The sequence below is a fragment of the Pongo pygmaeus genome, chromosome 12 (assembly GCF_028885625.2).
Source record: "Pongo pygmaeus isolate AG05252 chromosome 12, NHGRI_mPonPyg2-v2.0_pri, whole genome shotgun sequence".
Taxonomy (NCBI): domain Eukaryota; kingdom Metazoa; phylum Chordata; class Mammalia; order Primates; family Hominidae; genus Pongo; species Pongo pygmaeus.
In genome coordinates, this window is record NC_072385.2 from 68987421 (window position 1) to 69131599 (window position 144179).

At 40.2% G+C, this 144179-nt stretch overlaps 2 protein-coding genes and 1 non-coding gene across 5 annotated transcripts; all 3 read right to left on the minus strand.

Annotated features, from left to right (window-relative positions):
- Positions 1-8116: 8116 nt before the first annotated feature.
- On the minus strand, positions 8117-75666 carry AFTPH (aftiphilin). Of its 3 annotated transcripts, XM_054474966.1 has the most exons (10): positions 75360-75666; positions 47196-49162; positions 32940-33091; positions 31433-31559; positions 30974-31030; positions 27593-27715; positions 21195-21255; positions 19556-19639; positions 15580-15703; positions 8117-9231 (listed from the first exon to the last, which is right to left on the minus strand). In XM_054474966.1, exons 2-10 carry the CDS (start codon positions 49128-49130, stop codon positions 9084-9086), a joined length of 2811 nt encoding a protein of 936 aa, XP_054330941.1. In that variant the 5' UTR covers positions 49131-49162; positions 75360-75666; the 3' UTR covers positions 8117-9083. The 3 variants fall into 3 exon arrangements, 2 of the variants coding, with proteins under 2 accessions (XP_054330941.1, XP_054330942.1); XM_054474967.2 differs by lacking the exon at positions 19556-19639; XR_008500553.2 differs by lacking the exons at positions 19556-19639; positions 21195-21255 and having other exon boundaries at positions 9209-9231.
- On the minus strand, positions 21748-21852 carry LOC129030943 (U6 spliceosomal RNA). Its single transcript, XR_008500835.1, has one exon. It is a non-coding gene; the product is annotated as a U6 spliceosomal RNA (small nuclear RNA).
- Positions 75667-136494: 60828 nt separating the features above from the next.
- On the minus strand, positions 136495-143945 carry LGALSL (galectin like). The gene is made up of 5 exons (XM_054475928.2): positions 143814-143945; positions 142987-143058; positions 142718-142806; positions 141891-142068; positions 136495-139657 (listed from the first exon to the last, which is right to left on the minus strand). Exons 1-5 carry the CDS (start codon positions 143847-143849, stop codon positions 139514-139516), a joined length of 519 nt encoding a protein of 172 aa, XP_054331903.1. The 5' UTR covers positions 143850-143945; the 3' UTR covers positions 136495-139513.
- Between the last annotated feature and the right edge of the window lie 234 nt (positions 143946-144179).

Consider the following 144179-nt stretch of genomic DNA (forward strand, 5'->3'; position numbering starts at 1 on the left):
CTCAGCAGAAATAAAGTGAAATAAATTGCAACCCCACTCCCCTGATGCTTCTTGGGACTAAAGTGTTCTATGAGGAGTTGGACAGTCCTTAGGCAACACTTCTCTCCTCCCACTGAGTAAAAATACTGATTTTGGTAAAATGTCTCCATTCAGCTGAGGGTCTCTTTTAAGCTGTGGTTTAAATTTATTTATTTTTAAAAATTGTTGGCTGAGCACAGTGGCTCATGCCTGTAATCCCAGCACTCTGGGAGGCTGAGGCGGGCGGATAACCTGAGGTCAGGAGTTCAAGGCCAACCTGGCCAACATGGTGAAACTCCATCTCTACTAAAAAATATAAAAATTAGCTGGATGTGATGGTGCACACCTGTAGTCCCAGCTACTTGGGAGGCTGAGGCAGGAGAGTCGTTTGAACCTGGGAGGTGGATGTTGCAGTAAGCCAAGATTGCACCACTGCACTCTAGCCTGGGCAACAGAGCAAGACTCTGTCTAAAAAAATTATTTTTATAGAGACAGGCTCTCACTATGTTGCCCAGGCTGGCCTTGAACTCCTGGCCTTCAGCCATCTTCCTGCATCAGCCTCCCAAAGCGCTGGGATTACAGGTGTGAGCCACCGTGCCCAGGCTACATGACTTGAATTTATTAACGGAAGGAGAGCACCCAGTGTGGCTTGCTTTGGCAGTAATCCTGCTGGGTTTGGGGGTCCTTGGGCCATGTTGGGAAGCCTGGTCCCAGAGCTACAAAGTCAGGAGCAGCTCCACCTACCCTTCCTGCACCACCTCCAGCCCAAACTTGGAAGTCTTGCTTTGGATAACAGAGAAAAATAAAAGGCTGGGGGTGGGGTGTGATGAGGCTGACAGTGGGTAGGGCAGGTTTCCTTAGGGAGCATGCCTTCAGGTGCTCCTGTGGTATCACACTCGGCAACTGAGAGGCATCTTTACTGATTTCCTCCAACCATCCACTCAGGGCACCCTAGGAGGAATGGTCAGGATGGGTCCTAGGTTCAGGGGTCTCTCCTACAGAGCTGTGTACATACTTTTCAACTAGGGGCTTCCTGGTGCTGTGGGCTGTAGAGCTGTACCCCAGGAGTAGGATCACCCCATATCCAGTTCTTACCTGCTGGTTACACAAGGCAGGGATTGAGGCAAAAGCCAACAGAAACAAACAGCATTTGGCAGAATGAAAACTGAAGGGTTTGGGGGGTTGCTTCAGAGCTTGGAGAACTGAGTCAGTGATTGATAGAATATGATATTTTGGGGGAAAATTTGGACAGCGCTTGAGGTGAGGGTCGCAATGTTTGCAGGCAGAGGCAAAGCACAGATTCAGGAAGGGTCCCCGTACATTCCCCTGAGGGGCTTATGTATAAACTGGTTTAGGAAGCAAACAAAATGAAAGTCAGCCCATGCAGCAGGCACTGTGCCAGAGGACAGGGGACAAACATGAGCCAGATCCAGTCCCTGCTCTCAAGGAGCTCATGGCCTGAGGGAGAGAGACAAGTAAATCCGTCATCAGGAAGCAAGGTGAGAGGTGACATAACAGCCCTCATCCCACTGAGGCTGATGCTCTGTGGCTAAGTGTTCAGGCTCTGTGATCCTTCAGATCTGGGCTCAAGACTTTTCTGCTTCCTGGCTCTATGACCTTGGGGGAAGTGACATCATGTCCCGTCTTGGTCTCCTTATCAGGAGATGAGTTCAGGTACCTTTTAGGGTTACTGTGAGCATTAAGAGAGAATGTGTGTGAGGCCCAGTACTTGGCACTCAGCAGAGCTCTTAATAAATGTGAAGTAGTTTTATGATTAGCATTACATGATCAGAGAGATTTGCCAAGCAATCGCAGAGGCTAGAGAGCCAGCTCTGTCTGTGGGGGTGGCCCAGAAAGGCTCCCTGAGGAAATGAGGCTGGCTGGCTGGTGAGAAAGGGTTTTCCTAAGAGACGATGAGCGTGAGCCAGCCCTCAGTGGGCATTTGGTAACTAGCAAGGAGCTGGTAGGCCAGGCGGGAGCCTCTATGCAGAGAGGACGATCCCAGTGCTGTAGAACCTGCCAAGGAGCTGACTGTCCAGAGGGTAAGGGGGTGCCATGAAGGATGCTCAACAGGAAAAGAGCATTCCATTGGCATAGTGGAAGGTTAAATTGGAGGTGGGACGGGCAGAGGAAGGTCAGTGTGAGGCTGTTACAATAATCATGTAAAGATGATGAAGGCTTGAAGAGAAAGGCAATGGATACTTAGGAGGTGTCATTGACAGGACTTCAGGCCAATAGGATTAGGGGTAAGGAAGGGGAGCAGGCTGAGAGTGAACCTGAAGTGTTGCAAATGGAGCAAGGGCGATCCTAAGGCCAGGGGCATGGTGGGGTCAGGTGGAGGGCTGGAAGGCTGTGAGCACAAGCTTTTGTGGTACACATGTTTAATTGCAGGAGTGTCTTGGGGACATCTAGGTGGGGATGGCCATAGGGCTGTCAGAATAGTGGTGCAGGGCTAGGCGCGTGGCTCATGCCTGTAATCCCAGCACTTTGGGAGGCCAAGGTGGGCGGATCACTTGAGGCCACGAGTTTGACACCAGCCTGGCCAACATGGTGAAACCCCATCTCTACCAAAAGTACAAAAATTAGCTGGGCTTGGTAGCACACAGCTGTAGTCCCAGCTACTTGGGAGGCTGAGGCAGGAGAATTGCTTGAACCTGGGAGACGGAGGTTGCAGTGAGTCAAGATTGTGCCACTCAACTCCAGCCTGGGCGACAGAGTGAGAGACTGTCTCAAAAAAAAAAAAAAAAAAAAGGTAGGGGGGTGGCGCGCAGAGCTCTGGGGAGAGGCAAAGATGAGGATCTCCACTGAGATCATCATTAGCTGTTTCGATCAAGGATTCTGTAGCGGAAACACTGGGAAGGAGATGACAGCAGCCCCTCTTCTAAGGTAGACACAGCACAGATCACAAAAGATCTCCTTATTTTCCCTCCTTGACCCTTTTGGTCTTCCTGACCCTCCCTAGTCCCTGACCTTCAGGAGAGGGATGGTGAGGCAGGAGAGGAGCATGAGCTCTGGTCAAAAGGAGAGCTGGGAGTGAGCAAGTGAAAGGCTTTGAAGTCACAGTTGACAATAACAGTGACCAGTATTTTGTTCCCTAAATCCTGGTTTTTGAAAACTGAAGGAAGGGAGCAGTTTTTGAAAGAGGTAAATTTAAAATAATAACATTATGTAAAGTGATATGCAGTATTCTCACAGATGGTCCAGGCTGAAAAGATAACTGAAATGATAGACAACTGAAACAAAGCAGATCCCTTAAGGGCAACTTTGAGAAGCCATATCCTCCTCCTATCAGCCTCCTATCTGCATCATCAATGACAGAAGACTGATCTGGATGAATGAAGATAAAAAGTTGTTTATTGAGGGCTTTCTATATGTCAGTGATGATATGGATCATCCTCATTTAATCTCCCATCCTGAGTAGATGTCATTTTATCTTCTACTTGTTTTATCATCCTTATGCTTCTTTTGGAGAACTAGTCAGATTTTTTTTTTTTTTTTTTTTTTTAAAGATGGAATCTCAGCCGGGCGCGGTGGCTCACACCTGTAATCCCAGCACTTAGGGAGGCCGAGGCAGGCAGATCATGAGGTCAGGAGTTCGAGACCAGCCTGACCATGGTAAAACCCTGTCACTACTAAAAATACAAAAATTAGCTGGGGGTGGTGGCATGCGCCTGTAATCCCAGCTACTCTGGAGGCTGAGGCAGGAGAATCGCTTGAACCCAGGAGGTGGAGGTTGCAGTGAGCCAAGATCTTGCCACTGCACTCCAACCTATGTTGCTCAGGCTGGTCTCGAACTCCTGGTCTCAAGTGATCCTCCTGCCTGGGCCTTATGAGTAACCAGGTCTACAGGTGTGTGCCACCATGCCGGGCAGTCACAGAAATGTTCAAGCTGCATGAGGTTTTGGGGAGCATCTGTAGAAATGCTCAGGATGGCCCATGAGATGCCACAGGTGTAATGTGATTGGATTTGGCAAGGCTTCACCTGTTTTTATGACTGGTGGGCAAGATGAAGAAATGTGGGCATCACTGGGTTGAGAAGCCGCACCCAGGGTCTTACTGGCACACTGGATGTTTTACTGGTCAACATTTTGTGTCAGTGATTTGGATTATGAAGGATGTTTATCAATCTGTGGATGACAGAGCAGAGGAAGGAGGGCAAAGTCTGTGTGTTGATGGTACAATGAAGATTTGATGAGATGAACAGGCTGAAACAATGGTCTAAAGCTGACAAAAAATGCTGAAAAATGATCAATATAAAACCCTGCTTTTAGGCTCAAAAAACTCAAGTGACACCAGGAGATGAGAGATGAGAGAAGAAAATCTGGTTTGACGGCAGTTAGGGGTAAAAGGCTGTTCACACAGTGAGCTAAAGAGGCAATATTATTGCCATAAACTGTAACGCAATTTTAGGCTACATTAAAAGTAGTGCCTGAAATAAACCTGAGCCCCATGCCAGTGAAGAGATGACCTCTGGCTCTGTCAGGGGAGCACATTTTAGGAGGAACTTTGGCAAACTGGACAATGTCCAGAAAAGAATAATGTTTGTAAGGAAGGCCTGGAAACCATGTCATCACGGGAGGTTTGGTAGAAGGAGGAGCATGATAATGATCTTCAGATATTCATGGGAAAGAGTCTAGGTTCATCCCTGCAGCTTGAGAGAAGGTAACTCGAACCAATGAGCAACCGGTTATGGGAAACCAGGTTTCCGCTCAAGGTCCTAACAATCTATGCTGCCAACCAAGCGTGTGTGTGTGTGTGTGTGTGTGTGTGTACATGTGTGCATTGGAGGTGGGCAAGGAGACTTCCTGGTGAAGTCCTGAGCCCATGCAGTGTCCCTGCAAATGTTCAGGCAAAAGCTGGCCAGCCAGCTATTCAGAACGGGGGTGGGGGTGGGGGTGGGGGTGGGGATGCAGGAGGGTATAAACAAAAAAGCCAAGAGTCAGGGAAACTGGGTTCAGGTCCTGCCCCTGGTTATAGATATGTAATGATGTGCCAGTCAGTTTTCTTATTTAGGCTTCAATTTCTTCAGCTATGAGTATTGAGTCATCTTTGGTTTTCAACTTTTGGTAGCAATGGAACGTTTTTATTACATGAAATCTTCTGCAATCACCTTTCCCCTCCCTAAATATATAAGCCCAGTGTGTTATTATTGGACACACTCTGACTGTAGGTGCCAAGGCCTCCTGGCACTGCTACGGGGCTCCTGGGAGTAGTTGGAAAGCACTGGACCAGCTGATCTTCCAGCCGTAAAATTCTATTCTTTAAGGTTTTCTCCTACCTTAGTTTTTGATTCTGTAGACGCCAATCCCTCATTTTATGAAGTACCTGGTGCTTAAAAAAGGGATTTATCGAAGATCTTACAGCTGATTAGTGGCAGGGCTGTATTTAACACACAACTCCCACTCCAATTCAGCGTTCCTTTCATCTCATCAGGCTGCCCCTATTTCCACCCGGGACTTGTCTTAGCACTTGTTCCTCCATGGTCCCAGGAAATCCTGTACTGCCCTCTATACATCCTTTCCCTTTTGGAAAAGCATCAGGAAGGCAACAAATCTAGCCTGAGGCATTGCAGCCTGAGAAAATGATCTTGGAATTCATTTCTCTATGCATTACTTTATCTCAAGGAAGTATGTTTATGAGCTGAGAAATAAAAAATAGGTGTGGCTGACTACTGGCTGCCCTACGTGATCTCTTCTCTCCTTCCTTACAACTGGACTCCCCTTCTTTTAGATGGCCACCCAGAATAGAGGTATTTCCCAGCCTCTGTTGCAGCTAGATAGGAACCTGCAATGAAGTTCTGGCCAATAGATTATAACTGGAAATACTGTGTATGCCCTATGGAAAGTGTCCTTAATGGGAAGGAGAATCCCTTCTTCACTCTTTCTACCCTGATAGCTGGAATATAGGCATGAAGGCCATAACCTTAACGGCCACCTTGGACCAGAGGGTAGAAACCATGTGTTGAGGATGATGGAACAAGCTAGTAAGGACTTCAGGAGGTGATCATATGAAGCCCCTTACCAGCCCCAGACTGTTTTCTTCCAGCATTTTACAGGAGGGAAATAAAATTCTACTGTTTAAGCCACCATTACCATTTTCATCTACTCTATCATTGGTTGTAAGGTAGCATTACTTAATACGTTGCTCAGAAAAAGAAACCGCTGCCAACTAAAGACAACCCATCCAATTGTATGACACATTCTAATTTCAGAGAAGTTAAAATGTGACAAAAGGATAAGTCTTATTACATGAAATGCAGTATTTTGGGTTTTTGTTACTCACAGCCAAGCCTAATCCTAATTGATTCAATAAACATGAAGGAATAAAAAGATGACAAATTCTACGTAAAGAACACAATCATGAAGAGGGAAAAACAAGTTTCTCTATTAAAAAAAAAAAAAGACTCATAAAAATAGTACTGATGTGACTCAACTTAGGAAAGTTTTCTCCCATGCTTCTCAGTCTGGCTTGGATTAACCTGGGGAATTATGTATGGCTCTCAGGACTTGGGCATCCAGTGGGATGAAGCTGCGGGATGAATGAGCTGGTTTTAAGACATAGAGGACCCAAAGCTGTTTGCTGAACCCCAGTGTAGGCTTTGGCCTTTTGGGGGTCCTACTCCTTAGTTTCTTCCCCTCTTAACTATGCAGGATCTTCCTGGTTGACTTTAAGACAGATGTGCAGCTGCTGATGACCAAGACAAGCTTGTAAGCGACAGGCTGCCCCTTAGCTGAGATCCCAAGAAGGTGCTCAAAGCTCTTCCTGCCAGCCACTGCTATTGTATAGTTTAAACCTGGTCTGGCACAAAGCTGACCATTGTTTGGTCTTCAGGACTGAAGCATTAACTTTAAGTTATGATGATCCAATATTAATGTACCTGTTATGAAATCATCAAAGACCAATACAACAACAAAAGGAAAGTCTGGCTTATCTAAAAGTGGTTATAAGATGAAATATCTGAGTCATTAAAATAAGCCACTTTCATGATGAAGGCCCACTTAACAATTTTAAAATGCCAAGTTACTCTATTATTATTTAGTGACCCTTTCTCCTGTGTCTGCTTCTTGAACCTACTGGGACTCCAGGAGCTTTCAGAGTTCCCTGATGCTATGCTCTGGCTACCGCTCATTGACTGTTTACTCATGTGACAAATGTCTTATTAAATATATCCATTATTTAATACATTAACCTCATGAGGTAGGATCACTCCCATTTTTATGGATAATTCAGGCTCAGAGAAGTTGATTAATTTTCTCTTGGTAACACCGTTAACATGTGGGCTGTGAACTTAGGTTGGTGAAACTTGCCATTATAATTTAGTTGTACTATAGAAGTAGCCCTTTATGCTTCAATTACTGAAACATGAAAAATTCTGCTAAGGAATTTTCTGAGTCATCTTTTTCCATCCAAAAGGTTTGCTGGACACTAAAAACTTGTGATTGTTTTGAAGGAAAGTTTCTCTGAAAAAGATCAAACTTTTTTTTTTTTTTTTAAATAGTTAGGGAAATGGTGGGATATGGACCGGATAGGCATCTTGTCACTCCAGACCATACTTACATTACGCTCAGGCAAGCGTTCCAATGGCCAGCGTAATCCCCTGGCAACACAGGAATCTGCCAACGACAGAGGTGCAGGAGTTCCACTGGCACATTCCCAGAGTGGATAAGGCCGACTGTCAGCCGACTGCCTGTTCCTGATGCAATGTCACGTGACTTTTTGCTGAAGCAATATCTAATATTCTAAAATTTTTACACTTTTTCTGCCTACCTTCATTTCACGCTTATATATTCTTGGAAAGAAAAAAAATCCCTACAAATCCCTATTTAACCTTGCCAATACTCTGATGAAGACACATTATAATGAATCATGGGAATTTCTTTACTGATCTCATGTTCTATGTAAAAACAAACAGCTCAGCTACTAAAAGTGCTGATCCAATTCTTATAGGCCAGATTCTAATTCTTCCTGGCTTCAACAAAGTAGAAGCCCTACCAAAGATTTTTCTCTGGATTGAAATATGTTAATATTCAATAAAACTTCTCATTCAAACTCATTACATTTTTCCTCACATACCAAAGTACAAAGACACCAGGATAAATTTCTTTTAAATTATTTTATTTTTATATAAGCTAAAAGGAAATTTACACACTGAAATTTCAAAAGACCTTGGGCATGCACATTAACCTTGTTAGAGGTTCTTCTACATGTCTCTCTTTTTTCCATAGGAATTTCCCCAAACATTTAAAACCCTAGTTTTCACTGTATATACAGCCTAAACCATAGCAATCTATGATTATGTCATTTTACACTGTGCAAAATCCTCAAAAAATAGTGGTACAATAGAACAAAAAAATCAGTAACAAGTAAATTCCATTGTAAGACATTCATATAATTTGGTCCTTCTCCGAATCAAACTGATTTTAAACAGACACAATCTCTTTAAACCCCTCCAATCAAGTTCTGACAATGATCCATACCCTATAACAAAAGAGCAATTGATTAAGTACCTTGCAAAAGGTCAACAGCAATACGCCAGATTCAAAAGATTAAAAAAGCCCCAAAATGTTAACAAAAGCCAGATCTGAAACCCATCATACACAAAATTTAAAAAAAAAAAAATTAAATGGGGGACTTTGGAGCTTATTTGTGATAGCAAAAGTAATTTGACATGTAATGTGAAAAATAGGACAGTCAATGCAATCTGAAAAGACTGAAGGGGATTTCACAGACAGTGAAGATTTGAGGTTTTTTTTATTTCAAAAGTTTTGTAAGAAGGACACCACCAGTGTATTTCACAAAGACATAAATGTATACACCCCAGCAACACAAAAAGAATAAATCTTCAAAAATGTTTACCCCCGATTATTTACATTTTTCTAATATAAATTTAGGACTTCAGTATGTAAATAAATATACATTACTATGTATACCTTTCTAGTGCGGCTTACCAACAAATCAGCTGAACTTGAATTTTTTTTTTTTTTTAATTAGAGCAGGTATGCTTTTGATGGTAGGGAAGGGATGGAAAAAAGGAAAAGCAATAAAAACTGTCCAATTCACATCAGTTATCCATCTGCTTTTTCTTGAGAGCTTGTGGAAGGTGTTAACGTGGCTGGGAACATCAACACCTTGGCATGCATGAATGTTAAGTCAGGAAGGCCAGCGATCACCTTGATAGCTTCTTCACTTAGGTGCTCTTCTCTTTTCGGTTTCCTAATGACAAATGAAAAAAAGACAAGTGTGTTAATGTGACTTTGCTGTAGGTAAAATGGGAGACAATCCACTCTCAAGGTAGACAGTTAGCAATCTGTGGGGACTTGAGTATTTTTTCCTCTGCTAGTTCCTGAATCTTGTAATACTTTTGTGTAGTGTGCTTCCTGTGCCAAATGCCAAATCTCATACAGAGTTACACGTGGCCTATTTATGTTCATTAAAGCTAGGCATGCACACACAGATACTCACATGTGTACCTAGACAGCTGGTATACTTTCTAGCCTTTACATTAGGCTAGAAGCATCTACCCAGGCATAATTTTAAAATGTTACTAAACAGAAATATAATGCTGAAGCCTTAGTAACACTCCACCTAACTGGATTTTTCCCTGCCCCTCCACCCCCTAAAACTACCTCAGCCTGAAACAAAGTATGTCCAGGGAAAGACTAAGTCATTTTAACCTCAGGCTTTCTTTATCCCCAATGGGGAATTCCAGGAGAGAAAGCTCTCAGCTCAGAAGACCCAGTCTCAGCCTGTTGGGATGCAGACAGCAGGTCCAAAAGCAGCAGCACTAGGGCTGGTTGCTGGTGTTATGCATGTACACAGGCAGGACGGAACTCTGGGAGAGGGAAATCTCAAATCCTATGGGTCCTGTAGATGAAGTGGATTTTGCTGCACTGGCCCCCGATATGGGAAATAAGCAGTTTGGTGCCTAGCACAGACATGAAAATGCCTGGTGACCCAGGTCTACTCAGCAGGTGAGCCACAGAAAATGCCAAATGAGCCTCAAATTGAGCACATGATTGCAATTCAAACTTTATTTTTTCTGGGATATTAAATATATTAAAGGAATAGTTGTACACATTATTCGCTTTAGACCAAAAATCATTTCAAGTTGTTCATTATAAAAAGCCTAATTCTCTTTTATGGTAAAGGATAGCTGGTATTCTTAGATGTAACACAAGGTATTTCTTTGACCTAAATGTTTCCTTTTTCCTTGGATGGGGTGCAGGAAGCCAGGAGGTAAAGCAAGAAAGGAAGGATAGCTACAGACTTTTTTATTCCTAGGACTTTTCTGTTACCACTTTGAATCCAGACTGAAATAAAAAGATTTTGTAGAATGAATGAAAAATCCAACGACTTTTAGGACTAAAGTTCTTCAAAAGGGAAAAAGCATCAGGCATATATATAGCAGATGAACCAAATACTGCATTCAGTACTAGGTTCTTAGAAGAAGGGAATAGCAATCCAACATTTTTTTCTGATGAAAATCTACATTTTTAATTGCACTTAAATAGTGGCAAAACTATTATGTGGATGTTTGATGGGGAACTGGATATCTGCATCATTCCAAAGTAAAACCAGATACATGACAAGTGAAAACCTGGAACTGTATAATGGAAAAGGTCAGTTTCTCACCAATCGTCAATCTCAGCACCACTAACAATGGAGTCAACCAGATGTATGGATCTTCTGATGTGATATAACACCTAGGATGCATTCTAGCCAAAATATTTACCCTGAATTCAGCAAGCCTTTAGATATAATTTCCAATTTACAGGAAAATAGGGAGATAGAGAACACAGCAAATATTACTTGAAGGAAGCAAACAGACAAATCCAGAGCTTTTAGGACATTCTGCAGGACACTTATACTAATCTTTATACAAGCTACTGTTAATAAGAAAACGGAATGAGGAGATATGCTAGGTTAAAAGGTTAATAAGAGCCCCAACAGCCAGGTACAATAGTCTTCAATTGAATACTGGTTTGTACAAAGCCGAGAAAGGATAGTTGGAGAAATCTGAATATAGCCTAAGTAGATGAAATGAAAACTCACTGAAATTGACAGATAGAGATCACTGACTAAGACTAGGTCAATTTTAGAGGTCAATTCACTATGACCTCTAAAATCTCATTTTTGGTGGAACCCCCCCCCCCAATATATGTATTTGCAAAGAAAAAGATCTGAAAGAATTACACTAAGGAATTATAGTGATCCTGAATGGTAAGAATGTGATACTTTCATTTTTAATTTTTTTTGGTCTGGATTTCCTAACTTTCTAAAAATATACTCTACTACTTCTATAATGATAAATGGTTATTTAAAACAACAGTGAATAAATGCGCACCTAAATGGACTTTCCCATTTGTGGAGTGCAATTTGGGTACAGGAACAGGTAGCAAAAAATAAGTTTTTACCTAAGAAACAGTTGGTAAAGATTATTCTAGGGTTTTACACAATTGCCTTATTTCAGAGGCAATATGAAATTATATTTTAAAATAAAAACAAGTTTACACAGTTCATAGTTTGTGCATTTATCTATGGTCATTGTGCATGGGTGTGAGCTAGTCTTCTTAGAATATGGGAAGACGTAAACACTTAAGGAGAATTTGAAAATAAAAAGTTATATCATGATCATTTCTCAAAGGCAGTGACCTAATTTTGATCTATTTCTCTCTAGTGAAGATTTATCCTGTTTATCAATGGAATATAATTGAGAGTCCAGGAAAAAAACATGATCAATTGTTTTTTAATTTTTGTTTTTGACAAATGTGCCAAAACCTTTCAGTGGGGGAAATCGTTTCAACAGTTTTCAGACAACTGGATATCCACCTGCACAAGAATGAATGTGGACTCCTACCTCATACCATATACAGAAATTAATTCAAAATGGATTAAAGACCTAAATGTATGAGTTGAAACTATAAAACTCTTAGGAGAAAATCTAGGTATAAATCTTTGTGACCACGAATTGGGCAATGATTTCTTAGATATGACATCTAAATCACAAGAAAAATTAGATCTTATCAAAATTAAAAGCTTTTGTGCGTCAAAGAATACTATCAAGATAATGAAAAGACAACCTGCAGAATTGGTAAAGATATCTTCAAATCATTTCTCTGATAAAGGCTTAGTATCCAGAATATACTTAAAAATCTTACAACCTAACAATAAAAAGACAAATTATCCAATTAAAATATAGGCAAATGGCTGGGCACAGTGGCTCATGCCTGTTATCTCAATACTTTGGGAGGCTGAGGAGGGAGATAGCTTGAGCTCAAGAGTTCAAGACCAGCCTGGGGCAACATACTGAAACCTTGTCTCTACTAAAACAAAACAAAACCAAAAAAGGCAAAGGATCTGAACAGATATTTCTCCACAGAAGTTATACAAATAGTTGATAAACACATGAAAAAATGCTCAACATCATCAGCTACCAGGGAAATGCAAACAAAAATGTCAATGAGATACCACTTCAAACCCACTGGGATGGCTATAACCAAAAAGACCAATAACAAGTGTTGGTAAGAATGTGGAGAACTTGGAATGTATATTATTGGTGGGAATGTAAAATGGTGCCATCACTTTGGAAAAGTTTGGCAGTTCCCCAAAAAAGTTAGAGTTCCTATATGACCCAGCAATTCCACTCCTAACTGAGTTGGAAACATCTGTCCACACAAAAACGTATACACAAGTGTTCATAGCAGCAACATTACTCATAATAGTCAAAAAGTGAAAACAACCCAATTATCAACTGATTAATGGAAAAGCAAAATGTGCTATTTCCAATGAAATATTATGCAGCCAAAAAACAAATACGGATACATACTACAACATGAATGAACTTGAGAACAGAATGCTAAGCAAAACCGAGACACAAAAGGCTGCAGACTATAGAATTCCATCTATATGAAATAACCAGAAAAGACAAATCCATAGAGACAGAAAGCAGATTAGTAGTTGCCAGGGCCTGGGGAACGAGAGGGATAAGGAGTGACTGCTAATGGGTACAGGGTTTCTTTTTGGGGTGATAAAAATGTTTTGGAATTAGATAGTGATGATGGTTGCACAACCTTGTGAATATACTAAAAACCAGTGAATTGAACACCTGAGTGAATTATAAATTTTTATCTCAATAAAAAGGCCTAAAAAAGAATAAAAGATCTATATTTTGGCACTATTTCTTTGACCTGCATAAACTTCAGTGTCAGGTCTATGGCTACTAACTAGCTGTCACTAATTAGTAGTGATTTAGAATAGGAAGTAATTTTCCTCCATATTAGGAAAGGTAGGCAAGAAGATGGAACTATTTTAAAACTAAGAACTTGTATTTCTTTAAAAAACTCAAAGTGAGAAGTCACTTTCACAACTTGTGTTCCAAAAGAGAAGAGCACATATAAATTCCCTGAGACATTCAAAGGCACTTAGTAAAGCGTACTGGATATTGTTTGGTCCATGTCAAATTTCTTCTACCTTGACCACTGTTTAACTCCTTCTTACCCTACAGTCTATCACAATGCCTTTTCACTTTATCTTCTGCTTACTGTCAATAGCCAAGAAGATTTTGCTGAGCTTTATTTTTTGCAGTTTACTTTATTCAAGAGAAAAATGAAAGAAAACCTAAAAATAAGATACTAAAAATGCTTTCTGAAATTATGCCACCAGCCTGTCTCTGCTCTGTACAATTGAGAATCACTCGTTGGGACATTTTACAGTATTTTAAGACTTGTGGGCATTTGTATTTTTTACCATTTTCAAATGACATTTCTCAAAACAGAAAATACGAAGTTGGCAACTTGTTCTCTCCAATTTATTTTGTTTTAAATATGATGCTGGACAGGCCCTAGCGAGTAACTCAATACAGAATTAGCAGACATTAACTCCGGGATACATTATTAGTTCATTCCCTGTTAGTATAGAACAAGAGAAAAAATGAAAATAGCTTCTTAAAGTGATAGGGCTTGGAAGAGTTCTCTAGATTCAGCATGTTTCAAGGATGAGTTAACGAATTAGGAGAGCAAGTTAACGTGGTTTACAGCTCCTCCTAATGGCACAAAATGAATTCTCATCATTGGGATTTTCAAAACTTCTATAGTTCTTTGGTCAGTGAGACTGCAGGGGAAACAAAGGAAGGAAAGAGTAGAACTGTCCCAGAAAGGGTTGTCCTAAAAACAGCAGGGGGAAACCCAAACAATAAAAGCATCCTTTTTGGTTTTTAAGTCAAATGTGTGTTAGCTTTTAGTTAACATATACAAATTTCTCATCCATTTTTTTCTATGAGAGGAGTTTCAATTTGAAGAAGTGATTTATTTGGAAAGAGAAAAAAATTAGAAAAAATCCACATAGCCACATTTACAAGTAGGTTCACTGAAGAGGAGGCTTTGGCAATGCCAGGTGGCATACTGCAAAGACATGGGGCTATGAGAACAATGGAGAGAACTGGCAGACAAACAAGGATTTACATGCTACAAAGCCATTCTAGGGAAAAGTTAAGGGTAGTCTAATGTATAATAATGTATTTCATAATTATAAATATTAAAGGCAATAAGAAAAATCTGGGGGAATAAAAGCACACAAAGTTTAAAAGACAATATGATAATTCAAGCTAAAGTTAAGAGAGATAAACATTTATTATTCACAATAAAAAAGGCTTTTTTAAATGGATGTCTTTCTACAGAATCTATTTAAAATATAAACCTGAATTTAACATGTGAGTGGGATGTATTTATTCAGGAGAAAGAGCTATAACACTTCTTTCAAAGTAGGCAACTAATAGGTAAATAGTTCCACTTTAAAATGCTGATGAATCATGGATTTGAGACAGCAAAGCTGGCATGTCAATCAACCAGTATTTGCTTTTGCACTAGTGATTTCCTGGTTCAGAATAATATCTTCCTATTAGAAACTGGCTTAGTCTTATGGTTAACAATAACTCAAAGCAATGGATTGTACTAGCCTAATCATATGAAACTAAAGATTTTCTGAATCGCAAACACATGGCCCGAGTGACATTCCGTGCCTTTAGTTCCAACACAGGGAGATGGTAATTGCTCTTCTATAGGCCATGCCTCTGAAGGGGCTTCTAGAAAGCTTGGTAAAGTAAGGCTTTACCTCCCAAATCAGAGGTGCATGTCAATGAAAATTCCAAGAACCATCTTAGCCTGCAAGTAAAAAGATCAGCCTAGGTGACTCCAGGATTACAAAACTGGGTTCTCAAAGATGATCTTCTCAGTAATTATGAAGAGAAAGGGAGAGTGTTTCTATAATGTCTTTATGATCACAATACTTAATCAGAATTAGTCTCTACAAAGGGAAGGCGGGGGGGCTGGGGGAAGAAAACCACATCTGTCAGCCTTGGCCAATCTCTTATGAAATAATCCTGTTCTAATAAAGTTCATACTTAAACATAATTTGATAATATTTTCTGGACTTGGGCATCCACTGACTTTTATAAAGCAAGTTGTAATATAATATATTGAAATGCTGTCAACTTACGTGCTTTTTCCTTTGGGTTGTTTTATCTCAGAATTCAAAATGTGGGTATAATTGACACTATTTATTTACCTGGTAGATGTGCTTGTCTTCTCTACTGTAGACATGAGTCTTGCAAATGCATCAGTCACTTTGAGGCTTGAGGTGGAGATTTCCAGCTTAGAAGTTGTTAACTCATACAACTCCGGATCCACACCTTATAGTATAAAATGATAGTCAGTGATGGCAGGTTGCAATGGGTTACCCAGTTAGCCACAATCCAAGATGCAAAAGGCAATATTCTGTAAACATCTGAGTCTTTTACAAACAGAACATATCTTTAGAACACTGCAATACTGCATTTATTTTTTAAATTATAAACTCTACTTTTTGGAGTTTTTATAAAATAGGAAAATACTTTTCAAATTCCATTTTGGAATAAATATATCCTTAAGCTAGCATTTATGCAGCAGATGCTACCCAAATACTTCTAAAATTTCTGTCTGCTATAGAAAACTCCCCCAATTTGGATTAGGATGTGATATAAAATTATCAATGTTTTATAAATAGAATGCACATGATGTGACACCCCATTTTTCAATTAACTAATCTCATTTTTAAAATTTTCCGTTTCCTCACCTCCTTATTTTTTCTCTATTTTCTTCCACAGAAAAAGATTTAGAAGCTAATATAAAGTCTCAAACATGGTAAATGATCTGGTTAGTTTAAATATATCATGACTAAGGACTAATCATAAACATATACCACATAGCTCTTTCTTCAGGTTAGAGGTAGGGAGGGTAAAAGATTTTCAGAAAAGGTGAGTAAAAGTACTACTTTTGAACAAAATGAAAATTCTTGTCTACAGGGTTAATTTCTGTAGTCTCATATCTGAATCTGGTAGTCATTAGTTCAAATATCTTGTTAGAGTAATTCAAAAGGAAGCTCAGAGGGTTAGATTTATTGCAAAAATTGATTTAAAAAATCTCCCCCATCTGACTTCATTAAAATACATATAACTTTGTGTATTTCTCATGTAATACAGATTTATAGCAATGATGACAACAATAACATTAAAAAGAACAGTTTAAATATTTTAAACTTAAGTTACACTTTGGATAATAAAGATATTCAGAGTAAAAAAAAAAGTTTTTAATCCTACACTCTCCTGGTACCAGCAAATAACTTGAGAAAAAAAGTTCATGAGTTGCCGGGCGTAACAGCCAAGCAAAATTCTAAGGAAGAATGTCTTAGAGCTTCTGAAATTTTTACTTATTATTTCTTTAAAAAAATGCCCTGTAAGATCAGCAGATCAAGTTATATATAAATAACTTATATATAAATGCATATATTTAGATTAACAAGTTTTTTCCTTTTAAGATACTTAACATATTAAAAAATTAAAAAATCAGAAACTGACTTCTATTAACCAGCTTTACAGAAGTAAACACAGATCTCAGATGTTTACAGAAATCAGACAAGCAAAAGCGACTTCCACAGTTACGAAGTCTAACAAGGGAGGAAGGCTATAGAAAATGTATATTGACTCTCCCAAGTTCTCAATATTTCATTAAGGTACGGTTTCAAAATATACTTTAAAAGGACTTTCCTTTGTGTTCCTGTAACAAGAATATGGGTTGCAATTAAAATGTAAAAAATTGTATATGTCTGTAAAGGGACTAAATGAGCCCAAAGTACCTCCCTCTCTAAAGGCTAGATTCCAGCAACCACAAAATTTAAGTTGCTGTCTAGTGTATAAGGCAGAATAAATAACTGCATTCTGACTGGCAATAGGAAAGTGCTAGTAAAAACTTAGTTGGGTTTATAAAATACTGGCCACTTGACTGTCAAACAGTAAAGAGGCAGATTAAAAAAAAAGACAACAAAATCACACCCCCAAATAACTACCACCACACCAAAAACCCCCCAAAACTATGATTAGATTTTTCAAAAACAAGACAACTATTTACTATAATAATTGCAGAGTAATTTTTTTAATGTAAGTTTTTTTTTTTTTTTTAACAGAGCCTTAATGAGGCATGGTTTAGTTACATAACTAAAGCTAGCCAACCAAGTTCTATGCCAACCTCCTAAGTCTCACACACAAAATAATTAAATAACCGCAAGCTAAGACGAAATGACTTTCCCAGAAACAAGTCAGAAAAAATGCAAGCAAGTGGTGAAATGGAATACTAAGGAAGGTGCTGATACCTGTAGCTTGATGGTAACTTTTAACAAAACCCAATAGCAATAAAAAGAAGCCAAAGCAAATATATAGTAATCAAGTTTATATAGCAGCTAGAGCATATTAATGAAAATATTGAACAAAAATATTTAAAAGGCTCCAAAGTAATGAGAACTGCATTTGACCATGCTGATTTCACTTCCATTACAGCTCTAAGCTTCTGAAACCACTTGCTCTTCTCGCAGCTGTGTACACTGAGCCTGATTATCAGGTCATTTCTGTACTTCTTTATATAGCCACGTTATTTGTGCTCCTATGAATGGTTTTTAAATGAGTTTGAAATGTAACCAAAAATTAAATTTAAACCAGGTTTTTAGGGATCCAAAAGAAAAACAGTGACCTCATTCAAATTATAATACAGTTTATGACAAAACAAAGCTGAGAGCAAATTTAAAATGGGAGCTTAATAATTCTTGGGAATACAGTAACAAAAAGATATACATGTTTTTGGTTGTCCCTCCTACCCCCCAGTGAGTATTCTAAAATGTCAGAAAATTAGCTCACCCAGGTCACTGCACAGATCAAATGTAAATTTAGAAGTAATTTAAGTAAATAGTACAATATCATTTTGAAGTCAAAACCAGACAGATTGGTTTTTTATATGCTTGCAAAATCTTGAAAACAGTAAGAATAACCAGGGGCTTGGATTTGAGGAATCCAGTCATTCTATACCAAATGACCTTGGAACTTCCCTGCAGCAGAATCAGATTTCCATAACCAGATCTCAAGAAGGGCATCCTGGGTCCCAGGTTCACTCTGAGCTGACTGTTAGTCTCCCCCATCCATAGCCCATCATGGCTGCTCAACTGTTGGAAGTCGGTGGTAGCACTATCTAGTGGAATAGCACAAAACCAGTGAATTCTCAGGAACCAGGCTAGTTGTGAAACTGGCCACTAGTGGGGACAGAAAGGGACTCTCACTATGCATTCTGGGCATGGGCATCTCTATGGCACCCCAACAGCTGTCTGGTGATCAATGGACATGATTACCAGATCACATGGTGGGATGACAGTTATTAAAATAATATTGAATAAAATGTAAACATAAAAATGCCATTATAATTTTAATCTTTTATTCAGTTAGAAAATGACAAAGTACATTAGTCCTTTGGTCAATGAACTGAACTTCTGCAGGGCTGAACATTAACAGGCACTCCAGTAAGTTTTAATTTCTAGCTTTTAGTATCTCAGCAATTATTTTCTACTATTAACTTTTGTAACTTTTTTTTCCCATGGAAAACTAACAGTATACTTTCTATTTAAGAGCTACATAAAAACAGAAATAGTTCTATGTGGGACTATATACTTAGTGCTAGACTCCAACATTTTGGAACCCAATTATATATTTAGCAGCACTAATAAACAACTAATTGAATGCTGGAATTTGTAAAGGTTATATTATTACAGGCACTACAGTGTAAAGTCATCTTTGTATACTAAAATATTCTATCTCTAAACTTGTATTTTTTTCAAATGCCTTTATAGAATATGCTTTAAAAAATAAGCATCTAAAATATCACATTTTCCACTTAGAGGAAAAAAAACCAACAGCCCTGCCTTTAACTCTCTAAGGACATTAGGGATGTTTTATTCCTAGAAACTACTTTCAGCTTTGAATATTAAACTCTGAGAAAGTTTTCCTTGAAATACATAAGTCATTTTTTTTGTAATCAGATACTAGAAAATAACAACAGATGAAAGAAAAGTATTAAAAAGACATTATAGAGAATACAATCTACTTGTTTCCTTGTTTATAGGAAAGTCAAGTGATGTGGTCATGCTTTTAGTAAATAAACTGGAATTGTGGTTTTAACACTCTGCTGACCTGGGATTGTGGTGCTGCTGCTAGAGCTACTGTCATCCACGGGCCCAAAGAAATCAAGGTTCAGAAGAGTGGAACCTCCACTAGCTTGAAATTCAGTGACCGTGTTGGTAGGCAGCCACACAGAAGGTAAGCCAAGGGAGGAGGGGTTATGTGTAAAAAGGGGTAAGACACACACTTGAACATGCAGGTTATAATTAGTAATCATTACACATTTTAAAAATCAACATTAAAACAATGTGTACAGTATTAGTTTTTCATTACTAAGGACATTTCTAAAGTAACAATTTAATTCAATGTACATTTTCTCATGTACAATGTAAAGAATGTAACACTTAGTAAGGTTTTAGGAGTTCAGTTGCTTCAATCAAAACTGGAAGCCATACCAGAAAGACCGAAAGGAATGCGTACCCGTTAAAGGGAAACAATACTTTAATCTCAACCCAACATTAAAAATCACTGTACATGCCCAAATCAATCTTTCATGTTAGTAATATTGGTTTCTAATTAATGCTTTTTAAAAAGTGACAAAGTTGTCAGTTTCAGGACACGCACCAATGTGTTAACTTAGTTTAAAATAAAATAACATAATAAAGAATGTCATAACTACCCTACCCTGATGTGCAACCTCAAGCTGTACTGTTCCCCTTTAACTCTGAAACAGTAATCAGAAATAGTATACATTTTTAAAGAAGTTGTTTGTTAATAAAAAGCATGATGATTTGACTGAAGACACCAGACAACAGCAAAAAGTGCATCCAGGCTTTCCTTCAGCACTATATTAATTCAATTGGATGCTTTCCAGATATCCTAGGACCGCACTATAAGGCCAAGCTGATAGTGTTTTTTTACAATGGCAAAATAATTGCCATTTAGACAATGACAGGTGTTTAGACAATGGCTCGAACAACTTAAGCACAAGGAGTAAGAGCAATTACATCTTGGGATCCACTTAAAACTTGTGGTGTCAATACTAGAAACTAGCATTGGTGTGTTACTTATTTTAAAGAGCCCAAATTACATTACTGAAATAAGTTATTCCTTTTTGAGGATTTTCTTTTAAAGCCATAAGTGAAACCAATTATTTTTAGAACTGCCTACTAACATTTGGAGACACGCTTTAGAAAAGGATCGTGAAATTTATTTTCTATTTGCATATAGGTGCTCTATAAAATATTAAATCTAAAAACTACTTCGAGTCAATAAACATGGATCTATGCACACTGTTTTTGGTTAAATAATTGTGCTTTGTGCTTTGAAGCAGCCTCTAGCCACAAGACTTTGCATCCAAGAAAATTCCATAAATTAAAACTTAGAGAAAAAAATTCAAGGTAAATTGGTCCTAGCTAAAATATCTTTTAAACTACCTAGATATTTGTAAAAAATAAAGAAGCTTACTTTTGACTTAAAGAAACTAAAATTTTACCTAACTACTATTACCTATATTTGGACATTAATACTGTTGATAATAGTAACGGCTGGTTTCTTGAGCAATTACTATTCAGAAAGAAAGCCTGAATTTCCAAAGATAAGAATAAGTTATGTTCAAACAAAAAAGGAAATCAGCAGAGAGAAGTTTGTCTGAACTTTGTAGCTTTCTTAACTCTAGCTCTGGTGCTAGAGGCTCTACGGAGAGACGTACCATCTAAAGGGTTAGTAAGGCCACTGCTACTCCAGTCAAACTGGACGGGTGGTAGAGACTCCTAGAGTTGAAAACCAAAAAATCAAAATTAATCAGTACAGGTTGTAGCAACGTAAAGAATCCTTAAAAAAAAAAAAAAATTATAGCAAGACCATTAGGCAACAAAGTACCTAAAGACAAAATTGGGATAATTTACAATTTCAGAAGGTTACCTGCAAATATCAGCACAAACTGAAATTGCAAAATTTACAAACAGTACAGGTTATTGACATTCAAAAAGTTGTATCTGGGAAATGAAATTATCTTTACATTTTTAAACAAATTTATGAACTGATTCTATGTCAAGATTTCAATCTATTCTCAAATCATGAGTTAAACTATTGATGTGATTACAATAAAAATTAAAACATGGTATAAAACGAGAAGATTCAAAGTCTAAGGTCTGTCTGGTTCCTTACAATTTTCCAAATTTTGAAAATTATGGGCTCATAAGACATTTTTAAAGTGTTGATTTAAAATATCTATTTTAATCAACTTCTTTAATTTAGAAATTACTTATTAGATACCAGAATTTAATTTTGGGTGTCATCCTTGTACTGGGGCAATGCTAATCTCCTCTGACCTTGCCAAATTTTATAATGTGCTGCTGAAGTGAGCATAGAATTTTAAAAACAGTACACTCAAGGGATGCTCAGGCAGGGCGCAGTGGCTCATGCCTGTAATTCCAGCACTTCGGGATCTGAGGTGGGTGGATCACGAGGTCAGGAGATCGAGACCATCCTGGCTAACACAGTGAAACCCTGTCTCTACTAAAAATAAAAAAAATTAGCCAGGCATGGTGGCACGCGCCTGTAATCCCAGCTACTTGGGAGGCTGAGGCAGGAGAATTGCTTGAACCCGGGAGGTGGAGGTTGCAGTGAGCCGAGATCGTGCCACTACTGCACTCCAGCCTGGGCGACAGAGTGAGACTGTTAAAAAAAAAATTCACTATTCCAGGGGCTTAAATTTCATAACTGTCAAACATATAAAATAAGCAAATGGTAAATTTAAGATGGAAGGCAGTGCAAACACATTTTTAAAATGAGCATTCACACTTCATTTTAAGAATATTCTTACATGAAAAAATGTTGGTTGCTTTTTTCTTTTCTTTTGGGGGTGGTGTTAAAATAATCTGTATTTTATTAGACTTTTGATATCAAAATGTTATCGTCTTTTTTTGGACATTGCTTACCACTACGCTTTATTGTAAGGCAGGCACTGTTAAAACTTTATATTAATTTTTTTCTGGGTAGATAAGGTCACTTGCTGTTTTTTATAGAAAAGGAGCATGAATCACTTATTTTTGAAAAGTCTAATTCCATGATATCATAATACGATGGTCTGGATAACTGGGATACCAATGACAGGCAAATTAATTTAAGTATTTAGTCTCCAAAAATCAGGCCCAGCCTGGAGCAAGGTATAAACCAAGTAAAATACTAACATTAGTTAGTGGGTCTAAGGGATGGGATAGGGATGCTTGTGGGGCAGTGACTATTAAGGGTGTTCTTAATAGTGGTGGTGGTGGTGGAAGAGTTTTGTATCTTGACTGTGGTGGTTACAGGAATCTACCTATGTGATATAATGATATAGAACTATATACACATATTGTACCAATGTCATGTTCCTGGTTTTTACATTATAGTATACTATGTAAGATGTAACCATGGAGGAAACTGGTGAAGGGTACAAGGGACTTCTCTGTACTATATTTGCAACTTCCTATGAATCTATAATTATTTCAGATAAAAGTTAAAAAACTGCTGAAAACCTAGTTTATAACCTACCTGCACAGCTAATAAATATTTAGAAAATATCTTCTTTAGCTGATCATAAAAGGAAACAAACATCTCTAAGCATTCTAGCAGATTCAACTTACTCCACTTCTAGATCAGTGACACCTTTGGTCATATTCAACACTGAATGAATGGACAAAATCTAGGTTTATACAATAACAATTTCTGAATAAATGGAGCAAGTTCTTTCATGAACACATTCTATCTGAATGATGTCAAGTAGCTGGGTGCTTAGAAATATTTCAATGATTTGCTGAAATCTGAGCTGCTCAAATAAGGGTATGGTATTTTGAAGACAGCCAAAATCATGAGGTGATAAACACAAATCAACATTTAATGGAAATGAAAAAGGTGAAAAACATGATACCGAAGCAAAAAAAGACTAAAACTAATGATGTTCACAAGTATGGAAACTCAGAGAAAGCTTGAGAATGAAGCATTTTAAAACCACTTGAAGCAATGCGGTATGAATTATTACTGCAGAGATAAAAGCACTAGGCAAATAAGGTCATAATAAAAAGAACAAAAACATGGGAGACAGGAGGCTTGGATTCCAGTCCTAGCAGTACCACTAATACATGGTTTTGGGTAAATCACTTAGCCTTTCCAATGCTGTAAAAAGTGAGCATGGTGGCCAGGCGCGGTGGCTCACACCTGTAATCCCAACACTTTGGGAGGCCAAGGTGGGTGGATCACTTGAGGTCAGGAGTTCGAGACCAGCCTGGCCAACATGGTGAAACCCCATCTCTACTAAAAGTATAAAAATTAGCCGGGTGTGGTGGCAGGTGCCTGCAATCCCAGCTACTCGGGAGGCTGAGGTAGGAGAATCGCTTGAACCCAGGAGACAGAGGTTGCAGTGACCTGAGACTGCACCATTGCACGCTAGCCTGGGCAACAGAGCAAAACTCTTGTTTCAAAAAAAACAAAAACAAAAATACAAAAAAAAAAGTGAGCATGGAACTACATAATCATTTTTTCTTTTCTAGCTCTAAAATTCTGATTCACAACTAAAATACATCAGGCAGTCTAAGAGAAGTTGCTACTGGTGACTAGATGGATAACTGCTAGTCAGAGTGTTGACCCTACTCAGCAATGAATAAAGTGTAAAGTATTGACCTACTAAGAGGGAAATCAGTAGTGGCACAATGGTGTGACCTTGAAATTCAGCAGATAAAAATGAAAACACAACACACAATCCCAAAAAAGGTAAAATTACTGTTTTCACCCTTAAACTAAGTGAATAAATTTTTAAATAAGAGATGCAATAGTTATAAGATCAATGAACACAAGCCAATCTGGAAGATAAAAACAAACTCAATGGGTACCAAAATTGGGATAGAATAGACAGACCCAAAAGCATGCAGTCATAATGGGAATTATACAACTGTGCTTGTGCTAAGTTTGAAAGCCACTGTTGCTTCTAGCACTAAAGGCTAGGGGCGTAGGAAGATGTAACTTCCTGCATGGCCAAAAAGTAAAATTACATATATATATATATATATATATATATATATATATATACACACACACACACACACACACATACATACACACACACGTATTTCATTTGTATGACACACATACGTGTGTGTGTGTATGCAGCATGCCAAAGAAGACTGGTAAGAAATGTTTTCTAGGCCGGGTGCGATGGCTCACGCCTGTAATCCCAGCACTTTGGGAGGCTGAGGCGGGCAGATCACTTGAGGTCAGGAGTTTGAGACCAGCCTGGCCAACATGGTGAAACCCTGTCTCTACTAAAAATACGAAAATTAGTCTGGTGGTGTGGCGTGTGCCTGTAATCCCAGCTACTTGGGAGGCTGAGGCAGGAGAATTGCTTGAACCCAGGAGGTGGAGGTTGCAGTGAGCTGAAATCATGCCACTGCACTCCAGCCTGGGTGACAGAGCAAGACTCTACCTCAAAAACAAACAAACAAACAAAAATATATATATATACACACACACACACATATACACACACATATATATATATATATAATTTTCTGTAAAGAGACTCTTTAGAAAATGTACTTCAGATGTTTGTTAAATTTTTTTTTCGAGGCAGGGTTTTACTCTGTTGCCCAGGCTGGAGTGCACTGGTGTGAACACGGCTCACTGCAGCCTCAAGCTTCTGAGCTCAAGCGATTCTCCCACCTCAGCCTCCTTAGAGGCTGGGACTATAGGCTCATGCCATCATGCCTGGCTAATTTTTGTAGAGGCAGGGTTTTGCCATGTTGGTTAGGCTGGTCTCGAACTCCTGGGCTCAAGCAATCCACCTGCCTTGACCTCCCAAAGTGCTGAGATTACAGGCATGAGCCACCACGCCTGCTCTGAGTCAGAGGTATGGAGTCAAGCAAGGACCATACAATTCTGTGATGGAGGTCAGGCATCTTAGCACAAAATTCTAAACATGTTTTTCATTAGGTCATCTGGACTACTTTTTTTGTCAAGTCCATAGTGAAATTATATAAGAAACATGATAAGCTATGACTAAAATGAAATACACAGTAAGATCAAATCAGTTAGAGGAAAAAATGACAGGCAACAGCTAACTGATACAATAAGCAATAGTTTATGGGGTTGTAAGGTGGAAGTGGTTAGATGGAGGAGGAAGCAAGCAAAAACTAGCAACAAATGGTCTCAGTAAGTACAGCTCCATTTTCAGTGAATGTACCAAGTAGTTACTCAAAATACTTTCCTAATACCTAACACTGTAGGAATAAGAATGCAGATGGAGGCAGAAATAAAAATGTGCCATGGGAAAGGTAATTCTGAAATATGCATAGACGGGGCAGAGCTGGGAGAGCAGTTTATAGCCAGAGGGTGTATCAGGGCAACAAAATTAAGGTAACTAAGAACAGATTCTACCTACGGAGACATTCTGCCCAAGCCACCTTGTCTGCTGCCCAACCATCAAGGCCAGGCATTGTAAACATCAAGGTCCTCTGGCCCACTAATTCAGTGCTAATAATAATCTGGCTTCAAAGTAACATTTAAGCTATGCCCAAGTATAAAACATAGTGGTACACAGCAGTAATATTAGATGTTTCTTGAAACACACCTAAAATGGCAGGGCCTACGCTTTACACATTTTCTAAAGTATGTTCTTCAAAACACTAGTTCTGCAGGTGCTACCACTCCCCTCTCTTCTGATCTCTGCAAAAAAAGGTCCTGTGGCCAAGTAAATTTGAGAAATAAATTAAAATTAAGGCTATTCATTGCAGGACTCTTCAATGTCCTTAATGTGTGTTGTGATCTCTAAGGGTGGTTATGGGGGTATGATATGAAGTATTTCCCAAACTTACTTTACCCTGGAACCCTTTAGTGGACCATCTCTGGGGATTAATGTTCATTGGGAGCACATTTTGGGAAAGGCTGTCCAAGCATACACTTTTTGTGTTAGATACAATTAAAGATGACATCTAAGGTTAAGAAATGACAAAACATGGCAAGAATATGTTTTAGAAATGGTAATGTTCACTTAAAAATACTAATCTTCTAAAAATACAATATTTAACCAGCACTGAGTCAGTTTGTAACTTGATATGGAAAGAGTAAGCAAGCCCAAATGGCCCATTTTACCCGGACAAAAAGTGAGAGAAGACTTTATATTAACATATTAGTCTGAAAAAAAATTTGTGCTCAAGTGTGCCAAGGAGGTAAAGGATAAGAAAGGCAAGACAGTTTTCTGGCTGGGTGTGATGGCTCACACCTGTAATCCCAGCACTGTGGGAAGCCAAGGTGGGTGGATCACCTGTCATAAGTTCGATACCAGCCTGGCCAACATGGTGAAACCCCATCTCTACTAAAAACACAAAAATTAGCTGGGCATGTTGGCACACACCCGTAGTCCCAGCTGCTCGGGAGGCTGAGGCAGGAGAATCGCTTGAACCCAGGAGGCAGAGGTTATAGTGAGCCGAGATCGTACCACTGCACTCCAGCCTGGGAGACAGAGCAAGACTCCATCTCCAAAAAAAAAGAGTTTTCTATTTTCCTAATCCATAGATTGTTTAGTTAAAGGTCACATCATTTTCGAGTTAAATAACCATTTTGCTTAAACTCTAAAAACAAGTTTAAGGCAATGGACACATCTAACCTTTACTGCTTTATAAAATTTCACAGGATTCCAGAAAAAATACACATACAATAGCAGACTTATAGAGTTGGTATAAATACAGTGTTTCCTTTTTTTTTTTTTTTTTGGTGAGAATCCAGTACTTACCAGATTTGTGTCAGTAATTATGATCACACAATATTCAAACTGTAAGGGACTTTAGAGATACCTGTTTTAAACCCTTCAATTTATAGATAAAGAGACTAAGGCCTGGATAGGTTTAAGAACTTACCCATAATCACCCATTTCTCAAATTGTGCTTTTCTGTTTTTGAAAATTAAAGACAATTTGTTCATTGTATTCCAAGGGATGTTAATTAATCAAAATCATGTCCATCATTAAGCTTTACAAATATTTTTAAAACAGTCATAAATGAAGGGAAAAGGCAGTATGTGTGGATATATGTGTATATACACGCATAAACGTATTTATACACATATAGATATTTTTACCTGGAACTGATCAGATGTACATGTGTTCATATCTGGTGACACGGTGGCTGTCTGACCGATGGAAGCTATTTTTTCTGCAGCAGAAAGCGGTTTCAATGGTTCCTTGGTGGGCTCTAACATACCCTGAAAAAGGAATATTAGCCTTTAATGGGGATGGGAGGCACAGCCCATAAACTTAAGTTAATCTATCAGAAAGAAGAAAGTAAAAAACAGGTCACTTGGAAAGTACTGAAGACAAAAAGGAACTAGTCTTTTTTTTAAGAGACATTTTTTAAGAGACAAGGTCTCACTATGTTGCCCAGGCTGGCCTCAAACTCCCTGGCTTAAGGGATCCTTTTGCCTCAAGCTCATGCCACCACACCCAGCTATTCTTTATTTACTGAAAATCCTATAGCACTATAATGAGAACCATTTCACAATAATACCTTTAGAATCAAAAATTTTTAAAGCAAGACTTTGTATTTTAAATCAGATGTTTTAAAGTACAGAGTTATTACTGTCACATGAAAGCATAAGCACCAACTCGGGATGGGTGGGGGGAGACAACAATATGTCACATCTAACCTCTAAAAATCCAACACTAATGACACTAAAATTGTAAGAAACGGCACCCTTTGTACACATTACCCCATGGTGAGAAGTGAGAGTTGATTCTAAAACACGCCATATAATATGACATCTATATCCTTCAGTGTAAACTTAATGTTTGATTCTGATCTCTATGACAGCACTGGAGACTTAGTACTTAATTCCTTGGACAGGCAAAGCAGATATACAGCCTTTTTAGAGAGGAAAAACATCTTACAGGTTCCACAGGGTTTGTTACAAATCTAATACACATTTTTTTTTTTTTTCTTGAGACGGAGTTTTGCTCCTGTTGCCCAGGATGGAGTGCAATGGTGTGATCTCAGCTCACTGCAACCTCTACCCACTAGGTTCAAGTGATTCTCCTGCCTCAGCCTCCCGAGTAGCTAAGATTACAGGTGTCCACCACCATGTCTGACTAATTTTTTGTATTTTTTTTAGTAGAGATGGGGTTTCTCCATGTTGGCCAGGCTGGTCTCGAACTCCTGACCTCAGGTGATCCACCCATCTTGGCCTCCCAAAGTGCTAGGATTACAGGCGTGAGCCACCGTGCCCGGCCTAATATGCTTTTTGAGTAAGAAAGATAGATGTTCAGTATGGCTATAGAAATAAAGAGGAAAAAAATCAGTATTTTTCATCAACACTCTACCAAACTCAAAATGGGCCATAAACTAGACCTGAAAAAAGTCAAACTGTTACATGTTTTAAAATAATATCTGAAAAGCTTTTCAATGTTTTTCAAAGGTTATATCCTAGACAAAATCACCCTTAATTGGGCCAAAAAAACAAAAACAAACAAAAACAAACAAAAAAAACCTCAAAGCTGCTAAGTCTTTAATGTTAGAATCTGTAAATTTCTAAAATTTTCAGGAGAATCCCTGCCTCCGCCCTTCCCCAATAAAATAGGTGTAAACTAACTAAAACAGTTTGCAGAATCAATTCTTAACAGTAGCACATCTGAAAGGCTTTAACCGAGCAGCTAGAAAAATGAAATAAGTTCATGGTCTAACTCAATACCATATGTATTATACAGGCTCTCTAGTGTGCCCTTATGCAGAGATGATACATTTGGCCAACAATTACTAGTCTCAGCCAAGTTTTTTAATTTGAATGATCACTTTAAGCAGTGGTTCTCAAATTGTGATCCCCAATCAGCAGCTTCTGCGTCACCTTGGAACTTGTCAGATGTGCAAATTCAAGCCTACCTCAGAAATACTGAAAAAGAAACGGGGGGTAGGGGGGTGCAAGTCTTCCAAGTGATTCTGATATACATTAAAGTTTGAGAACCAGTGGCTTAAATGATCACTTCAGGTACTATTTCTCCAGGTGAGATCAAAAGATTATTGAACATCTCATACGTGTAAGGTACCATGGGTAAATTTAGCTATAATTAAAACTTAATATTTAAAAACAGCTTCTAAATGAAAGATATCACAAAGATGGAGGAGGGGAGATACATTTATATTCATTAAATAAACTTTGGAATTAAAGCTTATAGAAATAGTAGCCATAGGTATGAGCTGACAGATGTGAAAATAAACCGGAAAAAAGGGTGGGGGAGGGGGAGGAAAGAAGTGGAAAAAAAAGTCCATAGAAATAGTAAAAATATTACTAATAAAGGTTGAAAAATAAAGCATAAGCTTTAGCCTCTAACTTCTCACAAACCTTACAGAACTGGCTAATGGGCTGAGGCTACGCATAAGCATTAAGTAGGTCACTGCCCCTAATATGCTGAATGAAAGTGCCTACAAATTAAATTCCTAGTTCCATAACATCAACAACCTCTGGATTGCTACTCCTTGAGAAAAAGAGAAATCCAAATAAACAAAAAGTTAAAGAAATGTCCAGCAGTATATTTACCTACAACAGAAAACAACGTGGGGATCATCAAAATGTTTTTAAAGTACACGATAACCATTTACAAAGGAGTAAACAGATTTTAAAAAAACCAAAACTCTAGAAAATTCCACAAAACAAATCAAAATGTTCCAATTCAAAATCAATAATTAGTGCTTATTCATGGAGAAAGTTTGTAGATTTAAAGGTCAAGTTCCACAGCAAATTGTCACATGCATATAATGGGTTGTATAAATTCTATACCAAATATTCCTTCATTATTTTTTCCTTATTTCCAATTTAACGGTTATAGTAATGCTATTAGTTTGATGGGGCATTTTTATTCATTGATAAAAATACACACCAAAAAACACAAACATCAAACTTTAAAATATGACTGAGTCTTGAGAAGGAACAGAATGAAAATGTCTCAGTTTTCCAGGACTACCTGGCATATCTGAAAAAACAAAATTCAACACATTTAAAACATTAATGGAAAAACTAAGAACCCATTATGAGTCCTGGCTCATTTTCATTTCATTATAATTTGGTGTTTCTAAGCTTTTATGTACATCTATCGCCTCAATATTGCATTTAAAATTAATAACTGGATTAAAACAAATGATATCTTTAGGCCTTCTGATACTTCAGCTTCTTTTACTTTAAAGCAAGTTTAGAAAAGAAAAAGAATCCTCCAAAGGTGCATTTTACAGTTATATATGCTAATATTACTAAGATAAAAATTTTCAATCTAAAAACAGTATCTGTAATTAATGAAATATTTTAAAAGTCCTGTGATCAATATTTGATGGGATTTATGAGATCAAAAAATATCTATTTATACCCTTCAGATTCCAACACTAAATGTCTCTTATATAGCATGACATAGAAGTGTATTTTAAGATTTTACAGAATAGATGCAGTAATGATAAATACACGCAGAGAGATTTTTGTACTTACCAATCCTGCTGCATACATGGGCACTATAACAGGCTGCTTCTTATTGCCCGTGAAGAGCTACACACACGTTAGACAGAAAGAACATATATTTAGAGAATAATCTATCATACAATGAAATAGTTTCCAAATATGCTTGAGATGTTTTATTACATATATTGGGAATGATAAATTAATGAAACTTAAAAATTGCCCATACGGGTTATTTTATCTCCCAGTCCAATTCCTTCATTTTATATTTAAGAAAAACTACTAAAACATTTTTTTCTAAAAATAAGTATTGATTAGAGAAAAATTTAGGTAGATTGATGTTTAAAAGTCAGCACATTCAATATAAATGAACATTTAAACCAAATATTTATTTTCTGAGGAACTAGCTTACCACAGCTTAAACAGAAGTATAACAATTTTAAAACATCCACAGGTTGATTAAAAGATTTTTCAAGGTACTAACAAACTCACAATGTTTCGGGTGTCTATTCCCAAGGAGCACAAAAGCTTCTTGTTGCTATGGGAGCCGCCCCACTGGTATCTCAAGCCATGTGCATCATGGATATCCTGTAGCTCAGTCCACACATCTAGCAATTCCCTGCAAAGGCCATGATGAAGCCATCAACAATAGGTTATTCAATAACTTTCACCATGAGTTCTACTTATAATATGGCTGTGACATAATACACATTCCAATTACTCTTGGGTCCAACGTAAGTGTGTAACTATTTGAATGAAATCAAGAGCCAATACTTATAGTCACTAGAAAAATAACTAAGTTAGGCCGGGCACGGTGGCTCACGCCTGTAATCCCAGCAATTTGGGAGGCCGAGGCAGGCGGATCACCTGAGGTCAGGAGTTCTAGACCAGCCTGGCCAACATGGTGAAGCCCCATCTCTAATAAAAAATACAAAAAATTAGCCAGGCATGGTGGTGGGTGCCTGTAATCCCAGCTACTCGGGAGACTGAGGCAGGAGAACTGCTTGAACCCAGGAGGCAGAGGTTGCAGTGAGCTGAGATCACTCCAGCCTGGGCAACAGAGTAAGACTGTCTCAAAGAAAAAAAGGTATTTCACTGTGAAATTTCAGAATATCAGCAACAAAGAGATCTTAAACTATAAATTAAATGTGAGAATAGAATTAAAATTTACCTCCCATCTATCTTTTTTCTCAGAAGGCTATTGGAGGATATGCTCCACCAAAATGGGATCTAAGTGAAGGGAAGTCCCCAGTGTATGTGTAAGCCCAGACTGAAACCATTCTAGATGGGAGCAAAATGATAAGGTGTTGGATCACAAGTGTATGAACAAGCTCTTAAAGGGTAGGGAAACATTAATGAAAAAGAGAAGTCCAGGAAGAAGTTGTACTATAAAGAAAACAGTGGCTTAAGAGTCAACAATACATATGTGATTATAATAATGAAAATGCCAAATAAGAAATTAACCAAAAACTGATACATGGGGAAGATGAGGGGAGGAGAATAGCAGAGGTAAGATCTAAATTTTCAGTTTTCATTCTAAGAAGTCAAAAAATAATATATAACATCAACTGATTATTGATTTAGAAATATAAAAAGAAATAGCTCAAAAGTAAAGAGGCAGGGAGTTTAGGTTTTGACACAATGTTTTTGAGCCTTAATTTTTTTTTTTTTGGAGATAGAGTCTTGCTCTGTCAGTGAGGCTGGAGTGCAGTGATCTTGGCTCACTGCAACCTCCGTCTTCTGGGTTCCAGCGACTCTTGTGCCTCAACCTCAATCCCAAGTAGCTGGGATTACAGGCATGCGCCACCACACCCTGCTAATTTTTTGTATTTTTAGTAGAGACAGGGTTTCACCATGTTGGCTAGGCTGGTCTCAAACTCCTGACCTCAGGTGATCCACTGCGCCCAGCCTGAACCTTAATGTTTTAAGATAAACTTATAAATTAGAACTACTAAAAATAACAAAAACACATGCTATCTAAAAACAGTCTCCTACTTACCCACTCTCAGGTAAGGCCTCTCTCGTTTTTATTGGCAAAGTGCTTGTTTCCAGCAAGTGCTTCAGGGAAGTAACTTCCTCTTCAGCATCAGGGACAAGTATGGAAGGAAAACATGCTTCGAAAATTCGCTCCAGGCGGTTTAATAAAGCTGTCTGCATCAAAACACCCCCCAAAAGTTTATTTTCATTTAATTTTGATATCATAGTTATAGCATTAAAATGCAAACACACGCACACCCTGTCCACTACTGTAAGAGAGGAAGAGAACCATCAGAAAACACTGAGTGAAAAGAACACAACTACTCATGAAACAATCACTCTAAATGATTAATTTAAATGATGATGATGAGCTACGTAGCTGGCAAGTAAAAGCAATGTGCCAAGCAATATACCTGCTACTTTACATGCATTTTCTTAATCTATTACAAAATTCTACAAAAAAGAAATTACCCAATTGTACAGTGAGAAAGCAATCTCAATGTTTGAATAATCTGCCCAAAGCAAAACCAAAAAAACCCAGAGAGCATTTATATTCTTTCCACCACACTGGAATGTCTCTTACTACCACTCATCTACTCTAGATTTAGGAACAATAAGATTGGATGCTTGTGAGAAGTATTATGCTATTATAGCTAAACAATCTTTTTTTGGACATAAACATGAATTTTGATAGCCTTTTGGAAATATCTTTGCTGCTAATAGTACAAACCAAAGTAGGAAAGAATGTCTCAATTTTTACTGATAAAAAATTCAAAAGCTCATTCATCATTTTGGTGATATGTATTATCTTTTAGAAATTCCATTTCTCTACTCATCTTTGTTGCATGTATATTTTTGAATAGAATACTACCTTTCTCCCAAGTAAAGCCTGCATATTCCCCAGAGTATTTCCACCAAGAACAAACAGTTACATTTCTTGGCTTTTTTTTTTAAAGTATTTTTATTAACTAAAACTTGCTGGATTTAGATCAACCTAGTTTTGGTACCACTAGGTTTACTATACATGTGCAACCTACAGTAACATTCATTCCTATTTTCCTAACTATATCAGATACATGTAATATATTTTCCAATTTAGCCCAATTTACCATTTAAACATCAACTAGGAATACAAATTGTTATTAAGTTAAAGCCTGTTGTAAGATTAAGTTTACTATTGAATTGACACAGACTGTACAAGCAAAATGCCACATCATGGTGGTACTTCCTGCCAAGTAACAAAAACAAGTTGATGCTTGATTTCTGTTTTGTAGTGTAGTGAGCACCCAGGAAAATTAAAAAAAAAAAAATTCATAACATTTTCTGAACCCAAATCTCTTTTGGAAGCTGTATCAGAGCAAAAACTTAACACTGCATAATTAGTCTCAGGGTACTCTTTTGTAATTCTACAACAGTTACTCTCACATCATAATTATATTCATGTGTGTGATATTGGAAAAGGTTCTCACTATCAATTATGAACCCTAAGTAAAGGGCAGCCTCCAGATCCCAACGCTTGTGAAACTTGAGTGCGTCAAGGGGCCCTTGCTCTCACTTGCCTCAACAGAGGGAACGGACAGACATTATTTTCAAAGGGATCAGATAACCACCTAATTGGATACATGATTGGCTCCTCCTGGGCAGGGAAGGTAAACAAAAAACTAACATGGCCAAATTTTATTTCTCTGTAAATTAAATCTTTCTTGTATCCTCTTTGTTATCTTTTTAATGGGATAGGAAAAAAAAGTTTACCACAGGAAGAAAGAAATGACCCTAAAACACATCCAACCACTTGGGCAATGTTACACACAACTGCCAGGTGTCAAGACACCAGTAAAATTCTCAAATGAGTGGAATGAAGCTGACGCAAAAAAGGATATAAGTTGAATGGAAATTTCTAAAGAAAGTTTCATATATGTTTAGGATCAGATATTACATTAGTTTGCTTCAAATCTTATGTTGAATAAGATAGAGCAGGAGATTAGCAATCTTTTCTATAGAGAGCCAGACAGTAAATATGTTAGGCCTTGTAGGCCATATGTAAAGGAATAGGCATAGGTATGTTCCAATGAAACTTATTTACAAAAACAGGCAGCAGGAGATTTGTCCTGTGGGTCATGGTTTGCCCCTTGAGGTAGAGCAGTAAATAATAAATAACCAGAACCCACTAACAGCATTGCCCAACACAAGGAGGGAAACTCCTCAATAATTCAGCAACTAATAGAATGAACAAAGTCTTTTTTTTTTGAGATGGAGTCTCGCTCTGTCACCCAGGTTGGAGTGCAGTGGTGCAATCTCGGCTCACTGCAAGCTCTGCCTTCCAGGTTCACGCCATTCTCCTGCCTCAGCTTCCCGAGTAGCTGGGACTACAGGTGCCCACCACCACGCCCAGCTAATTTTTGTATTTTTAGTAGACAGTGTTTCACCGTGTTAGCCAGGATGGTCTCCATCTCCTGACCTCGTGATCCACCCACCTCGGTCTCCCAAAGTGCTGGGATTACAGGTGTGAGCCACCGCGCCCAGCCCAAAGATTTTTATTAAATTTAGTCTGACATTTTATTTTTAAAAGTGTATCAATTTCCAGCCAGCTGCAGTGTCTCACGCCTGTAATCCCAGCACTTTGGGAAGCCGAGGCGGGTGGACTGCTTGAGCTCAGGAGTTTGAAACCAGCCTGGCCAACATGGTGAAACCCTGTCTCTACTAAAAATACAAAAATTAGCAGGGAATGGTGGCACACGCCTGTAGTCCCAGCTACTCAGGAGGTTGAGACATGAGAATCGCTTGAACCAGGGGAGGTGGAGGTGGCAGTGAGCTGAGATCATGCCACTGTAGTCCAGCCTGGGTGACAGAGCAAGACTTGTTCTCAAAAAAAAAAAAAAGTATATCAATTTCCATAAGACCAGTTTGGTGGTAAGGGCATCCTGTAATGAGTTTCTCACCACTATCTTGTTTTGGGTAATAAATAAGGCCAAATTTAACTTACTACTAGTTAATTCCAGTAAGTAAATGACTGGTATGATAACACTTCAATAGAGGGCTATAGATCCAGGGGCTAAGACTCCAGTTTCTGCATTTATTTATTTTTATTTTTTACTTTTTTGAGACGGAGTCTTACTCTGTCACCGAGGCTGCAGTGCAGTGGTGCGATCTCGGCTCACTGCAACCTTGGCCTCCCAGGTTCAAGCGATTCTGCTGCCTTAGCCTCCCAAGTAACTGGGATTATAGGTGTCTGCCACAGTTTCTGCCCAGTTTCTGCATTTATAATCTGGAGATATCAGGGTCTATCTACCTCACGAGGTGGATGATAATTTAGAGGATTAAATATTTGGCACCCAGGGTGTCAGAGGTGGCAGCTTTTATCATTACTACTGTTATTATACAAATGATACATATAGACACAGGTGGCTTGCCAGGGAATGAAATAAATGAGTGTCAAAACTAGAATCAAAGCTCACTAAGAATGTTTCTCTACCATGATTTAGCATTCTAAATCACTATGAAAATACTTATCTCAATTTATCAATTTCTACCATATTATGATATAACAAGAAATTAAATAATCTAGCATTTTGCATCCTTCCCAAGGTCATCCTATTGAGTTGGGGGAAAAAAAAGTACCTAGTTTTTAAGTATCTATTTTTAAGAGTCTCTTATATAAATGAAACCTGCTATAGTTACTCCTTGTAGTTTAAATTTTGGATATTGGTGGTTGGCTTACTGGCATTATGACTTAAATCTTGATTGCATTATGAAACACAAAATGTATAAACCACACATTAGGCATTAAGAATACTTTGCTTCTCAGCTGGGAGCGGTGGCTCATGCCTGTAATCCCAGCAGTTTGGGAGGCCGAGGCAGGCAGATCACAAGGTCAGGAGTTCGACACCAGCCTGACCAACAATGTGAAACCCTGTCTCTACTAAAGTACAAAAAAATTAGCTGGGCGTGGTGGCGGGTGCCTGTAATCCCAGCTACTTGGGGAGGCCCAGGCAAGGAGAATCACTTGAACCTGGGAGGCAGAGGTGCAAGACTCCATCTCAAAAAGAGTACTTTGCTTTCCAAGAAGCACAATAAAGTTAAACATTCAAAAATGTGATGTAACATAGTCCAAATAACTTGGTAAGTAGAACAGTTACAAGAATATAACTAATATAATACTCAGAAGAAGAGAAGTTAAAATAACCTACCACAAGAACAGTTTCTCTTATGACCAGACAGGTTTTTTTCAGGAAATAGATTTTCCCAAACAGATTGTGATCAGACACTAACTTTTTAAAGAAATCATTGCTATTTTGAACATAAAATTTGAGCACTTGGAATAAAAGGTGTATCAAAACTGTGAGAGTGGTAAAGGTTTCAAGTTTGTTTTTCAAAAATTTTTTGGGGGTACATATATTAGTTTAATCTGTTTTAAAATACAACCATCCTCTCAACATCAGCCAAGGATAGTTTAACATATGCAAATAAATCAGTAGTAAAATTCAGTATCACATCAAAACTCAAGTTAAAGTAAAATATTAAACTTGGATTTCTTCTTATGAGTAAAAAGGAACTTTGCTTATATTACTCTGCTTATGTGAACTCCTATTTCAATACAGAGTATATGTAGCCATAATGGGAAATCTACTGGTTTTGATTAGGTGGGGGCACAACACAAATCTTCAAACTCCTTGTAGCAGATTAATGCAGGAAAAGGTTGCACCAAACAGTGACATTTATTAACATATTACAGTACATGTGGACTTGAATTAGATGTAAAATTCCAAAAAATAGATACTTTATTATTTAGAATTGGTGAAGTGACACTGGCTGAGCTCTAGTTTCCTTAGGCATGTAAGGCAGTATAAGTAAAGCAAACAATATCATTTTAACCCAGTTCAGGAAAGTGGGAGCCTAAATTCAGCAAAAGATCAAAAGATGTACTCTGAAACCTACTCAGAAGCTGCAAAAGCTTGCTATCGTGTATCATAATTTTCATTTAATGCTCACATAGTGCCCACCATGTGGCAGACATTATTCTAAATGCTTTACAAATTTTAGCTCATTTAAGTTTCAAAAGAACCATATGAGGGAGGTAATAATATTATCTCCATTTCCTGGATGAGAAAAGCAGAGCAGAAAGAGGTTAACTTCCCTGTTGTCACATGAATATTAAGTGGAGAGGCTGAGTTCCTACCCAGGAAGTATAGTTTCAGTGTAGGTGCTCTTAACCACTATATTATGTTGACATCAAAGCAGTTCTAAGTCCAATTTCTAAAAATTACAAGAGCTTTGAGGGCGGGGACTATGTCTTTTTCTTGAATTTCTAGTACCTGGGTTCCTGCACATAGTTGGTATTAATGTGCACTAGATTAAAAAAAAAAAAGCACTTTGCCTTCATTTAGGACTGCAGGGGGCATAATTGTTCTACTTATAAAAGTATATCTTATTGTAAGCCATCTAAATCATTTTTATGCACAGGTTGGGCATATTTAAATAATTATAAGACATAAAATAGCCAAATTTTGTCTTCCATATACCATATTATGCTTGACACTCTACATGTATTACTCCATGAATCTTCTAAAAGAAACTCCAGAAGTATTATTGTCTTCATATTACAGATGAAGAAACTATAGTTCAGGAAGATTCAGGTAAGTACCATAGCCTTACTGGTGGTATAGCATACAGCAGATATTTGATCCAAAGTCTGACTCCAAAGCCTACATTCTTTTCACTAAATCATGTTTTTCCCCACTTTTTGTGGTCTTTCAAACATTTCTAGCCATTATTAGATAAGGGATTTACCTGTTAAATGGTGCGGTGATAACTATGCTTAAAGCAAATGATTTCATCTAACACTACAATTCATTGTTTTCAAGAAAGTTAGTTGTTAATTCTTACTAAAGAGTCAGTGCTGCATTCTGAATATGAAGGTAACAAATAAATGCATACATACTTAGCATACTAAATATTTAGCTGACGTTACAATACTAACTAAACGTCAAATTAAAATAATATTTACAGCAATTACTTGATTTTTTTTTTCTGTTTTAAGAGATGGTCTCACTAGCTCATTCAGGCTTCAGCGCAGTGGTGCCATCACAGTTCACTGCAGCCTTGAACTTCTGGGCTCGAGCGATCCTGTCACTACAACCTCCTGGGTAGCTAGGACCACAGGTGAACACCACCATGCCTGGCTAATTTTTATTTTTTATTTTTTGTAGAGATGGGGTCTCACTATGTTGCCAAGGCTGGTCTTGAACTCCTTCTTCCAAGCAATCCTCCTGTCTTGGCCTCCCAAAGCACTAGGATTTCACATGTGGGCCACCACACCCAGCCCCAATTACTTGAATTTTAAATGCCATCATCTTCAAAGTATAAAGAGGAAAAATAGTCCTTGGGTTTCCCTTGAATATGGAATAAACTGATGACTGGCTAGCTGAATAACCGTTTATGTGACTCAGTCACACCTTTTCATTCATACAAGTACCAACTTCTAAGCCTGGCAAACAGCACATCTGGCTATTAAACATTTTAAAAACTGGGGCTCTGATAAATGTAGGATTAAAAATCAAATGCTATTCAAGGCAGGTACCATACCCTCCTTTTTCATTTTCTCTATTAATGTCCAATGCTATAAAGCCAAGTAGAGGAGCTATGCTACTTACACAGAAGTATACTTGTGCTTAGACTAGTTCATACCTATCAAAAACCGTTCTGAATGGAAACCAGCCCAAAGCAGGAGCTTTCGCTCTCAAAATAGCCTGATAGGTGAGTATACTGATAAGAGCCAGAACTAGGGGGTACTCCCTCACAAATTCTGATTTGCCTCCCTATTACTTTCTTTTTTTTCCTCCCCCAAGATGGAGTCTCGCTCTGTCGCTCAGGATGGAGTGCAGTGGCACAATCTCGGGTCACTGCAACCTCCGTCTTCCAGGTTCAAGTGATTCTCCTGCCTCAGCCTCCCGAATAGCTCAAATGACAGCCGCACACCACCATGCCTGGCTAACTTTTGTAGTTTTAGTAGAGATGGGGTTTCACCATGTTGGCCAGGCTGGTCTCGAACTCCTGACCTCAAGTGATACATCCACCTTGGCTTCCCAAAGTGCTGGGATTACAGGCATGAGCCACCATGCCCGGCCCCTCCCTATTACTTCCTACTGTTAACCAAAAAACATATTTTATGGAGAAAGGGCTCAGGAAAGTCGTAATGCATCCTTGGCTACACCACATCTTCAAAGGTACACTTGCTTTGATAGCTTTTCCCTCTTTTCCAATTTTCTCATTTCTTATATATTCATTTTTCTATCAGGGTCCTTCATTACCTTGAATGTCTTTATAATTATTTTTAATTTTTTTAAACCAGATTTGGTTTCTGGGAAAGCAAAAAATGATTACCCAATGGTTTAATTCATCAGTGGGGCAAAGCTTCATGTATGAATTGACAACTTTTACTCATTCCTAGTTCTGTCATGTCTTTATGTCTGGGGGTAGTGGAAGAAAGTCCCAGGGTATATAAGCAGCCATTTCACTTTATCCATTGGTGCAAGTAAGCCATTTTATCTAATGCAGAGCTTCTCAACTGGCACGTTTTAGTCACAAACAGGTTCCAGTCTTCCATAAATCCTGAAAGCTATATATGGATGTAAGGTGTTCCCTCTTGTGATGGTTAAATTTATGTGTCAACTTGACTGGGCCATGGGGTGCCCAGACATTTGGTCAAACATTATTCTGGGGCGGAGCACAGTGGCTCATGCCTATAATCCCAGCACTCTAGGAGGCAGAGGCAGGCAGATTGCTTGAGCCCAGGAGTTGGAGACCATCTGGGCAATGTGGCAAAATCCCGTTTCTATAAAAAATACAAAAATTAGCCAGGTGTGGTAGCACACGCCTGTAGTCTCAGCTACTAGAGAGGCTGAGGTGGGAGGACTGCTTGAAACCAAGAGGTGGAGGCTGCAGTGAGCAGAGACCATGCCACTACACTCCAGCCTGGGCAACGGAATGGGACCCTGTCTCAAAAACAAACAAACCAAAAACGCAAAAACATGTTATTCTGGGAGTACCTGTGTGGGTGTTTCTAGATGAGATTAAGATTTGAAGTGGTAATCTGACTAAAGCAGATTGCCCTCCCTAATGTGGGTAGGCCTCACCCAATCAGCTGAAGACCTGAATAGAACAAAAAGGCTAAGGAACTTCTGCCTGATTTTGAGGTGGTACTTCAGTTGGACTTGAACTAAAAAATCAGCTCTTCTTGGATCTTAAGCCTGCTGGCTTCTGGGCTGGAACTTACACCACTGCTCTCCTGGTTCTTAGGCCTTTGGACTCAGACTGGAACTACACCATCAGCTTATGCACTGTGGCTTTTGGAACTTCTCAATTTCCAATAATCTCTCTACTACCTCCCCTCCCTAACCTCCACACATACCCTATTGGTTCTGTTTATCTGGAGAACTCCAACTAATACACCTCTATTTTATAAATGACTACATCTGGGCATAAAGAGATTAAGTGTATTGCAAGTCTCATTCAGCTTTCCAGAGAGGTGTACACAGGACCCCAGAATCTGGTTCTTATGCCATTCAAATGCCTATCTCCTTTAAAGGACAGCAGGTCCTTGAATAATGTCATTTTGTTGTAATGTTGATGAGAAAAACAACTGATTCCTGGCTGCCCTGTGTGGAGTTTGCACATTTTCCGCATGTCCACATGGGTTTTTTTTCTGGGTATGCCAGTTTCCTTATAGATCCTAAAGATGTGTACATTAGATTGTCTAAATTGTTCCAGTCTGCGTGAGTGCTGGTATGTGTGTGTGTGTGCCCTGCAATGGAATGGCATCCAGGCCAGGAATAGTTTCAGCCTTGTACCCTGAGCTAGAGGGATAGGCTTCGGCCACTGGTGACCCTGAGCTGGAATAAGTAGATTGCAAAAAGAATAAATTACAAAATAAACATTCGTGAAGTCTACAATAATCATACAAATGCACAGCAATAAATTATGCAGTATGAAAGTGCCCAGTGAGCCTGCCAGATTTGTGATTGTTTTTGAATTGTATGGTGGTAGGAGGTGCTTCTTAGATCATTTTTGCTTTGCAAACGTTTATCCCTTGATTTTACCCGGCACCACTATGAGTGGTGTCACTCACTGATTCACCAAAAACTGGGTAAGTAATTATGTTTCTTGTTCTTTGTAATCTTTCTTAAATGTAAGTATAGCTCACATTTATTTCAATGTTTAATACTAGAAGTGCTTTGGGTCTTTATTTAGAGGTTCAGTGATGTTTCTGTGACCAGAAAGATGCCATAGAAACTTAACTCTTGTTTATATCAGTTAGCCTATGGCAAAATTGGTTTTGTTATATGTCCTTTCACTTAAAGTTGCAGTTTCCAAGACCCTATCAAGGATATTAAGTAATGACTTAAGTATTTTATATTTAAGGTAACTCCTGATATTCCTTCAACTTATTTCCAGTTAGTTTTCCTTTCTTGCTTAGGGACAGAAGTTGATTAATATCAATAGTTTTAGTATTGATAGCATTAGGTTTCACACTCAAGTAGAAGTTTAGAAGAAACATTAAAATCCACTGGGTAATTTAATCTTCCATTTAAGAGGATATCTTATGCTGCAGCACCATTAAATATTAAGTAAGCTATGAAGTACAATCTACAACTGTATACTTACCAATCCCCAATTTCAAGCTGTATAAAGAGTGACCAGCTGTAATATTCACCAGATCTAAACATGATTTTTCCCTTCTGTATAGTTTCTGAATAAATCTAATAAAGCATTTCTATTTTGAAATTAAACACCAGATAGTCAAATTTTCTGAGGAAAAATAGCAAAAGGAAATTCTATCCAAATAGTTAAGTAAGGAAAGATCTATAAGGAAAGCTAAAGTCTTACATCTTAATTCTCTTATTTTGTTGCTTACTTCTGTTTTCAGTTGTATGTTCCAATGTTCACAGGACAGAAAACCTGCATAAATATTAGCTAGATGACTAAATAAGTGAAGATGAAAAGGTAGGACTGGTTATATGCAGTTTAAGAACGCTGAGTTTCTATGCCTGTAATCACAGCTACTTGGGAGGCTGAGGCACGAGACTTGCTTGAACTCAGGAGGCATAGGCTGCAGTGAGCCGAGATTGCACCTGCACTCCAGCCTGGGCGACACAGCAAGATTCCGTCTCAAAAACAAAACAAACCAGTAACTTAATCTTGAACTAACACAAGCCAAGGTATTAGTAATTCTCTTCTTTTCGGTGGCACTTGACTTTCAAAGCTCTCAAAACAAATCTTCAGCTAATAGCATTTTCCCTGTAGCATTATCAATGGGATGTCTAATAAAAAATAACTCATAGCCTCCTTTTCTATACCCAATTAATATAAACAGATTACTTACCCATTACCTAAATTTCTAAATGATATCCGGAACAATATTTTAAAATTTTACAAAACCTCAGGGTTAAATGCAGTGCTTATGACATTCATTACCTCTTTTATCATGTATCTATGAAACAGGCATTTTGGCTATTTCAATCAAGATTTCTTTCTGAAACAAAAAAGTTAAAAAAAAAATTTCCTGGCTTCCCAGGACAGAAAAAAAATTGTTAAAATAACACTCATAAAAAAGGACTGCTTTGAAATGTAAGGAAGGTTTTGTTGTTGTTGTTGTTGGCATTTTGTTGTTTTAAATCTTTAGCCAAAAAGTGAAGACCTCGTTCTCATTCGTATAATGGAGATACCACTACTTACCTTCTCTACAATTTATACAAATGTTAACAAAAGAATGAAATATACTAAACTTCAGGTTCTCAGAAAAAATTATTCACCGAAGGGACAAGATATCTATTTCTCAATAATGTTCATGTATGGCTTTTACATCAAAGCTTGAACCCTCTGAGACTGGCTGGACCCACAGCTGAGAATTAGACTAAGAACATTTTTTTTCATTTTGAAAGAATTCTTGCTTGACTTTTCGCTACCTAAGTAACAAATTATTGCACTAACCCCAACGAAGACATATTTATTAACATTTTAAGATATCTTTTTGGTGGGCTAAAAATAGGAAAGTGCTAAGAAATGGGGACCTGGACAATGTCACATACCAAATAGTGAAAAGTGGAAGAAATCTGAAATGACCAACTATACCATTTGTCTGACTTCACAAAACAAAGATTTGTTTTCCATGCTTGTTTAATCAAACAAATTAAATCAAATTGCCATGTTTGTTTAATTAAGCTCTGAATTCTAAAACACTCACGTTCTGTCAAAGCAAAATTCGGACAAAACCACTTGATGGCATTTTGTTCAGGACACTTGTGGCATCCAGGTAAGATTAAACAGGAATAAATCATTTCAACTTTTACCACTAAAAAACTTAATGCTTACTGTTATTAATATGTGAGGAGGCCAGGTACGGTGGTTCACGCCTGTAATCCCAGCACTTTGGGAGGCCAAGCCGGGTGGATCACCTGAGGTCAGGAGTTCGAGATCAGCCTGGCCAATATGGTGACACCCCATCTCCAATAAAAGTACAAAAATTAGCTGGGTGTGGTGGCACAGGCCTGTAGTCCCACCTACTAGGGAAGCTGAGGCAGGAGAACTGCTTGAACCTGGGAGGCGGAGGCTGCAGTGAGCTGAGATGGTGCCATTGCACTCCAGCCTGGGTGACAGAGCAAGATTCTGTCTCCAAAAAAAAAAAAAAAAAAAAAAAAAAGTGAGGAATTCTGTGCTGTTCCGAACATTGTCCGGAGCAACTAGAGAAAACATTTTAAGAAAAATACTAATAAATCTAATCCTCTCCAAAAGGGCTAAATTAATGCACTCTTCTAGCAGAATCTGAAGCCCAAGAAAGAAAGTGCCAGCCGCAACTCTCCTTCACAACAGCAGGGTAAGAACGAGAGTCTTTGTTCAATCTTTCTCCACTTCTGACTCAGTCACTTACTCAGCAGGGTTTACCCATTTCACTACTTCAACTTTCTTCCCAAACTTCTTCTGGCCTCCTCCAGCAGTTTCTCATTCCCAACATCCAAATTCTGTTCATTTTCCATAACCCATTAGCAAAAATAGAAGCACGAGGCCTGAGTCAAACAAATCTAAGGAAGTCTTGTGTGTGTGTTTGTGTGTGTGTGTGTGTGTGTGTGTGTGTGTGTGACAGTCTCTCTCTGCAGCCTAGGCAGAAATGCAGTGGTGTGATCTCGGCTCACTGCAACCTCCACCTGCTGGGTTCAAGTTATTCTCCTGTCTCAGCCTCCTGAGTAGCTGGGATTACAGATGCACGTCACCACGCCCAGCTAATTTTTGTACTTTTAGTAGAGACAGGGTCTCACCATGTTGGCCAGGCAGGGCTAGAACTCCTGACCTCAAGTGATCCACCCACTTCAGCCTCCCAAAGTGCTGTGATTACAGGCATGAGCCAATGCGCCTGGTCTCAGAAACTCTTAACGCATCTTGCCCCATCTATACAGTTTCTGTTTTATTTGTATAAAAAAAAAGAATCATACTATAAAATTCTTATTGTCTAGCAGATTGATTTTTTCACTCGTTTTAAAATTTCCTTTTATATTCACAAAAGTTCTCTGAAGTAGATATTATCTTCTTTGTATATACAGCTGAGTTCAGAAGTAACCTATGCAAAATCATAAGGCTTAAGAGGCTGGGTCAAAATTCAAACTCAGATCTGTCAGATTCCATGAAGCCCATATGCTTTATTATCTCCTATATCCAGTTATCAAATTATACATAAATAACTTCAATCAACTTGTATGATGCAAGAAATTCCTACTTGAGTGGTCACACTTTTAAAAATTCATTATCTGATGATGTTAAAAGTTCTAAGGCTACAAATTAAAGATCACCCAATACCAGTGTCACCCTATCCTCTAGTGAGATGAAACTAAATAGGGAAAGGGTTAGGTCAAAAGCAACAGTCCTCATTTAGCATCATAATTAGTTCACTTCTTGTTTAAAGTGGCAAGGTTCTGCCTAAATAATGAATTGCTCAATAGGAATAATACACATTAGCCAAACCATGTAATAACTGAATTAGCAAATTAAACTACTTAGACACAAAAGCCAACTAAAAAGCGATTAGCTATGCACACCAACTGGTAATACCATAATTTCTCTAATATCTTACTGTCTCAAAGTTATCAAGGCAATGAAATGTAACTATTTCAATTACAAAGACTTTGGAAAGATTTCCAATTGAAAATGGTTTTCTTAGCAAAAGATAACTGGAGAAATAAAGTTTGTAGATTCTGAATTTATTAACGGTATATTTAAAATAAGCTTGTGGATCAGGTGTTAGTTACATATATCAATTGTCAGTATAAGGTAGTGAGGTTCAAGGGAGTGCCCTCTTCCACACCCCTGGAGTTGAAAAAAGGTAAAATTTAGCACAGAGTAGAACTCTGGACTGGGGAACAACCTAGATATCAAGCTACACCTCTAGGGGCTACTTTAGGTCAAAGTGAATCTTAATGAATCTTTTCTGAAAGAGTCTGAATCAAAAAAGGATAATGTATAGGAGGTAAGGGGTAAAAATATTCTCCCTGACACACCTACTCTCTACGAAGAGCTAACAAGTACATTTGTAAGAAAGTATAGGCAAATAAATACAACTACAATAAGTGAACCTATAGTTGTTTCTTATTTTAGGACTAAACCTTAATTCATCTCATACCCTCACCCCAAGTCTTTTAGTAGCTGCTAAATTATGAGGAAAAAGAAAAATTTGCTTTTTTCTAGTTGTTTCTCTGTTCTTCAATTCACTATAGACTTTGACACAGAATGAGGTTTCAAATTCTGCTTGTTCTCTCCTGGAATCAAAACCATACTTGAATTTCCTAGGTCTTTGATAGAAAAAATTAACATTTTATTCTTAAGCTTAAAAAAAAAGATCCAAATCTCAGTTTAACCTTCTTTTAAAATCACTGTAAAGGGTAATACTGAAGGATTTACTGGAACTGTCAATTAGCTAATAAGTGTGGGGTTTTTTTTTTTTAAACATATATGGTATTTATAGTCACCAAAAAATCCAAGTTGATGAATATCTGTAAATATTAACGAAACTCATTGAGATAAAGAAAAATCTTACTGCGCTTTACTATAGGACTATTTGTAGTTTCCCAAAGGGTTGTGAAAAATGTAACCAACCCACAAATCAGACAGGCATTATACATCATAACGAGACTCCTTTAACAGGTACTCAGTTGAAAAAATATTTTTTGAAAAGCTAAAATTAGAAGCCTCCACAACAATTAATACATCATACAAAATAGAGAAAATTAGTAAATACCTGAACTGAAGTGGCTGATTCCTGTAAATGGCCACTAGCAACTGCTCCTTTGGAAGTTGCTGAAGGTACACTGTGCGTTTTGGGGGTTCCTGGAGTATCAATATTTTCATCTGTCCTATGTGACTGCCAGGCTTCCTTTCGATGATGAGATTCAGTAGCCTGCTGGTCTCCAAAAGCAGCCCAAGAACAACTATCTTTTTGTTCATCCTCAAAAGCATTCCAATCTACAACTTGGCTAGGACCAGCTGAACTGAAGTCTGCAAAATCATCAGAGTCTTGAAAACCATTGCAGTCATCCTGAATATTTGGCACAGAATCAAAATGTCCAAACTCACCTTCTTGCCCATTTTTAAGTTTTGAAACAGGTTCAGTGCCTATTCCACTAGATTTTCTTGCCAATTGACATTCTTCTGATAAATTATCAGAAGTCTGTTTTAGGTCTGACTTTGTTAATATTGTCTCCTCTTGGCAAGAAACAGCATTTATATCCCCAAATTCTCCAAAGTCATCACCTGGTTCACTAAAATGTGGAAAGTGCTCTGAAGACTCTTCAAAAGTGGCATCACTCATTGAATCTTGAGTACCAGTAACAAAAGGTGGAGTTGAGCCACTGGCAGTGCCAAAGTCACCAAAATCACCAAAATCATCTTCATTGATATCATTGCAAGTCACAAAGTCATTACTACTATCACCATTTTTTACACTTAAAGAATCATCCAAATCATTTTCTTCTGTGGGGTCAATGTTTGGGCTTTGGAAATTAGTAAACTTTCTACTTTCTTCTTTGGGAGAACCAACTTCATCATCAGAAGTTTTAACAGAATCCATGCATAGGTGAGCACATTTAGAAGTAAATAAGTCAAGTTTTTCTTCAGTTTTACATTGTTCTCTCCTAATGACTTCTGAATTATCAGCTGAGTCTACCAAACTCCAAGCCTTTGACTGAACACCTGACTGTAAAAATTCATCCTGTTGCAGTGTTGGAAGGCCTTGTTTTTCAACACTGAAACCTCTGTTAGTCACTATGCTTATTTCTGAAACACAAACCTGATCCTCTCCATCAGTGTCTCCTTTGTTATCCAAGCTTCTACCCAAAGACACTTCTTTTACAGAATTCAGTTCATTGACTCTATTAATTTTATTGTTTTCCCGAATGGTTAGTGCTTCTCTATCATTTAAAACTGCACATTCTATTTCTTCTAATTGTATCCTTTCCTTTTTGGAAAATGTGGCAAAATCTGCAAATTCCTCAGCAGGACTAGGTACAGAGTCTAAATTATACTCAGTGCTATGAGTGCTAAGAGGCTTCCGTCCCTTTGAATCAGCTACATTGTCCAGATCATCTGTTCCCTGAGGATTTACAGTTTCCAACACTGCAAACCCATTTGTTAGAATCTCCAGACAAGGAGGCTTTTCACCATTGCAGCTCTCTAACTGCTTGTTTTGATGAACAACATTCATATTAGTTCTAAAATCTCCTGGAGAGAAACTTTCAAGTGTTCCAACATTCTGTCTCTGCTCCACTACTTTATTTAAATTTCCTGGTTTTTCCATGCCATCAATGGAAGTATCTAACGTTTCAGATGAAATTATTTCTTTGCTGGTGGTAGAAAGTAAAACATCAGACTGTCCTTTCACAGGAGCAGAAAGTTCAGCAGTGATGTCCTTATCATTACCATTTTTAATGGACTTAAAGCTTGTAAGGCTATCTACATTTTCTGAGAATTCATGAATTGGCATAAAATGGTTTGAAGGTACAAACTCTTCCTTGGGACGAGTATAATCTGGTGTATCGAAATCAACAAACCCTACACCAGAAGGGCTAACTTCTGAAAACCCACCAAATTCCCCAAATTCATCATCATCATCATCCTCTGCTCCATTGTCTAATGGTGGTGGGGATGAAGAGTACATTCGAATGATGTCTGGCTCCATTGTTCAGTTGCTTTCAAATAATTAATTTACACCTGTAAAAAAAAAAAAAAAATTTTTGGAGGGGACAGATTACATAGAACAAGATCTTTCAAAATTCTCTCAAAGCTACTTTAAAACAATGCAAATTTACAATGCTCTATTTTGTCTCCTTTTTTCCTTGACCATTTCCTGCATATTGTTTTGTATCTTTTAATCTATTTTTCTCTTAGGTGCAATTACTTTACACAGCTATAGTATACTGGAAAAAAAAAAGTTCTCTTAGACTACATGTTACCAAGAGCACTGGTAGTACATTAATGAAATGTGGGGATTCCAGATAATTCTGAATATACACTTACAAAAGTACACCTACAAAATTCTCTCCTGGGGTAAGTGCTTATTCTGTTAAGTTCTCCTTCAATTCATTAAGGATTCAGTGCTTGCCTTATGGATTTGTATGAGTTCTTTATATTAATAAAGGCATCAAAATTTTATCTGTAATAATTGTTACAAATATTTTCTTCACTTGGCTTTTCAATGTTTATTTCTGACCCAAGTTAATTTTTAAATACTTAATAATTTGAAATAGTTTAAGACTCAAAAAAAGTTGGAAATATAAGAGTTCTTGTGTATATTCCACTTAGCTTCTCCCAGTGGTAATATAGTAATAAGGTAATAACCATAACACACGGTCAAACCAGGAAACTGATATCAGTACAATACTATTAACTCAGGTACAGACCTTGTTTGGATTTCACCAGTTTTGTGTGTGTGTGTGTGTGCATACAGTTCTAAAAATTTTATGTGTGTGGATTAGAGTGACCATCACTACAATCAGGATAAGAACTGTTCTATCAACACAAAAAAACTCCCTCATGTTACCTCTTAATAGTCACACTCTTCCCTAAACCCTAATCCTCGATCTATTCTACATCATTATAATTTGTTACATCAATAATGTTATATATAAATAGAATCACACAATACATAACCCTTTGAAGCTGGCTTTTTCCCTCAGCCTAATAATGCCCTTGAGAGCCACCCATGTTGCTGCGTTTGTCAACAGTTCATTCCTTTTCTTTTTCAGAGACAGGGTCTCACTATGTTGCCCAGGCTGGTTTCTTGGGCTAAGCAATCCTCCTGCCTCAGCCTCCTGGGTAGCTGAGACTACAGGTGCATATTACCACTCCTGGGTCTGACTCTTTTTCATTGCTAACTAGCGTTCCATTGTATAGATGTACCACAGGTTGTCTATCCATTCACTCCATATAGGATATGTGGGTTGTTTCCAGTATTTTCCTATTACAAATAAAACTGCTATGAACATTCATGTACAGATTACTATGTGAACCCATGTTTTCATTTCTCTAAAATATACAAACCCAGGAGTGTGAATGCTGGGTCATGTAGCATGCTCAACTTTATAAGAAACTGCCAAGCTGTTTTCCCAAGTTAATTTTAGGAAGTCAAATCAATTGATTTTTTTCATGAAGATGAAGAAAGTTTTATGCAACTTTATTTTGCTATCATATAAAAGTTAATAAATATTCACTTTTATTTTCTTCTACTTTTAGGGAATAAAAAAACTTAATTTTAACACATCTAGAACTTATTTTGGTGTATGATGTAAAGCAAAAATGTAAGGTGAATTTTTTTTTTCTCAACAGCCAAGCAATGGTCTTAATCCCTTTTGTTGAATAATCCTTCCCATACTAATTAATTTATAATAGCTTCTTTTTAATATATTTAATTCTTAAATGAAACCTGAGTTATTCTATTCCTCTGTGCTGAGGAGTCAAAAGTTCCACAGATCAGATTTAACATTAAAAGCAAAAGGACCACCTATAATCCCAGCACTTTGGGAGGCTGAGGTGGGCAGATTGCTTGAGGTCAGGAGTTCAAGACCAGCCTGGCCAACACGGTGAAACCCTGCCTCTACTAAAAATAAAAAAATTAGCCGGGCATGGTGGTGCACATCTGTAATATCAGCTACTCAGGAGGCTGAGGCAGGAGAATCACTTGAACCCGGGAGGTGGAGGTTGCAATGAGGTGAGATTGTGCCACAGCACTCCAGCCTGAGTGACAGAGTGAGACTCGGTTTCAAAAAAAAAGAAGACTAACAGCCAAAGTCCTAGAATAAAACCAGCACATAAATAATAAACAGATACTTCTTACAACTCACAGCTGCCCAGTTAGATACATGAGGAAAATGTTTACTACAAAATTCAACCAGTTTTGCAAGCTAGACTTCTCTTAGAATAAAATTTCCTAAGATCTTCCAGTTTTAGAGTGAAGGTACAGTAGAAACCACATAGTTTAATTTAGAGGTGAGGAGAATGAAGCCAACTAGTGAGTAACTTTCCCAAAGTTCATTCAGACAGCTGCTTAGTGGAGAATGGCTTCAGAATTTTGAAAAGGATCTTTGAGGTTAAGGACTGGTCAGTCACTCAGAGTTACCAGGAAGAAATGAGCAAGTCACAAGAAAAGGAAAAGGCTCCATTGTAATATATCTACTTCAAATTATCTTTCTTACGAAATTAGCACCATAAAGAAGGAAATAACTGCTTTGCTCTGCCATACTCTTCTTTCCTGCTGCTGATTTAAATAGGAAAAAAAAAGTACAAGATACACACAAATCCTATTTTGTTCCCTTGCCTAGTGTCCTGATAACCCCTTCTAATTAGTGTACAAGGTAATCTGACCTCTAACTATGTCCCTCTCATTATGAAGTTCCTATTATTTAAAATCACTTTGCGACTGTTAATGAGAATGTGGGGAAAGGAACCCTTGCACACATGCACATTGCTTGCGAGTGTAAATTGTTACAAGCCTTCCAGAAGGCAATATGGTTGTACTATGCAAACTCCTTTTAAAGAAATCTAAAACAAAATGCTGCAAAGGGATTATGTAGGCAAGTTATACTATATCCCTACAATAGCATTATACAGCCATTTACTACAGGATTCCTTTTTCTAAAGTTTAAAAGCAGCCAGGCGCAGTGGCTCACACCTGTAATCCCAGCACTTTGGGAGGCTGAGGCGGGTGAATTACTTGAGCCCAGGAGTTTGATCAAGACCAGCCTTGGGCAACATGATGTAACCCTGTCTCTACAAAAAATACAAAATATTAGCCAGGCATGGTGGCATGCACCTGTAGTCCAGCTACTTGGGAGGCTAAGGCGGGAGGATTGCTTGGGTCCAGGAAGTCAAGGCTGCAGTAAGCTGTGATCACACCACCGTACTACTCCAGCCTGGGTGACAGAGTGAGACCCTGTCTCAAAAAAATTAAATAAAAATAAAATTTAAAAGCATTAATAAAGATAGTGACATGTCAAAAGGATACAATACAAAAGCTACCTTGAAGGGGCTGCTACTAACTAAATCAGGAACAATTTGAGCACTGAAATAAAGATAATAATGGATTATAACCCAATAAATAAAATAATAAACTGAGCCCTCACAGATATAAACATGTAAGTAAATAAACTGCAAGTTAGATGAGGAACTGGATATTTGCATAGTTTCAAAAGTACTTCCCCACAATATACTTAATTACAAAGGGAAAAACTATAAGTTTACAGTGTGAAGCCTGACACTACCTTAATCAGGTGATCAACATGAACATTATCAGTAATGGGAACACTGAAATCATGCACCACCTGATGAGATGCAATGAGAATACAGGATCACTTCTGGGATATCCTGTCAAAAATACAACACCTGACTTCAGGAGGAAATTTCAGGGAAATTCAAACCGAGAGAGAGCCTACAAAATTACTGGCCTGTAATCTTCAAAAGTATCAAGCTCATGAAAGTCAAGGAAAGACTGAAAACCTGTTTCAGTTTGAAGAAGAAGAATAAAGAGACATGAGAAGTAAACGCAGCACTTGGTCTCCTTTCTATAAAGGTTGCTACCGGGATGATTGTGAATCATCTACTTTAAACAGAGTCCAAAAGATTCACTATAGCAGCAACGTATCAAGGTTAATTTCTTGTGATGGTAGTATGTATGTATGTATGTATGTATGTATTTTTTTGAGACGGAGTCTAGCTCTGTCGCCCAGGTTGGAGTGCAGTGGCACGATCTCGGCTCACTGCAAGCTCCGCCTCCCGGGTTCACGCCATTCTCCTGCCTCAGCCTCCCGAGCAGCTGGGACTACAGGGGCCTGCCACCACGCCTGGCTAATTTTTTTTTTTTTTTTGATTTTTTTTTTAGTAGAGACGGGGTTTCACTGTGTTAGCCAGGATGGTCTCGATCTCCTGACCTCGTGATCCGCCCGCCTCGGCCTCCCAAAGTGCTGGGATTACAGGCGTGAGGCACCGCGCCCGGCCTTGTAATGGTAGTATTGTAGTCATGCATGAGAATGTCCTTGGTTGTAGGAGATACACACTAAACTATTTGGTAGTGATGGGGCATCAGGCTGGCAGTCTTCAATTGTTCCAGAAAAAAAATTTATTTGTATTGACATTGCAACTTTTTATGTTTGTGGTTGTTTCAAAATGGAAAAAAAAAAGCATTCAAAGAGATTTATATGCCTGCATTTAAATACGTGTATTTTAGAATAAATGTGTTACTTATACAATAACACCTTTTAAAAAACTGTGGTAAAATAGACATAATATAAAATTTACCATGACAATGTTGGTACATTACTGTTAACATTATTGTTCACAGACTTTGTTAAATTTTTACCATTAAAAAAAAAAGGGCTGGGTGCAGTGGCTCACGCCTGTAATCCCAGCGCTTTGGGAGGCCGAGGCGGGAGGATCACTTGAGGTCAGGAGTTTGAGACCAGCCTGGCCAACATGGTGAAACCCCGTCTCTACTAAAAATACAAAAATTAGCCAGGCATGGTAGCGGGTGCCTGTAATCCCAGCTACTTGGGAGGATGAGGCAGGAGAATTGCTTGAACCTGGGAGGCGGAGGTTGCAGTGAGCCGAGATCGTGCCACTGCACTCCATCCTGGGTGACAGAGTGAGACTCCATCTCATTTAAAAAATAAATAAATAAAACTTGCATTTGTGTTTGTGTATAGTTCTGTTCAATTTTATCCTCTATTCAGATCTGTGTAACTACCACCACTATCAAGACACAGAACTGCCCCCACTCCACCTCCATCCCTGTCCCCTTGCAACCACTAATCTGTTCTCCATCGCCACAATTTTGTCATTTCAAGAGTATTATGTAAATAGAGTCATAAGGTATGCAACCCTTTGAGGTTGAATTTTTTTCACTCAGTGTAATGTCCTTGAGGTCCACTCTGGTTGCTGCCTGTAACAATAGGTCAGGTCAGTCTTTTTTTTTTTTTTTTTTTTTTTTTTACTGCTGGTGGCATTCCATTGTACAGATATACCAGTTTGTTTAACTGTTCACCTGCTGAAGGACATTTTGGTTGTTTCCAGTATTTTACTATTATAAACTGCATATGTATAGTGTGTGTGTACATACATATACACTAATAGTATAAACAGTATATACATAATAGTAGTATATATAAATAGTATGTATAATAAGGATGCTAGGAACATCCATATACAGGTTTTTGTGGGTATGTAAGTTTTCATTTATCTGGGATAAATGCTCAAGAGCGTGACTGCTGGGTATCATGGTAAGTACATGTTTAGTTATGTAAAAAACTGCCAAACTCTTTTCCAGAGTAGCTGTGCCATTTTACATGCTCGTAATACCTTACTTTCAAAGAACTATGTGTGATGGCTTTTTTTTCCTAGCCTAATCTGTGATTAACCTATTGCTTTTTTCCAAAACTTTTACTCTTTAAAAATGAAATAATTTATTGGTTCACAACCTATTCCAAACTCAGACATTAATGCAAATACAAAGATCTGAATCAGAAACTCTGTAACCAAAGCAACAACTCCACAAGTTTTTCTTCCTGTCATACCTTTGCAAGGTACTCTATTTTCCATTATAGGTGAGACAGGCTTTATTGGCCTTCTAGAGTAAAAACATTTTCATATTTCTCAAAAGGGGGTCACCAATTGATGGTGAGAACTTGGGCTGCTGCATGTTCCCCTGCAGCAGGTATTGGCTCTGACCCAACTTACCCTTTAGAAACCTAAGAGAGTGCCACTGCTTCTAAGTGTCCTTGAACCAATCAGTGTAGGGGAGGCTCAAAACTTTCCAGAAAATTCCTCTGTGTCTAGGCCAACTCTACTTAAAAGAAGCTTCATGTTAATTGAAGTATTACTTGTATAATGAATTTACAAATAAAGTTTCATTTCTATAATCCACTTTAACACATAAAATATGGGCTTTAAATAGCTGTTCCTACTTAACAGGAAAAAAAAGGATAGATAAGCTACTTTAGTACTGTGTCTGGCACACAACAAACTGAATAAATGTTTCTTCATCCTTCTTAATGGACTACTTTCTCTATCCACACCACAAGGAGTCCCAATTAGTCATCTAATTTCTTTATAACCTGTACAAACAAGCAAGCATGCATGTGTGTGCATGCATGTGTGTAACTTGCCATTTTTATGTCTACTTATTCTAAGACCTGTTAGAGGGGAGCAAATAAATAATGCCGCTATTGTCTTGCAGGCCACTGTATACAAAAACAGTTGACAGGAGGGTCTCATAATTGGGTAGCAAACAGGATATCCTAGTAGTCAGAGCATAGAGAATTTGGGTGGGCTTCCTGTACTTTGGAGATTTGTCTATGAGAAATCACATCCTTATCAGGAGATTAGGGGACAATATAGGTGAATAAAAATAATAAAAGTGCAAACTGAAGCCGACTTTCAGGGCTACAAACCAGGAAAATCAGAGGGTTTTGGGTTTGGGAATTCTGGCATAGAAGGTCCAATATAAAGGGGTCACGGAAACAGTCTAGAAGCCCAGTAGCAATCAGCAGTGGAACCTAAGTCCCGAGCCAGATTAGTAGCCAGGATGGCAGGGCATACAACAGGTGAAGGTGATTCTGTATTAATCTTCCACGAAAAGAGAAGCTGCACTTGCTTATGGAATTCTAACCTCTAGTCTGAAATGGTCATGGAAAAGAAGACATGATGAGTCTGTAAGTTGTAAGCTCTGGGGTCAAAAGGCAAGATGGGCTTGAGAAGGCAGAAGGAAGGAAGGAATGGGGCCAACAACTGTCTGAGACTATTTGGCCATTTAAAAATAGTTTCTCAAGAAAAACAAAGTTGGAGGACTTAAACTAACTGATATCAAGACTTGGTTTAAAGTCACATGGTCTTGTGATAAAGATGCCACTGCAGTGTGGTGGGGAAAGGATAGACTTTTCAACAAATGATGCTAGATTAACTGGATAACCACACAGGCAGGAAAAAAATCTCTGATTCTAACATCTTATACAGAAATGAGCTCCAGATAGACAGATCATGGGCCTACATGTGAAAGGTAAAGCAATCAGCCTTCCAGAAGATAACAGAAGAGATTTGTATGACCTTAGGAAAGGCATACATGTTTTAAACAAGAAACGGAAACACTGATTATAGAAAAGACTGATACATTGGACTGCATTAAAATTTAAAACTTCTCTTCATCAAAAGAATACCATAAAGAGAGTGAAAAACCAAGAAAGCCATTGCCTGGGAGAAGATATGTGCAAAACATGTAACTGTCAAAGAACTCATATCCAGAATATGTAAAGAATTCCTACAAGTCAATGTGAAACAATCCAACAGAAAAATGGCCAAAATATTTGAACAGGTATTTCACAAGACAGGATATCCAAATAGCCAACAGCATATAAAAAGTCATCAGGGAAAAATGTACATTAAAACAACAATAAAATACCACTATACATCTACCAGAATGACTAAAATTAAAATTATTCTCTCCACAGCCACTTTTGGTAAGGATGTGGAGAAACTGTGATTCCCACACTTTACTGGTGGAAGTATAAACTGGTACAGATATTCAGAAAACTGTTTGATAATATGTACTAACACTATACCAGACCTTCAGTACCTGGCACATTCTGTGCACTAAGTAAATGATCAACTACCATTATATTTTAACTTTCACCAACTCTGTGGCTAAAATAATAACCTATCTGTAACAAAATGTAAGTCAATGTTTGCTTAGTTGGCACAAACATTCATATGACTCTATACTTTAAAAGGTCACTGAAAGAATAAGTCACTTAAGAAAAATATGCATAACCACACTAAAGATACATGAAGTTGACTTTATTGCCAATTTTTACAACCAATCCCTAGAAAATATAAAACTTGACTTATATAACTATATAATTTTATAGGCTTGGGGGCATGCGGGGTGGGGGGTGCTGATAACAAACTAAATCTGAAGCCCAAGGTTGAAGGACTGAGATCATAACCTCTAAACAAGCTCAAGGGTCCAGTGACCAGTCTGTTAAAAGATGGAAGTTTTGAAGTGAAATAGAAAAATGTAACCCGAAAGTTCTCACTGGTATCTTGAAGTAAACTGCCTGTAGCTCCTATTTGGTTAGATGAACAACCACAAGAATTTAGACGGTGCTTGGTTGGGATGGAAAAGATTCATCACGTGTGGGAAATATATAGGGTATTCCCTACATACTCCTCTAAGGAATAGTTAATCCCTGGTACCCTCCTACCCCCATCATCCACACACAGTATCACGCAACCTAAAGGTCCATGGGCTCACATTTGAAGGGGGTGGAGTGTCTCTAAGTAACAGGCCCTCTAGCAATCTTTCCAGAATCAAACATCGAGAGTTCCTTCCAGACAACTTAAAAACATACAGCACACACTGCTCAACTGGGAGAAACTCCCATCCTTTACAGGGTACCAGCCCAGCTGTATCAATGTGTACATCATCTTTCAAGGACAGATAAACTGACCTAGATTATACAATCCAGCTTCACTCTAAACTTATTTTTATAGGGACTAGGATGGAAGGTGAAGGAAAAGATATTGTAGAAAGAAGGATGGTGATAAAAGGGAGAAGAAAAACAACTGTATCTGAAATATGCTAATGACTTCAATAATATCAATGACATTAGCAAAGTATATTTAATGGATGGCAAAAAATAATCACCATCTTTTTACCACAATATGTCTGAGGTTTATAATTAGTCATTTGGGTGAGTGAAGGAAAAAACAAAAAAGAAAAACCATATTTTCTTTAGAAAAATGAATGAAAATGTTACGTAAGCATTAACAACATCAATTTACATTACAAGTGTTGCCTGGTGTACAGTAGTTCAAATTCTTCCAAATATTTATTATAATATCCTTATGGAAATTTTAAGGTCATATCAAAATGTACTGTCAATGAATTTGCCCAGCCTACATTTCTGCTTGAGAGTCATAAAGTAGAAAAGAGCCCTTCTTCTGAACTACATGAAGATTTGGGTTTTAGTTAACTTTTTGGTTTTCAATATATCTAGAGTGCTATGATATCACAGTTGTTTCCATGGCTCTACATTTTAAAATCTACAAAAATAATTGTTTTTTCTTTTTGGGTGTTTTTTCTTTTGTTCTTAGCATATTAGTGCAACAGAAATTAACACATACAGGCAGAGCCTCTAATTAACTTGCCAGCCTAAAAACAAAAACCCAAGATATCAGACACCAATTGTATGTCACTAAGTCACCAAGTGCATAATATACGTTATTTAAGATGACATTTGTTAAATAAATAGTATCTTCCACGTGTTTTCACTCCATGTTTACACCAATGTCATTATAAATACTTATTGAGTGCTTACTATGGGCCAATATTATGTGAAGAGAATTCATGAGTTATCTCAATTATCTCCTCATACTATCATATGAGGTGGAAACGCTTCATTTTAAAGATGAAGAAATAAAAGCTCAAAGAGGTTAAGTAATCCTACAAGGTAGCATAACTAGTAAGTGGTGAATTAATCACAAGTTAATCAAACATTTTATAAGTGTCTTAAAACATTAGACGTGATTGATGGCAAATATTACAATTATAAAAATTCTTACAAAAAGGCTTCTGAGTGGTTCAGAAAAAGGTTTCTGAAACCTCCAAGTAACTTGGAAGGGTAAAGATTTTTACAAGACGAGAAAGTACAATTTAACCAACAAAAATGCCAAGCAGCAAATATCTTGTTTCAGTATTAGTGTACATAGTACAAAATATGAGCAAACAATGAAAATGAGCAGCAAAATATCTTTATACTGAAGTTGATCACCCTAAAAAAGCCACACTGTCAACAGTGACAACAAAAAATTTTGTCTTTCTAGTTTTGATGTCAATACAATTGACCCATAAAAGTAAAAAAATATATATAATGTCAGTTACATGAGCAGCAACACATGTTCACTTTTCAAGTGCTACTTACCTTGTTAAACAGCAATGAGTTATTTGAGAGAAGTTGGTTTTCAAAAATTCCCATGAAAAATTTTTTCTTCTATTGAACATTTTAACCTTCTACACAAATTCATAACACATTTTATTTGCATTTGGATAGTTTCATGTAAAAATTAAACAAGATAAAAATATTAGAGATTGGTGTACCTTCAACTCATCATTTCAGCTGACCATATTTGAGAGTTTACCAGCTATTTTTCCCAAAAGGTACTTCAACATAAAATTGAATACATAACATTGGATAACTATTGATAACAAGGGCAACAAAATGGAAGCATCCATGAGGATAGATGGATTAGCCCTTGGAAAACATTTTTTTTGCCCTAGAACTCTCAGCTTCTATTATATAGATGCAGAATAAATTAGTCACTCTAATTCTCTACTCTCATATTCCTGAAACTCTGCAATGAAAATAGAATCTGAAAGGCAGAAACTGCCTTGATTTTATGTCCCTTCACTAAAATCTTGCTTACATCCACAATCTTGTCTACAGATAATCCCTGGACCTTCTGTTTTTCTTCTCAACTGCTTGCTCAGGGGCTTTTAAAAATTTTCCATCACTATTGATCCTTTCCTATAAATGTTCAGCCTATAAACGTTCAGCCTCTTCTGTACTCAAAACAAATCAGAACAAAACAAAACAAAACAAAACAGAATCCTCTCTTCTGTGCGCCCTAGCTCTTCTCCTCCTCACCAAGCTTCTTGAAAGAGATGTGCCTATTCACTCTCTCGACTTCCTAACTTCCCACTCACTCCTCAACTCAACACAATCTGACTTCCATGCTACCACTCTACTGAAACTGCTCTTTCAAGAGTTACTTTATTTGAGCTCAAATGACTGTAAATGTTGTGTAGGCACAGACCTCTGTTGTTTACCATTGCATCCTCAGAGCCTGGCTCACAGCAGGAACTAAATATATTATCATCATTCTTGCTGGGGCATTTATTCTACTAACCACTCTTGAATTGTGCTCCAACTCACCCACACTCCAATTAGATTTCTATAACCACACCTCTGGTCTCTTAGTGCTTCACCAAATAAGTTATGAAATATCCAAATGTAATCAAGGTAAATAAGTGGGATTTGAAATGTGGCCTGAAATGTGATGAATGTGGGAAAAACAACCCAATCATTTGTGCTGCAACATGTCTAAAGAGAAAGTATGTTAAGAGGGGCAGTACATTATATGCAAGCTGCGAAAAACCCTAGCTAAATGACAAAAATTTGCAGTGAGTTTTTAGACCTGCTATCGTGAATATTTGCTCTGATTTGAGACAATTCCTCAGCATAAGCAGACGTGTCAGTGAGTGTCACCAGAGCATAATGCTACACTCTGGATAGTCCAACTAATTTCTTTTTTGTTCTCTGCTCCCCAGGACTTTCATACTTCATGAAAATTTTCCCACAGAAGATTTTGCAATCAGCTGACATGAACAGCTGACATGCTTTAAAGTAAGTTTCTTGCTGTAAAGTTTTAAATTAGCATTCTGGTCAAGACTAAGTTAAACCTCAAGTGACTAGTGTATACTGAGAAAAAAATCCCCAGAAAAACAAAATAACAAACTACTGCGTGGACTTTCAAAATGAAAAAAATACCACTCTAGTCTGTAACCTAAAAACGTAACCATGGCAGCTGCCATTCCTCTGACAGTGCTGCTTTCTACATCACAAACACCCACCATGAGAGCAACTCACCTCTTACAGAAAGAAGCATTTACTAAAGGTTATAAAACTGCAACCAAGTGCAGTTAGAATTCAATTATCTGAGCCACTAAGAAAGTAAGCAACGATGTCCTACATAATCTACAACTCACAAATTTGGCCTTAAAATATGACCTACGTAACAGCAGATTTACCTCACAAATTAAGTCTTTGCCAGGTGCTATTCATTTACTTTAATTTGTTTTCTTACCACCCATCAATTAAGAGAAAAAGATGACCTGGAGGCAATGAAGTGACAGAAGGAAACAAAACAATTAACCAAACTTAAAGACAGTCATAAATGATCCACAGATAATAGCACACATTATATTCTTCAGGGAATTATTACAAAACAAACTTCATATATCTGAAAAATCAAATATAAACACATTCCAAAATAGTGCTCAAGAGCATATGTGTGTGGAGTGTACACAGGTAATGCCACAAATGGGTCTACCAATACTAATAACTGCACAAAAACTATGGAAGGAATTCCATGGAGAACAAATTCCTAGCTGGTTGACCTTTTTTAACGGTGTTTTTGCTTGGTTTAAAGTTTTACTTTTTCCTGAGAGGTAGAAAGGCTAAAGGATAAAAGAAAAATATATATAACATTTATTTGCAATGTACCCAATACATCTGGTTAGAAACAACTTGAGAATTGGCCCGTCATATAAAGCAGAATTTTTCACACATTTTTCCCCTATGACTCACAGAAGAAATACATTTTACATGATGACCCAACATACATTAAAAAAAAAAAAAAGTTTCGCCAAACAGTGTTTACCCTTACTCTCTACGTACTCTGATTTTTATTTCTATTTCATTTTTTCTTAAAAGCTGGTCATGACCCTCTAAACTGATTTTATAAACCAGAAATAGGTTTTAATACAAAGTATAAAAAACTATTCTTTCCTTCTCATCCAATTTCTCCAAATCCAATTACTGCTTCTAGCATACAAGAGGGGGGAACAGGGCTTCTTTTAAAACAAAGAATTCCTCCCTGATCTGGTGCTTACAAAGACAAAATGCATTCTTAAATTACATTATTTCAACGAACCAAGTATTTGATAAAATGAAAGTGTTCTTTTTCTCTTTACAGAATTTTGTATAAAAGTAATAAATGAAAATTACTATTTATTTTTCAAATTCATACTACCTTCAATCTAGGAAGCATGCTACTTTAAGGATAACATTTAAAAAAAACATACAAACATAACATAAAACTGGAACACTTTGGCAAATTTTAACAATTTTCACTTTCAGAAAGCATTTAGCAATTGTTTAAGTTTGCAAACATTAACTTTTCTGGTACAGTATCTACAATGTAAAAGTTCTCTAAAAGATACTATTGGTAGGAGTGTATATTGGCTCACACACCCTATTGCAGTTTAGTAGCATATGAAACATTTTAATGAATTCCTTTTAAAATTTTTAATTTTTTAAACTTTTATTTTAGGTTCAGGGGTACATGTGCAGATTTGTTACACAGGTAAATTGCGTGTCATGGGGGTTTGGTGTACAAATTATTTCATCACCCAGGTAATAAGCATAGTATCCGACAGGTGGTTTTTCCATCCTCACCCTCTTCCCTCCTTCCACCTTCAAGTAGGCTCTGGTGTCTGTTGTTTCCATTCTTTTGACTAAGCAATTTCATCTGCAAGGATGTATTCTACAGAGGCATTCACGCAAATATACAAAGATATTTCCACAAAGTATTGATTCCAGTACTGTTTGTTCAATTTTTTTAAAAAGCAGCTGAAAACAACTTAATCTATTAATAAAGAAGTGGGTAAATAAAAAGTGCAGCCATTAAAAAAGAGAAAGCTATATTATTAACAGGGCAAAGTGTCTAAAATACATTTTTAAGTGAAAAAGCATTTCTGAAAAGCATTCTTCTTTTCTTTCTTTTTTTTTTTTTTGAGACAGAGTCTCCTTCTTTTTCCAGGCTGCAGTACAGTGGTGCAATCACGGCTCACTGCTGCCTCTGACTCCTGGGCTCAAGCAATCCTCCCACTTCAGCCACCCAAATAACTGGGACTACAGTCGTACACCACCATGCCCAGCTAATTTTTAAATTTTTTGTAGAGACAGTGTTTCGCCATGTTGCCCAGGCTGGTCTCAACCTCCTGAGCTCAAGCAATTGACTTACCTTGGGCTCCCAAAGTGCTGGGATTACAGGTTTGAGTCACCACACCCTGCTGGCAATTCTCTTTTGATTCTCCTACTTATATTCTATCCCTTATCCTTCAATGAATCTGATTGCCCTGGCTTCTCTATATTCTTTTTTTTTTTTTTTTTTTTTTTTTAAGATGGAGTCTCGCTCTGCTCTGTCGCGCAGGCTGGAGTGCAGTGGCACGATCACTGCAACCTCCACCTCCCAGGTTCAGGCGATTCTCCCACCTCAACCTCCTGAGCAGTAGCTGGGATTACAGGCGTGTGCTACCACACCCATCTAATTTTTTATTTTTAGTAGAGATGGGGTTTCACCATGTTGGCCAGGCTGGTCTCAAACTTCTTGACCTCAGGTGATCCGCCCACTTTGGCCTCCCAAAGTGCTGGGATTAAAGGCGTGAGCCACCACGCCCAGCCGCTTCCCTATATTCTTATCACTGAGAAACCTCATCCCCCTTTTGTTTTTATCTGTTCATAATGCTCAAACCTTACCTATATGTCTGACCTCCTGATCTGCCTACCCAAATGCCTTTTTAAAATCTCTCTACCTGGATGTCTCAGATGTATCTCCTATTCTCCAATTCCAAGACTGAATTCAATCTCTACTCAAAAGGTGAACAGAAACCACTTGTTCCTACACTATATTCTAAATTCTAAGTCTAGAAATCTGAGTGTTACCCCAACTGCTCCCCCTCTACCACAAATTAAATCAATCAAGTTTCTCCCTCCTTAACTTCTCTTACTGTATTTGTTTTAACATCCCACAATCTATACCTTGTCAGGGCCTCATTATTTTTGGCCAGGATTACTGCAGTCTACTTAAAACTCCTTATCTTAGCCAACATGGCTAAGATACTCCCTCTTCGTTCCAGCCAGACAAAATTACCTCTGGATTCTCCACTGGCACGGTTACCTCTAAGTTGTCACACATGTCATTTCTTCTAATGTAGTGTTCTTATATGTCCAGAGAACCCACTGACTGACTAAGCCTTCAAAATTCTACTCAGGCATGAAGTTTTCTATGAAGGCTGGAGAACTGAGATCACCTATATTTACTAAGTTACTATGTGATAGGTACTGTGCAAGGTACTTATTCATACACCAGTTTATTCATACATTCAGTTTAATCACAAAAACCCATTTTACAGAGAAAGAAACAAGTCACATAATCTCTTAATGGTCCCACAAAGAGTAAGTAAGGAAAGTGGGACTCAAAGCCAGTGTTCTTTTCATTGTATCAGGTTTCCTGTCTGAATTAATCCTCCTTTATATCTATTTCCTATTACATTTAACAAAGCAAATCACATTTGTTTCCATGTTTTTTTCCCCTAATAGGTTCTCAACCTTAGCTTTGTATTAACTTTTCTAATAGAATGGGTAGACCCAAACATCTTTTTAAAAAGTTTCGAAGATGATACTAAATGGGTTAGTTAAGGTTGAAAACCTTTGTGTTAAGTTCCCAGAGTACAGGAATGCCAATGGACTTTATAACTCCAGGGATGACATAAATGTTTCTAAACTGAACTGCTAAACTCATTGATATAGGTAAATCACTGCAATAGTACTTCTTCCTACAAAAATGTTTTCTCTTATGATTTGGTTGTATAAATATTTTAAAGTTGTGTTGCACACATTTATCTGAGACTAGCACTAAGAAACTTAACATTCTTAAGATTTCAAAAACAAGGAGTTTACAATATTAAATCGTCAATACTCTTCTTAAAAATGAAACTTGAAAAATTTACTTAAAAGGATCAAAGTTAAAGCACTGTGACAATTTTTGAAACAACACATAAGTATTTGAGAAAGCTCTAGATTTGGGAAATTCCATTTTGGAAATATTACTACTTTCTACTTAACCAGAAAGTTTATGAAATCATTTGTTTATTCCTTTTTGAAGCTTCACTTATAATCAGTATATAATTTAAATGTTATGGAATTCTCAGAAAAAAAAACAAGCTTAAAGAATTAATCACAGTTTCACTTGCAGATGAACATAAAGAAATGCTTAGGTGAACAGCAACACCAACAACAAAAACTTCCCTACTTCCAGAAACCGGGGTCACTGCTAATCTGATTAAAATCTGAACTTTTTATTTACGTGTAACATTTGCCCTGTGCTTTGTGTAAACTTATGAAACCTAATGAGACAGAAAACTATCATCTGCTGGCACAGAATCTGAAATATGGAAAAGAGGAAGTGGTAACTTAACTATAAGTAAGAAGTGATGAATACTCAAATATTCTGTTTGGGCTTCAGGCGAGAGAAAATACGAATTTTTGATACCTGAAACTCTTAGTAATTTTTTTTTTTGGAATGAAGATATTATCAAAAAATAGTAAAAAGCATAAAAAGAGTTCAGTGTAAAAAGAGTTAAATTATCTCTTAATAAGTTCATTGCTTTTTATAAATAGCCACTAAAAACAAAAGCCTTAAGAAAATAAATCAATGATTCAGATTTTGAGTGTCATTGTAGCAGAAGTATTTTAGCTGCAAATACTCCAGGTCAACATTTTTGCATCCACACAATAAACAAGATGAGAGATGATAAACCACAGCAAAACTGAAAATACTACAAAACTTAAGCAATCACCAAGAAGAAAACACCAAAAACCTCACTTGGGAGGGTGGCTAAGGCAGAAACACTATTCATTTTAACCATTTAAAAAACTGTGGCCTCACTAAAATGTATGAAAATATTAAAAATCCTACTCCTAGGAGTTTTGCTTTGAAAAGTATCATGTCACTTAGAATGATTTAAAGAATAACGAGTGATAAATAATTCATTAATCACTTAGGAAGGATCACTTTTATTATCTAAATACAGAATTGTTAATTTTATATAACATAAAAATTGAATCTGTTAGCAATATAGAATTTTCACATTTATTAAGTTTATTGTTAGATATTTTACCTTTTTCTGCTCATGTAAATGGTAGTCCTCACTTCCACCCTATCTAACTGGCAAGCACTATTTACATAAACAAAAGCGCTTGGTGTTTATATACTATACCATCACATCACTAGCAAATTAGGGTAGACTTACCTTTTCCTTTCCAAGTCTCATAACAATGGTGATAGGTAGGAATCTAATATTCACTCTTAATTAAGATATTGATTTCTGAGTTGAGGTGTATGTTTTTATTGTCTTATAGAATTATTCAGTAATTCTTATTTTAAGTTGCTTTGTTAAAAAATCACAAATGGGTTTTTAAATGCCTTTTCAATATTTATGAAGATAATTATGTAAGTTTTCCTTAGTTTTTTTTTTTTTTTTTTTGGAGGCAGGGTCTCACTCTGTTGCCCAGGCTGGAGTGCAGTGGTGTGATCTTAGCTCACTGCAGCCTCGACCTCCTGAGCTCAAGTGATCCTTGCATTTCAGCTTCCCGAGTAGCTGGGACTACAGGTGCATGCCACCATATCTGGCTAATTTTTTATATTTTTTATAGAGATGGGGTTTTGTCATGTTGCCCAGGCTGGTCTCAAACTCCAGAGCTCACGCAATGCACCCACCTTGGCCTCTCAAAGTGCTGGGCTTACAGGCATGAGCCACCACACCTGGCCTAGATCTATTAATACAGCAAAAACATCAATACCTATTCATAACTGTCTTCAGCTTGTTTGACAGTTAGGAAGCCCAGTTTATTTTCTGCAGGAAAAAGGTAAATGTTTCCAAAGAATCAAATAAGCATTATGTAAGATTATCTACTTAATTACACATGTCAAACAGTATGTATTTAAACTTATTTGATCTTACTCCTTGCCTTCATTTTTACACAAAGTGGGCTACAAAATAAATTTTCCCATAGGTATTAAACACACTCAAATTAGTAATACAAGTTTATCTAGGTTTCATCCTTACTCAATTTTCCCAAAACAATTTCATCTACCTAAGGCTTTTATTAATAATTACCATATTCTTGGACTCTCAGATTCATCTTTACAGCCTAGCCAAGCCAGTTCCCTGCTTAGACCTCTCCACTTGATTCCACAAAGATCTCAAACTGAGCTTAATAAGAACAGAGCTCAAGCTCTTTTTCCTTAAAGCTGGTCATGTTCCCGGGCTCTCTAACCCAGTTACCATACCAGAAACTTAAGATCCCCTTTGACAAAGCTCCTTATCCTTTAATATCTATAACAAATGATTTCACCTCACAAATCCCTCAATTCTGGAATATCTACCTCTTTTCACCTCTGACTCCACTCTGGTCCAGAATGCCATTATCATCTAAACTAATCTCCCTAAGTAGTATTTGATCATGCCCAACCCAAGTAATCTTTTTAAAAGTCAAATTTGATCATGCCAATCCTCTTCTTGTGATAAACATTAAAAAAAAAAAATATTTAACAAAGACTTTAAACCATTCCTATCTCTCCAGCCTTACTCCTCCTTTCCCCCATTGTTTTCAATGCTCTAGGCTAGGCCTTCTTCCAGTTTCTGAAAGGTAGATAATTAACATTCCCTTGTGCCACAGGGTCTTTGCACTTACAGTCCCAGTGCCTAAGACATTCCCAAATACCCTTCAATTTTTAGGTGAGAGATCAATTCCTCAGGTAAGTTTCCTAACGCCCTCCCTCAAGTCCTCCTACACATATTTCTTTCAGAGCATAAGAACCATAGTAAGTTATAGTTTGTGATCAAACACTTGTAACTTGAAAAATTACCGTGCAACCCGTGTACACTACGAAAAATAGATTGAGAGGTTTAAATGTAATACGTAATTTAAAAAAATCTATGTATTCCTTTCTATAAGAGTGAAGTTAATCTTATATTTTTTCTCTAAAGTGTCATTTCTAGAGCAGCACTGTCCAACTGACAATAAAGCCATATATGCAATTAAAAATCTTCTAGTAGCCACATTTAAAAAGAAACAGATGAAATTTTATCTAACCCAAAGTATCCACAATATTATTTTAACATGTGAGCAATGTAAAATATTACTGATATATTTCACATTAGTTTTTAAAATCTGCTGTGTATTTTACACTGAAATCACATCTTAATTTGGACTAGTTTCATTTCAAGTGACAGACTTGGCTAGTGGCTACTGTATTAGACAAGATAGTTCTAGAAGATAGTACTGTATTTTTTTATACTTAAATAGCTTGCTAACAGAATAGGTTATCTTAAAAAGAGCATGGCATTAAGCAAGATTAACCTTATATCAAATAAAGGCATATCTCAGGTTTAAATCATTCAAAAATTTTACATTATGCAAACATTCCACACTGCTGAAAAGCCTAAATTCAAAATAAAAATTCCAGTAATTTAAAAACTGCATATTACTGATCATCTGAGGAAATGAGGGAGATGGAGACTCAACCACTGCTGGTAGGAGTGATTTTATTATAACCTCTTAGAAAGTAACAGGCTTTCCCTCTGACTTAATAACTCTACTTCTAAGATTTGATCCTATGAAAATAATCAACAATAAGGTCAAAGAATTATGTACAAACTTTCTCACCAAGATGCTCTTCTATGATGGTAAAATCTGGAAAACCCACATTAGTGGGAAATAGCAGAGATAACTTGAAAATGGCATTCTACACAGTCATTAAAAAGCATGGTTTTTTTCATTTTGTCATTTTTTTTTTGAGACAAAGTCTCACTCTGTCACCCAGACTGGAGTGCAGTGGTGTGATCTAGGCTCACTGCACTCTCCACCTCCCGGGTTCAAGCAATTCTCCTGCCTCAGCCTCCCGAGTAGCTGGGATTACAAGTGCCTGCCACCACGTCTGGCTAATTTTTGTATTTTTAGTAGAGACGGGGTTTCACCATGTTGGCCAGGCTGGTCTCAAACTCCTGACCTCAGGTGATCCTCCTGCCTCGGCCTCCCAAAGCGCTGGGATTACAGGCGTGAGCCACCACACCTGGCCAAAAAGCATGTTTTAAAGAAAATTTAGTAACATGGAGAAATGCTCACAATTTAATAAGTAAAAGAAAGATCAATGCAATATAATTCATATGTATATGTATGACATGCTCACATATCCACAGTAAAAATAAAACAGGAAGAAAACCAAAATATTAACAGTTTTCTTTTTGTAGTATGATGACCAGTGATATTTTTCTTCTATTATCCCTCTTAACATGTATTTATTGAGTGTTACTTTGTGCCAGGCATTAAAATAGAAGGGTTCCTGCCATCATGGGCACACCCATTTTCTTTCTACTTTTTTTCCACATTTTCCCAAATTTTCTATAATAAGCACATTATTTTTTCATAATTTTAATAACTGGAAAAACATAATATGAAGTAGATAATGATTTGGGTAAATCAGTTGCCACGGGACATTTTTGGGTGAACTGGGAAAGAATCTGAATATGGCCTTGAATATTAGTTTAGATGACTAAACTGACTTAAAACAAAAAAAACTACAAAACAGTATGTACAACAAGTCTTCATTTTGGTAAAAATACACATATATAAATATATTAAAATGTGTAGGAAAATATGCATTATTATATAAACTGTAACTAAGAGGGATTTGCTTTTTTTTTTTTTTTTTTGAGACGGAGCCTCACTCTGTTGTCCAGGCTGGGGTGCAATGGCATGATCTTGGCTCACTGCAACCTCCACCTCTCAGGTTCAAGTGATTCTCCTGTCTCAGTCTCCTCAGTAGCCGGGATTACAGGCGCCCGCCACCATGCCTGGCTAATTTTTCTATATTTTTAGTAGAGATGGGGTTTCACCATGTTGGCCAGGCTGGTCTCCAACTCCAAACCTCAAGTGATATGCCCGCCTGGGCCTCCCAAGGTGCTGGGATCACAGGCGTGAGCTACCGCACCTGGCTGAGGGATTTTTTTAAAGTAATTTTTCCACCCTGGGCAACATAACAAGGCCCTATCTCTACTAATAATAAAAACAATTAGCCAAGCGTGGTGGTGTGCGCCCGTGGTCCCAGCTATTTAGGAGGCTGAGGCAGGAGGATTGCCTGAGCCCAGGAGGTCTGGGCTGCAGTGAGCCATGATCACTCCACTGTACTCCAGCCTGGGTGACACAGTGAGACTGTCTCAAAAAAAAAAAAAAAAGTGATTTGTTTTTTTGCTTGTCTATTTTCTATGATGCTCCTGTATGCTTCTGCAATAAGACTATTTTAAAAAATTTAAATATGTATACACCCACTATTTACTGAGTATCTATTACATACAGAACTGAGTAAAAGGAGTCACAACCTTAAAGAAACTTACAACTAATTAAGGAGAATAATACAAGAGAACAGCAAAAATGATGCAAGATAGAATATAAACATCCCTGAAGTAAAATGTGGCTACCAAGATTCTAAGAAAAAGATCACACTTGATTGGGAAGAGGAGGAATGGTGGAAAAAAAAAAAAAAAAAAAAAAAAAAACTTCAAAAAGGAGAAAATTTGAAATAGGAAGGATTTAATTGACAGAGGAAATGGTAGTCATTAAAGATAAAGCATGGGGCCCCTGTCAAGGAACAGTAAGACACATAATAAAATATGGTTAGAACACAGGATATATGAAGGGTACAGGCAGTAAGCTGGAAACATAGGTTGCGAGGGCCTTGAATTTTCAGAAGGGAGTGCCTCTGTAAGCTTTCTGAGCTTAAAAATGAGGGAATTATTGCGGGTTCCAATTCAAGAAACTGTCCTACCACTTCTCATCTCTACTGCTACCATCTTGGTTCATGCCACTACCACCTCTTAACTCTACCAGCACAATTCTCTCCTGACTCTGCTTCTATTCTTACATTCCACTCCTATAGTCTATTTTCTATATAACAGCTAGACAGATCCTTTTACAACATAAATTATCTTACACCTTTACTCAAAAATCCTGCAATGACTTACCATCTCCCACAGTAAAAAGCCTAAGTCATTAGAATTTCTGTAAGGACCCTAAAACACTGCCCCTCTCACCCTCTAACTCTGATCACAATTCGTACTATTCTTCTACTTGTTCACCCTATTCTCTCCACCCTGGACTTCTCTGCCACAATTCCTTGACTATTCCAGGCATACTTCTGTCTCTACCACTCTTCTTATTTGCTTCCCCTTCTTCAGGTTTAAGCCTTCTCTGACTCCACTCTATATAAAACAGCAAGCCCCACCAACCTCCCTTACTACTGGCTCAAAGCAAAAAATTCACCACTCCCTATCCCCCAAAACTGATTCCATTTTTCTGATGATACTTAACATCATCTGCCATTATTGCTATTTGCTTATTTGTCCCAAATACGTACACAAATGTGTGAGTACATACATATATACACAAAGAAACTGAAGCTGTAGGAGGGCAGATTTTTTTTCTTGTTTGTTCATTGCAGTATCCCCAGCACCTAGAACAGGGTCGGACAAATAGCAGGTGCTCAACAGATATTTGTTTTACGAATGAAAGGAAGAAGATAACATGCATGGTGTCAGTAGATATTTAATTGAAATGGTTTATGGTATACTGTAAATATTTACATAAATAGAACCTACAGTAAATTCTCATTTACTGTGTAATTTTCCTAAGGGAATTATTCACAAATACAGTGCTTGTAAATTAACCTTTAATTAATTAGCAATCTATCTCTGCAAAGCTTATCTTCAAGTCAGCTATTTGGAACAAGGGTGACAGTGACTGACAACCATAGGATGGAGTCTTAAATCATTATTTCCCTCTTCTTTTCAATTGTCCCAAATCAATAAGCAGTGATTCCCCACCTCCTTTCTTCCTCCCCACTTAGTTCTGACCTTTTCCCTTTTCTTGGGAATAGGTCTAATCCACAGACCTATGAGCCCCTACCCTAGGAGGGTAAGGCCAGAAATAGACACTAGGAGTGTGACAAAGGGCTGTTAAATGGTTGCCAGCAATAGGGAAGAGCCCAGGCAAGGGAAGTTAATGCAGAGGAATCTGGAGAGGCAAACAATTCTTAATTAAAAACATTTTTTTTTTTAAACTTAGAAGCTCCTTGTATTTTAAAAGAAAGTCAACACAAAATAATACTAACTCCTTTCCTGTCCTTTTTTTAATACACAATGCTGAAAGAAGAGTGATACTTTATATATGTTTTAAAGTTAAATACCTAAACTTTTAATTTCTTTTTTTTTTGGAGACAATGTTTTGTTCTTGTTGCCCAGGCTGGAGTGCACTGGCGTGATCTCAGCTCACTGCAACCTCCGCCTCCCGGGTTCAAGCGATTCTCCTGCCTCAGTCTCCCGAATAGCTGGGATTATAGGCATGTGCCACCACACCCGGCTAATTTTGTATTTTTAGTAGAGACCGGGTTTCTCCATGTTGGTCAGGCTGGTTTTGAACTCCCGACCTCAGGTGATCTGCCCACCTCAGCCTCCCAAAGTGCTGGGATTACAGGTGTGAGCCACCGCTCCCGGCCTTTAAACTTTTAATTTCATTGTGAAGAATTTCATGCAAACCTTAGGGAGAAAAAAGCCATAACGAATGAGCAAGTAACCGTCACCCAGGTGTGTTAAATCTTAATCTCTTAACAAGTCAACTTCGGATTTTTTTTTAAGGATACAAAGATATGTTTGTAAACCCACGGGCCCCTCCTAGATCCTTCATCCCTCTCAAGTTCTCCAAAGGTCACTTTTATTCCGACTTGGTGTTTATCATTCCTATGCATGTTGTTATACTTTTGCTACATATTGCACAAATCACAGACAATACATAGTATAGTTTTGCATAAGACTATATAAATGGTCTAGCAAATGGCTCTGTCACATACCAGCTGTTTGACCTCAGGCAAGTTACTTAGTATCTGTGTGCCTCAGTTTCCTCTCTGAAAAATGAGGGATACTACTACTTACTACCTTACAGGTTGTTGTGTGGATTGAGTTAGTACACTATATATAAAGCATTTAGAAAACTATCTTGCTCATAGGAAGCAATATATATGAGCAACATATATACTGCTCATATATGTCAGCAATTATCATATAAAGCTGCAAAAGGACTTGTGACTATATCTGATATATACACAAACTGATAGAGAAAATGATTAGCAAAATGAGATATGTAAAATCCATACAATGCCAGATTTTCAAAATAGTGTAAAAACTAAAAATACTTATCAAGTTCCGGCTAGAAAGGTTCACTATTCTACTTAAAAAGGAATTGAAAGTGCTTAGAGGGAAAAAACCTTTATTTTTTAATCTACAAAGTGTAGGTAACATTAAATTAGAATATAAACATTTTATTTAAATAATTTATGATGATTTAAAAATATCTAAATACTTAGCAGCCTCCTTTTATGAGATTTGGGGGAAGGGTTGGGAGAGAAGGGGCAATCCCTTAATGAGAAGCTATTCAAAGACTTTGCCTGCTGAGGAAAGCACTTTAGATTTCACACAAAATAAAACATTATTTGGTACTCAAATGTCATTACATTTCTGAATTAGTTTTTCACTAAATGTAAGCAGAACAAATGAAAATGTAAAATGATGTTTTATGATAGGATTCACCCACACTATACAATTTTCATAACGAAAACTGGATTCTGCAAGATGTATCAAGGCTATTAAGGACATATTATCCTTGTTGTGATATAGGATTATTTTTTAACAGTCTCTAGGTCAAAAGATCAGCAAACATTAAAACTTAAATGCCCTACATATTATGTGAATTGTAGTGGATTTTTTTCCAGAGGTTTTTGAAGATTTAAAAATATATGTGTACTTTGAAGATCAACTGATATATCTAATTTAATCCACGGAGGAACAACCAGATCTAATGAATATCTGCTAAATGCCATTTACTGGGCTAGATGTCTTACACAAGATCTGTCTTTTAATCCATATGAAATATCTTTACGAAGAAAATTTAGGAGACTACCACAGATACTTTGTTTAAACAAATATACCTCTGCGAAGTGTTAAAAATGACTACTAAAAAAGCCAACATTTAAACTGGTAAAACATATAAAATGTACGTGACTGTGCTAATTATATTAACATAATAATGTTGAAACATTTGTTGTCCCTAGAGTTTAGCATATATTTTAATGTCTAAGAGGTTAACTGAAAGCAACAATTAAGTGTAGCATCAAAGATAAACTCTGTGTCTCCCCTCCACCAAAGAAAATCCTCGGAAAAGGAGGTGGAAGGAAGACTTACATTGTGGGAAAAGTTGAAAACCAAAGTTCTACTTTACTTCTCCTAAAGTGAGAACTTTGAAACGGAACCATTACTTTTGTTTCATCCCCCGGCCCAGTAAAAAATTTACATATATGAGTCAGTTCTTCCCTCGGCCCCAACAGAAAAGACTCAGTATAACCAAGCTATAACTTGCACAAAGCAACAAGGAAAAAAAACCTTGCTATCCCCATCACTTTCCTAATAGAGCAAGGACCCTACCACCCCTCACCCCATACTCTGCCTCTGCCCCAAGCAAGACGCAGCACCTGCCAAACCAGGCACTTAAATAATGGTCCAACTTTTCAAACGCAATCTGGAGAGGAGACGCAGATAATTTCTTGAAGAGTGCAAGAAGACAGCAGAAAAGGTACTCTCAGGAAGGGATGCGTGAGCTTTGGGGCTGTCCCCTCTGCCTGTTTGAGGAGTCCAAATTCGCTTGCTTCAGAGACCCTTGGAAGCAGCACACTGAGGTCGCGGCCAGCCTCGGGCCTCGGTGAAGGAGGCAGTGTTTACACCTGTCACGAGGGAGGGGGAAGGAGAGCGAAGAAGCCCGAGCAAAGCCCCAAACTTCTGAACAGCTCCCGGGAGAACGCAGCCAGCGCGGAGCTTTGGGAGGTGGAAGCAAAGGGGCAGGGAGAGCCGGCGGTGGCCGGGGAGGGAAGGACTCCCACTTACCCGGCCGGTGCCCGGGATGGCGAGGAGGGGGCCGTGCGCTTCGGGCGCCACCAGCGGCGTTCCCGCACTCGCTGCAGAAGAGAGCAGAGCCCAAGCCGGCAGCCTGCAGGCCCGCAGAGCCAGCTCCGTCCTCGCAGCTCCCGGCTCCGCGGCGGGCAGATGCTCCCCGCCCGGGTGAGGGTCCGCCTGCTGGGCCGGGCCCGGTCCCCGCACCCTCTTTCCCCGGCGCAGCTAGGGGAGCGGAACGGCGGCGCTTACCTGGCTCCTTCGGGGCGGCTGCGATGGGCATGGCTCAGGGGCCCGGGGAGGAACTGACTCCCCGGGGAAGGGCCGTCTATTCCGACGCGGAACTGGTGAGAGCGGAAGGCCGGCTGCTCACAGCCCTGTCAGCGCAGCAGCACCATGGACGCCCACCCGGAGTTTCACCGCTGCCACGGGACCCCCATCCCACTACCCTCCGCCCTCTTCCGCCGCCGCCGCCTCCTCCACCTCCTCCACGGAGACCCCCCGCCCACTCCACACACTCTCCCATCATGCAGCGGGGGAACCGCTGCCGCCGACACGTCACTTCCGGGCGCAGGTGGCTAGGTCGGGACCGGGCGCTGGTGGGTGCTGTGGGGTGGGGGAGGACACTCCAGGGGAATTGGTGTCACAGAACGATTATCCCTGCGCAGGCGCTCTCGTGCAGAGCGCCAGCCGCCATTTTGGGTGCGGGCAAGCTGCCCTTTCCTTTTACTTCCTCGCGAGTCATAGAGCTGTAGGGGGATAGACGTCTTCCCGCACTCAGGCGCCGGGTGAGGCTGCGCTCCCGGCGAGGGACAGGTGCGCCTTTCAGCCGGTTAACGTTCAGCTCAAGACAGGGTTAAGTCTCTTGCTCTCCAAATAAAATTGTAAAGGTTTGGAAATATAGAACCACATTTTTACCAAAAACCTACTAGAGAGCATTCGTCAGCTTGCCCTTTTCGCCCCGAAAAACGACTTTTTCACTCACAGCCTGTCTCTTCCTCTTTTTAAATTTATGGCGACAGAAGAAGCTGATATTAACAAATAACAAGAGATTGCGATAAACAGAATTTAAGGTGGGAAAGCAGCCGCCAAACTGACAAATCGTCTTCGAAACGGACAAGAAAATAGTAGTCCGGAATTTGGCTAATGGATGGAGAAGGTGGTCGTTTTTCATAGACCCTTACGGAGAATATCCAGTGAAGCTAAAGAGATCACCATAAACTTATGCATTCAAACGCATTTCTGGAACAGAGGTCGTAACCGATTTTGTTTCCATCATCAGTCCTGAACAGTTGATTATTTATGTAAATAATCAACTGTTATTTATATAAAGGTAAAAATAGTACCTTTCCTCCTCCTTTACAATGAATATCTGTTAGAACACTAGCCAGTGTAACAATCAGACTACAAGGCTACAGGATTATGATTACTGTGTCGGATGATGAGCCCGGGGTCCTACAAATCATGACCCCCGCCGGCTCCTCATTCTGCCCATATTTGCCAAATGTCTGCATCAGTAATTTGAATAACTTAAAATAGTTCCAAAACAGCAAAGCTCAGCAGTTACGCAAAGAAACAAGAATGGAAAACACCCCCTCAGGCACAGAGAAGTGTCCACCCCTTTGGGTGGAGGAATTATACAAATCAGGAGAAAGATAAGGACAATAGCAGTTCATCACGATTTATCCCGCCTCTGCAATGTTCTAGACAAATTAACTCGGAGCGCTCCAACGGACCCGCATTTGTCTCTTTACTACTCAATCGCTGTAAGATATACGGAGACTGCATCACTTTAAATGGGAATATCAATTGCTTTGTGGTGATGCTGGATTTTGTGTTATTGCTCAGTCACTAAAGTAAGAAAAATCTATATGGCTTGTCAGATTTATGCCTATTGTATTTCGCCCCCTGCTGGTTTAGCTCGTGTGCAAGCTTGAATTTGTGTGTGTGTAGAAACTGGAAATTGATTTTAAACGAACACATGCTTGTTTTCATTTTACAGCTCTACTAAACAGAAATATCAAAATAAGAACATATGACTAGACCTTAAAGCAGACCCTACACTAAGAACATGTTTAAACTAAATGAATTTAAACTGCACTCCAGCCTGGGCGACAGAGTGAAACCCTGTCTAAAAAAAATAATTAAATTAAATTGCACACCCCCCATCAGCTTACAATTTTGTAACTGGGAAATTGAGTACCTATTTGGCCAAGTAACTTGTAATTGGTAATCTTACATGTAATTCTGAAGACAGTGCCCTAATGCTTATGACATTTTATTACAAAAGGAAAGTATTTGAGTGTTTTTAAGATGATAAATCTGTGGGAAATATAAAGTCCATTTCATTTGGAGTCAATGATAGTATTGTTTTTACTTACCTTTTAAAAATTATGGCCATAACTGCATTATCTAAGATTTAACATCAAGAAAAGAAGAAGAAAAAAAATTACCAGTTAACATTTGTTGTATTTACTTCTAGTTTTTTTTCCTGTGCGTACTTTTTACAAACTTGTAATCATAATTTAAGTAGATTTTGTGTCCCTTTTGTGTTGTAAGCATTTCCACCCATCGTTTAATATAAAACCTTAATTTTAATTGGCTGCTTAGTAGTCAATGGAATGACCACTATATGGATAGTTTTCACTATTATAAAATAATACTTAGATGAAGATTTTGTGTGTGTGGCTTTGTTCAATTTTAGCATTTTTTTTTTCTCAGTATAAAAGTTACTAAGCAAAAAGGCTATGAATGTTTTATTGGTAATTTATCATCTCATATTATTTTCCAAGAGACTGCTAATTTAGAATGCCACCAGCAATATACGAGTGCACTAATTTTACCACCTCCTTACCACCCAGCAGTGAATGATAATTAAGAGGGGAAAAAAAGATGGAATAGACTAAAAAGTGAAAACAATTTAATTCATTTTATATTGTATAAGAAATTAACAGACAAGCAAGAACAAAACCTCAGCAATGTGGTGGTGTTCTGGAAAGGCAATATGCGTAGAACCTGGGTCTATGACCAGGTTCTGTTGTCACTATGATTTTGTGTAAGTTACTTAACCCCTCTTGACCTCAGTCTCCTTATATAACAAATGAGAGAATATAGTCAGATCACAGGTTCTCAACCCTCTTAGGACAAATAATGTTTTGGCACATGTATCTCTTTAAGAATATGGTAAAAGCTTTGGCTCTTTCTGTAGAAAAATGCTTATATCTACAGACACTCAAATTTCTCATCCTAAAGCTCATTCACGGAAGAGGGTCTTTGAACCACAGCTTAAGAAATATGCACCAGATAATCCCCAAGGTCCTTTCTGTATCTAAACATTTACTTAAGATTTTATTTATTTATTTTTATTTTTATTTTTTTGAGACAGGTTCTCCCTCCATTGCGCAGGCTGGAGTGCAGTGGTGCCATCACGGCTCACTGCAGACTCAACCTCCTGGGCTCAAGGGATCCTTCTACCTCAGCCTCCAAAGTAGCTGGGACTGCAGGTGCATGTCATCACGCTCAGCTAATTTTTTTATTTTTTGTAGAGATGGGGTCTCACTATGTTGCCCAGGTTGGTCTCAAACTCTTGGGCTCAAGCAATTCGCCCACCCTGGCTTCCCAAAACGCTGGGATTACAGGTATTATGTCACCACTACCTCTTGAAATATGTCCTTCATACAGTTTTATAAAAATAGGGTATTAGGCTGGGCATGGTGGGTGACGCCTGTAATCCCAGCACTTTGGGAGGCCGAGGTGGGCAGATCACTTGAGCCCAGGAGTTCAAGACCAGCCTGGGTAACATGGTGAAACTCCATCTTTACAAAAAATTAGCCAGGTGAGGTGGCATGCTCCTGTAGTCCCAGCTACTTGGGAGGCTGAGGTGGGAGGATCACCTGAGCCCATGAGGTCAAGGATGCAGTGAGTTGTGATTGCGCCACTGCACTCCACCCTGGCTGACAGAGCAAGACCCCTTCTCAATAATAATAATAATGATGAGCGACTTTCCCAAAGTGTGATGAGCAACAGAGATTTTGTTTCTTAATCATTCCCACTGATCTTTCTTGGATTTGCTTATGAAATTTATTGCATAAATAATAAAAATTACAATTTGGTGTTATAGTACTTCCTGGAGTACTGGATATCTAGAACTTTCTGGACATATTCAGTGTATCAGGGAAAATATTGAATATTTCAATATTTAATATGTCTTAACCTGTTAAGACACTATTAATTTTATCCATAAAATTGGAGAAGTAGGGAAGAAACTGCTGTTTGACTACATTATTTCTAAAGGTGCTGAAACTTTTTCAGCAAATTTTTTAAAAATTTTTAAAGGCTCAAATTTGTATATAAAGTTCTAACAAATTTTATAGAACTTTCCAAGGAAAAAATTTTGAAGGATGGGCTTCTGGTAGTGGTAATTGACATGAATACATAACATTTAAATCAAAGACCCCAAAGTCATTTTCTAGATTTATTTAGACATATTCTTTTGCCACATGAGGACCAGTGTTCCAACCCTTTTGGAGGATTTGGCAACAAGGTGCCATCTTAGAAGCAGAGAACAGCACGCACCGAACAACCAAATCTCTTGGCACCTTGATCTTGCACTTCACAGCCCCAAGAACTGAACCTGTACCCACTCATGGGCTTACCACATGTGGAGCAATATAGATGGAGTGTTCTCCTGAAGGGAGCTGCAGCCCAACCTTCTTCTTTATTCTAGTCTTCAAGCCTCTCTTTTGGCTCTGAGCAAAGCTTTGAAGGGCTCATTATGTGCTATACTGATTGCAGAAATGGTTCCACTATCAACCTGCTATGTTGTGAAATTCAGCCTGATCACAACAGATTCAGAAAACATGATTCAGAAAACATGACCTTTCTGAGCAACTTGTCTCTCAGGAGAAAAGTCTCCTTTATTTTAAAGGAGATTGGCCTCAGGGCACTGTGGAACAGTCAAGTGATAACTCTATTTCTACTTTTGTCCCTTATTTCAAGGTGAAGAGAAGTGGAAACCTTGCTGTGAGTCATGACAAAAATATATAAAGTAAAACATTAAAATTAATTTCACCTGTTTCTTTTTACTTTTTAAAACTGTAACTACTAGAAAATTTTAAATCACAATGTGGCTTACATTATATTTCTATTGTACAATGCTGAACCTTTGTTTAAAACCTACATCTGTCTTTAAATTTGTGTAGTCATAGGATCCAGGGAAATACAATAGAAATAGTTTTCATGCAATTTTAACAGTTGCATGAAGGCAGAGACTTCTGTCTGCTTTATTCATTTCTATATTCCCAACTTCAAGAAAGTGGCCTGGTACATAGTTGATGGCAATACATATTTATTCAATAAATGACATTCCCTTGAATGAGTGGCGTGGGTAGTTCTAGAAAAAAAAATTTAATGTATTTCTTTTTTTTTTTTTTGAGATGGAGGCTTTCTCTCTTGTTGCCCAGGCTGGAGTGCAGTGGCGCAATCTTGGCTGACTGCAACCTCCACTTCCTGGGTTCAAGCGATTCTCCTGCCTCAGCGTCCCTAGTAGCTGGAATTACGGGTGTGCGCCACCACGCCCAGCTAATTTTTGTATTTTTAGTACAGACGAGGTTTCACTATGTTGGCCAGTCTGGTCTTGAACTCTGGACCTCAGGTGATCCGCTTGCCTTGGCCTCCCAAAGTGCTGGGATTACAGGCATGAGCCACCATGCCCAGCTGAAAAATTTAATGTATTTTTAATAGCTTTCTTGAGGCTTTGCTATTTATCATGTCTTTCAATGGTTTTCTAGTTATATAGGTGTAATATCAATTTATGATCCTATCCTTGATTATTATTTTTGTAATTTTTCTTTTTAAATTAATTAACAATTTACTGAACACCTTTATGCACTCAGCTTCCTCTATTTCTGTGCTGAGGGACTGTAAAGAAACAGGCCTTGGTTCCTGCCCAGAAACAGGAGTTAACAGTCTAGTTGGGGAGACAAGACTGATATACCTGAAACAATTGTCACCTTGAAACTTCTGATTCTATCACATGGAGAATAATTAAGTGCTGAAGCTGCATAGGTTGACAATAAAAGTAACAAGTTCAAAGAAGAGGAAGATCTGCTGGAATAGTTTGAGAAATGCTTCATTTCAGATATGTGTTTGCTCCAGTGTATCCAGTTGGTTCTGCTGAGGAGTACTTCTCCAGGCTCCTTGAGGCCCCGTGCATTAGGCCCTCCCCTTCCCAAGAACCAGCCCTTCCTCTCTGCGGGGGTCCCAGAGGGAGCTTCTGTCAAACCTATGCTGTTCCAGTGAAGTATGGTTTGTCCAGGCACTGTTCTCGTGCTGCAAGTCTTGAACGATCTCAGATGTCTTTGAAGGCTAGGATCTTGTACATAAAGAATTTAGGGATAATCCTCTCATCGTTATTTCTCAGGAGCCCACCACTTTCACTTCAAAGTCTTTAACATGTTCCATGTCCCCCTAGCTCCAAAGCTACTCTCCTGGCTATCTCTTCTTCGAGTCTTCATTCAGGTGGCCCCATGAAGAGCACCAGTGGAACTTCCCATTGCCCTTTGGGAACTCTAACCAGATCAATGCCATGAACCCAGAAGCTGCTCCTGGCCCTGAGATGATGCTCCTTCAAGACTGTCCCAAGCCTGGGCAACACAGGGAGACCCCATCTCTACAAATAATAAAAAAAAATTAGCCGGGTGTATTGGCACACACCTGTGGTCCCAGCTACTTGGGAGGCTGAAGTAAGAGGATCACTTGAGCCTGGGAGGTGGAGGCTGCAGTGAGAAGTGACCGAGCCACTGCACTCTAGCCTGGGGGACACAGTGAGACCCTGTCTCAAAAAAAGACTGTCCCCCACACTTCTCTGTTGCAGCCAGGCCTGGGATGCTGACATTGTGCTGTCAGAAAGAGGCAGCTTGGTATATGAACAGGATCAGCTTCAAAGTGGGATCAGCCCAGATATGAATGTTAGCAACATTATAGAACCTTGCAGAGAACTTTCCTCAGCTGCAAAAATCAAAAAATGTTCCCACCCCACAGATTTGCTATCCAGCTGAAATGAACTAATGTACGTAAAAGATTCCTACATTGAGCCCAGTATTCGTCTCTTAATGGAAAACCCTACTGTCACCAAATTGACCTTTCCCCCCAAGACCAAAGATTCTCAAATGGGGCAATGTTGACACAAGCCCCTCCCCACCAACCTGGTGACATTTACCTATGTCTGGAGACACCACTAGTTGTCACAACTGGGGTGGGGCTACAACTGGCATCTAGTAGGTAGAGGCTAGGAATATCCCTAAACATCCTACAATACAGATGAAAGCCCCCAAAAATGCAGAATTATCCAACCCAAAATATCAGTCGTGCCAAGTTTGAGAACAAACTTGTTTCAGAACACCCTAAAGCTGCCAATTGCCACTGATACTGCCTCAGAGAATTCTGTCTACTGGGGCTGCTCATTCTGAGTCCCTCAAGTGTCTGCCGCTGCTCCCTTGAACACACGGTCACACTGGCTTTCCAGAGATTGTCAATGCCGAACTCCCTGATGACATTTTGGACCTCTGGTGTGCTAGAGCTGACAGAGACAATAATTCTGGTGCTCTAGTCTGTGCCCGTATTGAGTGCACCAGACTCTAAGTTCTTATAGCTCTGTAGGGCCCATGAAATAACTGTTGCTGTATTGTGTTGTTTATCTTATTAGGAAATCAGAGCAGCCCTTACCTGGAACTGAGCAGGAGAGACCTGTGCAGAGGCTATGCTGGGAGCTTGCCCTGGGGTAGAGGAGGGTCTTGTTCTCGGATCCCAGTCAGAATCAGAATGGGTGGGCACTTTGCTTCCCTTCATAAATACCATCAAGAGGAGCATCTGTCCTCTCAGGTGAGGGATTCAGCCCAAAGCCAAGGGCTCAGAGGCAGACAACATCTTAGGGGGCTGGTTAACACATCTCTCTACTACACTTTTGGTTCCACTGTGACCCTGTCTTAGACTGTTTTGCCTCATCCAGCCTGCTAGGTATTATTTTTGCTTTGCTGCCTCCCTCCCCAACCGACACCAAAAGACAAAGACAATTGAACACAGTGAGCCTCCTGATGTGATGCAATGTAAAGTACACAGATACAGAACTACACAGTATTCTTGCCAAACTATTTATCCTGGAATCTAAATAAGCCTTTAAATTCAGCTTCTAGTTTACAGGAAATACTGGAGGAACCAGTTAAATGGCACTATAAAGAAACAAGCATGTAAATCTAGCATATGGATTATTTTACAAGACAGATAACTTGGTCTCTTCAAAAGTAATATTCTAAATTAAAAGAGACTTTAGAGGATTAACGACCAAGTGAAATGCATGGTTCTTGATTGAATTCTTATTTGAATAAACTAAGCCATTTCTAAAAGATATTTTGCAGATAGTTGAGGAAGTCTGAATATGGCCTGGCATTAAATATTCAGGGAATTATTGTCAATTTTTAAAGATAGAATAATGAAATTATAGAGATATAAGAGAATGTCCTTACTTTTTGCAGATGGCCAAAATGTCATGATGTCTGTAACTGAATAGAAAAGTGCATAAAGCACATGCAAAACCCTTACCTGTACCTGATATTAGGCTACAAGCTCCTGGAGGACAGGGAATACCTTTTTCATCTTTATGCCCCCACAGCACCTGGGATAAGTCTTGACCTACTCGTTAATGCTTGTTAAGTGGTTAAATAATAAGCTAATAGCCAAAAGAAAATAAATGCCCCCTTGAAACCCTGTTTCAGAACACCCTAAAGCTGCCAGCTGCCACTGATATTGCCTCAGGTAATTCTGTCTACTGGGGTTGCTAATTCTGGGTCCCTCCAGGGTCTGCTGCTGCTCTCCAAAATTTAAAATCACTTGGGGAGACACACTGTCACACTAGCTCTCCAGAGATTGTCAATGCTGAACTCCCTGCTGACATTTTGGACCTCTGGTGTGCTAGAGCTGACAGAGACAATAATTCTGGTGCTCTGGCCTCTGAGCCCATATTAAACATTCAGGGAATTATTGTCAATTTTTTAAGATACATTAATGAAATTGTGGATATGTAAGAGAATGCCCTTACTTTTTGCAGATGTCATGATGTCTGTAACTTATTTTAAGATAGTTCAGGAAAAATACTCCATGTACATAAAGAAAGCATGGCAAAATGCCAGCAATTATTAAATCAAATCTGGGTTGTGAAAATATTGTACCATTCTTTATTGTACCATTCTGTCTACTTTTTTCCACTTTGAATATATTCATAATGAAAAAGAAAATTTTAAAATATCTTAGTATGCAGATGAGATCTGGATTTATTTATTTCCAAATTACTGCATTCCCTAGGCTATCATTGTGAAATACACATTTCTGATCCTGGAACAGATCTTGTTAACAATGATCTTGAAAAGGATTTTAAAGATGTAGAAAGGAGAAAACCAGCAAGTACTGCAACTTCTGAATCAATTGTAATTAGTTTAAACCCTCTAATGTGCACAAATACAGTAGAATTACAACTCTGCTCAACAAGGAGCAGTTCTAATGCAGTGTTAGCTAGAGAATGGCAGGAATTATATCATCATGAGTAGTGCGCTATTTAAGTGGCAGTATCAGCTGAAGTCCTCTCTATGACTTTCCAATACTGTTCCCTCTGCTTTGAACGCTCTTCTTCCTTCTAACAGTGGACAATTGTCTTTTTGTTGTTGTCATTAATGGCTCAGCATCTAAACTCATTTCCTATATTTCAGTAAATCTCCAACTTATGAGTCTAGGTAGGAGCGAAAGACTTCATCTGAGTATAAAAGCTGAAAATGCCAGTGTAGGGAATTAAAGATAGCTGCATTTTTTTTTTTTTTTGCCATTCTTTGCATTGTGAAATGGAGCTTGTCTTTCTTCTTGAGTGTGTGCTAGCCTGTGACTTGGTTTGACCACTAGAATGGGTAGAAGTGATGCTCTGTGACCTCCCAGGCTGAGCATTAAGAGATCTGAAGCTTCTGATCTTGTTGCTTGGGATGCTTCCTCTTGGAAGGGAGATATTTTGTAAAATATACAACTATCTTCAGGGCACCATGCTGTGGAAGTCCAGTCTATATGAAGAGGCCCTATGGGAGAACTGACGTGCTCTGACTGAGCTCACAGACGACAGCCAGCTATGTGAGCAAACTGTCTTGAACATCCCAGGCAGAAAAGCCTTCAGACGATTGTTGACCCAGCAGATACCACTTGGAGCAGAAGAACTGTCCAGTTGAGCCAAGTCAACCTACAGAATATTGGGGTATAATTATGGTTATTGATGTTTTAAACAACTAAGGTGGTTTGTTGTGCAGTAATTGATATTGAAAACAGGGATACCTATTTTCCTAGCTTCCTTTGCAGCTGGGTGCAGGCCTGTGACCTAGGCTGGCCTGATAAGATGTCTCTGTCCCAGACTTTGTTTTGGGAGCTAGTGGCACTTAGAAGCAGGAACTACAGATAATTTTTCTCTGATGGTGATGTTAGCAGCTGCAGCAAGACTAAACTTCTGGGACACCAGGTGCTGGTTGCTGCTTAATGCCTATGGGTAGTGGTACTGGCAATGTCAGCTTCAGCAGTATCCTCACTAGACCAGATCTCTGGCATGATTTTGAGAGATATTTCTGGCTATGTGGACTCTGAATCCGGTTCTTGAGTAATCCAGGAAATTCTGTGAGCTACCTAACAACATTTTAATAAGTTTCTTTTCTGCTTAATCAGCCAATGCTGATTTCTGTTGCTGGTGACTAAGAACTCTGATGGATTCAGCTGCCTCCTGTTTTTTCCTTAAGGTAAAATTCAAAGCTCAAGAGTTACTCCTCCTGGAAGCCTTCACTGACATCTTATCTCCACTCTGCATCTCCAAATTTGTTGCTCCTCTTCTAGCCTCTGCAGTGCCTTGTGTGTGTCTATAATATTGTGTTTATCATATCCATTGGAATTTCTAATTTCCTAAACTGCCTGCTCCACTAAATTGATGACTTTAAAGGGAGGAACTGTATTTTAATTTCTATTTCTAGTGCCTAGGGTAGTGCTCATCTAACATTTATTAGGTGAATGCATAATTGAATAAATGAAATTGATGGTATGAAATTTAGTATGTTCCTAACAGCAACATAAATATATATCATTTCAAAGTTTCTTTACAATTTAGATTCTTGTCATAATAGAACATTGATAAGGTTCTACTAACAATAAAAATAGAGCAAATTTCAGAATATTGCATTTGTAAAATACCACTCTAAATTCTCTGGATATTACTGATATCCGTAATCTTAATGAATTTCTTCTCAACCCAATAATGGTTCCCCTTTAATGCACTGCCAGAACATTTTTCATTGTAATTTCAATGAATACTTTTACCCGTTCTGATGTAAAAATGTTGAAAGAGTGGGTTTTAAAAATCCATTTAAATGATATTCCCTAGAGTACTTTAACTATTTGGAAGGAAGAGTTGTGTAAGAAAAATCACTTTAGAAGTAAAGACATGATAGATATACATCATCATGCTTTTAGCCCTGTGATTTAGTGAAGTCATTTCATTTAGTGAAGTCATGCTCTCATTTGAGAAGAGCATGGAGTTAAAGGTGAATGCAAATATTTGTCTAATCAAAAATCCAGCTACTAAATCAGGCTCCATTCACTGCATCAAGTCTCCAGGCATGGGGTATTGGCAGTTATGACATTTAGAGTTCCACGGGTGATGGTGACATGTACCAAAAGTTGAAAACTATTAAGACAAGGGGGCATTTATTTTCTTTTAGCTATTAACATATTATTTAACCACTTAATAAGCATTAATGAGTAGGTTAAGGCTTGATCCCAGATGCTGTGGGGGCATAAAGATGAAAAAGATATTCTCTGTCCTCCATGAGTTTGCAGCCTAGTATCAAATACAGGCAAAGATTTTGCATGTGCTTTATGCACTTTTCTGTATGTCCTATACTTCATTAAAACAATTATTGAAAAATAATTGTCTCTACCTTATGGATTTATATGAGGTCTAGGTGAGATGATGTAAATAAAGTATTGAACACAAGGCTTGGGACAATAAATACCAGCAAATGTTAGCTTTTGCTGCTGTGGTGGTGGTAATTGCACGTGCTGTATCTCTACTGGGTAAGAGGCCCATTCTTCTTTGGCTACATCAGCTGCATGGAGTTTGAGATAGATAAGTCATGCCAAGAGATGATGGCACACCTCTGAATACTCTGTCCCTCTCGTAACTCCTGAGCACAGGTTCAAGTGAATCAGTGTTTCAGGTGTTGCAAGGCCCCTCCTCCCTGTGGTTCACAAAGCAGTTCCTAGAGTGGGATGAGGCAGAGTTGAATCTTGGGTTGTACTTGGGTGCAAAAGGGAACCTGTTAAAATCCATATATTAAGGAACTGGGGTTGATGGTTCTTAAGCTTTTATGACCTTACTATAATACTTTTATCCTTCCATCAGCATTATACACATATGCTCAAACGTTTGTTGAATGAGCACATATGTCTCAAAAACATCAATAGTTTTAAGTCTGTGTTGCCCTAAAGTCTATGTGTACATCCTGAACAATTTGAGTGCTGATCTTACAAACGCACCTGCTGAGAGAATGCATGTTATCCATTTTTTGTAACATTCAACCTAGAGAGGTGCTCCTGCAGCTCACTCTTGCCAGCTCCATCACAAATCAGCAATCTAGATTAGCCACACAGATTCCAAATCTTTCAGCCATATAGGGCAGCCCCTCTCTGGTGGGGTATCTCAAGCCTCCCTTTGTTGAACTTGGTCTGTGGAACACTTCTAGACATGCTGGCCACCTTGCCATCTGTTAGGTTCGTTCATTTTTGCCAGTGCATCCTCCCCCAAATTCAACCTCAAAACAGCTTCCAGAGTGACCTATCTATATTACAAATCTAATTTTGCCATTTATTACCAAAAATACTTCACTAGTTTTGCCCAGCCTGCCTACATAATAAAAACAGAACTCTTTCACTTAGTAAACAAGATCTTTCATAATTTGCCATCAGTTTCCTGTTGTGCTACTTCTTCATATGCACTCAATTACTTGAAGCTCCCTAAACATTTCTCAAGCATGCATGCATTTCCCACTTGATTCCCTCTGTCTAGAACACCCTTCTACCTAGTTAATGACTACAAGTCCTAGAAGACTTGCTCAGACGTCACCTTTGGGAAGATGTTTTGACTTGCTGGCCTGAGAATGCCCTTTTTCTTTTTCCTTTTTTTTTTTTTGAGACGGAGTCTCGCTCTGTCGCCCAGGCTGGAGCGCAGTGGTGCGATCTCCGCTCACTGCTAGCTCCGCCTCCCAGGTTCACGCCATTCTCCTGCCTCAGCCTCCCGAGTAGCTGGGACTACAGGTGCCCACCACCACGCCTGGCTAATTTTTTGTGTTTTTAGTAGAGATGGGGTTTCACCGTGTTAGCCAGGATGGTCTTGATCTTCTGACATCGTGATCTGAGAATGCCCTTTTTCTTACTCCAGAGCATACTGGAGCAGGAAACACTCATCATATGGCACCATATCAGTTAAGGTCCTTGACAGTAAATAAAGGTGGGATCCAGGAATATGGGATATTGATGTTAACCTGATCAAAATTAAAGACATATGTTGGTAAGGTCCTGGGAGCAATGAGTTTATAACAGTGCTGCTCAGACTTTAATGTCACTTGGGGATCTTGTTAAAATGCAGAGCCTGATTCAGTTGGTCTTGGGTGGGACCTAAGATTCTGCATTTCTAACAAGCACCCAGGTATTGGCAATGGTGCTGGTTTGAGGGCACACCCTTAGGAGCAAGAGGTTACATCAAGTAAAGGGCACTCTCCTACGTGCTGAGAATTCTAAGAAGTCTAACACATAATCATTCCTGACAAGAAGCTCTGGGTCTAGCTGGGGAGCTAGGACACACACATAAAAAGACAAACAAGGGTCAGATAGTATCATAACAGCCTACTTCTCTTTTTAAGGTGTAAGGATCATTACTGCTGACTTTGCCATCTCTTTCATCTTAGTATAAGGTGTTAACATGCACTAAGGGATCAAACCATACAAATCCAGAGACATTTAAGATTACATATGTGGGCCAGGTGTGGTGGCTCATGCCTGTAATTCCAGCACTTTGGGAGGCTGAAGCGGGTGGATTACTTAAAGCCAGGAGTTCAAGACCAGCCTGGCCAATATGGCAAGACCCCATCTTTACAAAAATTAGTTGGGCATGGTGGCACACACTTGTAATCCTGCTACTTGGGAGGCTCAAGCAGGAGATCACTTGAATCTGGGAGGTGGAGGTTGCAGTGAGCCAAGATTGCACCACTGCACTTCAGCCTGGGTGACAGAGTGAGACCCTGTCTTAAAAACAAACAAACAATAACAAAAAAAAAGAAAAAATTACATATATGCATAGAACAATGGAGCCATTCATTTAAATTTTTCAGAGTTCATTATGCGTTATAAGGAAGTTCTGAAAATATCTATTACAATAACCACCATAAACAATTTCAGCACCTGTGCACATGGAGCAAATACAAGAATATTCATTATAGCTCTGTTTTTAACAGCGACATAGTGGAAATAATCCAGCTGTTCACCTGTAGGGAGATGGGTAAATAAAATGTGATAACTCACACTTAACATAAATGAAATAGATCTCCATGAATAGACATGGATAAATTTCAAAAATGTTGATTGAAAAAGAAAGCAAGTTCCTAAGAGATACACATAACATCAAAGTCTTCATTTAAATTTAAACATAAAACACTATGTATGCTATTTTACAGCATAAAAGCATGCATGGGAAATACTATATACTAAACTTCAGGATAACAGAGATCTCTGACAAGGGACTTAAGGGTTGGGAGACTGGTCTTATCTCTGGGAATAGAGATAAAGGGAAGGGTTGAAGTTGATTAATGGACAAGAATTGGGTTCCATGCCCTCCATCCTGCTGAGTATGGGTGGAAGAGAGATCTATGATCCCACCCAACTCTGTCCTCTAGGTTGGGTGTTTGCCAAAGATGAATAACCTCTATTTTCCCAGCGGGTGCTTTGTTTGAATCAGTGTTCCAGGTGACACAAGGCCCTTCCTCCCCTGTAGCTCCCAAAGGAGTTCCTGGAGTGGGCTGAGGCAAGGCTGAATTTTGGGTTATACTAAGGTATAAAAGAGAACCGATTAAATCCATGCACTAAGGAACTCGAGGTGGCGGTTCTCAGCTCCTGGCTGGTGAGCCTTCTCCTTACTTTTTGTCAATGAGTTTTGTATAGATAGCAAAGGCGTGTTTTAGAATTCTGAATCTGACATATTTTTATCTCCACAAAAATCTATTTGTATTTTTTAGTTTTATATTACATAATTAAAAATAGAAATTAAATTACAAAAATGCAAAAAGCCAAGAAATATATTTTCTCAGACAATAGATTATAATATAAAACAATACAAAGAAGGGAAGAATGTCTCCTACCCCAAATACACAATTCCACCTTCTCAGCCATTACCAATGTTAGCATCTTGATAACATAAAAATTCTTGTGGTGTATTTTTTTAAGGTATGAAATGGATGTCTCCCTATGCTGTTCAGGCTACAGTGCAGTGGCCAATCCCAGCTCACTGCAGCCTCAAACTCCTGGGCTCAAGGGATACTCCTACTTAGCCTCCCAAGTAGCTGGGATTACAGGTGCACGCTACTGAGCCCAGCTACTTGTGTGAGTGTGTGTGTGCGTGTGTATTTATAGACTTTTTTGCGCCTATATAAACATATATAAACATTTTTAACATTAAAAGTAAGTAATACTATAAATATTACTTCATGACTTGCTTTTTTTCTATTGGAAAGATGTTAGGTATCTTTTTCCATGTAAGTACTGTAAATAAAAACCAATTCAAGCCTCTTTAGTGGCTGTATTGTATTTAATTGAATGGAAATACCTAATTAATGTAACTAGTCTCCTATTGAGGCATATTTACGTGTCAATTTTAGATATAATAAATAGCACTGCAACATTTATACCAGTGCACGTTTGAGGATGTGTGCCACCGCTACCTAAAATGGAAATTGCAAGATCAAAGGATGTGAACATTTTGGATGATCTACACTTGAAGTTCTTAAAACTAGGTGGAATAAATTGCCTTATGACTGTCAGACTACAAAGTCAGTGTACTATGGATTAAAGCAGAAATTCATGAAGCCATCCTCAAAAGAGTTGGAATAGATCTTAATATGATTAAAGATACAAACGTATCACACTGAGTGATATGTCACTCAGAAAAGGGTTCATCAGCAATGGAAGCATGAAAAACAGAGAGTAAGAGAAGCAAACACAGCATGTCCTTGTCCAAGGAAGAGAAAAATGTGGCTCTCAACCATGTGATTAAACTGGTCTTTATTATTATTATTATTATTATTATTTTATGGCAGAGAAGGAAGCATCAAACTTTTATAGCTTGATGACACTTCAACTGACTCTTCCCACACACTAAGCTACCTTCTGAAGATTATTCCTCTTACTCTCTGTTTTCCGTGCTTCCATTGCTGATCAACCATTTTCTGAGTGACATATCGCTCAGTGTGGTATGTTTGTATGTTTAATCATATTAAGACCTATTCTGACTCTTTTGAGGATGGCTTCATGTATTTCTGCTTTAACCCATAGTGTACTGATTTTATAGTCTGACACTCATAAGGCAATTTATCCCACCTAGTGTAAGTACAGTTCTATGGTAAGGAACAGTTAGAAGTGAACTATGTAGGGCTCCATGTATACACAGGTATATAGCTCCTAAATGTAATGTTGAGTGGAAAAGTTGCTAAAGGATACACACACTATGATACCGTATATATAATGCCTGAAAACCTGCAATATCATTGATCACTCAGGGATATTTACATATTTTATAAAAGCATGAAGACATACCTGAAAATGATAAACATAAAATTCAGGATGATGGTTTTCATTGGCAGTGGATCAAAGAGGGAAGTGTAATCACAGAAAGGTTACACAGGAGGCTTTATAAAGTTTTATATGTTTAGACTTGATGGTAGATACATGGATGTTCCTCGTATTACTCTCTGGGCCTTTTTGCTCTTTTGAATGTTTTCATAAAGAAAGAATAAACGATAAGAAGGTTTAGTCTGGCAGGAGCATAGGATGTGAGGCGGCTATTGGAAGAGGTATGGTAGAGTGGAGCAGGGTCAGCTCAGAAGGACCGTGCAGTAGCTTTGTGTCTGAAGATCCCGAGAGGCCCCTGAGGAGGTTTAGCGGTGGTGTGGAGACTTTCTTGGTGGCGGGGTGACGAGTCAGATGGATGCTGCACGACTCAAGTGGGAGACAACAGTGAGTGGGCTACACTCGGAATACAGAAGAAAGGACAGAGTGAAACTGTCAGCTCATGTCACCTCAATGCTTCCTCCTTTCTTTCTCAGGTTCCTTTGCCAAGTGGCTTCTGGAGAGCTTCCGCTAATGGGAGGCGCTGTGAGAGGATGGAGCAGGGAACGAAGAAGCCTAGGTATTCCTTCCTCTCCCCATTTCTCTGCTTTAAGTGGCCTCTCCAACAGGGACTGTGCCTCCTTCACATCCACCTCCCGTGAGACAGCTCCTCTGCTGGTGCAGCCAGTTCTCACCAGGCAGCCCTGGCTTCTGGGCACAGGTAATAAGTTTGTCCCCTCAGCCTAGAGCAGGTGACAACTTCCAATTGTTGCTGATGCCTAGGTCACATCATTGACCCCTGCTCCACGTCTCAGCTCTTCCAACACCCTGGTAACTGGTTCTCTGCGTTAAATCTCCTGTTAATCTCTGACTGGACCCTGACTGAGACATATACTTTTTGGATGCTTTATATTTTGTCTTCTGTGGGAAACAGAGGCATGGTGGCTAAATGAGCAGGGCTGTGGCCTCACAAGTACTAAGGCAGCTAGAGGCCACTAGAGGCACCTGAAGCTCTGACTGAGGTACTTTCTTCACAAATGGTGGAAACTCCTGAGAAGACATGGCTTCTTCCAGGGATATCAATGACTGCCATCCGGCCAGCCAGGCAGACTCAGTCACCAACTGGGCCCACCATTAAAATCAGCTTTCTTGTTTGAGGAGACGCTAATTCTTCTTTGGAAGGACACAGCAGTGGGGAATCAGGGTGAGGACTAAAGCTTTTACAAAGCAGTTTCTTTTTATGATTGGTCTCTATCATTTATTTATTTTTGAGACAGTCTTACTCTGTCACTCACTGCACCTCTGCTTCCTGGGTTCATACGATTCTCCTGCCTCCTGAGTAGCTGGAATTACAGATGTGCCCAGTGAATTTCTGTATTTTTAGTAGAGATGGGGTTTTACCATGTTGGCCAGGCTGGTCTGGAACTCCTGACTTCAAGTGATCCACCTGCCTTGGCCTCTCAAAGTGCTGGGATCACAGGCATGAGCCACCACACCCGGCCTGGTCTCTATTATTTTTAAAAATTATTTTTGTGGTTACAAATTAAAACACATTTATTATACACCTTTTGGAAAATACGGAAAATATATTTAAATTAGAAACAACAACAGAACTCTCCAGAAGTTTATATTCCCTTATGAAGGGAATCAGTTTACGTTAAATGAAATCTGTGAAACAAATCACTCAGATCTAAAATATTTTGCTTATTCCATCTTCTGTTGTAAGTCATCTGTTTTTGCTTATAAGGAAGCTGAAGTGAGAACCTAATGAACTAAACAGAAAGCTTTTGTCAGCTGACTATTGGAATGGGGTGAAGGTCTCGAATGAGGATAAACATGTGCGCTAATATCCATCAAGATACAGATTTCTCTGTTGTCATTAATTATGAAGGGATAAGGACACCATTGTTGTCAAATTGTTTTTCTACAGGCCCTTATCCATGTAAAATGTAAACCTGTTACATCTGCATGGATTTAAAGGCTTGTGATAAAGACTTAGCCAGTCATGAAAGGTAATAAGACAAATGTAGCAGACAGTAATGGCTCAAAAATTACCTCTTATTAGTCACATGAAGATATATACATATTAAGTTCAAAGCATTTTTCTTCTTCTTTCCCTCCTTTCCCTGAGTTTCTCTTCTTTAACACCATACTGTGTGACCTCTGGTGTTTTAGGCAGCAAACACCAGCTCAATTATTTCCCTTTTGCAGTGGCTTTAAAATAAAGTTCTTCTGACAGTTTATAAACCTAATATTCAATGAGAAGTTTTGTTTCTTCCACAGTGTGCTAAAAAAAAATATTCTGAGCTGAAAAACTGGCTTTAGAAAGTGGTGATCACACCAAAATACTCCCATGATTTTCAGAGTAGCCAGTAGGATGTCCCCAAAGTAGTTCCTCTCCCCACAGCACCTGTTCTCTCTGTCTCTCTTGCCCTTTCTTTTCCCTTCCTCATTCTTTCTTCCAAGCCTGCCTTCTCCCAGCCTCCCTGCACCTGAACTGGCTCTGGTTCTCCTCCTCCTCCACGTCCACCTTTAGACCCACTCAGTGTGTATACTCAGTCCAAACCAGCAAGGCAAGTAGCTCGGACCTTAGCCAAGTCAGACTACCTGTTTTTCTGCAGGCATACCCTTGGTGTGGGTGGGTCTCAGGACATCTATATAGTTTTTATTTTGTTTTATTTTATAAAAAATGGATTCATCTCTCTCCAGACATAGTGTTGGGCAAATTACTTGGGAAAAAAGAAGGCTCATGGACATTTCCCCCTATTAATTCATGCAGTGCATTCCTCTTCTTTTTTACGGCTGCATAGTATTCCCTAATGGGGTCAACCACAATTTTTTTTTTTTTTTTGAGGTGGAGTCTCGCTCTGTTGCCCAGGCTGGAGTGCAGTGGCGAGATCTTGGCTCACTGCAAGCTCCGCCTCCCAGGTTCATGCCATTCTCCTGCCTCAGCCTCCTGAGTAGCTGGGACTACAGGCGCCTGCCACCACGCCCAGCTAATTTTTTGTATTTTTAGTAGAGACCGGGTTTCACCGTGTTAGCCAGGATGGTCTCGATCTCCTCACTCGTGATCTTCCTGCCTCGGCCTCCCAAAGTGTTGGGATTACAGGCGTGAGCCACTGTGCCCGGCCCACAATTTTTTTTTTTTGGCTAATCCCCATGTTTATTAACAGTAAGGCTTCTCTACTGTGTTTTGCTATGACAATAATGCCAGGATTTCTCTGCGAATTTGTCTGGAGAGTTGGGTAGAAAGTGAAAGGAAAGGTGGGTAGTAAGTTTGAAGCATGTCAAAAGGTGGGCAAGTATGGTTTTGGCTGTGATGATGACTTTGGCTAGTCAGAGGGCACCTGCAGAGTATAGCTAGATTCCTTGAAGATGGGGTGGGGGTGAAGGAGGAAGGAAGTAGAAAGGGCAGCTGAGGGGATAGGACAATGCCTGGATGGATGAGCAGGCTTTGTACTTGCCACCATCCCACTCCATATTAGGCAACCAGTGCTATCTCTCAAATACCAAAGTGGGGTTAGAGAGGCCCAAAGTTAATTCATCTCTTCCCAATCTAATACTTTAACTGCTGGCTCTTCTGTGTCTTAGTTTGGGAAGGCAGACTGAGATCAGCTTGTGGAGGGTCTTTAGTTCCCTACCAAGGGCTCTACAGCAGTAGGGAAGACAGTTAGTGGACTGTGCTTGAGTTGAGACTTCAGTTCTCAGCTCAAAAGTTTGCTTTGCAGCCAGGAGTGGTGGCTCACACCTGTAATCCCAGCACTTTGGGAGGCTGAGGAGGGTGGATCACCTGAGGTCAGGAGTTCAAGACCAGCCTGCCCAGCATGGCAAAACCCCGTCTCTACTAAAAATACAAAAAATTAGCCAGGAGTGGTGGCGGGTGCCTGTAATCCCAGCTATTCAGGAGCTGGGGCAGGAGAATCGCTTGAACCCGGGAGGCGGAGGTTACAGTAAGCCGAGATCATGCCACTGCACTCCAGCCTGGGCGACAAGAGCAAAACTCCGTCTCCAAAAAAAAAAAAAACCCAGAAAGTTTGCTTGCAACAACTCGAGTGTTCTTAGGAGATAAACAGCACAATTAAGGAAAAGCGAACCTTGAGAAAGAACATAATATATCACCTATCTGGTTGTGCTTCAACCTAATTGTGTACCTTTATCTCCCAGGGTAGCTCCATTCTATTCATTGAACTCTGTCGATATTCTTTATGCTCTTTAACTGTCTATGACTATGTCCCCATAGCACCCCCATCCTCATAGCCCTGCTGGCTCCTTTGCCTCCCGTTTACTGTGCACATTCATAATGCACACTTGCAGCATCCAGCATGGCTTCTAAACATAAATATAACTTGTCCTCCAAGCTTGACTTCCTCTAAAGCATTTAAACCTTATGGTTACTTTTTTTTTCTTCTTCATAGAATCTTTCAGTCATCATTTACTTGGAAACACTTGTTTCCTACAAGGCTCATTTTGCAAACAGCAAAGCAACTCCAATAAGTGTAGTAATATGTAATCTGATATAATGTGTATGTATTAAACTACATGTTTATCTGCAGTCTAACACCAGCCCCCAAATAACAAAATGCTGCAAATTTTAAAATTTTGCAGAGTACATTTGAGTCTCAAATTTATGAATTCTATTTTCTTTGCAGGATGACCAAAGAGGAAGGCTTTTATTCCCCTTCCTTCTATTGTTGCTCACCTTTCAGTCAAAGCATGGGTCTGCTTCCCAAACTTCCTCCTTCCTTCTCCGTTCCTAGGTTTCCCTTGGAGCAACCCACCACAGGGCCTCTGTTTGGCCTGGGCCTTCCCAGGATGCATTGCTTAGTCTTGGTTCTCAGGATCAGGTGAGGGCAACTCTCCTCTATGCTTAGCAGCCTGCCCAGCTGCTGCCATTTGCAGAAAGCTTGAACCCAAGGAGAAGCCCTTTATGATCTGGAAGAAGGTGCCATCAACACTGGTACCTTTGCTTCTGGCATCAGCACCTGACATGTCTCCTCCTGAAACTTTTTCCTGCCTGTCTCTAGAGAACCGTCTCCTTTTTTGCCAGGGCTTTCAGCCTTCATTTCTCCAGGAGGTGATTTTCTCAGTCTCTCCACAAAAGCCCAGGCGGAAAGAAACTGGCATTTCATCCATAATTGGCCATGGTGTGGTATCAAAAGGCAGTGGGAATATGAATAAACTTTTTACATGGTTGACACAAATATGTCTTCCAACAAAAACCAGCTCCTGCCAACACTGGAATAGGTAGTGATATAGTTTGGATAGGTATTCCCTCTAAATCTCTGTTGAAATGTGATCCCCAGTGTTGGAGGTGGGGCCTGGAGGGAGGTGTTTGGATCATAGAGGCAGATCCCTTATGAAGGGCTTGGTGACCCCCCACCTTGCTCCACCCACTCCCCCTCGCCCACCTCCCCCACTTCCCCAGTAATGGGTAATGAGTGAGTTCTTGCTCTATTAGTTCATGCGAGAGCTGATTGTTTATAAAAACCAGGCATCTCTCTTGTTCCCTCCCTTGCTCCCTCTCTCACCATGTAACATGCTGCTCTCGCTTTGCCTTCCCACTGAAATATTCCTGAGGTCTCTCCAGAAGCCGAGCAGATGCTGGTGCCATGCTTGTACAGCCAGCAGATGCTGGTGCCATGCTTGTACAGCCAAATAAACCTCCTTTCTTTATAACTACCCAGTCTCAGGTATTCCTTTATAGCAATGCAAAACAGGCTAATAGAGGAAGAAAGCTTACTTTGTTTTGAATAATCAGTGATGGGATTACACAGAAAGTCCATGTGTCAAGGAATGACTTAGAGTTATCTTCCTGGAAATGACTTGGAGTATCTTCCTGGAAATGAAGATCAATATACTTTATTTATGGTGTGTACGGATGGGGACTTGTGTATGTGTGAGTTCCTTCCTTTATAAAGGAGCTAGTTTCTGAAATTGAGAGGGCCAGGTTCCCAGGGGATAATTAGGATTTTAACAGCTTGCTGTGAGTGGAGAATTTCACTTCTCTATGTGTTGAAAAGTAAGTGCATGCTAATAGTTATCCATGCCATTAGTTAGTCTGCCAAAGATTTCTATCAGACTTAGACATTCAGATAGATGTTCCAACAAGCACTACAATCAGCAGAGACCTGTAAAGACTTCTGGAGCAAATTAGTCTGTACCTGATGCATTATCTAAGCACGTTTGCTTTTCAGATTCATAAGTTTTTGTTATTGTTGTCAGAGTAGCATTTTATTTCTCTTGACTTTCTATTGAATTCTTTAAGGTGGCTGTTCCAAACCCTTTTTATCTGTAAACTAAAAATAAAATTCTAAGGCCCCCAACCATCTGAATGCACTCTTTCCTTTCAGCTAGAGCACTTCAAAGTTAACCTGAAAGACTGATACAGGCCGTGATGGGAAAGTGGGGGTCAGACGTGCCTCATGATGCCCTCCTCCCTTTTGGAATTCAGGAAAAGCCAACCAGCATTTAACATCAACACACACCTTAAGTCTCATGAGGAACATTTACAGTCCATTCTTTCTGAAGCCTGCTACCTGAAGGTTTCATCTGCTGGACAAAACCTTGGTCTCCACAACCCCTTCTCTTAACCCAGACATTCCTTTCTACTGATAATAACTCTTTCAACCAATTGCCAACCAGAATATGTTTAAATCTACCTATGACCTGGACGCCCCCACTTCGAGTTGTCCTGCCCCTTCAGATTGAACCAATGTAAATCTTACATGTATTGATTGATGTATTATGTCTCCCTAAATTGTATAAAAGCAAGCTGTATCCCGACCACCTTGGGCACATGTCATCAAAGCATCCTGAGGCTGTGTCACAGGTGCATCCTCAGCCTTGGCAAAATAAACTTTCTAAACTAATTGAGACCTGTCTCAGATATTTTTGGGTTCACACATCCTTCCCAAAGAGGTTCTAACCCACTCCGTCCTTCGTAGATGACTTCTGCACCTAATTTACTGAAAAGATCAAGGGCTCAGCTCTCCTCTCCACTGTCTCAATTTTGCTTGGATCATCGTATATCACTTGCTTTTTCCTTGATTCTTCCTCCCTATTTCCAGAGAAGTCACATGCTATCTTTGTTCTCAAAGCTAACCTTATCTGGGTTTCTTGATTTTACCAATACTTCTTTGCCTCCACCTCCATCTACCAGTATTTTCCTCCTTCTGGCATGTTCAGGTTGCCATTCTCTAGCTCCTTGAAAATATACCCTAACTTCCCGACTGCAAAAGCCTGAACCATGCATGACACTGCTTCCCTATCAGATTGCTAACCTGTCTTTTTCCTTCCCTTTACAAACATATTTCTGGCAAGTGAAGGCTATCATGAGCTTCTCCACTTTCTTTATATGCTTTATACTTGTCAAATCCTGGCAATCTGGAACCATCACACTTTTTAGAAATTAAAACTGGCCTCTTAAGCCAAGCACGGTGGCACACATCCATAGTCCCAGCTGCTTGGGTGGCTAAGGTAGTAGGACTGCTTGAGCCCAGGAGTTTGAGGTTGTCATGAGCTATGATTACACCTGTGAATAGCCACTGCACTCCAGCCCAGGCAACGTAGCAAACCTCATCTGAAAAAAAAGAAAAGGCCAGGCGCAGTGGCTCACGCCTGTAATCACAGCACTTTGGAAGGCTGATGCGGGCAGATCATGAGGTCAAGAGATCGAGACCATCCCGGCCAACATGGTGAAATCCCGTCTCTACTAAAAATACAAAAATTAGCTGAGCGTGGTGGTGTGTGCCTGTAGTTGGGAGGCTGAGGCAGGAGAATCGCTTGAACCTGGGAGGCGGAGGTTGTTGCAGTGAGTCAAGATCGTGCCATTGCACTCTAGCCTGGGCAACAGAGTGAGACTCCATCTCAAGAAAACAAACAAACATAAAACCAACCTGGCCTCTCAAAAGGTGTCATTGAATTCAGTGAACTAATGAACTGTTCAAACCCCGGATCCAAAGACCTCCTCCTGCTGCTCTCTGTAACACTCAACAATTCTGACTGGGCCATGCTTGGAAAAGAGGGACAGTGAGCGAGACTAGGGAATAAGGGCAGATAAGTGAATTAAATGGATTCCAGAAGGGAAGGGAAGTTTTTGCAAGCAGCCATTGAAAAGGTTAAGCTGAGTCAAACACTCCAGGGTCTTGGGCTTTGTTCTTTTTTTGTGGAGGAGGATGGGATAGAGTTGCCTCCTAGGCCCTACTGTCAGAACCAGGGCAGTGGGTCCTGTGAATTCTGGTGGGTTTGGGCGCAGCACTGCCTGAGCAGATAATGGCCATGTGGTTTTTGTTTTGGGGAAAGGACTTAGATACTCAGAGCCCACAGAGAGGTTTCTCTTTACTTTATGGACTTAGGCATGTTGATAATGCTCACCCCAAGCTTTTCTAAAGAACTCAAGTTATTCCAGATCCAAGACTATACCCAGGGGAAGATAACATTGGATGACCTCTCTTTCTTCAGATTCTTAACATGGTTTTCATAACAACATACTGTTCCTCCCCCTCTGGCCTTTGTCTCTCACTGGCTTGTCTGTTGTTGCATGAGCTGCAAAAGCAGAAACATCCCAAGGTTCCCCTCCAGTGGATTCCTCTTCTCTCAGTGCATCTACCTTTGATTTATCATCGATTCCCATGCTTTCTAAAAGCTTGATGAAGCTGCCTCTTCTATAGTATAACCAAAAGTACACTAGGTTCTAGGAGGCACGCTTTATTTTGGATAATTTTGAAAGCTGTGCAAACCTGCATCAAACTTCCCCACACTAACTCACTAATTTGGAAGGGTGGCCACATTCATACATATTAGAAATTACATAATCAGTTCCTGCAGAAACAGTAGTGCCCATTCCATAGGTCCCCTGCTGTTGCTACGTTCTTTTGTTGTTCAGCCTACCTCCACGACCTTTAACTTAAGGACAAGTTTCCTAGTCCCATACCAGAGGGCCTGTTCCTTTGAGAGGCGCAAGATGCATTAATATGTAATAATAGCTGATGAGGCCATGTTGAAGGAACGATGGCATAAGAAGATTCCATTTGGCTACCACCACAGTAATAACTGCTTAAGGGAAGAATCATCAATAAAAGCTAAAAGAACAATGAGAAACAGGATATTTATGCCACCTCAAAGTATCTCCCGATAAGATACTTATTTAAAAAGTAAAAACAGTAATTTTCAGTGGAGAAATCTAGCAGATACCACCTGAACCAAGTGATCAAAGGGAACATTAGCATTAACGGGACAAACAGGCATCATGTGCCTCTTGACATGAAGCACTGAGAAGACCACAGCGTGGCTTCTGGAATATTCCTGAACAAAAATGCATACCTTGAATCGAATCACAAGAAAACATCAGACAAATCCAAACTGAGCAACATTCTACAAAACAATTAGCTTGTACTCTTATAAACATGTCAAGATCATGAAAGACAAGAAAGAAGAATTGTTTCAAATTAAGGGAGATTAAAGAAACATGACAACTAAATGTGACATATGATTCTGAACTGGATCCAGGACCACAAAAAGGACACTAGTGGGCAATTGGCAAAATCTGAATAAAGTTTGTAGATTACACTATTGTTTCAGTGTCAATTTCTGGATTTGGCAGTTGTACTACGGTTATGTAAGAGAATGTTCCCATTTTAAAAAAAATATACACCGAAATATTTAGAGAAAAAGGGACCACATATCTGTAATGTATCTGCAAATATTTCAGAAAAAATTGTGTATTTGTACAGAGAATAATAAAGCAAGTGTGATAAAGTATTAACTTTCAGGGAATTTGAAAAGAGTATATGAGAAAGAGTTTTCTCATATAACACTAACTAATATTTCCTTCCAGAGGGAATGCAGTATGGCAGCATTATCTTTGAAACAAATTAAGAAGATTGTAACAAATAACAGACAAATACTTCTACACATATATTTTCCACGGGCAATAAATAGATAAGTATATAATTTTGAAAAATATGCCTCAATGATGCTTTTTAAAATTTCTCAGGTTTACTGGTTTGTTTTTCTTATTAAAATATACTACATTATCACTACTATCTGTCCTGGGAAAAACAAACCCTGAGGTTTGTGTTTCCTCCTTTAGCCAACTGAGTGATAGCGAGAGAAAACTTGGATTGAGGTCAACCTGTTTGAGTCAACAGAGAGTTCTGTAGTATATCTGTTTATTTTACTAATTTATACATATTCTAGGTCATAATCAAGATACTCATCAAATATTTTCTATCAAAGTTTTATATCCCAAACAGGTTCTTTGATTATTTATCTGGCTACCGTAGGAAATTTGAAGAAATAACAAATTGTGTAACAGAAATAGACATGCAATATAGAGGACATAAAAGATACAGCTTGACCCTAGATTTTTCCCTTAGAATATAATTCCTTCCATAAATGAGATTTTATTTTTACATATAGATTCATCCTATAACAGGTCTTGGATCATAAAGTTAATGACATAGTTGAAAAAATCCAGACCACACATTTTTGTGGTCTTTTGTCACCCTAGACCACACACAAAAAAACATTCTCCAAGTGAATGCTCAGGACAGATTATGAGGCTCTTAAATAAAGAAATTGACTGAAGCTTAGAATGTAAAGCACACAACTATTTGCAGCAGCAATAGTCTTTCAAAAATGACTAAACAAACTTTTAAATATAAGGTATATAAAACGGACTATTAAGGATAGTTTTCCAAACTATATCTAGAAATACAGGAAAGTATGTGTTGCCTCAAAATAAAGTTAAATAAATATTATTTCTGAGTTCTATAAACACTATAGGAGGTTATAGTTTTATTTGGTTCCCTTAAGTTAAAAACTCTGCTTTTACGTAAATTCTCCAAATTCTTAGCTACTCTCAGATTTTTTTTTTTTTTTTTTTTTTTTTGAGACAGAGTCTTGCTCTGTCACTCAGGATGGAGTGCAGTGGCATGACCTCAGCTTACTGCAACTTCTGCCTCCTGAGTTCAAGCGATTCTCCTGCCTCAGCCTCCCGAGTAGCTGGGATTACAGGCACATGCCACCAGGCCCGGCTAAGTTTTGCATTTTTAGTAGAGACAGGGTCTCACCATGTTGGCCAGGCTGGTCTTGAACTCCTGGCCTCAGATGATTGGAACACTAACATTTATTGAAGACAATGGATATTTACCAAGGATTCACTAAGTGGTCTTCAAAGCATTTTATATGTATAAACTCTTTTAATCTTCACATTAAGATTATGTGGTGGGTACTCTAATTATCTTCAAATTACAGATGAGGAAACAAGTTAGAGAAGTTAAAAATATTGGTTGAAGTCCTACCGTTAGCAACGGTAGAGTCGCAATTTAGATAGTGGCTGTCTGATTCTAGAGCTCACACACTTAACGTCTGTGCCATGTATATAATTACTGTAGATTGCTTAGATAATCAGCCACCTGTCTGGGAAGCTCAGCTCTCTGAAAATTTCTCAATGATATCACATTATATGCATATAACCAGGTGGCTCTGGCTGAGAATAGGTGTAGAGTTTGTAAACACAGTTTTAAACAAGGGTAGGGAAGAGATTAATACATCGTACCTACATCCTATTCTTTGTCCTTCCCTGGATACATGGGAAGCCTACACTTCCTATCTCTCTTGCAGTTAGGCAAGGCCACATGACTAGTTGTAGCCAATAAAATGTGAGCAGAAATGACTTGCGTCACTTCCCATGTAAAACATGTAAGGGTCAGTGTGGCCCCTCCATGTTCTCTCTTTCTCTTTAAGGTGACCATGAAGTCCACAAGTTGAAATGTCAGAGCCACAGTTTAGAAATAACTGAGACCTGGAGTCGCTGACTGCATGAAGGACAGATGCCTGGAAGAATCACCCCATCCCTGTTGGATTTTGTGTGAACAAGAAACAAATCTGTTAAATTAAGCCACTAAACTGTGGGGTTTACTTATGACCATAGCCTAGCCTGCCCTATGTAGGCTACAGCGGCTTAAATTCCTGCAGGGGTCTGACCAGCAGTTGAAATGAAATGAATGAAGTAGCTGGGCATGAGTGTAAGAGAAAATACCCAGGCTGGAAGGGGGACTATGTTACATGGGAGATGCATGTCCCATTATGGGAGAAGAACTGCTACTCGGAGCTAGTTCATGATTTTACGAAATGATTTGGAGCCAGCATTGCAAGATCTTAACTGGAGATTTTTTTTTTTTCAAGAAAATCTGGAAATACAGATTTTGATGTGAAATTCCCAATTTTTAAATGTTGGTAGGTAATATAGATTAACAAAACAAAACAAAAAGAAAAGAAAAAACAGACATCCTTGCTATTTCCTAAACATCATAGGCATTGTTTCTGCCTCTTGCTGTGCCTCCTGCCTGGAATACTCCTCCCCTCTACGCCTACAAGCCTTACTTCTTCTTCTGCTCAGGTGTTTTCCCAAATGTCACCTTCTCAGGGAGGCCTTTCCTAATCACTCTTTTAAAAATTGCAACGCCTCCTTCTTTCCACCTTGTACTCTCTCTCCTTCCCCACTTTTCAATTTTTCTCCGTACTATTTATCATACTGTAGAATAATAGAATTTTAAAAATTATTGGCTGACTGCCCATATCCTCCCATTATACTCAAAGTATATGAGGGCGAGGATTTTTCCCTGTTTTGTTCACTATTTTTGCCAAGTGCCTACAGAGGGACCTGGCACATAGTAAGTGCTCAACAATATTTGTTAAGTAAATGAATTTTTAAAACATCCCCCCCTAGCGGTCAGACAAAGCGCATCTGGAGTGTTGATTCAATGTGTGGACCATTACTTTACAACTTGAGTTTCAGACCCTTACTGAGCAGCCCTTGGAAATAAGTGCCATTTAGAGTGGCAAGCAGTTTCCTGCCTCCCATGAAGTTGATGTTTGATTAATTTTGTTCTGGGAAATGGATCACAGTGGGCTTTAAGAAAATTCTTGTAAATTCTAGGGGGCCTCATGCCTGCCTGTGTGCTCACAGAATACTGTGACAGCAGTCTACTATTGATTTTGTCTCTACTATACCTCCCAGATTTGTTCATACCCAAATTTTTGTCTCAGTCCTGCCCTGTGAACCAGTCCTAGTCTTTACAACATGAGCCAAAATGCATTCCCCTTTGCTCATTAAGTTGGTTTGAATTGAGTTTCTGTTACTGTGGATGGAGTTCTGATCAGTAGAATGTGACTCCCGACTAGCTGTTTTCTGTTTCTGAGTCTTACTTTCCTCACATAGAAAAAGGAGGGTGTAAGATTAAATAAGCATGAAAGTCTTTTCTAGGATTTTAACATTTTGGGATTCTAACACATTTAAGCCCCCCAACCCCATCCCCACCCCTTCAATGGAGGCTAACATTTTTGGCTTTAGATAAACTTGGTTCCCTGGAGCCACGTGGTACTCTCCGGCCTTGGTATCACCAACCCCTCTGATTTATGATGTCTACTGCTCCTACCTCCTTTGGGGGTTGATTGCTCTTGCTATATGTTCAGGCCCTGCTCTTATTGCCAGAGCTGCTCGTATTTTACTTGTAGCAACTTCAAATATAGCCTCCAATACATTTTTCTTCTCTCTGACCTCAACTCCTTTTTGCCTCTCATTTGTCTCCCCGCACCCCTGCCCTTGGTCCCTGCCTTGCTAAAGTCATATCAATCTGCAGCATCAAGACATTTTTAGGTCTTTCAGTCTAGGACCCTCTCATGTCTTCCCTCTCAGACTTTTCCCATTTTTCTTGGGCATGAGTAAGAATCTTACTTTATCAGCTCAAGTCAGAAGGCAACATTACCTTATTTTCTTTAAATCATAATAGAATCTGACTTGAGTCTCCTGTTGGTAGGCCTGGAGGGAAATGTAATTTCAGTCACCGTTAGGGATTTCTCCCCTTACCCCTGAGTCAAACAAAGGTCCTGGGGATTTTATCTAAAACCAATCATTTGGAGGGGACCCTCCAGCTCAGGGCATGCTGATTACTGTGGACATGCTCATTTTTCTAGCCCACATGGTAGCTGCTGGGCCATACTTGGCCATGAAAATAATGACAACAATTAACGTTTATGGAATGTTACTAAGGTGCCAGGAACTTGGTAGTGCTTTACATAAATAGTTTTATATGAGGCAACTACTCTTTGATCTAGAACATTCTTTTCCCAGGTAACTCATGGTTCTCCCTCATCTTCCTCAAGGCTTTGCCTAGATATTACCTTCTCAATGAGCATATCCTGACCACCTGTATCTGTGCCCCTCCCCTTCTAATTCTGCTTTTCCCAGCTCTGCTTTGTTCCCATAACCCTTATCATCTTCCAGCATACCATGCTGTGTGATTTACCTAATAGAGTCTTTCTTCTGCCCCTCCCCCCCCCCCACTAGAATGTAAGTTCTGTAAGGGTAGGACCTCTATTTTTAAAATTCTTTCTTTCAACTCCTAGAATAGTACCCAGCATATAGTTCAATAATTTTTTTTTTTTTTTTTTTTTTTTTTTTTGAGACAGAGTCTCACCCTATTACCCAGGCTGGAGTGCGATGGCGCAGTCTCGGCTCACTGCAACCTCCACCTCCTGGGTTCAAGTGATTCTCCTGCCTCAGCCTCCTGAGTAGCTGGGATTACAGGCGCGCACCACCACGCCTGGCTAATTTTTTGTGTCTTTAGTAGAGACGGGAGTTTCACTATGTTGGCCAGGCTGGTCTGGAACTCCAGACTTTGTGATCTGCCTGCCTCAGCCTCCCAAAGTGCTGGGATTACAGGCGTGAGCCACTGCGCCCGGCCCTAAATATTTGTAGAATAATAGTCCTTGTTTTACAGATGAGGAAGCAGGCAATAAAGGGAAGTAAGTACCCCATGTCACACAGCCAGCAAGTGGCAGAGTTTGGGTTCAAACCCAGCCCATCTGATTTCTTTTTAGGACTGCATTCTTTCTGTGAACTGGGTATCCTCACACTTAGACCTGGCTGCCCAGGGCACATCCTATGGCCACTCCTCCCAGAGGTCCTGCCGTATCCCTGGGGCACTGGGAGGACACAGAGCACAGGTCCCAATCCTCAGTGAACCCATGAATCTTCCCCCTCTTTCAGCTCAACCCCCATTCTTTCCCCAAATACTCCCCACTTCCAGAATATTTAATATTATATCCTCAATTAGATTACACTCTTATTTATACCAGGAAAAGAGTTTATCTTTTAAGAAACCCCTCCTGAGACCAAGAAATAGAAGGGCTACTTAGAATGAGGAGGTGGGATATCTGGAAAACAAAGCAGAAGTAGCTCAGAGTGTGTGTGTGTGTGTGAGAGAGAGAGAGGGAGAGAGTGTGAGCATGTGTGTGTGTGTGTGTGTCAGTGAGTGTGTGAGAGTGTGTGTGAGTGTGAGTGGGTGTGAGAGTGTGTGTGTGTGATGAGCACTCCAGGCTCCCTTTCCCAAACCAGTTGAAAGATCCCCTTTTTCTCTTCTTTAAAACTGTTCTGAAATCTAGCCATGCCACCAATACCTGCAGAAACATTCTGGATGGAACAGGCTTGCCCAGACCCTCCTCTACAGAAGGCAGTATGGAAAGGCCATCCTCCTGTATGGACTGTTCCCTGCACTGCTTCCTCAATACATCCGGCGTAGCATTTGATTAAAGCCTCCTGGGAAAATGACTCCTTCACATTTGGTGAGAAAATAGTTTTTCCTTTGTGCTCCCCAACCCCTGTTCACTGCATCAGGGATGAAAGAGTGTGTGCAGTGATCTTTTCAAACAAGGGAGCATTGAGCTTTTTGCAAAGACCATAATAATAATAAGTGGAGAGGTGCAGAAAGTTCTTCTCTGCCTGAGTCAGTACCTCACCCGTCGTGCAGGGCTGCATGGACAGTGCTCACACTGTGAGCCCATCATTTTTCTGGTGTTTGAGAGAAAGCAGTGTTTTCAAAGTGCAGTTTCCCCTTTGGGACCCAGTCCCTCTGATGATGTGCACAAAAATAATAATATTAATAAAGTTGCTATTCTTTTCTCCTTCTTCCCTCCCCACCACTTCCCTTCTAGAAAACCAACGCTTGTAAATATTGTGGGGAGGGGAGGCAGAGCATTGCCTTAATTCTAGCCAGCTGACAAGACCTTGGCACTTATCTGAAAGGGCATCTGTACCATATGGCCAGGCTAGAGGGGATGCATTTCCATCCTCAAACATTTCCTGTCTTTCTAGTGACTTCCTATCTCTCTGTGATTGACAAGTATTTTTAGATGCTGGGGATTGATTTTAAAAACCAAACCCCATTGTGATCCTTTCACAGCTGGGCCCTTTATGTTCCATCTCTGAGTGAGTGTCAGCAAGGACCAGTGTGATCAAAAAGGAGAAAGTGGAATGCGACATCACCCCCAAGGAGAGGAAGACCATGGGCCCAGAGCTTCAGGGTGACCCAGTCATAGGCCCAGGAGAGACAGATCTGCACTAGATGCTGTGCAGAGCCCTGACACCCAGAGCAGGCAGGTCTGAGGAACCCGGGAAGAGTCCCTTTTACTGGCCTCCCTTTTCTGTTGGTGTAAATTGGGATGCCTGGTGGGGAAATCCCCTGACAGATTTGCCCTGGGCGAACCATGTATTCTTGCACCTTGGTGTTCTCATTTGTAAAAGGAAGGGGTATCCAATAGGTACCTCTGAAATGCTATGGCTTTGTGGCTGCTGTGAGGCAGAAGAAGCCATGTCTCATGAAGCCGAGCTGTCACCTAGGGCTCCCAGAGGTGGCCACACCGCTGTCTCTGGATGTCCTTAACTGTCAGAGTTACCTAGAGGGCTTGCTAAAGCACAGGCTGCTGAGCCTCACAGCCAGCGGCCTTTCAAACCTGAGAATGTGTTACCTGTTCCTAGCTGCTGCTGCTGCTATGAGTCTGGGGTTCAGGTGTTGAGAACCGCTGCTCGAGTGGTCCACTGCCCAGTGGGAGGAAGTGCTCTGAGGTGTAGATCACCTGGGTGGAGCACAGCCAGCCAGGCTTGCAGCCTTCAGGATGCCTCGCTCTCCCTCCCACCTGCCGGGTCAGCCTAGGGGAGGGGCCAGGATAACTCAAAGTTAACTCATGATAAAATACCCTCTATTCCTGAATGGACCTGGGTCTGGGGGCCTGGCTAGGGAGCTCCTTTCATTTTGAGTGTCCCCATCCTGGGCTGACAAGGGCTTTCCTATCTGAAAGAGGGCAGCTTCACTTATGCTGGCCTCCAACGTCAGGGAGGGTGTCTCATTGGCCATAGTGTTCCTGGTGCTAGCAAAGTGCTTGCCTCAGGGTCAGGGCCCAGTCAATGTCCCACAAACTAAGAGCCTCAATATTTGTGCAAGAGCTAGTGAAAGATAATGGCTGAAAGTGATGGAATGAATTTTAAGCATGTTCAGTCCAACAGTCACACTGTCATTGTTTCTGAAAGCAAGCGACCCTCCTGAAGCTGAGCGACACTGATTTTCTCCCCTGTGAAACTACAAGACTTCATAAAGGCGAAAGCGTCAGAAGCCCGAGGGCTGCAGGAGCAAAAGCCAGCCAGCAGGGGGAGCTCTACCTTTGCACCTTGGCTCTTAGCCCCAAGGAGACCATCCCCAGTCCCTCTAACAAAAAATAAAATAAAATAAAAGCAAACAACTCCTGTTATACTGCAAGATGCAGCGAACCTTTTTAGAAACAAGATGAGATAATAGGTTAAAAATACACAAAAAATTCCCAAGCTGAACGAAATCCTTCTATTTGTGTAGCAGTCATAGACAGCCTAGCGAGTTCACAGCTGACTGCTCCAGCAGATAATGGTTCTCCCTTCCAGGAAGTATCCCAGCTCAGAGACTCACCCAGTGTAGAAAAGGAAGGCATTCTGGGGATATAGAAAGAGCAGCAGAGGCTCCGAGATAGACAGAAGTTGTCTGGGGGGAAAGAGAGAGACTAGGATGATTGGAAAGGAGGATTCTTCTCCCCGATCTATTCCTCAAGCTATGAAGCCACACTGGGAGACAGTACTCAAGGCAGGGCCCGAGGACAGTCATCCTAGTTGTGAGGTCATCTACCCTTGCATACTCAGTATTCTACTGGCAATAGATTTCTGCCCACCCTTCAAATATTAAGAAGAAGCAAAAGTGGCTCTGCTCCAATCCCACCATCCCATCGGTAGGAGAGGCCTTCTGGCTGGGTCTCTAAGGATGTCTCTGGGCTTGTACTGTTCCATTTCCACACCCTCTCAAAGTTCCTCTAGTGAGCCAAGCAGTCACCATCGGGCATGGTGAGGATGTAGGACAACTTCAAAGGGTGCAGCTGGCGATCAGCCCACAAGGAGCAACAGTAGACCTTCATTAGCAACATGTTCTGTCACCTGCACTGGCAACTTGACACAGAACTGAAATCTTAGCATCATTATATGGCGCCTTTCTCTAAAGCACTTCCTTGAGCTTTCTACTACCCATACTCCAAAACTGGTCCACTTCCTATATTGTCAATCTGCTTAAGTAGTGTCATCATTCACAAAGTCATGGAAAAAAGTCATTTCTAGTTATTTTTTCACTGTTTTGCTACTGTCCACAGTCACCCAGTCAAGAAATCCTAATCATTCTGCCTCTTAAATAATGTGTCTTCTCTCCTTCATGGTATCTAGTCAGGACTCATCTGGATGACTACCAACCTCTGTCTTCTCTAGTTCCATCCTCAACACTGATTCCAGATCATCTAAAATTCATGTCTGATCATGTAGTTTCCCTGCTCAAAAGCCATTGTCAGTTCCCCAGTGCCTGCAGAGCATAAGGCTGCATTGCGTTCAGGAATGGCATAGGGTACAAAGAAATAAATGAGTGAATAAATAAAATGAGTGAATTAATAAAAGCATACTGCTAGAGAAGAGGAATTGAGAATAAGAGAGGTTTTTTATAAAAAAAATTCTAGTCATTTGGGAGATCACCATTGTGATCCTGTAAACCTTACCATGCCCTCGAGTTGAATTCCAACCAACACAAGGGAATAAAAACTGTATTCATACATTTTATTCCACTATTTACTTAGAAAACTTCATGCCACCCCAGCCAGTTATCTGTCTCATTTCCCTTATAGGTTCAAAAGCACTTTGTACTGCTTCCCTAAGATTTGCACTAATGAGAAATGAGGTGCCACATGGTCAGCCTCGTGTGGCATACCAGACTGTCCCCAAAGGTTCTTTCTGTAGTTAGCTGGGTGAACACGTTTAACACATTTTCTTTTAGCCAGAAGTGGGGAAATGTTTCCTCTCCGTATACATGACCTTGCCATGTACTCACCTTAGAAAAATATCTTTTTCTGAATGCACACACTGTTTGGCTTCTTATAAAACCTCAGTTCCTGCAATTTCATCCTTAATATCTGCAGCTTGAAGGTGGTAGGTCCTTGCCGTTGCACTTGATAGGAGCTGACAAGTAGACACTTGTGGAGTCCTTGATGCTGTGACTGGCCTGTTTCGGGGATGAGGCGAGGAGGAGCTCATTTTGTATTTATGCACCCAGGCAACCTTTGTGTTTACTGTCTCTTTGGTCAGCTTCCAAACCAGCAGCACCGCACCCGTTAACACAGGCTCCACTGCCAGTTGCAGATGGGCTGGCCTGCCAGCTGTGAGGAATTGTTACTTTGAGCTTGAGCAATTGGTGGTTTCATGTGAGGAGCAGCTTTACAATCACACATCAGAGTTTCGCCTGACAAAAATCCTTAATGCTCACTGAGGTGGTGAAACCAAAAGGTGTGGCACGTACTACTGATCAGACTGTCTGCTTTGTTCTTGAGAGATGGCTGAATATTATTTACTCAATCCATTTAAATTTGTTGAGATCCTGTGTGTTTGTCATTGACCAACGCTTCAGGGACCCAAAGATAAGGTATGGTGAGCCACACAGGTGATGGATTTGTGAGCAGGTGAATGAAATACAGAGCTAGAAATCCTGATCATTCTACCTCTTAAATAATGTGTGCAGAAAGAAAGCTAGCAGGCAGGAGCAAAGTGCTCGGGGGAGACAGAGGAGGTGGAGTACAATTAGGGAAGTTTTGTGGATATTTGATATTTGAGCTGTGTGTAAAAGGCAAGGAGGAACATTTTAGGAACAGCCCATGCCAGATACTGTTCTTGATGCTTTACCTGCATTGACTCATTCAATCCTCACAACATCCCTGTTAGAAGTAAACTATTATTACATCCATTTTACAGATGACGAAGCAGAGGCTTGTGGCAGTTAAGTCACTTCCCTAAGGTTACATAGCTAGTAAGTGAAGAGGCTGGGTCTTGAGATATTTCCAGGTACGTCATAAACACTCAGTAAATGCTATGATGAATGATAATCATTGAATCCAGGGGCAGCAGCCTCTAAAGCCCATGCCCTCAACTACTGTGTCGTCATGGCTCCAACAGCATGTCAGAGAAACCTATGTGTAGGCCTTACCTGGGATCACTAGAGGCATGAGTCCTTTTGCAGGCCACTCTTACAGTTCTGAGTTAAAATTGGGAGTCTTGTCTAAATCATGCAGCAGGCAGAGTTGGTCTTTGGCTCTCACTGGTCCCAGGAGTGACCCTGTCTCCCTCTTCTGCATTCCTTTTCTTTCAGGCTGCTTCTCCTGCTCTTTCCTCACTTTTGAAAAAATCTATTTCTTAGTGAAAAATCAGACATTTTAAGTCAGAATCTTAGAACTTGAAATATGAAAAAAACATGGAAATAATTTAGTTCAGCTCCTTGATTTTGTAGATGCAAAAACTGTAGCTAAATTGATCAAGATGCTTTTTCTTGCAAGTGACAGAACCCAATTTAAATTATCTCAAGTGAAAAAGGGAGATACATTAGCTTTGGGGGAGTGAAAGCAGCATCCAGGATTCAGGAAAATGTCACTAGTTTATTTGCACTTTCTCTTTAATCTCAAATCTTTTATCTCTGCTTCAAAATATGATGGCCTCAATTGTTCCTGGTGTACTTGAAATTAATTTCTTTCTTTCGTTTTCTTTTTCTTTTTTTTTAATGACACAGGGTCTTTCGCTGTCACCCAGGCTGGAGTGCAGTGGTGCGATCTTGGCTCACTGCAGCCTCTGCCTCCCAGATTCCAGTGATTCTCCCACCTCAGCCTCCTGAGTAGCTGGAACTGCTGGTCTGCGCCGCTACGCCTGGCTAATTTTTGTATTTTTAGTAGAGATGAGGTTTCACCATGTTGGCCAGGCTGGTCTCGAACTCTTAATCTCAAGAGATCCACTTGCTCCAGCCTCCTAAAGTGCTGGGATTACAGGTGTGAGCCACCTCGCCCGGACCAATTTCTTTATATGGTTCCTGAAAGATAGGGCCATGGGAAACCCCAAGCTTACATCTGATGTTAGTTATTTCAGATGGAAGAGAAAACTTCTCGCTCCCTGTTGCAATATATATATATAATTATGCAATTATTATATTGTATATTATATATATAATTAGTGCAATAATTATATATATCATATATATTTACATATATATACATATATTTACATATATATGATATATATATATACACATATAAATCCCAGGGAAAGGCTCTGATTGGCCAAGCTTGGGTCACATGGCTCCATCTTAGACCAATCACTGTGGCTACAAGATGTGCTATGATAATCCACCAGACTTGGGTCTCAGGCCATTTCAGTGTGGGAATGGGGTGGGAGTGGCAGGTGTTACGGAGAGCAGCCCCACAAGAATCATATGTGGTTTTACAAAAGAAGGAGGTTTGCTTTTATCAGAAAGGCAATGAGATAGCCTTCTAAGATGGTCTCCAGTGATCACCATCTTTTGTTATCATGCCTTCATCTAATCTCCCTGTGAGTGTGGGATGGTCCTAGTGTGTCCGGAATTGGTGGGTTCTTGGTCACGCTGTCACCTCTCACTAGTAAGTCACTTTTAATGAGTAGAATATGGGGAAAGTGGTGGGATATCACTTCTGAGATTATTTTACAAAAGTTTGTGATCTCTGTCTCCCTCCCCTTTGCTCACTCTGATGAAGCCAGCTCCCATATTGTGAGCTGCCTTATGGAAAGGCCCATATGGCAAGGAACTGAGGGTTGCCTCTGGCCAAAGCCAGCAAGAAACTGAGACCCTCAATTCAATAGTCCACAAGGAACTGAATCTTGCCAATAACCACTGAGCGAGCTTGGAAATGGATCCTTCCCTATCCAAACCTGGAGATGAAGGCAGCTCTGGCAAACACTCTGACTGCAGTCTTGGGAGAGACCCTGAGCTGGGTGACTCCTTACCCATAGAAACTGAGGAAAAAAATAAATGTATGTTGCTTTAAGTTGCTAAACTTTAGGGTAATTTGCTATACAGCAGCAGAAAACGAATACAGGGAGAAAGGACATTGGACAGACAAAAAGTGAGCAGACATCCACCACAGAACTTACTAGAACACAAAAATACCATCATTGTTTTGGCTGCCTGAATGTCCTCAGACTTTTCCTTCCAGCTTTGTTTTCCTCTCTGCCTGGATTATCGTTTTTTTTCTTCACACTTTTAATTTCTTCCCATTCACCATGCTTTCCTAGGAGCCAACAGGAGAGGGAAAAGTGCAGGGAAGGGAAACATGGGAAGAAACTGGCAATAATGAGGGCCTACTATGTGTCAAGCACATTGCAGGCCACTTTCCACTGCTGATCTCCCGTAATCATTCCTCCCTATCCTACAAGGATGGGTTTGTTAGTTCTATTCTACAAATAAGAAAATAGAAGCTTGGAAAGTTGACATCACTTGCTCAGGACTACTCATCCAGGAAGTGGCAGTGCTGAGATACAAGCGAAAGACATTCATTCTACAGCAGCGTGCTGCCTCCTGGCAGGCAGGTAATTGTTTTTCTCTGATAATAGGCCCGCTTGTTCCTGCTGGTGGGGTGTGATGACTCCAACATCAGGCCTTCACTCAGAGAGGGCTGACCTGTTGATTGTAATGCTTTCACCGAATTACTCTGTCCTTTTATTTCTGTGCCAACAGGTAAATTTCTAACCAGACCTGCTGCCAGATGAACAAGTCCCCTGGGAAGGAATCCCTTCTTCAGTCTCCAAGTCAAACTGCTTCTGTGCTAACCAAAGGCTGAGCATGCCAGGGAGGGGGCAGTGCCACCTGCTTCCAAAGGCGCTGTGACAGCTCTTGTTTATTGAAAAGGGCTGCCCATCCCAGTGAAGGAAGATAACCAGGAATTTTATTTCTCAGAGAGAGTATCCTGGGCCTCCACATCAAGAAGCAGGAAAGCTCAGCCTTGGCTTCTTGAGCTATACCCCAGGGAGCTGTATCAGCAAGTGGACAGGTGGAACTCTGATGTCTTCACCAAGATGGTTGAACAAGAGAACAAGATAGAGTTCTCATCAGCTGAACAAAAGAAATCATGACAGAGACTAGAAGATGTAAAGGCCTAGTTTCAGAGATAGAGGCAAGTAATTTCCCTGAAATGTTATTTGTGCCATGTGGGTCACAGCTGAACTGCTGAGGGAGCATTTTCAGAACATCACAGAGGGAAGAATCATGGGTCTAAACCTTTTAAAGACTACATTTTTTAAAGGTCAACTGGAGGGGATCCTTCTAATAGGTACTATAGAGAAGGATAATTAATAATCATGACGTTGAGAAAGTGGCCAGAAAAAGGAAAAAAAACAACTTGGAACCAGCTTCTCATCGAAGATGTGCCTCTCTCCCTCTCTGCATTGCTCTGATCTAGGGCTACAGTGATGCCCAGTTTTCCAGACCCCAGCTCTCACAGTCCTGACCAACTTGCAGTTGCATTTCAGTATCAATCCAATTTACAGAGCTGGAATTACATTGTAGCGGGGCCCACTAACATGAACATACATTGTAAATTCTTTTTCCTCCTATTTGTATTTTCAATATTCTTTGTTAATTGTGATAATCCCGTATGACAAATGTGTGACGTATTTGTGTATCTCAAATTGAGTGTATATCTGGTATGCAACAAGTTGCCCAACAAAAAATTGGGGAGAGGCTAGGCATGGTGGCTCATGCTTGTAATCCCAGCACTTTGGGAGGCTGAGGCAGGTGGATCACTGAGTCCGAGAGACCAGCCTGGGCAACATAGCAAGACCCCATCTCTACAAAAAAATGCAATACTTAGCTGGGCATGGTTAGGCACACCTGTGATCCCAGATACTCAGGAGGCTGAGGTGGGAGGATCATTTGAGCCCAGGAGGTCAAGGTTGCAGTGAGCTGTGATTGTGCTACTGCACTCCAGCCTGGCGACAGAATGAAACCCTGTCTCAAAACAAAACAACACAACCACACACACACACACACACACAAAATTGGGGTAAAAACAAAAAATTGGGGGAAGAAATTGGACATATGAATTTTGAAGGCAGAACATCTGCCTTCTCATTGCTGAGACAAGTCATCTATTTTTAACTTCCATTTTCACATTAAGGATTTCTCCCAGGCTATCCTTCAATCTCCACCATCTCTGAATTCCAAAGTTTTCTGTCCTTGCTCCTTGGGATGTTCCACCGCCTCCTCTCAGACTCTCTAAGCCTCCCTGTCTGCTGAGACAGTGCATGCCCCACCGAGGCCGCATCTTACCAATATTGCAGCTTGGCTCCAGAATGGATTAGATAATTTTTGCTAACCTCCTGCAGCTGGGTGTGTTTTTGTAAGGCTCACCCTATTCTCAGAGTTGTGAATCATGACAGCTGACCCTCACTGAGCACGCATATATGCTAGGCATGTGCTATGCTTTTTATGTGCATCATCTTGGTTAATCCTAATAAGAAGCTCATCCTTCTCATCAGCTCTGCTTTACAGATGGGACACTAAGGAACAGAGAGGTTAAATGACATACACAGAGTTACAAATCTAGTGGTAGTGCTGGAAGTTGAACCCAGTCAACCTGACTCCTGAATCTGTGTTCTTGATCATGATGCTATTGATGGGTTCCAGATTTTAGCCCATTTCCTGCAGGGTCCTTTGAGTTGCAGTTAATTGGGTCAGGTGCAGCTTTACCATGAGATAAGACAGGTGTTCAATAAATTCTACCCTAGAATCATTTGTTGAACTTTTACTGGGTACAAGACACTGTGCTCACTTGTAAACCTGGGGTGTGGGTTTTGGTGTGGGGATGAAGCATGCTATTTATTCACTGAAATGATCAGGAAGGAAATCCTTTTGTTTGTAAGAATAGTAGATCTGACCTGAGACAAAATTGTGATCTTTCTGTGTCTCATTGTCTGGCCTTTCTCAAACCCTGTCCCTGTCCTTTCTTCAACTTAGGAAGCCTCTTCTGCTCCTCCACCCAGGATCTTCTCTCTATGTTTCTGAACCCAGCGCTGCACTCAGAAACAGGGCAGGTGCCTCTCCGTGCATCTGAAGGCTTTACCTTCAGACCATCCAGGTGTGCATACTTCAGTGTTTATTTAGTTGCCTGCCTTTGGGGAGCATCCCAGCCTCACTGAGCTTATACCTTGGGACACCTTGGAAGGTGAAGGCATGCATGAGTCCTTATCATAGAGTAAAATAAGACAAGAACTCTAAAGTGAGGAAAGGCCCCAAACTAAGTAAGAAAAGGCGTTGTTTTCTTGGAAATGATGATGGAAATATTAGAAATATTGATTGGTTGCAGAGGTAATACATTTGTCAAAGCTCATCAAATTGCGCTAAGTAATACCTGTGCAGTTCTCTGTGTATAAATTTTACCTAAATAAAAGCTTTTTCTTCTAAGAAATAAAAATGCCTTAGTGCTAAAAGGACACTAGTAAGCAGAGAGGCATTTCCAAGTGCATACAAGTACATCATCTAAGAGCCATTTGTTCAACAAATATTTATTGAGCACCTGATAAGTACCAGGGACTGTCCTAGAATCCATCAGCGAAGAGACAAAGGTCCCTGTCTCCGTAGAGCTTACATGCTAGCAGGGCCCTTTAAAGTGGCAGGCAGAGGCGGGCGCTTTGGCTGATTGCTTTCCCTGATTGCTGATCTCAAGAGGAGCAACTGGAAGCTGTAGTCTCAGAGGGGCTCAGTGATTCATGGAAAAGGGAGATTCCTGAATGTTAGGTGTAGGGTTAGGCTCCAGCCCATGCTGAGGTCCGAAGGGAGTGGGTGGATGAATGGCAGATAGCTGAAAGAACACTTAAGGGGCTGTAGGTAGGTGAGATACAGCTTTATTCAGCAGCTCTCTCATCAGCAGCTCTCTTACATTGTCTGCTCTGTCTCAGCTGCTTGATCTGGCTGCTCCCATGCACAGCTGCGCTGCTGGCTTTCCCTTCAGGGTCAGCAGCTTAACTCTTTCTCTGTCTGGGCATGAGCGGGCCTATACAGTGTCAGCAGGGCAATTATACCTTTTACAGACAATAGTGGCTTAGAGCCAAATGATGAGCCTTCCCATGCTATGGCTACATGGATGTGATGACAAGTGGAGAAATACACCTATGCTCTAAACTTGCTGAGTCACTCTGGATGTTTACCCGGGGCTATTGTTGACCAAAGCATAGCCATGTTCCTTACACTGAAAAAGCCTCTGAATGCCTAGGGGAAAAAAGTCCTTACATGCTTGGGGGCTAGAGATGCACTTCCCGGTGAGGCCCAGAAGAGTCTGCAGATCTTCCAACCCCATCCCCAGTGTCTCCTTGTGGCTTGAGAGGGTGGCTCACCCACCGCCTTACCATATGATCCATGCCCTCTCCCCCTAGCAAGGCACCTCCACCAGGGGCCTGGCTTCCTTCAGGCTCATCTGCCCACAGGACATGGGCTCTGGCAGAGGCCAGCAAACCTGGAGGCTGGAAGCTCATTTTCTGAGCTCCAGGAAGGGCGGGGAGGTGTGGGTTCTTTTTGAAACCAGACCTATGTGCTTAGAAACACCACAGAAGGGCTGGGCAGAGCCACTGGGGGTTGGATGGGGTTGCTGTGAATCATAGGAACCCTAGGCTAGAAGAAGCCATCTGAGAGGGGATGTAGGTTCTTTTGAAGTCTCAAAATCTTTATTTAAAACAGAATCCAAGAAGCTTTGATCATGCAGCAAAGTTTATGACATTATATACATAATAAAGGACAATGAAGCAACATATAATCCTTGTTCATTAAAATGGTCTAAATTACATATAATCTCTGAATTTACAAAGATAGCACAATGTGTGCAATAAATCCTATTTCACAGTCTTTTTTCAGTAACAACAAGGTATTAGAGGGGGTAGGGTTGGTATTGTAGGTTGTGAGACTTGTGGTAACAGTGCTCATCTCTTTCCAGCTTTTGCTCTTTCTCTAACCCATTTTTTATTCTTTAATTGACCACACTCATCTTGTTTGCTTTCTGTTCCATTAGTTGAAAACTTATATGGCACTTCCAGGTGAATATGAGAACATCATTTGGAAGTTGAATAAGAAAAAAAATAATTAAATTCAGAAAGAGTATCCTTAGACTTTAGAACATAAAAATTTCAGCAATTTTACAAAAATGACCAAACATTCCAGTGAACCTCAGGAATAAATGAGCAAACAAGTTCTTCTTTAGCACATTGGAGCCATTCTCCAGAGGCTGTCTCGCCTGATGGTTTACCCGGGGCAGCAGGTGGCCCGCAAGGGGCAAAAACAGAAGAGGAAAAGACACAGTCAGGAGAGATTGTGCACTCTTATTTGGAAAGCTGATGTATTTTTGTAGAGTTGGCAAATTTTTTTCTGTAAAGATCCAGAGAGTAAATAGTTTAGGCTTTGCCGGCCACATGGGCTCTGTCAAAACAATTCAGCTGCTCCATTATAGTATGAAAGCAACATAGACAGTAAGTAAACAAATGGGCATGGCTGAGTCTCAATGAAAACTTTATGTATGAAAACAGGCCATGGGCTGGATTTGGCCCTTAGGCCATTGTTTGTCAACCCCTGTATTGTTGGCTAAATGACAGTAGGCTAGAGAAAACTAAAAACAGGAGTAGGGGATACGGGGCTGGAAAATGGAGGTAAAGACTGTTCTGTGTTCACTAAACCTCCCTCCCTTTTCCTTTTCCTTCTGGACATATAGGTAGACTATATGCTTCCAGCCTCTCTCATAGGTAGGTGGGGCCATGTGGCTAAGCTCTGAATAGTGGAATATGGGCAGAAATGATATATACCGCTTTCAGGCCCGGCCCCACAGAAACTGCCCAGGAGACCTCTGAGTTCTCACTCGCTCTTCCTTTATCTGCAGGCTGGATGCAGAGGATCCAGAGTCCTCTGGTATTAGTCCTAGTCCACAAACCACCTTAGTGGTGCTAAAAACCCTTGCGTCTCCTGGTTCTTTCTCCCACACCCCACTAGTGCTTGCCATGGCAAATCAGGCAAAATCTTTGCCAAGGCAGTAGGGAAAGTCTGACCTGCTTTTAGAGAAGGCCATACTCTTGTTAAATATCAAAAGGCAAGTTATTAATTTATGCTAGAAACAGAAGGATACCTGTTGTGAGTGGATGGAGCAAGTGGATGAAGAGTCAAGGGTGGCTGTTGGACAAGTCCTGCTGACTTGTGCAGAGGACTTCGAGGCCCCGGAAATGACAAAGCCAGTTTGTGGAAGAAACCTGGGTTCCCACATAATAGGATTGAGCTGAACTTCCCTTCCAGCACTACTGGACTTTGACATGAGCTAGACATTAACTTTTTATTTTGTCAAGTCACTGAGAACTGGGGGTTTATTTGTTACAGCAGCCAGCACTGCTTATTGTAACCAATATACAATCCAAGTATCAAGTTACTTTGTGCCACAGATTCCCCCAGAAAGCCCAAGAATTGGATGTGACATGTACTTTTGAATGTGGGATGAGGATGGAGTAGAAATTAGCAGAATTGTTTGAATTTTGAGAAAGAAAACCAGTCAGACCCTGAGCTCCTACCCTAACTGCAAAGTCAGGGGACTTTCTTTTTAAAGGAGTTTTCAAATATCTCATATAAAATTAGCCTATTTGACCGGGTGCAGTGGCTCGTGCCTATAATCCCGGAACTTTGGGAGGCTGAGGCGGGCGGATCATCTGAGGTCAGGAGCTCGAGACCAGCCTGGCCAACATGGTGAAATCCCGTCTCTACTAAAAATACCAAAATTAGCTGGGTGTAGTGGCGGGCGCCTGTAGTCCCAGTTACTTGGGAGGCTGAGGCAGGAGAATCACTTGAACCCAGGTGGCGGAGGTTGCAGTGAGTGAAGATCGTACCACTGCACTCCAGCCTGGGTGACAGAGGGAGACTTAATCTGAAAATAAAATAAGTCTATTTGATTCTCACAGAATTTTTGAGGAAAAGTGTAAGTTGGAATTGTTTAGTTATGAAAACAGAGACTATTTAAACTAGCTTGAGCAAAACTGGATGATTTTTGATAACAATACAGGGCAGTCTCCTGAACTTGAAGATAAGAATATAGCCCAGTCTTAGGTCAGGCCAGGGTCCTGGAAGTGGAAATCCACCAGGCCTGTTTGTCTCTCGGCTCTGCCTCTCTCAGCAAACTGCTTTATTCTTCTGTAATCCAGATTCCTCAACCAAAGATGGCCAAGCCCAGTAACCAAGGTGTTTTATTTCTTCCTTTTGAAAAAGTAGTTCAGAATGAACCTAAGTCTCCTTGTGCCCATTCTAAAATCCCAGGAGAGAAAGTCTAGTACAAACATGGCTGCGGAGACCCAACTTAGAGTAAGGTTAGCTCTTAAGAGGGTCAATGTGAACTGTGCAGACTCCTTATGTAGGCAGGCAGGGCAGATAATGTCTTCCTTATTTCACATAAGGAGTGACATAGGAAGAGCAGACACTATTGTTCTCATTTTTTTTTTTTTTTTTTTTTTTTTGTAGAAGGAAAGTGTGGAGTGGAGAGCTTAGTGGATTTTTGAAAGCCACCCAAACTCATCAGCAGGACTTGTCCAACAGCCACCCTTAACTCTTCATCCACTCAAGGATACACAACAGGTATCCTTCTGTTTCTAGCATAAATCAGTAACTTGGCTTTTGATATTTAACAGAGTATAGCCTTCTCTAAAAGCAGGTCAGGATTTCCCTACTGCCTTGCCAAAGATTTTGCCTGATTTGCCATAGCGAGCAGCAGTGGGGTGTGGGAGAAAGAACCAGGAGATCAGTGGGTTTTTAGCACCACTAAGATGATTTGTGGACTAGAACTATTTGAAAGCCTCTGATATAACTCACTCCCTGGATTCTAGACTGAAAAAATACCTAACTGGTACAACTGAAAAAATAATTTTAAAAAATCACACAAGTAGTAATAAACAGAAAAGTTCTGGTGAACAAGAATCTCAACTCTCAGTACTGACCCAGCAGAGTGCTTGATACTTAGTAGTTCCTCAATAAACTACCTAGTAGTTACTCAATAAAACTACTACTTGTAGTAGATTGGTCAATCTACTTGTTGGAAGATTGGATAGATTTACATTTTCTACAGAAAAATTAGGAAGTGCTGAGAAACAAAAGGAAGACAATACAATTCCCATCACCTCTTGAAATATGTCCTTCACACTGTTTTATAAAAATGGGATTTTAGGCTGGGCACAGTGGCTCACATGTGTAATCTCAGCACTTTGGGAGGCCAAGTTGGGAGGATCTCTTGAGCCCAGGAGTTTAACACCAGCCTGGGCAACACAGTGGAACTCCATCTCTACAAAAAATTTAAAAATTAGCTGCATGTGGTTGTTGTCCCAGCTACTTGGGAGGCTGAGGAGGGAGGATCTTTTGAGCCTGGGAGGTCAAGGCTGCAGTGAATCGTGGTCGCTCCACTGCACTCCAGCCTGTGCAACAGAGTGAGACTCTGTGTTTAAACAACCAAACAAACAAATAAAAATAAAATAAAATAAATTTTAAAAATAGGATCGTATTGTATCATACTGCTTTTTTCTTCTCTCTTTCTCTTTAGTGTTTTGGGAATGTCATTTGTTGTGGCAGCCCAGAATTCCATCTTATGATCACATTTACTTATTAACATTGCTCTCCTCATTGAGGTTGTTTCTAGTTTTTTTCCCCCATTCTAAATAAGGGTGTAATGAATTCCCTGGCACCTCAATCTTAGACTGTTTCCTTAGGGTAAGTTCCTAGAAATGGAATTCCTGCCTCAAATGGCATATGCACTTTTAATGCTTTTGATACATTTTGCCAAATGGCCTGCCAGCAAGCCTGAATCAATGCATGCTTCTACCAGCAATGTTTGAGACTGTCTATTTTCAAAGGTGTGATTAAAAAACAATCTTCTGATTTATCAAATGCTTATAGGAAGCTTGTCAGTCCTTCTTGTCCAGGCAAGAGTCTGTCAGAAAAGACTAGACTGGGCATCTTAGTGCTTCAGAAGGTGGCCTGCTGGCAGGTACAGGGGGAGCCTGTCAAGAGGGCACAGGCTGTGTGATCCGGATCAAACCATGAGCTCTTGGAAACACGAGCTGCCCTTTGCAATTCAGATAAAGAGCAGAAAAGAGGAAGTCTTGCATTCACGCTCTCTGAAGGTCTCAAAGTGGTGTTTGACAAGCAGAGGCACTTTTTAAATGTTTCCTCCGGAAACCGAGCCCTTCTGAGACCAGAGGCCATAGGATACAATGACTACAGGAATGCACATTGACCACCTAAAGTGTAGTGTGAGTCTGAGGACCCCCACAAAACTACCACCTGGCTCCTCTTACCAGGGAATGGACAGGGGCCTGAGTCCTGCTTGGGCCGGAGCCCTGGATGACTGGGCTCACTGTCAATGACCTGAAAACCATCAATAAATTGAGGACCAAAATTTATTATGCCTGATGACAAAGCCTACATCTTAAAGCACATTCACAATGACCCAAATCAAGGTTGCTGATTTTATAGATAAGGCCACAGAAACTGTTCACAGTGTGTATGAATTGCCCTGGGTCACATAGCTAGTAACTGGCGTTTTAAAATTGGGAATCGGTTTCCCAAATCTTTATTATTTGGCCTTTTTACTGCCCTGTAATGAGAATTCTCATTCTTTCTGTCCCTGATTATGCCATCTTCAAAAGAACTACATCATGGGAGAAAACAGATTTCATCATAAGAAACACAGGCCCATGTGTTAAGTGCTTACTGCCAGGGCGACTGGTGCCCATGATGGAGTCTCCATCAGCTTGGATCGGAGTGAGGATGATGAGGAGCTCAACACCCTCTACCCACCTGAGAGGGACATGAAGTGACAAGCAATAAATTAACTTTGTTGTTTTAAGTCCCTGAGATTCAAGAGCTGTTTGTGACGCAGCATATATCTAGAATGCAGGGGGATGAGGAGATTGGTGGAGTGAGATGGAGAGAAAGTTACCTGCAGCAGAGCTGGGCCATTCTTAGCACATTTCCTCCCTTGAGACCCAGGTGACACTTGACCTTGGTGTCCTCTACCACCTAGAACTCCCATATTAACTTATGGGTCATTTAGTGGACGAGGTGAAACGTTCATCTTCTTGGGAGTGTGGGTGGGAGGGAGAAGACCAGAAACTGGAAGATATGGCTGTGAAGACAATGTCATGTACTTCACAGAACCACAGACGCCCCAGTAGAACGTCTGCAGAACTGCAGAATTGAGTGCCCTCTCCCTCAGCTTCAGTGACACAGGCAGACGCAGCAAGCCCCAGCTCTGCAGCAGTTTCTGCTATTCAGCCTGTTGGACTTGACCTCCTGTCCACCAGGGAGCCAAATACATGCACTGTCCCTCCCCCATGTGGACTGCTCAGGGCCCTGGTTCAGGGTATGGAGGTCCAATAGACTTAGGGAAACTTGGGGTCCTGCATCTGCATCCTCCTCATTATCACCACCCCATGTCTTCTCAGTGTCCATAGTCTCATCACTTGACCGATCTTGGAAGGCCCCTTAGAACCTTGTCCTTCCCCATTTCATGGAAGTGAACAGTCCTCCACAAGATGGAAAATCCCAGGACCTGTGGGTGAGCCATCTCTTCAAACCAGTGCCTGTTTGCAGGGTAGCCAGTGGGCATGCCTGGCAATGTTGGTTCTTGGCCCCTGTCTTAGCATAATTATGTCATTTTTAGGTGCCACAGATGATAAATCTGCCTCTGCTCGCTTTCAACAGACTTTCTGCTGGAAGCATTTCTATAGATCTCTACTGTCTGTAATGATTCCAGAAGACTACTGTTAGTAGACAGCTTCCACGTTCACCTGAGAGTGCTTCATTTCAGCCCTTTTCTTTTGCCAGGCATCTAACTAAATTGAGGCCAGGTGTAGTGGTTCATGCCTGTAATCCCAGCACTTTGGGAGACTGAGGCAGGAGGATTGCTTGAGCCCAGGAGTTCAAGATCAGCCTGGGTAACAGGGAGACCTCATCTCTATATACATACCTACATATATACATACATACATACATACACACACACATACATACACACATACATACATAAATAGAATATGACCCTTCTCTCTTTCTGATGTTTTCCTTACCCTTGAAGCAAAATTCAATTTCTTGGGGGTAGGGGTCACTTTTCACTACTCTCTAAGCTGTGATAATCCTTGGGAAACATAGGACAGATTTGAGTATCTGACTACTTTCCTTTCAGAGCCTCTGTAGCAGCCTTGGTAACTCCCATCGCACCTCAGCTTCTCACACCTCCTCCTGCTACTGGCTTTTTTCCTGCAAAGAGTCCTGACTTAGGAAGCAGACGATCTGGATTTCGTTTCTACATCTATTCCAAACCGTGTGACTTTAAGCAATTGGCTTCATCTCCCTGGGCCTCAGCTTCCTTACCTGTAAAATGGCAATATTAGATGACTTCACGAATGAGCTCCACGCCTTCTGTCAGTCCCCTCTCACCCTAGACCTGGCTTCACGTCTCAGATCTCTAAGGCCAATATACTGTCCTTCCAGAGAGCTTCTTTGAATTCTTCGCAGGCACCTTCTACAGGCAGGACCTCATCTCCAGAGTGTGACCCCAGGCCTTGCCCCAGGAGGGTGGGTGGTCTCTGGAGCATGATTCTGTGGTGTCCATCACCAGCTGCAGACCATCAGTCACCCAGAACTTGCTCGTCTGTTTGGTACTCTGTTGGATTCATACATCGCACTTGTAGCAAATTTAGAGCACAGGAATTTCCCCTCTTTTAGGCCTAGGGGTGGGTAGGGTAGGGTGTACCTTGAACTTACTGTCATGTGAACACAGTTCAACTTTTCATTTCACTTTTATGGTAGGGGCAGCAGGTAGTGTTTCGTGTACCATTTTTCAGAAAAGCCTGTGACAGGGCACTACCCCTCATCCTCCTGACCTCAAAAGAGCCTCGTGCTTTTTTCATTGCCTAACCAGGGAGTTACGTTTTGTGGATAAAAGAAAGTCTGTCTCCTCTCTCCTCCAGTGCCCTGGGTAGGTTTTAACAGGTGCTAGAATGGATTAGAAAGAGAAGTGTGCTCTCTGGGTTAAAAATGGAAGCCATTCAGGCACATTGAGGAAGGCTTGAATCCAGGCAACTACAAACACAGTCTCGTACTCCTGCATTTGCAAATGATTTGAAATCTGCCTAGAAAGTGGTATGTGATAGTATGGACAACTGAGACAAGCTAACCAAAGCAGGGTCCTGCTTAGTGAGGAAAACCTGAAACGAATAAAAAACAAAGCAAAACCAAACAACAACAACGACAACAAAATGGGGTAATTAGCAGGGCTCTCTGGACGCCCCAGAATTACAGCTGAACAAGCTCGTCAAGGCCTAAGCAGTTGTGTTCCGTATGGCTGTAGCTGCTGGGTGCACTCGGGTGGCTTACTGGAATAAGGATGGCTGTCACAGCTGCATTCCCAGCCACTAATTAATCCCTTCCAACCATGGCTGGGAGGTGGGTCAGGCCATGAGCCTCTCCTGTAGGATCAACCAAGACAGTAGCCAGAGTCCCAGCTCACCACTAAGTGGCCTCAGCCGCCCAGACAGAACATTGCTGTCTTGGACAATTCATCATTCTTCCTGAGCTGGTTCCCACTTGTGTCATCTCAGGGAGACTTGCACAGGGTCCTGACAAGCAGTGAGGAGCAAAATCCCACCATTGACAGAGTCACCTAAGCACTCTGGACTGGTTTTTCCCATCTGCACCGTGAGAAATTTGCAAGCTCTACTATTCAGGTAGACTATGAACTGCAAAGTTAAGGCCCAGAATATAAAATATCAGGTGAGAGAATTGTCACCCTAATGTAACCCTAATGGTTAGGAGTCTTCTCTTGTTTAATCCTTACAATAATCTTATAAGGATGATTTTTGCTATCCCATGTTACAGATGAGAAAAATGAGGCTCAGACTTGTCAAAACTTATGCAAGGAGGCCATGTAGCTGGTAAGTGGCAAGATTTGAATCCTAAGGTGTCTGTCTTCATGTTCTTTTCCTTTGCACAGCGTCTCTGAGTGGAGAGGCACTGACTTCCCTCAAAACCACTGCCTGATATGAAGAAGGCACCTGATTGCACAGCCAGTGACATTTGGAGTCCGAGATGATTTTATTACCGAGGAGGGAGGAAAGCCAAAAGCTGGTTTTCTCATTGACTATGTAAGGATCTGGTTGTCCTGCTAGAGTCTACAGAAATGATTTCACTTTGGAAGGTCCTTTCACCTACAAGGAGCTCCAATGGTGGCATGAGAACGCTTTAGTGTGCTGTTCCTTTCAGCTTCTATGTCCATTGAGTTATGAGACTCTCTTACCCCTTTTTGTCATGTTTCCCCCTCTCTCCTGCCCCCAACTCTCAGATATTCAGAGAATGTCTGTGAAAAGGAGAATGGAAAAATTCCTCAGTAAATTGGAAGAACTCAAAAGGCCAAGTAGCCTCTCAAAAGGGCCCCCCGCCACTCCGCCCCCAAGCAGTAGCCAGGACCCATTCAGGTGCTTGGTTATTATTCAGGTGCTTGGTTATTACTCCATCTGCTCTTTAACTCATAGCAAAGATTGCAAATTGGCAGCTAGTATGCCAGATCAAGGGCCATATTAATCCACATAGTTAAAATTATTTTCACATGTAACATTTAATAGATACTGACTTTTCTTTTAAAAGAAAATCCAGAAGCTTTGGCAATAAAGGGCTCACATTTATTTATGGCAACAATGGCTAGGTCTGGGTGGCAGCTGCCCATGTGGCCCATTTTACTTCTTTAATATCACATGTTTTCCCCTTGTAGGCATCTGAGTCTGTGCCCTTTGATGCAGGCTAGTAATGGATTTTGCTACCTCAGTCTGTCTTCCTATCCAATTCCATTAAAACCAAACATCAAACTTGAAGACAAGGAAAACTCACACATTTTCTGAGTAGTTATATTTCTCTTTGAACTGAAAAAAAAAAGTGAATACTTTTCTCAAAAACAGTTATGTTTATTTGAGGTTCCCAGTAAGAACTGATTTTCTACCCTCTACCATAATTTTAGGAAGACTTTGTCATCGTATTTCATAAGTGGAATTTTGCTATTTTGAATCCACTAGGAATTTCTGGGTTCTTCATGCTCGCTTTGTCATAGTTTACTCTGAGGATCTGGATGTACAAGTGAAGACATTCTATTGGAAACACTAATCCCAGGCAACAGTAGTAGGGAGTGGGGGGTGTAATACTAGGGAAACATAATAGCCATGAACAGCATTTCTCTGGCTCCACTGTCATTTACCTTCTAGGAATTCTACAACCACTCAAATAATTCTGAGAATTTGCAAGAATTAGCCATCTGTGTAGCTGGTCTCCAAGATGGCTCCCAACAGTTTCACTTCCTGGTATATTCATACCTTGTGTAGTTCCTGCTCACATTGGATAGGGCTAACCTATGTAAGAAATGGGATATTGTGGAAGGGTGGCCTCTGAGGCTAGGGCATCAAAGACATTGCAGCTTCTACCTTGTTCACTCTTGTATCAGTCCCTGAGGGGAACACAGCTGCCACGTTGTGACTACACTCAAGCAGTTCCGTGGAGAATTTCGTGCGGCTAACAGCTATGTGAATGAGCCACGTTGAACAGTGAATCCACTAGCCCCAATCAAGGCTTCCAGTGACTGCAGCTCTGGCTGATAGCTTAACTGTATATAACCTGAGAGACCCTGAGTTAGAACTACCTAGCTAAGCTGTTCCCAGTTTCCTGACAGAAACTGTGTGAGATCTTAACTGTTTGTTATCATTTTAAGCCTCTAAATTTTGGAATAATTTTTTGCACAGTGATATATAACGAATACCACATCTTGGCTACCATTCATTCATTCAACAAACATTTATTTGTAGGTGGTGGAAGAGACTGTGCTTTGCTATATTGCCCAGGCTGGTCTTGAACTCCTGGCCTCAAGTGATCCTCCCATTTCCACCTCCCAAAGTTTTGGGATTACAGGCATGAGCCACTGTGTCTGGCTTATTTGTTATGTATTATGTGTTAAACATCATGCTAGGTGCTCAGGATGCAGTAGAATAAGACTAGTATGGTACCTGCCCTGGTGGAAATTATTATCTAATGGGAGAGATGGATATTAAGCAAGCATACAGAGGAGACAACATTGAGAGGAAAGGGGAACACTTTAGGATAAAAGTGGGGAAGTTGAAGTGGAGACATTAAACCTGAGTCCTGAGACTAGAAAGCACCAGGAGGTGCCTAGCCTTTTTCCTTCTCACCTGTCTTGGTGTTTTCACTTTTTGCTGCCTTGAGTTCCTCTGGACTTGAGGCCGGGTGTTAAAGAAACTAACAAATGAAATGATAGAGAAATCCTACTTTTCTTAGGGGCAAATCTCCCCTATGGTGGAAAATGGCCCATGCAGGATGAATGCTTTAAAAAGCCCCCAGGAGAGCTTGTAGTGGCCAAATAGCTCTGCATACGGAAGGGAGCCAGGGGATATTTAGAAGCTGCCTAAAAGACGGTCCTGAGAGGGAATAGAAGCTAAGAGAAACTTGGAAGAGAAAAAAAAGTCTAACAGGGATTTTTATGCCCTAGTTTTTTGGGTGGTATGTGATAAAATGCACTTCTTCCCACAAAACAGTAAAATTCCTTGCTCCCTATCGCTTTCTGGAGTAGGTTTGCTTCTTGAGGATTCAGCAAAGCGCCACATCCTTCTTCTGGGTTGGCTTCAGGTGAACCCAAGGCTTGTTCATAGGAGACCAGCCACCTATGGTTTGGACATAAAAATGGAAATAAATGCTCCTGATCATCACTAGAATTCCAAAATAGACAGCTATACTCCTGATGCTCGATGATGGCATCGCTGTCACTGCTGACAGCTGCACAGAGGTTGTTAAAAGCAGGCCTGAGTAGGTACTGCTGCAGCTGCCAACACCACTGCCCAGCACCATGCCGAGCATTTACACACTGCTTGGGAAATGCAGGCTGGCTGCAAGACTGAATGAGGAAAGCTGCCCATCTGCCACTACCTTCCCCTTTCGTGCTCCAGGGAGCGGGGTTCATGAGGAAGCAGGGAGTTTATGGCCACGTCCTTGTTCTAGCACTCAAGTGTGGCTCCACTGAGCAGGGCCTGGGACCACAGAGTTGCCACTTCCTTCTCAACTTGCCTGTCTTCCTGCATCGAACCGCCTGAGCACTTCTTCCCTTAGGATGACTTCTTTACCAGGAGCACCTGTGTGTTGTATACGACTAGGCCTCCACTAGCCTTTAGAAAGCACCTAGCCTTTCCTGAACTTGAGGGCGAACACGACTTGGGTTTAAATAAGGAACTTCTGCAGCCCCTGGTATTCTCTGAGTGTCCAGACCAAACATAAGCCCAGCAGCTCCTGATGTTCCACACCCACACTTCCAGTGCAGTAGATGCTAGCCCCATGTGGCCACTTATAGTTAAACTGATTAAAATGACATACAATGGAAAATTCAGTTCCTTAGTCACTCTAATGCTCAATCAAATATGGCTAGTAGCCATTGTACTGGACAGTGGAGACTATAGTACATTTCCAACACCACAGAAAGTTTTAGTGGATAATGCTGTGTCTAGAGCCAGAGCTCATAGAATGAATTCTGCTATCAAGGAGCTGGCTACCATGATTAAACAAGAAAACCATCCACTCAGGAGAAACAGTGGAAGCCTGTCTCACCCACGGGCTAGATACAAAAGTCAACAGATCTTTGTTTCCTTGGCTGAGGAAAGATTTGACTTGTGGTTCGTGGCCATGCATAAGAAATACTGATGATATCTTTGTACGCTGGTGTAACACTGCAGGGAGCTAGAAGGCTTAACTATGAGAGACCCAGGAAGCAGAACCAACTGAAGGCACATTTGAATCACATCCCCATTCTTGGGCTCCTTTTTCTTTCAATGGGACGACAGGTGGAATTGTCCCTGTGGTATTTATTTATTTATTTATTTGAGACAGAGTCTTGCTCTGTCACCCAGGCTGGAGTACAGGAATACTATCAGCTCACTGCAGCCTCAAACTCCTGCGCTCAATCAATTCTCCTGTCTCAGCTTCCCAGGTAGCTGGGATCACAGGCATGTGCCACCATATCTAGATAATTTAATTTATTATTATTATTATTTTAAAGACAGGGTCCTGCTATGTTGCCCAGGCTGGTCTCCAATTCCTGGCCTCAAGTGATCCTCCTGCCTTGGCCTCCCAAAGTTCTGGGATTAAAGCGTGAGCCATGGCACCCATGTATAGTGTTTAAACAGTTTTTTGCTTTGTTCTATATTTTGGTGATAAATGCATGGAGCTGAAGTTTGAGTACATTCAATGCACGTATGATGTGATTCCTTGTAGATAGTCCACAAAGCAGGCCTTTCTTTGTTCCAGGCTTCGTTTAAGGAAGGGTCTGCTCTCTACCAGAGACCCATGTGTTTTGTAATTAAAGAACATAAATTTCCTCCCTGAAATCTTTTCTTGGGAGGCTAGAATTTCAACGACATCACTGAGCATTAAGAAACACAACCCTGGCCCCATAGATCAAACCCGAAGTTAGTATATACTGATGAGTTTTGTGCCCGTAAACATGCAAAGGGGATTTAGGTCCTTAGAAACATGGCTAAAGTCCTTTAGACCAGGGGTCCCCAACCCCCAGCCATGGACCGGTACTAGTTGGTGGCCTGATGGGAACCAGGCCACACAGTAGGAGGTGAATGGTGAACGAATGAGCGAAGCTTCATCTGTATTTACAGCTGCTCCCCACTGCTCGCATTACCACCTGAGATACCTCCAGTCAGATCAGCAGTGGCAATAGATTCTCATGGGAGCGTGTACCCTATTGTGAACTGCTCATGTGAGGGATCTAGGTTGTATACTCCATATGAGAATCTAATGCCTAGTGATCTTTCACTGTCTCCCGTCACCCCCAGATGGGACTGTCTGGTTGCAGGAAAACAAGTGCAGGGCTCCCACTGATTCTACATTATGTTGAGTTGTATAATTATTTCATAATATATTACAATGTAATAATAATAGAAATAAAGTGCACAATAAATGTGATGTGCTTGAATCATCCCAAAACAACCCCCCTTCTCCCTGTCTGTGGAAAAATTTCTTCCACAAAATCAGTCTCTGGTGCCAAAAAGGTTGGAGAACATTGCTTTAGACCCTCCCCACCTACCCCCATCACCCAAGACATGGCAAGCTCTGTCCTCCCCAACCTTCTGTAGCTTGCTATGTTCTGCCTACTCAGGCTGACTCTAATTATCTATTGACATTCATGTTTACATGTATTTTGTATGTACACATCTTGTCTTTCCAGCTAAATTATAAATTCTTTAAGAGTAAATGGTAGGTGTCTTTTCCCTGTTTGGTACCCCACAGTGTCTAATATGTCTTCAGATACAGTGCTTCTTTCACATCTAGCTGCATTGGCACCAGTTATGAGTGATTCTCTCATAGGAGAGAGAAACGATGGCTATGAATTAACCAGACAGATATGTTTTTAAAGCACAACCTATATAAAAAGGCCAGTATTTGCCCTTTCAAGTTAGGGGGTTGAATTTTTTTTAAATTATGTACTTAATTCTGAAGGATTGAAGGGGACTCTCAAGTCAAGGATTTACATCATTTACAAAACCAAAAAGAAAGTTAGTTGCCTTAAAGCAAACCAACCTGTGAAGTGACCTCAGTGTTGACTTTAATCAGAGCCTTATGAGAGCAGATCTATTTCCAACCTCTTCTAATAAAAGACTGTGGTCTTGTGCTCCATAGTGTGTACGATTTTTTAAATCTGAGGATTTAAAAAATGTGTGATACATGGTTAATTAGAATCTTAGAGTAACAGACCACACTACTCCATGAAGATTCTCATTTAAATAAATGTTTTCAGCAGTTTCTCATCATTTGGGGCATCTCTTCCTTATTCACTTTTTATTATAACACTAAACATCATTTTTATGCTGAGCTAAAGGTCATTGTTATTGCATTAGGAGAAATCTGTGCTCTCTAATATTGGAACAGCTGCAATAATTTAGAGTAAAAAAATCCCTAAGTATATTTTACAAATGCTATTCTAAATATTGCCTAATACACTGCTAATTTTGGCTAGATTTTAAATAAAATGAAAATTCAGTGAAATTATATGTAAGGCACATTCTGGTGAATTAGAGCATAGTCTTAAGGATTAGCAGTTTTTACACTGTTTCTTTATAAAACTGTGGAAGATTATTATAGAAATTGGTGTCATGATTATTTTAAACTCTGGCTTTATTAGCTGTAAGAAATGCTTTACTCCTGCATGACCTGCTGTCACCTCTGGCTCTCCAAGCTCACCATAACAAGTGGCATTGCAGTCCTTATTTCCCACAGGAGGTCAGTTTAGGCTGGAGGTTTAAAGCATCAACCTGAGCACACATCACAAATCCAGGAGGCATGGGTGCCCCATTCCCAACTCCTCGTTGTCACCAGAGACTCACCACTTTGCTTCCTCCTGTTCCCATCCCAACTGTTTAGGTAAGCTTTGATAATTTGCATCTGTCTTTTTAGAATTAATAATGGAATACTGACAGAAAGGGATGTGTTGGGGTTATTAGCAAACATTTGTTATTGTTCTGACTCATGAAAGCTTGGAAGGCCCCCAAAACCCCACATCATCCCCAAGGCCTGTGGTTGGCTTGCAGCTTCCCAGGGCCTATTATTTAGGGACTGCCTGTGTTGTCCTATCAAACAATGATGCCTCCTTACCCTGTGTTTGCTCATCCAGTCACCATCTTTCCCTGGGAGATGGAAGGGCGTATCAAAGCAAGAGAGTCAGTGGCTATTTCTTCCTCTGCTCTCTAGGTTGGGTATTGTTTCTGTACCTTAGATACACCCATTTTAATTAATTATGAAGTCTATGTTTTGCAAGGCAGGTCTCTGCCTTATGCAGAAGATTTTTTTTTTTTTTAAGTGAAAAATCATTGTGAAATTAACCTGGTGATTTGGAAGCAAGTGGCTCGAGGCAACCATGCAGCATTATGTACACACTCAGTTGCATTTTCCCGTGAAAGGAAGCCTTTAAATTCATTTCTATAGTGCCATGAAAGCTCACTTGGGCCACTGCTACTTGCCCTTTGCCTCTTTACAAGCTGTAAGCCACCATGTGGATTTGCATCAGAGAAAACCGAGTTCCACCTTGACAATTCTTCAGTGAATAACTAATTGAAATGCTTACCAAGAAGGAAGACAGGCCTCCCCCAGAACTTTAATCTTTCTAGGAGCAATCGCTATTTAAAATAGGTGTCAGAGTGTCACCTAGGTCCCAAACCAACCCAAAGAAGGAGGATTTTTACAAGACTCAGTTGAAAGGCAAACTTTCTTTTACTACAGTGTTTTATTTTTGAGGTAGAGGCAGAAGTGAGCAAATGAAATGATAGAGAAATCCTAGAGAAGAGAAAGTTAAGTCAGGGACAATGACACATAGTTGTAATGTTGTAATGATAGTTGCAGGATCTTGGCAGAGAAGGATGTGCCTGTGTTGAGATGCAGTTTTCACAGAATGATATCCATAGATTGGAATCTAGAGGCCTGTACAACCCAACAGTTAGGAGTTCCCAAAGGCAGGTTACTTAATCTAAGATTCAGGAGACCCAGGACCACCTATACCATATACCATCCAGGGTGCTTCTTGTTTTTTTTTTTTATTTTTTATTTGAGACAGAGTCTTGCTCTGGAGTGGGCATGATCATGGCCCACTGCACCTCAACTTCCCTGGCTCCATTGATTTTCCCTGCTCAGCCTCTTGAGTAGCTGGGACTATAGGCATGTGTTGCCACACCTGGCTTTTTTTTTTTTAATTGAGGTGGGGTCCCCCTAAGTTGCTCAGGCTGGTCTCAAATTCCTGGTCTCGCATGATCCTCTGGCCTTGGCCTCCCAAAGTACTAGGATTACAGGCATGAGCCATCACACCTTGCCCCGGGTTGTTTTGAAAATACAAACCTCTGGGCCCTACTCCAGACCTGGTGAAACAGAAATCTCCTGGTGGCTGGAGGAAGGGGAGAACTATCTGCCTGTTAATCACACTGAAGTTTAAAACCACCAGAGACCTTTGTCTTTTATACTCCAAGTGACACAGCTCAATAAATACCTGTTGAATGAATGAAGGCCTTAAGTGTTCGTGGCACTCAAAGCTCCAATTATGGATGTATTTTTCAGGCCATCTAATCCAAAATGCTGTCATAATGTAAGTAAAATGTCACGTCCCCTAAGGGGCACTCCTAGCCAGGCTAAGGAGCAAGGGAAGCTCTCCTATCTTTTGTCCAACAGCCTCAGCAAATTGTCCTTACCTTAACAGGCCTCATCTGTCAGTACTTAACTGCAAAAGCTGTGACAGAGGACGCAGCAAACCAGCCTCACAATGCTGCACCCTAAAAAAAATGGGATCAATAAAATTAAGGTATAAATAGGGCCCTAGATCTAGCATGTGAGTAAATCTGTCACCCAGCAATGACTGAAGTTGGGCAAACTTCTATAAGCCATACAGTTTTCTCTGTAGGCTGAAAAGCCAAAAGATTAAATTTCTTCCCTAATCATTCAAACCACAGGAAAGAGAAGGCAAGAGAAATGCAATCTTGTTTTTGTATCTACATTGTGCTAAGATTATATTTGCTGATTAAAAACCCACTGCATCCTTCAACATCTGAATGGATTAACTGTAGTATATCTATACAATGGAATGCAATAAAAACTATTGATATACACATGAATGCCTCTCAAATGCATTATGCAAATTGAGAAGCCAGCTCTAAAAGATTACATGTTATACGATTGTTTTTATGACATTCAGAAAAATGCAAAACTATGGGAAGGGATCTGTGGATGCCTAATTAGGGTTAGGAATGGGGGACAAATTTATCTGCAAAGGAGTAGCACAAAGGAATTTTTTGAGTTGATGAAATGATCCCATATTCTGATTAAGATGGTAGTTACATGACTATATGTATATGTTAAAACTCAGAACTTTATAGCAAAAGAGTGAATTTGCTGTATGCAAATTATATTTTAAAAGAACCCACTGCATTTACCATTCACAATGTAAGTTATTAGGTCTCTGAGGGCCCCGAGAGACTTTTCTTCTATTTATCAGTGTGGGGAATGCAGGAAAAAGTTATCTTGAGGCACAAGTGTGAAAGTGAGGAATCACTGCTAGGCCGCATGGTCTATGCTAAGTACACTATACCTGGCGCCAAATGTAGCATGTTATAAACTGGAAACTGTTTTGTAGAAAATTCCTTTATTATAGTGCAAATTACTTTCAGCAGTGACATAATGTAACAACACATTTAGCAACATTTTACACCACGCAGTAAATAAGAAAGTGTTTCTTTGAAAATACGTCATCGTAGGAACATTATTTCTACATTAATGCCAGAAAATGCCAAGGCCGTTTATCTCAAGGCAAACAGGGCTCCCTCCTTCCTTCTGGGTATTTTTTTTTTAACACAAATGAAATGACTTTCCATTTTAATAAATCCTCAATTCTAAAAGTGATCTCTCAGGGGGCTTTGAACTAAGGTCGGCAAGATTTGAAATGGGGCTTCAAAATTTTAAATAATAATTTTAAAATACTTCTGGAATAGCCCAAAAAGTAGAAGTCACTTCTATTAAGTTTTAAGTAGATATACACACTCACTCCAATTTTACTGTAGAAATGGATAGATTGTCTAAAGCGTGCTTTCTATTCCCCCAGAGCCTGATTGTTATTTATACTCCTTGGTTTTGGTTATTGCAGAACTAGGGCTCTGGTCAGAAATAACACCTTACATACCCAAATACTTTCCTGTGGAAGCTTTAAATTGCACTTTCCATCCTGAAATTCTCACCTTAGACTTCACAGGCCCAGGAGAGGGTGTGAATATTGTTTCCAGTTTACAGCTAAAGCCCCTTACTAATTTGGGCTATACCTGAATCAAATCATCACATCATTTAGATTAATCCCAATAGGCTTATCCAAGAGGTTCCCACTAACCTCACAGAGAAACAAACAGTTAACATTGTATTTTCACACTAAGCTGCCTAAGGGCTTGGCTGGCTTGGCTGCTAATGAGTTAGCTGATAGGTAGACAGAACAAGCGTGTCAATTCCAATCAGTTACACGCCCTGCTCCTCTAGTTTCTGCTGAATTATGCAGTGGGTGAGAATGGTTGGCCACTCAAAAGAGTCTTCCTATGGGGCTCTTCCACCATAAGTTGAATCAAAACTCCACAAATGTATTTCAAGGTGCCCTTTAAGTCTCTCTACAAACACTTCTCAAAATTTAGGGAGTTTTAAGTGACAAGCCATGAGAAGTTAATCACAGGCTTGAAAACACCTGGAACCACAGAACAGCCCCCACGGAACAGGCTGAATATGGTTAAATAAGTTGGCTGGTACATAAAGCTTTTCAATGTACAGCCAGTCTTGCTGGATACAGTATCTTCTTATATAATACAACGGAACTGTGCTAAACAGTTTCAAAGTTGAGAAGAATACAAATGTATCACCTATAAAAAATTCATAATTTTAGTTTATTTTAGACTTTGGTACTGAAACACTGTCTACATTCTCGACACCTGAAAAGGACATGGTCACTTCAGTGCCTCTGCATGTTGTGTAAAAAAAGAAAAAAAACTCAAAAAAGCAAAGCAGGACAAAGATGTGTCATTACAAGACACAGTATGCTGTACAAACAAAACCTAAATTATATATAAATACACCCCCACCCCAGGACCCTGTCTTCCCTCACTACCTGATCAAAGCAATGCCAAGGGTCCCTCCCTCCAGGGCCAATGTAGCTTTTAAATTCCAGAACCCAGGATTTTAGGCATCCCTTGCCTTGCGGTGACGTTTACAGTACTGCAACCTCCTGTTGGAGTCACCCTGTTTGATCAGTTCCATAAGTGCAGGGAAACGCCTACAGCTTAATTGGAAGCATTCACTCTACTGGCTGGATTCAAAGACCTGGAGTCCTGGGAGTTAACCTTTCAGATAAACTAACCGGATCATTTCCTAATCTGGATCCTATCTAATCCTACTATCTCCTCAGAGCCAACACAGTAGGAAGCATCTTCTACTCTGAAGCTTCCAAAGGCATTACTTAGGGATATTGGTGAGGGTCACATAAGAAAAGTTATACAATGAGCTAACAGCTTAAGTTGATATAAATTACTTCCAAGTAAGTCATTCAGGGCCATTTGCTTCTGCTTTACACTGCATTCCACAGTCATTTTCATATTATTCTTTTAAAAGTTTATACTATAGTCACTTTACAAATTGTCTAAGCCATCACCTCTTTGTGTTTTTGATTAATTTAATAACAACTTAATGAGCTATTATATAAATCAAGAGAGAAATAATTAGTCTTAAGGAAGCCAATACTGTGCTAATTCCCAGTAAGGAGAAAAAGCAATGTAAATAGAATTTTACATAACCAACAATAACTTGAAAAGCAGTTTTATCAAAATGGTTTTGCAAAGGTTTCCCAAAAGCACTTATAGCAATTTATATCAAGAGATCCTAAGTTTAGGGGTATGGAGAATCTCAATTCTTTAAAGCAGAAATTCACCTGTTTCATAATTGTAATATGTAATTTTCTCCCCTTGGACCTAAGATATTTATACATTCAAAAGTTTATAACTTGCTGTTCTTGAGACATTGTTCATTCTCTAATACATACATTGAGTATAAATAAATAACTACAAGAAAGCTTCAACAATCTGAATTAACATTATGCTGTGCAAAACAAAAACAAAAACAAAAAACACAAAAAAAAGTCAAACCTTGAACAACCTACATTCTATGTAAATACCCTGACTAAAATATTGGTTGTGCTACACAATTCCACTTTAATGCAGAAATGCATTGATTTCACTGTACCATTGTTGTTGGCTTTTTAATTGTCTTTAGCACTTCTGTTTCTAAGCATTGCTTTGCTTTGAAAAGATGAATAATTTGCTACCAAATCACAAATCATCACAAATCCATTTTAGTTTGGTCTGAATAAAATCCAGCATAAATGTATTATTTTATTCTGGGTATAATGGCTCGGTGTCTTTGTCCCAACAGCTTTCTTCTTAAGGGCAAACCATGGTTGAAGCTGTCATTTTGGGTTTAAATTGCACAAAAGAAGAGACAGTGAAACTTGCCATTTGTTTTTGTTTTCTTTTTAAGTCTCCAGATCTTGCTAGGACTCTTCTTTCAGACCAACAGTCAGATAGTTGTGGCACGTGATCCTATTTGAAATAGAGGTGGTTTAAATCAGCCAAGCTTGGTGATCTGGAGGTCTCCGTTTATCTTTATGGTGTCAATTGCAGATAACGTTTGAATGCGATGGTAAAAATCAAAAAGTTGGTGTCCATCCACAAACACTCGGAAACGTGGGTGCTCACAAAGAATTTCCACCTGGAAGAAACAAAATAATAATCCACAATTTCTATGAACGCTACTGGGGAAAACAAACAATACTTCATTTTAGAGAAAGAAAGGCAATATCTTCAGTGGTTCACAAACATCAGAATGCATGAGACCTGCAGAGGGCTTGTTAGAACAGATTGTTGGGCTCTCCCTCCAAAATTTCTGATTCAGTAGGTGTAAGAATCTTGTGTTTCTACCAAGTTCCAAGGTAATGCTGATATTGCTAGAATGGGGAACACACTTTGAGAACCATTGCTCTACACTATTCAATATAATACCTTTTAAAGATTTAAAATTGCATTGCTTTAACATATCTCCCTTCTCCCTATACTCCAGAAAGTGATGTAACGTAGCATAGACTTGTTTATATGGCACTTAATGCCTCCACTGTCATCCCCTGAACAATTCTATACCACCTTTCAAAGGGCCCCTCACAAGGCAGAACTGGTATCCATTAGCAGCAGGCCATAATAGTCTAGACACTCAAACATGGTAAGCACTAAGGCAGAGAGAAGGTTACACATAGTAATTACCACTGGACAAAGAACATGTAATTAACAAGGTTTTGTTGAGCCAAACAGAAATACTGGTTCCATAAGGTAAAAGCTTTTTCCTCAAGTAATTTACCATAAAGTTTAATTACTGGTAGTGTGCTATGATGGGTTTATTAAAAGCATTGGTATTCACCATGTAAGGAGGCTCCATATGTGATATTAATCACATTTAATTCATATTACTAACATTTTATCACCAAGGAGGGCCTATTTCACTTCAGTTTTGCTGTTGGGAGCATTATATTCCTCCTGGCAGTCAGAAGCTGTGGTTACTCACATTCATGAGCTATGCATTAAGGTTCATCACTAAGAAACTATCCTAGCCAAGAGGAGCCCAAGGGGACATCACCATTCTAGAGAAGGGGGTGAGGAGAGATAATGGGTCAAGGGTGCCTTCTAGAGACTATAACTAGAAGCGCAACTATCTCAATTCTACCACTGATGCAAAAATCATGGATTCTTATTTTCCCCTCAGAATGTAAGAAGGGAAGTGAAAGAATTACTTCTTCATGAGGCACTTGAACATTTCTAGATGAAGGGTAACCGGTTAAGTGTAGTTCTGTTTTATTGGGCTCATATGTAACATGGAGCTTTTAATTGAGTTGTCATTATTGTGATGTAATGTTAAGGTGTAATGACAATTCATCACTAGGTCTGACCCCTTTTTAACACCATTACTACTTGCATTTCCCTTTATCATTTTTTTTGACAGAGCCTTGCTCTGTCACCCAGGCTGGAGTGCAGTGATGCAACCATAGCTCACTGCAGCCTTGAATTCTTGGGCTCAAGCAATCCTCCCGTCTCAGCCTCCCAAGTAGCTAGGACTACAGGTGTGTGACACCATGGCAGGCTAATTTTTTTTTTTTTTAAAGGCAGGGTTTTCGCTGTGTTTCTTAGGCTGGTCTTGAACTCCTTTGCTCAAGCAATCCTCTTGCCTCAGCCTCCCAAAGTGGTGGGATTACAGGCACAAGCCACTGTGCCACTACTTGCGTCTCTTATTTGGCATTGCCTTTCATAGAGGAAGGGGCTGCTAATGCTGCTTGATTGGATGAAAAGTTTGGATTGTGCTTCCTGCCCAGAAGATAGTGGGGAGCAAATCTTTATTCATCCAGCCCCAAGGGAAGGAATTTGTCAGCCACACAGCCTGTAACCATGAAATAGACTGAGGCTAATTAATCCAGAGGGGGAAACAAGGACACGAACATGGCCTCATTAGCAAAGGGAACAAGAGAAAATGAAATGATCATCATCATATTCTTTAAAATGTCATACAAATAAGAGAGCTACTTATTAGCTCTCAACCTTATTAATATTTATTAATATTTAATAAGTGGGTACTTATTAGTATTGATTAATCAATCAGATATTTGGGGGTAGGTATCTACTATATGTTGGGTACTACATAGAAAAGTTACTTATTCTTAACAATTTGGACATGTAAATATGGGTCTATTTAAATGTATGAGCTGAATAGAACTAAGTTACTATGGCAAGTGTTAATTTATATCAGCAAACAGAGCTCTTTTGATCTTTTTTTTCACCATTGGGTGATAAATTTCCTGGACATGCAGAAATTCTGGCTGCTTCAAGTGTTCTTGGCACACACTAGGTAAGTCGAACATTATCAGCCTGCCAGTGGCTGGAGCCGAGGCACTCAAGGTACTCACCCTGAATGGCTGGTCTGGAATGAATGGAAAGTAAGGGATTGCTGACTGTTCTTCACCCCTCTCCCCAGATATACAAGAATTTCTGAGTAGCTGCCGATCTGTGAACACAGCTTTGAGTTCGATTGCCACATCGGCAGGAGGGTCTTCCGAGTCCCCACAGGTCAAGCTGATTGCAAAGCTGAAAAGAAAATCATCCCCCTGATTTAGGGTTGGATATAAAAACATTTCAAAATGACCCAAGTGCTTATATTTCCTCTTCCTTCTCTGGGTTTGTCCGTTTTTAAGGGGCCACTACTCTTCAAGAGAGGTTAGATTATGGAGAAGTAAGTCAAACCAGTTTATTTTGTTACCTAAAGCAAGCTCTGGTGAAAACTTTGGTGGAGTTGAAAATGACTAAAATTAGAGATTTCAAATACCCCAAAGCGACCACACATCTATGTCTTAACCCACTCCGTAATTCTCAAAAAACAGCCACAGAAATTGACCAGGGGAAATAATGTTAAGTTGGGATCTTATTCATCTTGATAGTTCTTGCTCCTGGCACCATGTTTCAAAACCATAAAAAAAAAAAAAAAATCCTTTGGCCTCCCTAAGGGTGAAAGAGAAAATATGGGCCTATATTTATAATCTCTGATATAAATAGCTGTCTGGAGAAATGATGGCTGGGATTCATACACATTCTTTTCATGGGAACATGGTACTTTCTTGGCACTGGCAACTAGCAACACTGTCCACAAGGAGAGGAAGAGGAGTACTAAACCACAACAGGAGTGGGCAGGGTTCAGCCACAGCCTGATAGTTCTGTCCTGACAAAGACTCTGCCTTACCTCTCTGGGTTGAGGTCTACGATGCCCATCACTAACACCTTCTTGCCTGGTCTCATGCCACCTTTAATGTGCCCACAAAATGGAACTATCTGAAAAGGGTGGGAGAAGAAAAATGAATTTTACAGCCTGTCAGGCAAGAGCCAAGACCTCAGATCCTGAAGGCCTGACCCACTGGAAAATGCAATAAACAAACGAATAAAATTTTAAAAAGCAATGAGAAAGGAGGAAGGTACAGGCAGAGACCCAGAGCACAGAGCAAAATCATTTACCAGTCGTGGGAAGTACACGTCCGCTTGAACTGGAGAGCTCAAAGAGTTGTTTAAATGGCCATCATCTAGTTTCTAAAAATAGAAGTACACAGATTGGCTTTCCATGGGCTCTTTTTTGGGGGGCTGGACCCACACAGATGTGGTGGAATCCAGCAGCCTTCCACATGCACACAGTGTCTGCAGATGATGCCTCTTCACCGTCTCTTAGATAATCTCATAACCCTCGAACAAAACCCATCCTTTCCACCCAGTAGTTAAGCCTCTGAAGATCCGCAGACCCTTCAGATCCAGATCAAAATCAAGGTCGAGGTCCACCGAGGAGCCAGAGCCCCACGCCGGAGGAGGGCAGGCTCCTCTCCAACCGCAAAAGCTTCTGGAAGCGCGGCGGGCCAGGCCTGTCCTCCGGGACGTGACTGAAGTGGAGCGGCCGTGCTCAACTTCTCTCGGGAGCCCCGGGCGCCGACCCATTTCCAAGGGGGAATCCCCGGGACGTCGGGGGCGGTGGCGGGGCGCGCGCCCCGGACACACTCACCCACGCGCACACCTGGCTGGCGGTTGCACGGCACAGAGGGGGCTGTCGGGCGCCCCCACCTGCCATCCTCCCCAAACTCCCTCCCCAGCCCAGAGCCCCGCAGCCCGGGAGCCTCTCCAGTCCCCAACACCGGCCGCGCGCAGCCGGCGGCTGCTAACAGGTACCGGGCGCCTACCCACGCGCCGGGCGCCGGCCGGGCCTGCGGCTTCTCAGCACCCCAGCACTGCTGGAGCAGGCGGCGGCGGAGTGCGGGACGGCGGGGAGGGGCGCCTCGCGCGCGCCCTGCCACACTCACCACCACGGCATCGCTGTCGGCCACCGATCCCGCCATCTTCTTGCCCGGCGCGGCGGGGTACGCGGGACGCAGCGCGCAGGCGGGGATCCCGGGGCTGTCCTGCGCGGGGCGGGGGCGGGGGCGCGGGTCCGAGCTAGCGCAGGCGCGCGCACACACGAGGGGGCGCGCGCGCGCGCGCCCGGGGCCCGGCGCCGACCTGGGAGGCAGAGCCTGGGAGGAGGGGAGGGGAGGGAGGCAGCGCGGGCCGGGAGGGCGAAGGTGCTTGCCGCGGCCCGGAACGGTCCCGGACCCGGACCCGGACCGACGGTGCTGCTTGCTGCCGCTGCCGCTGCCCGACCAAGAAAGGTGGCGAGGGCCGTGACGCGT

What these genes read in the sequence shown, in the direction of transcription:
- AFTPH (XM_054474966.1), bottom strand. Translation starts at nt 49,130, where the DNA reads ATGGAGCCAGACATCATTCGAATGTACTCTTCATCCCCACCACCATTA. An exon ending in CCTTACTAACCCTTTAGATG is followed by an intron (nt 19,640 to 21,194) that starts GTACGTCTCTCC and finishes CTGAATTTCAAG; the next exon opens with CTAGTGGAGGTTCCACTCTT. An exon ending in CAGCAGCACCACAATCCCAG is followed by an intron (nt 15,704 to 19,555) that starts GTCAGCAGAGTG and finishes TTATACTATAAG; the next exon opens with GTGTGGATCCGGAGTTGTAT.
- LGALSL (XM_054475928.2), bottom strand. Translation starts at nt 143,849, where the DNA reads ATGGCGGGATCGGTGGCCGACAGCGATGCCGTGGTG. An exon ending in CCGACAGCGATGCCGTGGTG is followed by an intron (nt 143,059 to 143,813) that starts GTGAGTGTGGCA and finishes TTCTATTTTTAG; the next exon opens with AAACTAGATGATGGCCATTT. An exon ending in TTCCAGACCAGCCATTCAGG is followed by an intron (nt 139,658 to 141,890) that starts GTGAGTACCTTG and finishes TGTTTCTTCCAG; the next exon opens with GTGGAAATTCTTTGTGAGCA.